Source organism: Barbus barbus (assembly GCF_936440315.1).
Source record: "Barbus barbus genome assembly, chromosome: 2".
Taxonomy (NCBI): Eukaryota; Metazoa; Chordata; class Actinopteri; order Cypriniformes; family Cyprinidae; genus Barbus; species Barbus barbus.
Window position 1 is genome coordinate 23,129,548 of NC_136730.1, and position 127,245 is coordinate 23,256,792.

At 38.2% G+C, this 127,245-nt stretch overlaps 7 protein-coding genes, 1 long non-coding RNA gene and 1 pseudogene across 17 annotated transcripts; 4 read left to right on the forward strand and 5 right to left on the reverse strand.

The window, feature by feature from the left end:
* The first annotated feature begins 4,042 nt into the window (after window positions 1-4,042).
* On the forward strand, window positions 4,043-14,011 carry LOC306878714 (b(0,+)-type amino acid transporter 1-like). Its single transcript, XM_079431213.1, has 13 exons — window positions 4,043-4,170; window positions 5,280-5,428; window positions 6,276-6,423; window positions 9,129-9,371; window positions 9,449-9,574; window positions 9,887-9,986; window positions 10,356-10,400; window positions 10,558-10,681; window positions 12,041-12,144; window positions 12,252-12,348; window positions 12,437-12,586; window positions 12,910-13,084; window positions 13,648-14,011. Exons 2-13 carry the CDS (start codon window positions 5,324-5,326, stop codon window positions 13,707-13,709), a joined length of 1,479 nt encoding a protein of 492 aa, XP_079287339.1. The 5' UTR covers window positions 4,043-4,170; window positions 5,280-5,323; the 3' UTR covers window positions 13,710-14,011.
* A 13,454-nt stretch (window positions 14,012-27,465) lies between these two features.
* LOC306879666 (acyl-coenzyme A diphosphatase NUDT19-like) lies at window positions 27,466-42,389 on the forward strand (the record flags this gene model as incomplete). The annotated part of the gene is made up of 4 exons (XM_079432816.1): window positions 27,466-27,777; window positions 40,718-41,173; window positions 41,548-41,755; window positions 41,827-42,389. The coding sequence occupies 4 exons, from the start codon at window positions 27,466-27,468 to the stop codon at window positions 42,075-42,077; spliced, it is 1,227 nt and encodes a 408-aa protein (XP_079288942.1). The 3' UTR covers window positions 42,078-42,389.
* Window positions 36,325-37,912, reverse strand: LOC306879677. Its single transcript, XR_013785031.1, has 3 exons — window positions 37,823-37,912; window positions 37,322-37,392; window positions 36,325-37,084 (listed from the first exon to the last, which is right to left on the reverse strand). It is a non-coding gene; the product is annotated as an uncharacterized lncRNA (long non-coding RNA).
* Window positions 42,390-42,647: 258 nt separating the features above from the next.
* On the reverse strand, window positions 42,648-76,417 carry LOC306884094 (CUGBP Elav-like family member 1). 9 transcript variants are annotated; one of them, XR_013785413.1, is made up of 16 exons: window positions 76,219-76,370; window positions 74,435-74,477; window positions 66,186-66,308; window positions 58,860-59,047; window positions 58,457-58,539; window positions 58,144-58,192; window positions 57,455-57,589; window positions 56,548-56,627; window positions 54,836-54,997; window positions 53,512-53,569; window positions 53,137-53,307; window positions 51,204-51,320; window positions 49,648-49,897; window positions 48,021-48,164; window positions 47,728-47,899; window positions 42,648-44,438 (listed from the first exon to the last, which is right to left on the reverse strand). XR_013785413.1 is itself a non-coding variant. In XM_079439752.1 (16 exons), the coding sequence occupies exons 3-15, from the start codon at window positions 66,287-66,289 to the stop codon at window positions 47,772-47,774; spliced, it is 1,560 nt and encodes a 519-aa protein (XP_079295878.1). In that variant the 5' UTR covers window positions 66,290-66,308; window positions 74,435-74,477; window positions 76,219-76,370; the 3' UTR covers window positions 42,648-44,438; window positions 47,728-47,771. The 9 variants fall into 9 exon arrangements, 8 of the variants coding, with proteins under 8 accessions (XP_079295878.1, XP_079295876.1, XP_079295877.1 ...); XM_079439752.1 differs by having other exon boundaries at window positions 49,648-49,836; window positions 53,185-53,307; XM_079439750.1 differs by having other exon boundaries at window positions 49,648-49,836.
* A 1,951-nt stretch (window positions 76,418-78,368) lies between these two features.
* On the forward strand, window positions 78,369-81,557 carry LOC306884135 (phosphatidylglycerophosphatase and protein-tyrosine phosphatase 1-like). Its single transcript, XM_079439825.1, has 4 exons — window positions 78,369-78,679; window positions 78,793-78,873; window positions 78,957-79,148; window positions 80,896-81,557. The coding sequence occupies exons 1-4, from the start codon at window positions 78,533-78,535 to the stop codon at window positions 81,025-81,027; spliced, it is 552 nt and encodes a 183-aa protein (XP_079295951.1). The 5' UTR covers window positions 78,369-78,532; the 3' UTR covers window positions 81,028-81,557.
* A 497-nt stretch (window positions 81,558-82,054) lies between these two features.
* LOC306888334 (NADH dehydrogenase [ubiquinone] iron-sulfur protein 3, mitochondrial-like) lies at window positions 82,055-86,019 on the forward strand. Its single transcript, XM_079446551.1, has 7 exons — window positions 82,055-82,149; window positions 82,540-82,596; window positions 82,675-82,772; window positions 82,887-83,036; window positions 83,263-83,388; window positions 83,693-83,812; window positions 84,169-86,019. Exons 1-7 carry the CDS (start codon window positions 82,095-82,097, stop codon window positions 84,328-84,330), a joined length of 768 nt encoding a protein of 255 aa, XP_079302677.1. The 5' UTR covers window positions 82,055-82,094; the 3' UTR covers window positions 84,331-86,019.
* A 1,558-nt stretch (window positions 86,020-87,577) lies between these two features.
* On the reverse strand, window positions 87,578-95,205 carry LOC306883513 (complement C1q tumor necrosis factor-related protein 4-like). The gene is made up of 2 exons (XM_079438816.1): window positions 95,066-95,205; window positions 87,578-90,304 (listed from the first exon to the last, which is right to left on the reverse strand). Exon 2 carries the CDS (start codon window positions 90,297-90,299, stop codon window positions 89,154-89,156), a length of 1,146 nt encoding a protein of 381 aa, XP_079294942.1. The 5' UTR covers window positions 90,300-90,304; window positions 95,066-95,205; the 3' UTR covers window positions 87,578-89,153.
* A 14,132-nt stretch (window positions 95,206-109,337) lies between these two features.
* Window positions 109,338-112,488, reverse strand: LOC306877357 (low choriolytic enzyme-like). Its single transcript, XM_079429078.1, has 9 exons — window positions 112,402-112,488; window positions 112,251-112,281; window positions 112,104-112,166; window positions 111,803-111,955; window positions 111,609-111,726; window positions 111,317-111,495; window positions 110,483-110,564; window positions 110,218-110,339; window positions 109,338-109,926 (listed from the first exon to the last, which is right to left on the reverse strand). The coding sequence occupies exons 1-9, from the start codon at window positions 112,468-112,470 to the stop codon at window positions 109,922-109,924; spliced, it is 822 nt and encodes a 273-aa protein (XP_079285204.1). The 5' UTR covers window positions 112,471-112,488; the 3' UTR covers window positions 109,338-109,921.
* A 4,343-nt stretch (window positions 112,489-116,831) lies between these two features.
* Window positions 116,832-118,674, reverse strand: LOC306881325 (high choriolytic enzyme 1-like; annotated as a pseudogene). Its single transcript has 5 exons — window positions 118,615-118,674; window positions 118,484-118,514; window positions 118,316-118,381; window positions 117,981-118,137; window positions 116,832-117,020 (listed from the first exon to the last, which is right to left on the reverse strand). The product of its transcript is annotated as a high choriolytic enzyme 1-like (transcript).
* Between the last annotated feature and the right edge of the window lie 8,571 nt (window positions 118,675-127,245).

Genomic DNA, 127,245 nt, shown 5'->3' on the forward strand with positions numbered 1-127,245 from the left:
AATCACACTATTGTGTTCTTGTGAATAGAACCCACGCTTTATGCTTGCATTTCTTTTTAGTAGCACTTGTGCTCCTGAAACTCCTAAATCAATCAAAAAATTTAGAAGCACATTGGAGTTTTCTATATATCAAATTATATCCAAAATATGCACGCTGTGTCTCACACACCACAAACTCTAGTTCTTACTCCAATTGTTTCCCTGGGGTGAACTGACAGTGTTGCCCAAATTTTCCAGTTGGCCAAAGTTGTGCTCTTTGTCCATTGCTATGACTACAGCAGAGCTTCCCTGCTATACTGGCCTGCAAGGGCAGCCTCTCCCTACAGGTACTTACAGGTACTGTGCAGGTGGTTACAGGTTCCTGAATGCAGACTATAACAGACTACACTGTGGGTATGTGGTCTGTCCCACCCAGAGTTCTGCACCAGAGATAGGAACCAATCTGACATTTGTTTTGCTTTTGTCATTTGAAAATGTGTTTTTATCTGTTTTGTTATTAACGTAATTATATTTGATGCAAACTTACTTGTAGGTGACTCTTCTATCATTTGTTGTGGTCTCTTCAATCTTAAGATAATCACATACCTCCAGAAGTCTTGACTTGCTATTGTAGAGATGTTTCACCTGCTGATGTGTATAAGTGTGTGTGTGTGTGTGTGTGTATATATATATATATATATGTTAAAGTGATTGACAAATTTTAAGAATTCAAATTGAAAATAAAATATAACTTATCTGGCTCATGCTTAATGCTTATAACTATGCTTAAAATATTTAACTAAAGTAGTGTATGCATTCATAGTTATGGCTTATTGAAACACGTATTGTACTATTTTTCTATTACCGTTGGCTCTTTCTATTGACTGTTCTCTGTTGTGCTGGGTTTTTTAGACATACACATAGTTTTCTAATGCAAAGCATTAATGACTAAAAACTGAGGCAAGCAACAAAAAGGCAAGATTTAATTCTACTACAGTGTAATTCAAAAAGTCTTATGGCACTCTTTAGGAAATCGGCACTTTCTAATAAAACAGAAGGACTGATAGCAGTGTATTTTGTGTTTCAGATATGGGGCAACTTTATAACAAAGACAGTTGAGCAGCGGACTTCCACTTTTAGAGACATACTCCTCTGAGTCTTCATTGGTCTTTGGGCCAGAACATCGCAGTCTGTGTTATCAAGGTTTGTACCTTAATGTTGATCACAAGACAAGCTGTGCCAATTTACTGATAATAATTAAATAAATGAAAAAATACTTTTTATTCCTTGAACGGTTTCTTATCCCTGATTTTGAAAAATATTTTCCAATGAATTGTGTGCAAGACCAGCAATGTACATTAAGAAAATAAATAGGCTGATTTAGATTTCCTGTTTAAATTTATTACTGTGCAGTCATAATAAATATGAATGAGGGATTTTCTTTCATATAGTGTCTTTCCAACCATTTCATTTCATTTTCACTTCTTTTGAGCCACAATTACGGGCTTTAGGATAACACACCACATTTGTCAACCACTGATTTTAGTCAAATCTTTCTGGTAACTTTAACTTGAACCACTCCATTTCTGAAACAAAATAAAACAATAAAACATGGGCATGGGTCACTTCATGAAGACAATAAACATTTGCAGAACATATAAATTTTAAACCAAATGCTTTAATGTAGCCCATATACTCATATTGAATGAATTAGAGTTAATGAAATAGTTTGATATTATTTTCTCTCTAAATGTTCATTGGTCAGATGGAGAAGGAGCTATATAAACATGAAGTCCCTCTGAGATGTTCCTCTGTGTTGCATGTGAAGGAGGGATTTGCACAGCCAGTCATCAGTGACGGAGTCCGGTTAATTGTTAGCTGTTCACACACCAACTAGAATGTGTGTGTATGTGTGTGTGTGTAATCTCTGCTGTTATTGCTTGGAGATTCAAATTTGAGTTTGGGATAAGAAGCGGAGCCCATCTAAAGGTAAGGAATCATGTGAAGAGTAAACTGTTGATATATTCATGTAGTTTTATATTCTAACTTTTATATCTATATTTATATCTGTTTGCCACAGGTTTGCCTGTCCTTGGATGATCCTCAATTAATTAATATTATGAAAACTGAATAGAAGTACTAGAATAATGGTGCTTCCTGGACAAAGTAGATCAATACTGTGGTGTCTTTCATTGACATCCTCATTTTGCTTAATATCTATTATAAACCTCTGTTCAGGCAGATTTATTTTAAGGCTATTTCATAGTTAACAGTCTGAAGATCGGCATTGAGAGCAGTGATGTTGTTTGTCTCAGTCTCAGATAAAGCCAAATGGCAGCTATATAAAGGGAAATGACATTTTTGGATATTTGGGGGAGATTTGAGTGAAAAATCTCTGAACCTCACTCACTCTCTATTTGGTATCATATATAGTTATGGTAGTGTATAGGGAGTAGTGAGTGAAAATCTGAGTGTAATGTATTAATAACTGAAAACTGAAACTACTCATCTTGTCAATAGTAGTTTGTGTTGGTGTTGTGTATCATTTAGTGTTTAGGTAGGAATTGATGAAACTGGGATACATCGTAACAGCAGGTTAGAGCTGTGCTGTAATTAGAGTTCATGCAACTTTACAATACGTTTCTACACTTTAACATTATGTTATGGTAATATGTTATGTATTAGCTATCATAAACAGTGAACAACATTCTTACAGTATTTAGTAATCTACATCAATTTTCATTTCTACTTATACAAATACATTAGTAATTCAAGTTGAAGAATTGAATATTTCCGAATGTAGTATGAACAAACACAAATGAACAATGATCAATAGTACATTTGGAAATTAACATTAAGGTAGATTAATAAATGATGTGAACTGCCAGCAAAAGTTAGATGAGAAAGTACTTTTTTTTTAAATCCTAAATTCTTGGAAGTTCATATCAAGTATTTTTATGTATAACAATTTATAACAATAATTCAGCAGCAAGCTAATACCTGGTTTTCTTTGGAACTCTGTGTAGAGATACACTGTGTTCTGACTTCAAAGTGATTTCAACATGCTCATTGGCCAGCTTTTGAACTCTACAAATAAAATTGAGAGCCAGCAGAGACAAGTACATCTGTCATGAATCTGGTCCATGAACTTCCGTTAATTCACCACCAGAGATCACTCGCTCACCACATGGACTCTTGCACCACACTAACTGTTGCACGCCACCTCAGACTACAATTCCCATCATCCATTGCACTGACGACACACAGCTGATTGCACTGATCACACACCCTACATAAACCATGGACTTCCTCTTTCTCTCTGCCGAGTATTGTATTGCGTTTATCACTCCCCTAGTGTTAGCTGCCTTACCGAGCCATTCTGTGGTTTTCCTGTTTAGTTCCAGTATTGTTCTGCATTTATAACTCTCCTAGTTTTAGCTGCGATACGGAACCCACTTTGTTGTCATAGTCTTGCCTTGTGTGTTTTCTAGTGTTTTGATTCTTGCCCGTGTTTCCTGGATTTACTCTTTGCCTTGCCGTTTGGACTCTGTTTGCACCTCTCTTGGACTACTGCTCGTATACCTGGATTATCTCTCTGCCTTGCCCTGTTGGATATTGTTCGCCGATCATCGACTCTCGCTAGCCCTAGGATTGCTCTGTGTCTTGCCCGTACCATATCTGTTTGCCGTTGTTTGACCCTGCCTGTTTATTGACAGTTTATAAATATAAGCTTGCACTTGGATCCGCACGTCTCGCGTCTCATTCGCCCCGTTACAACATCAGTCAGAGAAGCTATTTACTGTATAGCGTATATGGTGTTTATATTGGAGATCACGGGGCTTGCACTGCTTTAATTATTTACAGGCCTGCATGTATTTGAGCACTGACTTGTATTGAGCTGTATTGGTAGTCCTTTGTTCTGTCCTTGGCTTTATGCTATCACCCCTTCTTTCCAACCAAACCATATCAAGTGTCTCTTTCAAAGGAGTATTGTGTTGGTCAGAGCCTGCTCACCTCTAGCCAATCCTGGCCCCTTTCCTCCTCCTTATCACGTGTTTGCTTCAATCACGTTCAGCCTGGAGAATAACTGAACATGGAAAGTCCCACCCACGTTTGTTGGTTATTAAACACATGAATTTGGAAATGGGTCAAAACGTGGGATATCTGCTGGAAAAACTGATTGCATTGCAGGTTGGTCTTTTGCTTCGTGCCTCAAGTTAAACACGATTGTCATGTGAGGGTGGAATTGGTGGCACTGAAAGTAAGCTTGAGTTAAACAATAGTTTGTCTTGCTAACTGCACTTGAAAAAAATGCATTTAGAAAATATTCAGTACCTCATTTTTGTTACAATATTGAAGCAAAGCTATTGATAATGTGAGTTCTTGTCAGTTGTGAAAAGTATTTTTTTCAAGCATGATAAACCTTTGACAAAAAAGGAAACAGTCATCTTAACTGACGTATTGATTTGTGTTTGTTTATACTGTAAATCTTTAAGGTAAGAGAGGATTTATAGGGCTACATAATGGACCAATCCTATTTAATTTGCTCATGCTATTTATTTTCAGTAGGTTTAGCATCAGTAGCCACTTGTGGACCTCAGCCTCAGGGTCATAGTTGTAGAGGACATACAATATCTTCCTATTTGTGTAGAATGAGAAAACAGGTTCTTTGAGAGAAAGTGTTTGGATTACTAGATTAGCTCATACCTGATGCACAAAGAAATTGATTTTTTAAATAAGATTAATTAACAATGTATGTGATCTCTTCTACTGTGTTTACAGTAGAATTTTAATATGTATTCTATATTATTTATGTGTTATAATACTCATTTTCTCTCAGATTTTTTGCAGTCGATTCTAGTCAGTGCTTCTTGACCCGAACCTTTGGCTATTATACTGTAGTTGCTAGGAGACTAATTGACTTGAGTTGAAGTGCATGTGAAGCAGATGATATTGTGTATAAATAAATAGATCTGTCAGAGAGCCCATAACATCTTGACACACACAGTCACCTGCATTAACAACACTTAAAACACTAATGTCTTTAACCTTCAACTTGGCCTTTAGGTTGCTTGAAGTAATCTGCCGTGATGAGCTCCACAAGCACAAGACATCAAAACAACAGACACTAAGAATAAAAGTGTTTCTCCTTGTTAGATTTCCGTCATGTCTTTTAGATCAGGTTCTGGCTTGGTTGTTTTCTTTTCCCTATTTGTATTAATTAACTATTTTCCAATTGATTGTAATAATAGTAATGTTTATAGTAAAAATGTACTATATTTTTGTCTGCATCTATTCAGTCTGTCTGCACAAAATTAAGACTGGACTGTTGATCCTGTGAACGATGGATGAAGATCTGAAGAAGCCTAACCCTCACAATGGGAGCATCTCAGGAGCTTTGGATGCCAAAAAGCGCGATCAGCCAAAAGCAGCAGCTCTGCAGAAGAATGTGAGTATGAGAGAAAGAGAGTCTTACTCATTAAGAGCACACATAAGAATGGGAAGAATGTTGCATGATCACTGGTTTCTGTCCAGAAACAGTGCATATGGGTGTGTGAAGGGTTTAACTGTGGGTCAACCTGGCGGTGCCTGTCGCCATCACTGCAGTGTAATCCCTCCCCTTCCTGACCTGTCTGGCTGTATATTCTTTTGTGACTCCCACTAATGACAAGTTTGACTATTTATATATAAATTTGCGTGCATAAGGACACGGAAAGTCATATTACTACAAATAGCTTTATCTTATGTTCAGACAAAACAGGCAATATATGAGGTATAGCTTTAAGCTTCATTCCCCCTTTAATAAAAGGGTATTGACATCATGTAGATCACTGAAATTAGGGATGCACAGATATGAATATTCTGGCTGATATATTGAATTATTATATGTTACTGTTGATAACCAATTAAATGGCAATTCTATGTAAAATAAACACTAAAAACTGAAATCAATCAGTTTAAATGCTACAAATGAATTTAGACATAACATTATAACAATGTATTATAACTAGAAAAGGATGTTATGATTGGAAAGATTGAGTGTGTAATATATATACACACACACATACAACAGTTCTTTCTGGTCCTCAAATCTGATTGGCTGAGAGCCTTTTCCAGTGGTGTAATATAAAATGCTAACCTGAATGTACAAAATAGATTAAATTAACATTAAACATGATATATCCTACAAATATCTCAAAATAAAAATCGTATGTGCTATCAACATCCCTAATTTTTAATATCACAATTCAATTACTATACATGATCAATGGAACCAATACCCTTTAACTTCTCAGGTGGGTCTCTTAAGTGGCATCTCTCTGATAGTGGGAACAATGATTGGCTCAGGGATCTTCATTTCTCCCAAAGCGGTTTTGGTGGGGACTGGAGCAGTGGGTCCATGTTTGTGTGTGTGGGCGGCGTGTGGAGTGCTGGCTACGATGGGTCAGTATACGCACAACAGACACCTTATCTATAAGGTCTCACAAAAGCCTTGATGATAAGCCAGATATACCCTCATAACAAAGATAAATGGGTGAGATTACGCTTTGTCACCTAATATAATGTGTCGTATTTGTTTTGGCTGTTTGATAATCTCTCCATATGATGTAACCATAAGATCCACTGTTTCTTAAAGGGGTCATATAATGCCATTTTTGTACAAGTTAATATGATTCTTTAGGGTCTAAATGAAAAGTTTGTAATATACTTTAATTAAAAATTCTCGTTAGTATTGTAAGAAAACACTAATTTTACCTGGTCAAAAACAGCTCTCTGTTCAGCACGCCATTTCAGTGCATGTGCCTTTAAATGTTCATGAGCTCTGCTCACGCCGCCCCCTCTGCTCTGTGGGGCCAGAGCTGTTGAGAAACAACTTTCTCAGCAGCTCTGTGTGGGGCGTGACACAACACACATGGAGTGTTGCCTTGACAACAGTTGAGGGTATCTTTTGGCAGAAGAATGGCAGCGGGAGTTTGCTGGCCACATGTTGCACCCGAGTGTGTCTCACTCGTACTGGAAAGTGAAGCTGCGGGCTCTTTGATCTCCCCCTGGTGACTGACTGCAGTACAGGTCATAAACCCCGCCCTCTCCATGTAAACGAATGGGACTTGAGTCATAACAAAAAAATAATTACACTTCCAATACAATTTTCCAAAATATGATTTTGGTAATTTAAGGTAGTTGTTATCACGCTGATATATGTTCAATTGTTCGTTTTTGTGGTAAGTTTGATTTTAGCTAGTAATTTGATGCTATAAAAACGGGGCGTGTCGTTATTGTTGATTGGGTCCGAGGGAGTTTGGGCGGGAGTTTGGTTCCGCGACTCCGCCTCAAGACTCTACTGCTCAGACTCTGCTCCAAACAAATCTCTACTGCGCAGACTCTGGCTCCAAATGAATCTCTACTGCGCAGACTCGGGCTCCAAACGAATCTCTACTGCGCAGACTTGGGCTCCAAACGAATCTCTACTGCGCAGACTCTCTACTGCGCAGACTTGGGCTCCAAACGAATGTCTACTGCGCAGACTTGGGCTCCAAACGAATGTCTACTGCGCAGACTCTGGCTCCAAACGAATCTCTACTGCGCAGACTCTGGCTCCAAACGAATCTCTACTGCGCAGACTCTGGCTCCAAACGAATCTCTACTGCACAAACTCAGCTCCAAACGAAGCTCTACTGCGCAGACTCTGCTCCAAACGAATCTCTACTGCGCAGACTCGGGCTCCTAACGAATCTCTACTGCGCAGACTCTGCTCCAAACGAACCTCTACTGCGCAGACTCTGCTCCAAACGAATCTCTACTGCTCAGACTTGGGCTCCAAACGAATCTCTACTGCGCAGACTCTGCTCCAAACGAATCTCTACTGCTCAGACTTGGGCTCCAAACGAATCTCTACTGCGCAGACTCTGCTCCAAACTAATCTCTACTGCGCAGACTCTGCTCCAAACGAATCTCTACTGCGCAGACTCTGCTCCAAACTAATCTCTACTGCGCAGACTCTGCTCCAAACGAATCGCTATTGCGCAGACTCTGCTCCAAACGAATTTCTACTGCGCAGACTCTGCTCCAAACTAATCTCTACTGCGCAGACTCTGCTCCAAACGAATCTCTATTGCGCAGACTCTGCTCCAAACGAATTTCTACTGCGCAGACTCTGCTCCAAACGAATCTCTACTGCTCAGACTTGGGCTCCAAACGAATCTCTACTGCGCAGACTCTGGCTCCAAACGAATCTCTACTGCGCAGACTCGGGCTCCAAACGAATCTCTACTGCGCAGACTTGGGCTCCTAACGAATCTCTGCTGCGCAGACTCTGCTCCAAACGAATCTCTACAAAACATATTAGGAGATTAAAAAAAACAACACTGAATGGATTTTTATCATTATAGGATGGTTGTGTACAGGCACTGCCAACACACATCTCAGTACAATCAGCTTGTAAAAGTGGATATAGCATTATATGACCCCTTTAAAGCAAAGTACAATCTTTCTCCAATACAGTATAACATTTATGTCCAAAGTGTACCGTTTTATTCGTTTGTGGTATATTTTATTGCTAACACTTTTATGATAAGGTTCAGTTAATTTATAATAGTTAATGCATTAGATATCATAAACAATGAACAGTATTTTTACAGCATATAATTAGGTTAATTTTCAACTATGCTGCTGTTCAATGTTAATTGATTTTTGTTCATAATACATAAATACATACTAAAATGAATTTGACAAATCAAATTTTAAGTAGTATATTTAAAAATGAACATTGAGATTGTTAGTTCAGTATGCTAGTTGCATTAAATAATAGTAGCGTTCTGAGCTTTTTTTTTTTTTCTCCATCCATTGCAGCTGTTGTTTTACTGCATCATGTGTTACAAATATTTAAAACAAAATCTTTTACTTATCCCGAACTTTCTGCTGAGATTATAGTTGGGCAAAGTCAAGAGGTTAATCAGATATGTTCACTCACTCAGAAACCCTCAGTCGGTCATTTTAAGTCACATAATGTTCGAGAAAATTCACAAGACACAGAAATCCTCTTTAGTTTAATACTGACTCTGCCTACTGAAGACCTTTTGGTAATGGACTCATTGACCTCAGCTCGAACACTGAGAAACTAAGAGGTTTGCATGTGTGTGCGTGTGCAGGGGCCCTCTGCTATGCTGAACTAGGCACAATGATCGTGAAGTCTGGTGGAGAGTATCCGTACCTGATGGAGGGTTTTGGGCCAGTGCTGGCATATCTATATTCCTGGACCACGATCATCATCTTAAAGCCTTCGTCATTTGCCATCATCGCCCTGAGTTGTGCCGAATACGCCTCCGCACCGTTTTACCCAGGGTGCACTCCTCCTCAAGTGGTCACCAAGTGCCTGGCTGCAGCTTGTATATGTATGTACAGGTCTAGGCTCTTTTTCTATTCAAATGACGTTATACTGGACTCACCTGATGTTTGTTCTCTCCATCAGTAATTATTACAGCCGTCAACTGTCTGAGTGTGAAGCTGGCCTACAGAGTGCAGAACTTTTTCACAGCAGCCAAACTCTTGATTATTGTCATCATCGTGGTTTCAGGCATCGTTCTGCTGGCTCAAGGTACCTCTTTTACCCAATCTGATATCTCTTCTGTCTTTGTGACACTTATCTTATGTGATTTAAATTTTTATTGACAGCTGACTTATGTGACACTAAAAAGAACATTAGTATTTTAGTATTCAAATGAATGGACTGAGATCAAATACATTTTGATACAGATAAAAAAATTATTTATTTATTATATTCTGAAAGATGACTCATCGTAGACTATGGCCAGAGATTACTGTAGATGCGTTTAGATAAGTTGACCTCTGTAAATGTTCAATGAACTATCAATAAAGTGTATCTTTTTATTGTTATAACTGTTTTCAGGCAATACACAGAATCTCAAAGACCCATTTGCAGGAGCAACAACATCATTTGGAGCAATTGGTCTTGCATTTTACAACGGACTGTGGGCTTATGATGGATGGTAAATTATTGATGAGCTCATATAATGTTGCACATGTTAAGCAGCAGTGTAGATCTTTTTGAAATGTTTAATGCACATACGGTTTCTTCGGAGTCAACATGCATTCTAGTGTGCTTTCAGCCCTGGGAATCATTCACACAATCTAATGATTTCTCTGTTAAAGCAACATCTGATAAGAGTGGATTTGGAAAAGGAATTGAATGCTTTTCGAAACTTCAATGCAGTAGGATCTTATTTTTAAGTTACCTGGACTTTCACCAGATCATTCTCAGTCCAGGGCTTTATTGTTCTGAGAGCATGCACAAGACTATAAGTCAGCTTCAGTCAACTATGGCAATTCATTTAAAAGTCCTTTTGTCTTTTTCATAGGAATCAGCTTAACTTCATAACAGAAGAGCTGAAAAATCCGTACAGGTCAGAGTGAAATGAAACTTGACATTTTTAATTCTATTTTTCTAAATTGTATGAAAATTGTACATGTGCATGTTAGTTTCTTCCATTAAATTTAGCAAGTGCTTCAGTGTTAGCCATGAAGTCTTATTGTGGTGTTGTCTCTTTTTTTTTTTAACAGAGACCTTCCCCTGGCAATAATTATTGGGATTCCCCTGGTAACTGTGTGCTATATATTTGTCAACATTGCATATTTCAGTGTCATGACCCCTACTGAACTTCTGCAGTCTCCAGCCGTTGCTGTGGTGAGTGTGCATTATAATCATAGTCACAGACTTTGTCTGATTAGGTATTTCTTTTGAATAAGTAATTACTCTGCAACTGCTAAAAAAGTATGTTCTATATAGTATGAACATGTGTAGTGTGAATGATATCTGGATGTACTACATTGGCCATGTTGTTGTCATAATCATATGAGCTACTAGCGTCAGTTACATTGCTTCACTGCCACTCACAAATCCTCTCCCATGGCCATATGGGATAGTAATTTGTCCATTGTATGCACACTTCAGATTGTCGCTAGAAGTAGTAAGTCATCTGGGTACTTTTTCACGAGTACCTTGAATTTGGACATACTACTTTTTTCAAATACAGTTTTTTGCCTGCTGTATAGTAGGAAAGTATGCCATTTCGAATCCAGTCACTGTCATGGTTATTAATGAGAGAAACTCAAAACTTGGAGTCAAAACTTCGAAACTTTGAATCAAATGAACCCATTGCCTCACAAAATTATTCACTATTTATACTCAAAATGCCACACGCTGGGGACACCTGCTGGTCAGAATGTTGTAAATGCACTGGAATGTTAGCTCAAACATGCATACAAATCTTTTACTAACAGAATAACAAGAAAATACAAAATAATACCATTGAATACGATGTGTCTGTATAGTAAGTGCTATATTATTAATTCGTAGAACTTGTTTTGTTTATGGAGAGATTGGTCAATCAGGCCAATAAGAGACCAATAACTACAACTTTTTCCTTTTATTATACAAATGCGTCATAAAAATGTCTACAAATGTATGAAATTGATCTGGGATCAGGTCAAAACCATACAGACACTGTTTCGTGGACCCTTAGCAGGACACCATTGAAATTGAAACATTTTGAAATGGCCTCTGTTACTGAAATCACATGACTGGCATTTTGATACTCGGCCCAAATCACTGATTCAAAACAAATGATTCACAAAGGTTTCAAAGCTTCACAAAGCAGTGTTTCAAAAGCAAACATTACTAGTTCCCACAACCAGTGAAAACCTAAAAATATCAGGGAATTTGAAGTCTGTGATTTTGCAGACCTAGAAAAGGTTATATTCTATTGGAAAAAAAAGAAAAAAAATTAAAAAAAAATTTCCTAGCTATGCTTAGTTCTATACATTGCAAAAAGACAAATAATTGCTTTTTGCAAGCACAGTTTCTAAAAATGTATTTTAAAAACTAATCATAAACAATTGGATATGTCATTGTGAAAATTCATTGTCAGTGGTTTTTGAGACTTAAATTTAAATGTCAGTTTATTTTAAGTTTTCAGTTAATATACTTTTTTATGTAACATGATTCTTTAAATTGTATTTTACTAAATCATTGGTTACTTCACAGACCTTCGGTGACAGAGTGCTGTACCCATTATCATGGATTGTGCCTTTATTTGTGGTCTTTTCCACTTTTGGTGCAGCCAATGGGAGCTGTTTCACTGCAGGCAGGTTAGGAAATTCAGCTGTTTTATAGTCATTTGCACACTGGAAAAGTGCTGAAAGTTGTTTTCTGAGCCTGACTCTCACTGTCTGTTGTGTCTGTTTATATATGTTAGGTTGACGTATGTGGCGGGACGGGAGGGCCACATGGTTAGGATCATGTCGTACATCAGTGTGAAACGTTACACACCTTCTCCAGCGCTAATGCTTAATGTAGGTCTCATGTAATATGTCATTCTCAACAACATTAACAATATTTAAGTTTTATGATTAAGTCTTTGTTCTTGTATGTGATTTGTAGGGCATCCTGTCAATCATCTACATCATGCCTGCAGACATAAACACTCTGATCAATTACTTCAGTTTTGCTAAGTGGGTTTTCTATGGGCTCACATGTCTTGTGCTCATTGTTATGCGATTCACTAGGAAAGAGCTTCAGAGACCCATCAAGGTTAGAGTGACACCTCATTATGCAGATTGATTAAAAAAACTTTCACACCATTCACAATATGTGCATTTATATGTAATCGTTTAACAGATGCTATTATCCAAAGCAACTTGCACATTTGAAAATTCTGAACATTAAAAGCTATTTGTGAGGTCCGATAATATTCCCAGTGGTGCAAAAGGCAACTTTCAAGAGAAAGCTAGAGTGGAAATATTTTTAAGAGTTTTTATTTTTTTAATAATTATAGCAAGTTATGTTATGGTTTATGGTAATCTATTGTAAAATGGCTACCCAACATAAAAATGTTTGCTTTTTGTTTCTCTCAGGTGCCGATAGTCATCCCTGCTCTGGTGGTGATTGTTTCCTGTTATCTGGTTCTTGCTCCCATCATAGACAAGCCTGAGTGGGAATACCTGTACTGCACAGTGTTCATAGTCGGTGGTCTTGTTTTATATGTACCCTTCATTTACTACAAATTCAACTGGTGTCGCCGCATCATGAGTAAGTAGCTGGAAATTACACATTTAGCTATATTCCAGTGAGCAAAATGTATGTTTGTTTTGACTCTTGATAAATTTATAATAATTTTCAATGACAGTTCTTTTCCTGAATAATAAATTGCTTCTAAGGTTCTTATTGCTTTTTTGTTCAGTGGTCAAAATATCTTTGAAATCTCATCTGGCATTATCTATGAATTAAAAAAACAGGAACAATACGTTTCTTTTTATTTTTTTAAATTGTTCTTGGTTCCATTTAATATAATTAATCATTTTTATGATGTTTGTGGGTCAAACTGAACATACCGGTTTCAATACAATTCACCAAAAATCACACTAACATTCTAAATTTATTTAATATTTTCATTTTCACAGAATGTCAATAGGCCTATAGTATAAAGTAATTACAGCTTTTTTAACTCTCTATTATTATAAAAACCTGGTCACCCTGCTTTTAAGGTTGTTTTTAGTGGATGTTCACTAGTACAAGGAATGGCTAATAATTAAATAGCATCTCTTCCCATGTTCAACGCCAAATTCTTAAACTTGATCCGGTAACTCTTCCAGGGCCACTCACCATGCACCTTCAGCTGCTGCTGGAAGTCGTTCCACCTGAAAAGACTGAGTGACCGATATCACACTGGAGGACAGTCACAGCGGTGGACTACAGACTGATCCATGGAAATGTGGATAAAGGATCCTTAAAGGGAACATGGCTGCACATGGACAGATTTTTTCCCCCGAAAGTACACACATTGTACAGTTGCACATTCTCAAAAGTAACAATGTGCAACTTATGTTCAAAGTGAAATTATACTGAAGACATTTGTACAAAATACCACCTGGTATTGATAGACAACACTTCTGAGTTATAGACCACAGCAAAAATATATCTCTGTCTACAACATTATCTTTTTAAATAGTTTTTCTGAAAAATGGTACTTTCGTCCCTGCTCTCTCCTATTAATGTTCTGCGCGGAAGATGACCAGTAGAATGAAGCATTTGATAGCAGTTTTTTAATCAGTGGGATTTAACTAATTTATGTAATAGAGAATACGCTTTATTTATAAAACATAACGATAATATTAGGACTTACAGGCTATCTGCACAGAATGCCCTGAATGCGGCTCTGAATGAACTGCTTTTGTGGACGCGTTCTTCACGCAACAACGCTGTAGAAACACGGCAACCAAACTCTACAAAATTCACAGCGTTTTATTGTAATAGTGTTCTCATTATAATGTTATGTATAGGACAGTCCCAGTTATAGTTATATTATGCACTGTTGTTTGTCCTGCTTGCGCTTCGCGTTGATAATCACTGTGAAGGGCTTTACTTCAGATCGATGCATCTTATGCGAGATAAATAATACACAATATATAATTTGGAAATCACTTACAGTCAGGTCATAAATATTGGGACAATCGACACAATTCTAACATTTTTGGCTCTATACACCACCACAATGGATTTCAAATGAAACGAACTAGATGTGCTTTAACTGCAGACTGTCAGCTTTAATTTGAGTATTTACATCCAAATCAGGTGAACGGTGTAGGAATTACAACAGTTTGCATATGTGCCTCCCACTTGTTAAGGGACCAAAAGTAATGGGACAATTGGCTTCTCAGCTGTTCCATGGCCAGGTGTGTGTTATTCCCTCATTATCCCAATTACAATGAGCAGATAAAAGGTCCAGAGTTCATTTCAAGTGTGCTATTTGCATTTGGAATCTGTTGCTGTCAACTGTCAAGATGAGATCCAAAGAGCTGTCACTATCAGTGAAGCAAGCCATCATTAGGCTGAAAAAACAAAACAAACCCATCAGAGAGATAGCAAAAACATTAAGCGTGGCCAAAACAACTGTTTGGAACATTCTTAAAAAGAAGGAACGCACCGGTGAGCTCAGCAACACCAGAAGACCCGGAAGACCACGGAAAACAACTGTGGTGGATGACCGAAGAATTCTTTCCCTGGTGAAGAAAACACCCTTCACAACAGTTGGCCAGATCAAGAACACTCTCCAGGAGGTAGGTGTATGTGTGTCAAAGTCAACAATCAAGAGAAGACTTCACCAGAGTGAATACAGAGGGTTCACCACAAGATGTAAACCATTGGTGAGCCTCAAAAACAGGAAGGCCAGATTAGAGTTTGCCAAACGACATCTAAAAAAGCCTTCACAGTTCTGGAACAACATCCTATGGACAGATGAGACCAAGATCAACTTGTACCAGAGTGATGGGAAGAGAAGAGTATGGAGAAGGAAAGGAACTGCTCATGATCCTAAGCATACCACCTCATCAGTGAAGCATGGTGGTGGTAATGTCATGGCGTGGGCATGTATGGCTGCCTGTGGAACTGGTTCTCTTGTATTTATTGATGATGTGACTGCTGACAAAAGCAGCAGGATGAATTCTGAAGTGTTTCGGGCAATATTATCTGCTCATATTCAGCCAAATGCTTCAGAACTCACTGGACGGCGCTTCACAGTGCAGATGGACAATGACTCAAAGCATACTGCAAAAGCAACCAAAGAGTTTTTGAAGGGAAAGAAGTGGACTGTTATGCAATGGCCAAGTCAATCACCTGACCTGAATCCGATTGAGCATGCATTTCACTTGCTGAAGACAAAACTGAAGGGAAAATGCCCCAAGAACAAGCAGGAACTGAAGACGGTTGCAGTAGAGGCCTGGCAGAGCATCACCAGGGATGAAACCCAGCGTCTGGCAGACTTCAGGCTGTAATTGACTGCAAAGGATTTGCAACCAAGTATTAAAAAGTGAAAGTTTGATCTATGATTATTATTCTGTCCCATTACTTTTGGCCCCTTAACAAGTGGGAGGCACATATGCAAACTGTTGTAATTCCTACACCGTTCACCTGATTTGGATGTAAATACCCTCAAATTAAAGCTGACAGTCTGCAGTTAAAGCACATCTTGCTCGTTTCATTTGAAATCCATTGTGGTGGTGTATAGAGCCAAAAATGTTAGAATTGTGTCGATGTCCCAATATTTATGGACCTGACTGTACACCCCACCTGCACCTGATCGAAAACATCCAGTCTTTAACTGTGTCAGTTTGAATCCTGTTAAAGTTTTAAACCCCTGCCGCCAAGATACTTCTCTGTCAGTCACGGGTTATGGAAAGTGAAATATAACGTGGTTGGATTTATTCACGCATGTTAAAATATTTATTTAAAGCTTCTTTCTTTTCAGATTCTTATTTACAGCATTATCATAATAGGCTGTATCTTAACTTATTGGGAGAAAACCAGTAGTTCTGTGTGAAATCAGACATTTGGCGTATCCAGGGGAGGGGCCATGGGGGCACTTGCCCCCCCTGAAAACTGATTGGCCCCTCAGTTGGGGGGGCATATTTGTCCACTAAATAATATTTACCTCATCATTCTACATACAAGAATGTTTTAAACCACAAAGATCAATCGATATCTAGAGAAATGCTTCCATCATTCCTCCATGCACAACTGCATGGCTTATGTGGTCCTCCAAGTGAACTGTAATGAGTCATTTTCTTTACTGGTGAAACTGCAGCAGGGACCCCTCATCCCGGCAGAACTGCTTTGCATCAGGCTAGGACCAAAAATGCGTAGAATGCTGTAAAACATGAAAAACAAACATTGACAATCATTACGTGATCTTTTCATTAATATGGAATGATACAAAGATAATTTGTCACAAACACAGAGGAATTCATAGTGAAATGATGGTTGCTCAGCCAAGTTATTGGTATAGTATTGTGTGTGGGGGGAAGTAAGTACATACTGTATGTGTGAGAGAGATGAAGTGTGTGTGTGTGTAGTCGGTGAGATGAGTGTTATAAAAGAAAATTGCACATTCAGTCAGCATTCATTTTATGTTGTAAAAATCAGTGCACTAATAAATATATAGTGCACTGATTCTTATGGCATAAAATTTACTCTGACTGAATGTGCATTTTTTTTTAATAACCCTTTTTTTAAATAATACATTACACTCTCACCTACTCATAAACACACTTTATCCCTCTCACATATTTATCTCTCCCCACACACATGATATTTTTAATGATGTCCACTGATCACAGAACCCTTCCACACTATCTTGGTTGAGGAACCACATCATTTCACTTCTTGCTGGATAACACACACGCGCACACACATATTTATATGTTGCTGCTAGCTAAGTAATAACGTGCCTGTGTGCAGTTCAAAACACATGCTAAGCATGCGGAACTGTTGTTTATACACATGCACACAAACGAGCACACATTCAGTTGTCAACATCTTAAGTCTTCATAAAGACCAAAGTTTTTTTTCTTTTACTTACCAACACAGCAAACTTCTTCATTTTAGCGATTGGCAAACAAATCGACTTATCTTCTTATCGATGTTTCTTCCGGTTTCAAAATAATAAGAATGTGACGTATTTGGACACGGGCGTGGCTTGTGACGTCACGCTTGGATGTGGGCGGGGCTGGATGTCCACCGCAGGCTGCAGCGAGACGAGCAAGCTTACAGCAGGATGGATTCTGATTGGCTGCCGATGTTTGTATCGTTCATCAGCTGGGATTCCATGATTCCAACAATATCGTTTCTCTGTGCGTTTATACTTAGTTGTGTTGTGGACTCTGCTATTCTTTAATATTGAGAACGATTTTTAGATATCTTTATCGTTATCTTTATAGCTATTGTCCTTGGTGTGAACGGGGCTAAAGAATAGCCTAAGCCAGATGCTGTTTTCCAACGAGAAAAAGCACATGGACGTTGATCTATTTTAAATACTTGTTTTTTTCAATTAGCGAGTTGCAGTGCTAGATTTTGCCCTCTTTCAGCATTAGAACAGACAGCACAATTAGGTTTGTGTTTTGTTTTTTGGCTGAAACCCAAAGTGATCTTGAGATGCCGAAGCAAATCGTATGATGTTTATCTCACATTCCACACTTTAAAAGCTGTAAATATCAGAGACGGAGATCTTGAGTTACATGACTGCATTTGTGAATTTAAAGATTTCTAATAAATGAAGAAAATTACTTGACTTTTTTAGTTGAGAACGAATAGCCTACTCTAAATTAAATCAGTCTCGAATCGCATGCCTTGATTATGACTTCATAAGAACTGTAATTAAACTGTAAAAATTATTTAAAAAGTAATTGCTACATTAACTATTTAGCTGGGTACCCCAGTTTGAGAACCACTGAGTTAGGCTAAATAGTACCCCTGGGGGTAGGCTACATGAGGTGATAGAGGGGGTATGCGAATAAAATTCTGAGTTTTGGCATTCATTTCATTCTTCCCCAAATTAAAGTAACATTAAAACCGAGCATGTATTTCTGATAAGCAAAATGTCACTTCTAATATAAAAACAGGAAAATGGGAGTGCCGTAAATGGTCAAAACTGACTGCATCCAGTGCATGTGGATGCCTGCTTAGTATGCTGCTTTAGCAAATCGCACTGCTGTTCATCTTTAAAGTAGATTTGTAGCTCTTCATATAATGAAGAGCAAATATTGACACTGACTGTACATTGAGTATATCAATATTGTTTGTTATATTTTGCAGCGAAATAATAGTTCCAACGAAATCCGGGTGTGCGTCTCCAAGGAACATACAGTGGTGTTTCATTAGTGAACGAATCTGTGGCTTTGAACAATTCGGAGAGTCAATGATTAATAATCCTTTCATAACTATAGCCTTTTTATTCGTTACTGAATGAATAAATGAATGCTGTGAAACCTCACTCATTAAGACTTGACTTACCGCCACCTACTGGCGGTTTTATTTTTAAATCTACAAGTATCACTTCCTTTTGCCAGCATTTATTGTTTTATTTATTATATTAATAATAATACACTTAATGGAATATTAAGAATATGACATAAAACATTACATGCAATTATAAAGATAGAAAACCTTTGCCTCTATAAAGGAAAAAAAAAGGCACCTGTAAATCAATTTAAGGGGGCAAATGTTGTCCTTTATTAAAAAAGGTGTGACTGCAGTCTAAGTGGAAGAGAGGGGGTACGCAGAAGAATCTTAAATGCCCCAGGGGGTAGCTGGTGTAAAAAGTTTGAGAACCACGTATACAAACTGCAAGCCACGGAAGCAGTGGCGCCGGCGCCTCTGATCAAAGTCTACGCTCTGCTCTGCATGATGCTGTGCAAGCACAGAACAATAGGCTACAGGGGTATAGAGAATCTACGAATATTGTTTGTTTGGATACAAACACTTTGAAACGGACAATATTCATAAAAATAAATTTGGTGTAGGCCTATGCACAATTTGCAACCCAAACATGACCGCCGCAACCTCAAACTTCATTTATCACATGTAGACTGCAGTAAAACGGTTTCTTATGGATAATTTGACAAATATCTAGAGATTATGAAGATATTTTTATATGTAGCTTGTGTTTTATAAATGTCTTATAGATCCCCATTAATTAACCTTGTAAATAATAATTAATATCAAGTTTTGTAGTTCGTGACAAATGTCCAATTTTAATTTAACTAACGTTTTTCGTTTGTCTTTGAATTTTTTGTAATTCTTTTTATAATGAACATATTGATTGATAGAATAGAGTAAACCTTATAGTTACCTACACAATGTGTGATATTGTGGGACGTGAATAAAATCTGTCATATGTTTGAAAGGTTGTTTTCTGTTATTATTATCGATAAGCATAAATTTGGCATTATAAAACTGATAGCATTTATTTATGCATCAAGTTTGCATTTATCATCAGTTGTTCAACATTTGTATCTTTATTCGAATTGTTAAATTGTTAGAAATTATGAAATAATTGATATAAAAATTTAAAATTGTATTTGCATATTGTATTATTATAAAAAAGTGTATATTTAAGAAATGTAATCATCTATGGATAAATAATTAATTTTGTTGTAAATGTAACCTCTTGATTGTGGTACCCACCTCTGCTAAATATGTTTCTGATCTGCACAGCTCGATTTGCTTCACCTGAATGTCACACATATTACTGGAGAACCATTTGAGCAGGCAGTTCACTCTCCTCAACTTACTATACCAAAGACCATTTCTGACCCAGGAAAACCCTGTTTAATTGTTAAGGCAGTCAGATAGAAAAATTAAAGGTGTATTTCACCCAAAAATGTCAATTCTGTCATCATTTACTCTCCCCTCATGTTATTCCTAAGCTTTATGATTTTCTTTCATCCATGAAACAAAAAAGAAAATGTTTTTTGTCCGCTGTAATGAAAGGCAATGGAAATCAAATCAAGCTCTATTTTGATCACCATTGATACTCATTATATATGGACAATAACTTTCTTCACAATTTCTTTTGTAACATGGAGAAAAGAGAGTCACGGTTTGGAACAACATGTCTGTCATGGATTCACCAGGCTCTCCTGTCATAACTCTCCTGACACTTTAAATAATTCAGATATCTACAGTTCTGCATATATACACAACATAAAATTGGCCCCTCTCTATTCATTGTGGCCCCTCTTGTGGCCCCCAGTTGAAAAAAAATCCTAGAATCGCCCCTGGAGCACTCCCATAAAGCCATGATCATAACACCCCGCGAATATTCGACTGAGAGACTGGGAGTCGAATCAGGCTCCTCCTATTAAAGCATCAAATTGAGGACTATCCGGGGTCACCCCTAACTTCCAGTTTATCTAACTTGTAACTGTGTGTTGTTGTATGCAAGTTTGTTGTACAGAATAGCAAGGATATTTTTCCAAGTTTACTGAATTGAAATTTATGAATTGTAAAGAAATTATCCAAAGTAAAATAATGGTTCCTTGAATGCTAAGCAGACGTTTTCAAACAATGACTTTAGGGCAACCCAGTGTATGAATACACCGAGACTCAGCAGATTAAGAACTGTTGTAATGTAAATCTATAAGTAGCCTATTAAAGAGTTACTTGTAGCGCAACAGAGGGTTCTTGGATTGAAAATCCCATTCATTTTCTCCATATAGGGGAATTATTAAAGGTGCCATAGAATGCATTGATCCATATTTTTAAATTGTTCTCTGATATCTACACAGAAGGTATGTGGCTTAGGTAAGGGCAAAAAATCTCCAGAAACGATTTTACATGTCCATTTACAACCCTAGGATTTCTCCCTAGAATGAAACGGTCTGTTATTGGCTTATTTGGCAGGGTCATGAATAATAATGAGCTCTGCTCTGATTGGCTGTTTCACAGTGCTGCTCAATGTTGAGCTCTGCTCTGATTGGCTGTTTCACAGTACGGCTCATCAGCAAGAAGGAAGCACAGGGAGGAAAATGTATATTTAAATACTTTCTCTCGCAGTTATATCATCGGGTAATTATACTGTATATAAAACGCGGGCATCAGGGAGCCGTTATTAATATGCGAGGCATTGAAACTGCTTTTGAACGATCCATCGATCGCGTTATAGTTTCACTTTCAAGAGACGCGATCACTCAAACTATGTTTACACAGTGTTGGGGAAGCTACTCTGAAACTGTAGTTTGACAAGCTACAAGCTACTCGTAAGTTAAAGTAGTTAAACTACAGTCAAGCTACCCTTTTGGAAAAGTAGTTAGCTACACTACAAGTTACTATCAAAAAGTAGCTAGCTACATTGAAACTACTTTTTATTTTTTTGAACAACGTATATTATAAATAACTGAATAAGTGTCTGAGGAATGTTTTAAGTAAAATATTTAGTGTTTAAAACAATGCAATACAATTCTGTTTAATTATGGTTTTATTACACACAACACTCAAATATCTCAGACTGTTACAAAAAGTGTAACCTTTACTTGTCGTTTCTTTGAGAGACATGAACTTGGACAAATAAGGCCATGGGTAATTAACGTTAGTTGTTTCTCCATCCTCCAAATCTGCCGGCACGTCTTGCTCCATCATGGATAATATGGGTGTGTCAACCCACTTCTGTACATCAGTGAACCGTTAGCCGCAAGATGCGTGATTAAACAACAGGTGGCGGTAATGGCAAAAAATTAGTTTGTAATCTAACAAGAAGAATATCCTTGCATCGCGCTGATTCGCGCAGGCTCGACAAAACGCAATGTAGCTTTTGCTCGCGCTACACCGCTACTTGCTGCAAAAAGTAGTTAGCTACTGGAAAAGCTACACTGTTTAAAAAGCAACTGAGCTACTGCCAAGCTACTGAAAAATGTAGTTAAGTTAATAGCGTCGCTACTTGTAGTTAACTACTCCCCAACACTGTGTTTACATTATGGAGCAACAGTACTTACCACACATTTCACAAGATCAGATGCTTGTCAGTGGTGCTCAGGATCTGTAAGTCATTCGCCATCATCCTCATCTCTCCTTACTGAGAGTGAAATCGTATGTACTGTAACAGGCTACCGCTAGCAAGGAGCTAACCATGTCCCTTTAGTGGCTCGCGTTATTTGCTTTCTGTGCCTTTCTGAATACAGACACCAACCCATCCCTGCACTTCACACCCCCTGCACGGCCTGGAACATAACATTTATTTTGTTATTTTCGCTGTTGTCCGCGCTTGTTTATTTACAATACCTGCAGAGCTTCTGATGGTTCGGCCGGCTTAGAACAAGGGCGGGTTTATGCAAATGTTGGGGGCGTAGTGATCCTGACTGTTGCGTCACAGTCGGTGTTATGTTCTGATTCGCCTGTTTTTCAGTGGTCTTTTTTAATCACGAGATTTACATATGAAGGAGAAAACTATGGTGTTTGAGGCTCACTGTATGCCATTTCCATGTACAGAACTGTTATTATTTAAATATGCCAGGGTAAAGACAGTTTTTCATTCTATGGCACCTTTAAAACAATCGTGTGGAATTCTGTTGCACTCTATACCTTGGAGATGCTTAGATAAGTCTAAATAATAAATGACATTTTAACTCTTTACTATGCATTTTCATTTCAATCAATGGCTATTAAAGTTGGACATTACTATTAATTATTATTACTATTATATTCATTTTTAACAGCCAGACTTGCTATGTGATACACATATAGACTTATTGGTTTGTGACCATTGCATAAGGAATTTTTTTTTAGGTACTGTTGGACTTGGTTGAAATCATAAATCAATATATTCAAATGAAGAATGTGGCAAAGATATGAAAACCAAGCGTTCATCCCTTGCCGTAGGTGGCGCCAATCACCAAACACAGACTAAGGCATCTTTACACAGCAAAGGCGGCACTGAAACCAAATCTGAAGCGGCATAAAACCACGAAAATGTGCATTTACACAGACCGTTTAATGCTGTTCTGCAGCGGCATAAATGCATTTACACAGGAATTAAAATGGTGGGAAACATATACCTTTTATAATAACTACATTTTTAAAAACAAATGCTATAAAATTAAATAACAAATATAAAAAAGAAATAATATAAAACGAAATAAACACAAAATAAATAAAAACATTTTAAAATGTAACGACATTCAATTTAAATTTCCTGCGCGTGCTACAGTGTATCTTGCGCTGGACGTTTGTCACAATGTTAGCTTCTGTGGTATTGACAGTTATTTTCTTTTTCTTAACAAAATTGTTCCAACTTGAAAAAACACTTAAAATAAATTATGAATTACTGCATCGGGGACATCGCCGCACGATTAAAAGAGGCCGAAATTTGTTTCAAAGAGCCAGAAAGTCACTCAGGCGTAGACACAATAAACGAAAATTATTGATAGCGTTAGCGTTCCAGGGGAGACAGCAGGTGTCTCCAGACCGACGTGTTTGGGTGAAATGTCGTCCGCAAGGAGATGTTTTTTGGAATGTAACGGTACACAATTACAGTGATACTGACTGGGTTAAGCATTTTAGGATGAGTCGAGATACTTTTATGTCCTTGGCGAATGAACTTAAACCAGCTCTACAAAAGCAGGTTACAAACTGGCGAAAGCCAATTGATTACAGACGACGACTTGCCGCTGTGATTTGGTGGTTTGCTACACCCTGTGAGTACAGGACTGTGGCTGAATTGTTCGGCATCGGCGAGGCGACATTGTGTAAACTCATTCGTGAAGTTTGCCGCGGAATTAAACTATTAATGCTCAGAAAATACATTCATCTTCCATATGGCCCTGAACTTGAACACACATTATCTGGTTTTGCCAGTCGAGGAATGCCTTTTTGCGTGGGTGCTATTGACGGTACACACATCCCAATCATATCACCGAGAGAAAACCCCGCAGACTATCATAATCGCAAAGGCTGGCATTCAATAATCCTACAAGGTGTAGTAGATCACAAAATGTGGCAAGTAACTATACAGACAGTTTTCTTTCCTTTGGTTAATTAATTATTTAGGCTAGTAATCACAATTTGCTGCATTTTGTTTATAGTTTCACAGATGTTTACGTTGGGTGGCCTGGAAGGACACATGATGCTAGGGTCCTGGCAAATTCCGATATTTATTGTCTTGCTGAGCATCAACAGGGTGGTTATCTTTACGCAAGAGAGGTGAGAGAAGTGCTTGTAAAATAGTCTGTGACAATTTGTGAACTATAGGCTGGAGCACACATTATCAGTCTTAATTATTTGCTAGAATGATTTATATTTAAAATTCATGTTTCATAGCCCATAAATGTTCTTTCCTGTAATTCATCTATACTGTAATAGTCAAACAACATCTTTGAAAATTGAACCATCCATTAAATACTATAATATTTTTTATTTATTTGTTTGATTTAGCACTCAGGGCACATTAATGGCTTGGAGATTCCTCTATATGTAATCGGTGACCCGGCCTATCCCTTGAAAAAATGGCTGATCAAAGCCTTCCCTAACAGTGTTACACTCAGCCAAGAAAAGCGACACTTCAACCATCGGTTGAGCTCGGCAAGGATAGTTGTGGAGAACGCATTTGGACGCCTTAAAGGAAGGTGGAGGTGCTTACTGAAGAGAAATGACATTAACATTAACACTGTGTCAGATGTAGTGCTAGCCTGCTGCGTTCTGCATAATTTCTGTGAATTCCACCGTGAGCAATACCTGGACAACTGGGACTATCCCCAAGAATGCGTGCAAAGAGCTGTTGTTGACAACAGGGATGACAGTGCATCTGCTGTTTCCATTCGTGATGCCTTGCTGACCATTGTTTGTAGGAACTAGTTGCTGTATTAATGTAAACTTAAAAACTTTAAACGTTTGCACCAAAAAAATTGTAAATATGTAGCATTAATGAATTCAGCGAAAATGTTTTTTAATGTAATTGTTATATTTGTTTTGTTCTGTTACATTTTTTTTTATATAAAACAGATTTATACAGACAACTACAATAGAACAGAAGTCTGAACAATTGAACAAATAGGCTACTACAAATATGTGGTTTTAGTCACAGAACAATAAATAATACAGAAAAATAATTATAACATTCTATAAATACATAAATAATTTTAAAACTATTAAATACATTCATTCAAACGTTCATTTGTTGATGAACAGTATTCATTTTTTCATGCTTTAACATTTCAGGCTTCAGAACAAAGTTATACTGGATAAAAAAATTGAAATGAGAATATGCATAAATCAAGTCAAATGCCTACATTACAAACATGCCTAGTCACCCAAAACTCATTTACTCACCCTCATGTTGTTTCAAACTCTGTATCCAAAGCCATGCATCTTTGTACTACATACATGAGGGTGAGTAAATGATGACAGAATTTTCAGTTTTGGGTGACTTGTCCCATAAAACCATCAAGGTTTTATAAGTAGGTCATCACCCTTTCATAAGGCTCCTCCTCATCACTATAACTGTGTGACACTGTGGATGGTGCAGCATCTCGTGAGGCAACATGAACTGATGATGTTCCAGACCTCCATTGGTGAGTAAAGGGCTGACGAACAGTTGACTGGGCACCATGTGGAGGAAATATACTTGCTAAGATGTTGCCAAACTGGCTAACAGCCTCCTGTTGCATTGCCCGCATTTCCCTGGTCATTTCCAACACTGTTTGTCTGTGCTGAAGTTCTGCTTCCTTCTCCCACTCCCTTTGCATTTGCAGCAGTTGCTCCTCTCTGGCAAAGAACTTTTCCTCTGACTCGTTGAGGTGATTTAGGAATGCAGCACTCATTGCCTGAGCATGGTCTGCCTTAGACATTTTTCTTTTTTTCGCAGGGGGATGGCTTGTCATTTCTGGTGTGCCTATAGATGAGAAGGAAAAAATGTTGTACTCAAGTTAGATAGGATTTGACAAAACGTCACATGCATAATAAATTATCTTTTTGATTTGAAACACGTTCAGAATCAATGCTGTTTATGTAATTAATAATAAGGTTCGTCAAAACAAGCACATGGAAATTTACTCAACATTCATACACTAATGTATTAAGTTAATGTAATTCGGTGGAAACAACTGAGAATTTCAAATTTCCCCCGATATGTTTTTTGTCCAGTTGTAATTAAATACAGTTATATTCATAAATGAGTACACATGGTTTTAGAATAATTTACTTTAGGCCTGCATCGCGCAGACAAGCGAATATGAAATTGTTGGAGTGACAGTGAAAGAAAGTAGTATAATTTTAGTTTAGTTTAGTTATTTTAATACTAGCCATTTATGATACAATTTTCATCTTAATGTAAGAGTAATAAGAAAAACGTACTCCTTGTTGGCGGACAAATGTCTTCATCATCTCCATCTTCGGTGGCGCTGTCAGCTGGAGATTGCGCTCTTTCTTCTGTCTGTGTCAAGCATCCAACAGCATTTACCGGCAAAGCACAGGGACGATGTCCCCAGATATTATCACACAGAACATAATAAGCGAATGATCTGGCAGTCATTCCACTCGTGTTGTTGTGGTCTTTTGTTTTTAGGTAAAAACTTTTCAGACTTTTGAGCTTAGCCGTAACCTGCTTCTTATCTCTCTGCACACCGCAAAGTCGAAGTCTCTCAGCAATAGTACTGTACACATTGCTGTCTCTTACGGTTCCGTCAATTTGCCGGTTAATTTCTTCCTCTGCTCTTATTAAAAGAAGCTCTTTTACTTCTTTGTCGGACCAGTTGTTTCCCCTATTGGTAGACATTATTATTATTATTATTAACGTTAGCTAAAAGATATGGAGCTAGCGTGTTTTTGGCTCGAACTGACAGGCGTCCTTTGGGTTGTCATGACAACGACGCTGCTTTAGAGCGGCACTGTTTCGCGTTTCATTTACACTGAATCAAAACAGCATTGCGTCGCCTTTGATACTAGGGACTGAGGTGGGTCAGACCCGGCGTATTTTAGGTCTGCTTTTATGCGGCATTGCGTCTTTACACTGAATTCTGAGCAGACACAGATCCGCTTTAGAGCAGCCTTAAATCGGCTGTGTAAAGATGCCTTAAGTGCTCAGTTATTTTCTCTGTGAAGTCGAAAGTTGCCGGGACAGAGTTACTGTGAGCATGTAAGCGAGGGCCAGGATGAACACGGCGCTGAAACACTGGAGGGAGGCGGCGACGGTGATCTTGGCGGCCGGCCTGAGACACGCTCAGAGCGCGGACTCTCTTAAAGCAGGTCTGGATAAAGTCTCTGACATAGTGCACAGATCGGCCTTTGATTATCAAGTGCTGCTTTTGAAACGGAGCGGCAGAAGCGGCTTCATGCCTAATGCCTATGTGTTTCCCGGAGGGCTGGCGGACGCGTCTGACTTCTCCAGCGAGTGGCAGGAGGTCTTTCAATCCTTCACGAAAGCGCCCAACTACGGCATCGGAGTCGTGAAGCAGCCGCCGGACACAACCCTGCTGAAAAAACCAGCTTAAACCAGCCTAAGCTGGCCAGGCTGGTTTTAGCTGGTCTCCCAGCCTGGTCATAGCTGGTTTATCAGGCTGGTTTTAGAGGGGTTTTGACCACATTTTTAGCTGGTCAGGCTGGTTTTAGCTGGTTTCAGCTGGTCAGGCTGGTTTTAGCTGGTCAGGCTGGTCTTGGCTGGTTTTAGCTGGCCAGGCTGGCTGGTCTTGGCTGGTTTCAGCTGGTCAGGCTGGTTTTAGCTTATTTCAGCTGGTCAGGCTGGTTTTAGCTGGTCAGGCTGGTCTTGGCTGGTTTTAGCTGGCCAGGCTGGCTGGTCTTAGCTGGTCAGGCTGGTTTTAGCTGGTCAGGCTGGTCTTGGCTGGTTTTAGCTGGTCAGGCTGGTCTTGGCTGGTTTTAGCTGGTCAGGCTGGTCTTGGCTGGTTTTAGCTGGTTTTAGCTGGTCAGGCTGGTCTTGGCTGGTTTTAGCTGGTCTTGGCTGGTCAGGCTGGTCTTTGCTGGTTTTAGCTGGTCAGTCAGGCTGGTCTTGGCTGGTTTTAGATGGTCAGTCAGGCTGGTCTTGGCTGGTTTAAGATGGTCAGTCAGGCTGGTCTTGGCTGGTTTTAGCTGGTCAGGCTGGTCTTGGCTGGTTTTAGCTGGTCAGTCAGGCTGGTCTTGGCTGGTTTAAGCTGGTCAAAGACCGGCTAGATAGCAGACTGACATGGAATCAGCGTAGTTTCTCGTGGCATCAAAACAATGTTGATTTTCTGCTTTTTAAAAATCTCACATACTTAATAATAGATACATTAGTAATAATTTATTAAACACACCACATTTAGTCATAATATCTTTATTAATACAAAATATACAGTTACAAATACATGTTTAGAGCATACAAACCTTCTGTATACAAAGCTTCTTTATTAGACTAATATAGAAATTAAAATGTTGCAATTAAAACTAAGTTCTTTGCATTATCAGATCAGGGATGTAAACTAATCAGGTCAGGATTGAAAAAGGTGATGAACATGTAACCCACAATTTTAATATCAGTAGACAAAGTTAATTTTCAATAACTCTTTGGGTCTACACGAATCACACAAATGATCTATTTTGTATTCAAAATGAATATTTTCACTTAAAGATAATAAGTTTGCAAGTTGTTTATGTCCCTTTGTTATATTTGCATACAGTGCATCTATTGTATCTAGTATTATTGTAACGAAACTGAGCACTTTTATTTCCCTTAAGAAAATGTTTTAGGAGTTGAAATCTTATATTTTGTTTCTTTCTCTCTCACAAACACAACAAAACAGTTACACCTTCTCAAAATCTCCATTGCAGGTGTATAAATCCTATTCTATAAATCACAAATGAAGAACTTCACAGGCTCAGTTATACCTGATTTATGCAGGGATATATTTCATTTTTTTCAGAATATTCTGTAATATTAATTTCGTCATAATATTTAATTCTTTTTTTCCTGTAATGTGTGTTTATTAGAACTGAACATTTTTTATAGACTTTATTAGAATTTAACTCTGGTATTTTTGTTGTTGTTGTGGTATATCTTTGGTATAAAAAAACAAACTATGAAGTTTGTAAAGAAACATCCATAAAAGTGACTTATATACCTTTAATTTAGTCTAGAATATTGAATGTGAAATAGTAGCACTCAAAAAAAATTGCACAAAAAAAAAATTGCACTGTAGAAATATGGTTTTGGCAAGAAATGTACAGTGGCAAAGTAATTTCAGGGTGGTGTTGTGTCGATTGAGTAATAATGACACGATCATGTCAGAATTCTGTGTCAAATAAAATGGGTCAAGGGCCACATGCTGTGTTTATCAGTGGATAGAGCGCAGGTATGCATGTGGGATCTCACATACTGATATGTCATGTGAGATCTCGCATATGAGTTCTCATTCTTACAGTCGCGGTCAGAATTATAGGCACCCTTAATAAATAAGATCAAAGAAGCCTATAAAAAATAAATCTATTGTTTATACTTTGCTCTTTCATTAAAAATAAAATAATCACAAAAATCTAACCTTTCAATAAGTAAAAAAAAATTAAAAAAATAAAACAGGCATGTGATCAGTTAGAGACAAATAAAAAAAAGCAGGAAAATATCACCACGCCCACAAGCCACGCCCCCGGCACTTATTATTAAAAATATATATTTTAGCACATTAAAAGATATATCTTATATTGTAATACATACTATTGTCCTGTAAAAATAAAAAGCAGCATTTAATAATCATGATAATAATATAATATAAAGCATAAATAGAATTGTTATTATTAAAGTACCTTAAAGTATAAACTCTTCTGCTCATCAAGGCTGCATTTATTTGATCAAAATATTGTGAAATATTATTACAAATTTAAAAAAAAGTGGAAATGTAAAAAAAAAAAAGTTTTCTATTTTAATATATTATAAAATGTAATGCTGTTCCTGTGATGCAAAGGATAATTTTCTGCATCATTACTCCAGTTTTTAGTGTCACATGGTTTTTTAGAAACCAATTTTATTTGATGCTCAAGAAATATATCTGATTATTATCAATGTTGAAAAGTTGTGCTGCTTCATATTTTGTGTGGAAATGGTGATACATTTTTTTTCAGGATTCAGTAACACTTTCCAGTAAGGGTACATGAATTATCATGAATTGCATAAATTAAATTGTCAGTGTTATCCACCTGCTCACTGGCACTGTAATTTTGTGAGGAAAACATGGAAATAATTTGTTGTTTTATCTTGCAAAGACATGCTTTCTTCTGTTTCCACACACATTTTTATGAAAATGGATATAATACTGTTTTTCTGGATTATTCATTCCAAGGTGCTGCGATTTCTAAGGCGACTTATATAAAACAATCAAGGTCAAGAGCAAAGCGTGCACATTAGGATTGGTGACGAATGAGAAAAGTGAGTTTATTTAGAGTTTGTATTGTGCAGTTTCCAGCAACCACGCCACTCGTTTCAGTTTCACTTTAAATATTTAGGCTGGGTGTTTATAATACGTGGTATAGTGAATGCTACTGCAGTTTGTGTTAGTTTTTACTTATATTTTCGTTCTTTTTTCTATTCTGAACACTGCTAAATTTCCAGGATATTTTTGTGGAGTGCAGGGAATATACAGTTGGGCAAAAAAGTATTTAGTCAGCCACCAATTGTGCAATTGTTCTCCCACTTAAAAAGATGAGAGAGGCCTGTAATTTCCATCATAGGTACACTTCAACTATGAGAGAGAGAGAATGGGGGGAAAGAATCCAGGAAATCACATTGTAGGATTTTTAATGAATTAATTGGTAAATTCCTCAGTAAAATAAGTATTTGGTTACCTACAAACAAGCAAGATTTCTGGCTCTCACAGACCTGTAACTTCTTCTTTAAGAGGCTCCTCTGTCCTCCACTCATTACCTGTATTAATGACACCTGTTTGAACTCGTTATTAGTATAAAAGACACCTGTCCACAACCTCAAACAGTCACACTCCAAACTCCACTATGGCCAAGACCAAAGAGCTGTCGAAGGACACCAGAAACAAAATTGTAGACCTGCACCAGGCTGGGAAGACTGAATCTGCAATAGGCAAGCAGCTTGGTGTGAAGAAATCAACTGTGGGAGCAATTATTAGAAAATGGAAGACATACAAGACCACTGATAATCTCCCTCGATCTGGGGTTCCACGCAAGATCTCACCCCGTGGGGTCAAAATGATCACAAGAACGGTGAGCAAAAATCCCAGAACCACACGGGGGGACCTAGTGAATGACCTGCAGAGAGCTGGGACCAAAGTAACAAAGGCTACCATCAGTAACACACTACGCCGCCAGGGACTCAAATCCTGCAGTGCCAGACGTGTCCCCCTGCTTAAGCCAGTACATGTCCGGGCCCGTCTGAAGCTTGCTTCAACTTGCATTACTGAAAGCATCCTAAAGGTGTCTGAACGTGAGGGATTGCCCCGGATGAAATCGTCAGGTGAAAGGTTATCATGTGGATAATTGAATTTACTGCTAAACTATTATTCATTAATTTTACTAATAGTTAGATTGGGCAGGCCTTCACAAAAGGGCGTTTAATTACAATTAAAAAAAGTAAAAAAATTGCCTTGACAAAAGGGCACTTTGGGCATCGAGGGGAAAAGGGGCAGGTGCTCAAGCACCAAACCCCCACCTGCACGTGCCCGACAATGAGTTAAAAAAAGAATATATTTTTGATATGCAGCAAAAGATTGAAGAGCATCACAAATTGCAAAGTGGCTATAAGAACATTAGCTAAAGCATTGAAAATTCCCATTTCCACCATCAGGGCCATAATTAAAATTTCCAGTCCACAGAAAATGTCACAAATCTGCTTGGAAGATGATGTGTGTCTATATTGTCTTAATGTTTATTTTCACAGGCCTCTTTTTTCATATTTATCAAAGGTGCCAGTAATTCTGACCACGACTGTATATACAAATGTGCCTAATTTGTTTATGACTTCACATTTTTGATTCGGGTGTATGAATGCGTTTTGCCCCACATTCACTGCAACAACTCTTTCCTAACTGTGAGCATATGAGTTTCTTAATTTGTGATTTGTAGAATAGGATTTGTGCACCTCAGGATTTGAAATTGTATTACTGTCGTGTTGTGTTTGTGAGAGAGAAAGTGTAAATAAAACATTTGCAACTCCTAAAAAAAATTTTTGTGACTTCGAATTTACTGATACGCATGTGTGACTATTTTTTATAACTGCAAATTCCACTGTCACAGGTGCTCAGTTTTGCTAAAATAATACCTTCATAGAACATGGTAGTAGTCAGCCATCCATGCAAACGCAGAGAGGTCAGTGTGGTGTACTGTTACTGATACAGCTGTCCAGGCCAACATCTGATGTACTGATGTCTTCAACTGTAAACCAAGAAAACATGCAATAAATATAGTACAGTTCAAAATCCATCATACATAACCAATATAACATGGCTGCCTAATCCTGCTCCTGGAGATCTGCCTTCCTAAATTCAGATCTGGACACCCCTGCGTTATGAAGTATCACATCTGGTCTCTGGTATTATAAAGTATCAATCCAAGTTTAATTTAAGATTAGCTAAGTAGAAAATATTTGTGGCATAATACTGGCATTTTCTTTTTCATGCAATTTTCATACAAGATTAACCCTCTACAGTACGCAATATAATATCAACGAGAAAAAAAAATATTTGTGATGTTTTTCCTGCTTAAAATTGAACACTATAACAAATTCAATAAACATTTTCATTAATTTTATTTATTTATATTTTAAAAGTGTGTTGCCTCAAGGCAACATTGTACCACAACGGACAAATTAAACATTTGACATTTTTATGCATAAAAAATAAATATATTTATTGTTAACATCATTTTCCATAACCAAACACCTGAACAGTTAGTTTTATCAAGTTTTTAAAGTATTGCATATCTCATATTTAATAAAATGCAATTTCATATCCAGCTCTTGCTCTCAGGCAACATTGTACTATCGTGGATCACAAGTATAATCTAACCATCATATCAGTTATCATATCAAAACATTACAATCAGAGTTCAAGTTAAAAAATTAAGGTAAAAAAATCAGCATAACCTTATCCTAATATGCACTTTATCCTTACAAGCATGCACACACACACACACACACACACGCACATGCATGTAAAATCCTACTTCCTCACTAATGACACCTCACTGCTTCTGAGAAAGCAATTCCTCAACAGAAAAATCATAATGTGCAGATATAGTATCTGAATTACTATTTTTACAAATGCATTACAAAATTTTGCAAAAATGCAAATACATTTAGATAATTCTAACTCTTTTCCTTACTAATATCATATACTTGTATTATAACTTAGCAGGCCTGCATGGCCTCATCCGATTCCATTACGGTACAATGTTGAGGCAACATGAAGTTTTAATTTCCTAAAATAAATATGATGATATAAAGAAAAGTTTTTGAAAATACTTCTTAACTTAATAATGAAGGTGACTCATACTTGTTGTAGGCAATTATATGGATGAAAATTGATGATATATGCACTTTTCATTGGAGAAAATAGGGAGTCATGTGACGTGCACATGTCCTGACATTAGGTGCGTTCGACTTGAAGCACGGCTACAGACGGCGATCAACGAGAGTAGCCGCTTGCAGTCAGGGGCGGAGTTGAAAACGGAGTCGTCAAGTCGGACACTTCGGGGCTCTCGTAATTTGCTGCATCTACCTCAGTCATGGCAGATCACGTGGCGTTTGCTTGCTTTATTGCAGACGAACTGGAAGCTATAGAAATGCCGTTATTGTTGTATGAAATTGAGCACAATGAGCAACGGAAGTGAGTAAAGGTTCAATGTAATAAGTATTGTTTTAATAAACCTTTAAGATGTATGTAATATTTTGAAAGGGTGTCATCACGACAGAAACAAGTTTTAAGTAAATAAACAGAACATATTGAAAATTTGACTTGTGCAGTATGATTCATTATGCGTGTTTTTGCTACTGCAACTTAATAAAAATAATAAAAAAGCACATTTTAGTAAGACAAAACACCATGAACATTCATACGTGAACACCATGAACAGGCCTACGGATAAGCCCAATTTATTTGCCTTTCTATTATGATTTATACCAGCTTATGAAAGTGATCTGAATGTTGTATTAAGTTGACATCCAGTTGTTGGCAGTAATCACATGCAAGTGAAGATGGATGAACCCAGTAACTAGACAATTAGTATCAATCAGAATCCATGATGACCACATTATATTAAAAATCTGTAAGATTGACATTTGATTTATTCCATAAAAAAATGATTATCTAAATAGGTTATGCAGCTTAATACTGTAAAGGGTCTGTATGAAAAAGGTCCAAAATAAACCTATGCTATACGAATGAACAAAAAAGTGATTGCAGTAAAAATAATTGTAATCTTTTAATAAACATGATTTACGAGATGAAGATGACATGAAAAGTTAATTTATTTTTATTTTTTTGAAAGTCCGTATATGAGCATTAGTGGGACTGAAGTTGTCAGAATAAACCCGAAATACACGTTGGTGTTGTCATGTGGTGAATTTGGCCAATCGTGAAACAGCTGTGTCGTCATCAGCGCTCCCGCAGTCGCTCTGGAGAAATTGCGCCGGCTGAGTCAGCCGGCTGCTCTCGAAACGCTATCGCGGTACTTTGATGCCACACGTGACAGTGACGTGTGGTCGGCGCCGGTTCAAGTCGGACTAAATTTCTAACCGGCATGCACTGCTTCAAGTCAGCCGCCGATCGGTCTGCTAAGTGCTGCATGAAGTCGAACGCACCTATTGGAAGCAAAATGGACCACTGTGGGTCATGTGACCACTTTTTTGGGGTTTTCATTGATTAGTGTTTGAGTTCTACTACCCTGAGATAGCATTTATCAATTAAATGGGTGTCTCATTTTATTAAAAAATCCTAAAATAAAGTATGTTGCCAACACAGTACCAAACGATGCTAAATATCAAATTAAATCAGTAAATAAGGAATAAATGTGTACTACAGAGGTGGCACAGAAGAACACAAGTGGCTTGTAGGTGTATTTTCAGATGTTTAATGAGGCTCAGAGGTTGCATAAGTGCAATTAAATTCACTGATTTTATCACTGAATCATTAATTGAATTGATTCGTTCGAACGGCTGATTCATTCAGGAGTGAAGTACATGACTGCCTTTATGAATGGGTAATTGAATCATTGACTCATTAATTTAAAAACGCAGTTCATTCTTAAACGAAACACCGCTGTATTTGAATGAAGATGCACAGCGGCTTGGCTGGACTGAAATGGTCGCACTGTAAAGCCCTGCAAAGGAGCATTAGTTCCTCTTCAAAAGTTATAGTACACACCACCACACACAAATGAGATGTGCAATCAACCTTTTGCATCATCTGGCAGAGTTTTGCCTACAAATAAATGGTGATATCTCGGTACATGTAATTTAGAGAACAGGTAAACACTGTTCATTTACATATATTACCAACACTGTAACAATACAAATCTGGTTGAAAATCTGTTAACTTACCTTTTAGGGCAATGATTACAATATAAGGATAATATTTGGCAGCTTTGTATGTTCATTTATAGTTGTCCTCATCTGAAGTCATCGTGAGATTTGGCGTCTTCTGAAGTCTTCTCAAGTGAGGCTGGATCCAAACTGGAACTTGCATAATCTTTAGTAACCTTGGGATGGGCATCCCGAGACAGAAACAGGAAACCAAAAGGAGAAAGATTAGCAGAGGTGCTGTTCGTATTATTTCACACAAAAGATGATCCATTTCTTCACATATAACTGTAGTGCACGATTATGATATGTGTTTTGTGTGAATATCTGTTAAACTGTAAATTATTTCTGTGACCAAAGCTGTATTTTCAGCAGGCGTGGTTCAGCAAGGTCTGCAGCAGGAGAGAGATTTGGGAGACGAGCATTGAGTAAAGTGCAAAATGATAAACACCTGTGTCTAATTGCAGTAATTAGCGTGGATAAGGTTATGCTGATTTTAAATTTTTTTACCTTGAAACAACTCTGATTGTAATGTTTTGCTATGATAACTGATATGATGGTTTGGTTATACTTGTGATCCATGATGGTACATTTGGCTGGATAAAAAGCCACCGGAGAACGGGAAGGTGGAGAGAGAGTCTGGACTGGGAGCTTGTGCGTGCTTCTCCCAAAAACAGTGGGATGAAACAAGCCCCCTCGCCACAGTTTAAAAGTTATTTTAAAAAAGAAAAGAAAAAAGAAATTCATATTTTTATTCAGCAAGGATGCATTAAATTGATCAAAAGTGAGTGTAAAGAATTTTGCTTAAAATAAATGCTGTTCTTTTGAAATTTCTATTCATCAAAGAATCCTAAAGAAAATTAAAAATAAATATTCAGCAGCTCAACTGTTTTCAGAAATGTTTCTTGAGCAGCAAATCAGTATATTATAATGATTTCTGAAGGATCGTGTGACACTGAAGACTGGAGTAATGATGCTGGAAATTCAGCTTTGATCACAGGAATAAATTACATTTTACTATATATTCACACAAAACAGCTATTTTAAATCGTAATATTTTACAATATTACTGGGGCTTTTTTTTGTGTGTTTTTTTATCTGATTTTTTAAAATAAATTCAGCCTTGGTGAGCATAAGAGATGTATTTTCTAAAAATATAAAATTTTGAAGAATAGTGTATATTTGAGGTTCACTGTGCTTTGGAGATGTTGTCTGACAGGAGGTTCGCTCAGATTCTGGGGTGCAGCAGGCCATCAGCATTGAAGAATCTAGGAACATAACAAGCAATCTGTCACAGAGACAACCATATTTAGTATGCAATGCCAGGTTTATTACAAGGAAAATGTAAATGCCACCTCTAAAGCAGAGGTGAAATGTGGAAAAGTTAAAAATTATTTCTTAACATAACCGAATTTGTTTCTAGGTTTACTTATTTAATATTCTCATACTGCTTACTTATGGATGTCAAACCCGTCTTAAAAAATTAAGAAGCTTTCCCAGTTCACCTGTCCTTCTCCGTCTAGGGCTCCCTTCAGACATTGTGGAATCTTGGAGCTTCCCCTGTTGTTTGTTGCTCCTGCAATCAGTAGTTTTTGTATTTGTTTAGCAGGAGAGATCACAACACGCTTGAACTTGATTCAGTTTAACTGTAGCGCAGTGACGTCGCGGATTAACGGTACAGTGCAACTGTTAGGCTAAATGTTTAGGTTAAATAAATGAGCCTATTTCCAATTACCCATTGAAAAAAACACCAGCAAAACTATTACAGAACTGTCAAAAGCTCTCATCTACACATACATATGTAATTAAAATCCCAAACTTTCATAAAGAGCTCAGTCTATGGAGTTAGCCTAATGTTACGTCCTCTGAAAACTGCTAAAATGCTAACGGACATGTTCGAAGACATTAAACCATTTATAAATTAATTTCAACAGACAATTACAAGCAAGAGAAGTGTCAGGGACAGTTGTATGTAATATCTGTGTGATTTTAGGGACTAAGCTTACCGAAAACAGTCAAAACAGCAGCGAAAGACGGAGCTTCCTGCTAGTCAGTCGTCGTTTCCATGGCAACTCCCTCTACTCCAGTGTTTGAATGAGACTCGAATGTTCAGCACGCGCGCCAATTAAAACACGTCACAGTCACGAAGAATTCACATAAACATTTAAAATTAGAACATTACATAATAAATAAATAAATTAATTATTATTAAATCATCTATTATTTTTCTATTCTTTTTACTTGTTTTATTTTGTGTTCACGGTGTGTGTGTGTGTGTGTGTGTGTGTGTGTGTGTGTGTGTGTGTGTGTGTGTGTGTACTTGGATGGGTCAAATGCAGAGCACAAATTCTGAGTATGGGACACCATACTTGTCCACCTTTTCTTTTCTTTTCTTTTCTTTTCTTTTCTTTTCCTCTAACATTAGTGTTCCCTCTTTCAATCAATCTACTTGTTTAATTTTTATTAATTTTTAATTTATTTTATTTATTTTGTTTTATTTTGTGTTCACTCTGTGTGTGTGTGTGTGTGTGTGTGTGTATGTTTATGTGGTTTATGAGGACACAAATTTGTATAATGACATGGGTATGACAGAGGTATTATAATATGAAGGTGGTTTATGAGGACACTGCCTATGTCCCCGTAATTCAAAAGGCTTAAAAAACATACTAAATGGTGTTTTTTTGAAAATCTGAAAATGCACAAGGTTTCCTGTGAGGGGTAATTTTAGGTGTAGGATTGGTGTAGGGCAATAGCACACACAGTTTGTTCAGTATAAAAACCATTACGCCTATGGAGAGTCCCCATAAATAATAAACCACAAAAACCAACATGCGTGTGTGTGTGTGTGTGGGGGGGAGGGGGCGGTGGGGGCAGTAAGTGCAGGGCACAGGTGGGTATATCGATGTGGGAGAAGTGGATTGGGTGAGAGGTAGTTGATGTGAGGGGTGTGGATGGGTGTAGAGGAGGGTGTATGAGTGTGGGTTGGGTGAGAAAAGTGTGGTGGCAAGAGTTTGTGGGATGTTGGTGTATTGCTATGGGAGGTTTGGGTGAGTGGATGTCGATGAGGAAGAGTGGGTGTGTGTATAGCAGTCTAGGGTGGGGGGATTGTAGATGTAGGTGTGTCACAGTGCAGCTCTTTTCATATAGTGATGCTGTTTCTGTGTGACTGTCAGTCTGTTCTCTCCCCTCACTCACCCCCAAACCCCACTCCAACACATACAACCTACACTTTCAGATCTTTCAGACTGCTACTGTCAGTCATGCTTTTGAGAATTGTATGTAACAGTAAGTGGGAAACCTAGTTTTGAACAATGGAAGTAGTTGACTTGGGATTACTTTAGCCTGGACATTTGCCAGGAGTCGACAACAACACGTCTTGCCTTAACTTTAAAATTGTCGGAACAGAGAAAAGATGTTAATGAAAAACAAATGTGAGTTTACATTCTCTATAACAAGTAGTGTTTAATTATTTTACAAACATCACACAATTGAATTCCATCCTTGGAAATAACTGAAGTATATTTAAAATAGTACAAAGTGTTACAGAAAACTAAGAAAATGATATTCTGTACATATTAAACGTCCTCAATCAGTCCTCAATGACTCACACATTCCAGAAGTTATATATGCGTTATGCATTTCTTGTCAAAGATATTGTAAAAATTAAATTTTAGTATATTTTAATTACTGATGACACTAAAATTGTTATATATTATATAAATACCAAATTATATTTGGTCATACAACTATGGTGAATGTATTTCATCAGACAATAATTTAATCTGATTTAAGTCAGGGCATGCTACAGATTTATACTGTATTTTATGCTATAATTTATTTGTGAAACCAGTTTTATAATTTTGTTTTAGACTCCTCTCAGATATATTATATCATTAGCAACTAGAATAATTTAAGATGTACCATCTAGCATGCTTGACTATGATACTAAACTACCCTTGAATTTAACCTTGTCAGAAAGTGGAACAATCTAATTAATTTGTAATTAGGTAAAATAGACACCAGCTTGGCCAGGTTCGGAGACCAGCTTAGACAGACTGGGAGACCAGCTAAAACCAGCCTGACCAGGCTGGGAGACCAGCTAAAACCAGGCTGGCCAGGATGGGAGACCAGCTAAAACCAGCCTGACCAGGCTGGGAGACCAGCTAAAACCAGCCTGGCCAGGATGGGAGACCAGCTAAAACCAGCCTGACCAGGCTGGGAGACCAGCTAAAACCAGCCTGGCCAGGATGGGAGACCAGCCTGACCAGGCTGGGAGACCAGCTAAAACCAGCCTGGCCAGGATGGGAGACCAGCTAAAACCAGCCTGACCAGGCTGGGAGACCAGCTAAAACCAGCCTGGCCAGGATGGGAGACCAGCCTGACCAGGCTGGGAGACCAGCTAAAACCAGCCTGGCCAGCCTGACCAGGCTGGGAGACCAGCTAAAACCAGCCTGGCCAGCCTAGACAGGCTGGGAGACCAGTTAAAACCAGCCTGACCAGGCTGGAAGGCCAGCTGACCAACCAGCTAAAACCAGCCTGACCAGCCTAGACAGGCTGGGAGACCAGCTAAAACCAGCCTGACCAGGCTGGAAGGCCAGCTGACCAACCAGCTAAAACCAGCCTGACCAGCCTAGACAGGCTGGGAGACCAGCTAAAACCAGCCTGACCAGGCTGGAAGGCCAGCTGACCAACCAGCTAAAACCAGCCTGACCAGCCTAGACAGGCTGGGAGACCAGCTAAAACCAGCCTGACCAGGCTGGAAGGCCAGCTGACCAACCAGCTAAAACCAGCCTGACCAGCCTGGCCAGGCTGGGAGACCAGCTAAAACCAGCTATTTCCAGCTTAAACCAGCTAAAACCAGCCAACCATCTTAGGCTGGTTTAAGCTGGTTTTTTCAGCAGGGAAGGCCGCCCATTTTCGCCACAGACAGAGCGCAGCTGGGATCACCGATCCCCGGAAACGTGGCTTTCAGGATATGTGCGGTGAGGGAGACGTTTGAGGAGTCCGGTGTGCTCCTGGCGGTTCCCAAACACGAGGAAAGCGGAATACGTGTGCGCACGGATGATGCTCGGGACAGTGACCCCCAGCTAAGCCTGACCAGGCTGAGCGGACTGTGGGACAGAGACGTGCTGTCCAAGTGGAGGTCTCTGGTTATTGGTGACTCGGCGAATTTTATTAAGATGTGCAAGGAGCTGCAGTGTCTGCCCAACATCTGGGCTCTACACGAGTGGGGTAACTGGCTGACCCCCATAGGCATATACGACAAACAGAGGCGCTACGACACGGCCTTTTACATCTGCTGTCTGCGCGACACTCCACACACGCTTCACGACGACAAGGAAATAGTTCATTTTAAGGTGCGTTTTGAACAGTAATCACCACGTCGGACAGTCATAAACTACATGTCAGACTCTTACGTTGCATTAAAAGGTATATTTGATCAATTAATGCATTCCCGAGCAATTTGTGTCCAGCTGGCGAAATAACTTTGACTTTGCTCAGTGTTGGCGTGCTGTATAGTTTTCTTTGGAGCTCATTAATATTCATGAGGCTCGCGCTTATTCGCCAGATTGGCAGCGCCCACTTAACGCAAGTGGCTAAACGTCACGTAACATCATTATTATTCATTAATATATATTTTTTTATAGTAGCTTTTAAGTCATTCAGTCTCATCCTAACTAGTAGAAATTATGCTTAACTTTTGGGAAATATACACTGCCTTGTTTCTTAGTGGTCCAGTCCCTCTGAAGTGCTGCGCAGCTATAAATCAAAGGAGATCTGGGTCGCTCCACCTCAGTTTTATGATCTTGGACGAATGTGCCGGGTTCCAGCTCTCAGAGACCTCCATCGCTTTGCCTGGCAGAGGTCTTTGGAGGGATGCGAACAGTGGCTGCCTATTCAACTGGAGGCGCCTGACTGCTTTGCAAGCATTTTACCAGGTAATAAGTTAATAGACATTTCTGCTAATTATCGCCGCTTTATCGGATTGTTTCTCTTCATTAATACATAGGGGATGCTCTGTACCCGGAAAAAGTGGACCCTTCTGGAAAGAGCGGCGGCGTGATGAAAACTGAGAAAAGTCTTGAAGAGCTCCAGCAGGACAGTGCAAACCTGCACCGTATCGTCTGTCAGGATCTATATTCAGTAACTGTGCAAATGAACATCACACCCAAGTATAACCACCTGTCTCCTCTCTGTGGTACTGATGTGGACAACATCAATGTCCACAACAATGTCTCCAAAAACCATAGTAAACTCTGATACTTAGCTGCCAAACAGGTGCAGGAGCGATGGACAGAAACTGCTTTTTTTAATCAGCTTATTTCTACCTACTGATGCGGCACTTGAGCCATTCAGTGTAGTTCAACATATTGCCTCCCTAACTTCTGTCATATAAAAATGATAAACAATGACTACCTTGTTGATGTGGCAACTGCTAGTACCATGATTAAAAAAAAAAAAAAATTTACAGTGCTCTTCTAAAATGCATTAAAAGATTCACAGATGTAAAGTTTATGTAACGTTTGAATTGTCACAGTTCATTAAAGGATGAGGCAGTAAAGGGTAAAAGGCACTTTCAATAGTTTTCATTTGTTGAAAGCTCAACTTTTTCATGCCTTGAGTTTGCTGAATACAGGACTCTACAAGCAAACAATAACCTGAATAATTGTGTACAAAAATTGCATTTGTCTGATTGATTTATGGCTAGCATATAACCAACCAATTACAACAAACCTGACCGTAGCAGCAGCTATTAATTAAAACGGAAGCATGATGTGCATTTCTGGCATCTTTAAATTCAGAAAAAAATCAATTCAGACAATGTGTGAGAATGTTTTCAAACAGTTTAATCATACATAAACTACCAGATGACTGCGTCATGGGTGTCCATTTTACTATATTTCTGTAGAGACAGTAGCGTGAAATCCTTAAGCAACCTTATACAACATGTTTCAGACATTTAATAAATTCTGCACTCTACACTTCCAATGAAAACCACAACTTAAATGACAAAACTAAAAAAAAAAAAATCAATTCAGTTAAAGGCTGTTTTGTGGAGTTGATTTGTGTTTGCATTTTGGTTACTTTGTACAGGTTGATGTTTGGTCATGGTGTTACTGTCTACATGCTTCTACTTACTGGGATTTACATTGTGAAACAACTTATGAAGTAGAAAAGGCAAAATCTGTACAAATCTTAAATGTTAAATACAATCACTCTGTACCAGTAATGACAAACATCCCACAGGAAATTTCCTCAGAGTACATTTAAACTCACAAAACAGCAGCTTAAAATCTAAATGGAAAACAACCACCTCAACCCCCAAATAGATTAGTCTGTCAAAATACATCTTAAAAAAACAAAACAAAAAAAAACCTTCCAAATGTAGCTCTTCATTTGTGGAGACGTGCCTTTAAACTAAAGGCTAAGGGGGCAAAGCTGCAGTTGAGCTTTACCAATCAGTTCAGAAATTCAGTTTATACAGATGTCAGAATGGGGGAAAAAAAAGCTCGCAAGCTCTGTAAAACAGACCAACTATAAAGGTTGTAACATTTTCATTAACTGAACAACATCAAGAAGAACATGTGTTTTTGCTGTTGTAGGCACACTTAATCTCTAAAGGACTCATTTGAAACCCACTTCAATTTTTAGAATACATTGTTAAAACTCACTTTAACCCATAACCTAAACACACACACTATTGTTTTTTTAAATCTTAAACCATCAAAATGAGACCACATGTCATTGCAGCAGGAGCCATAAGCATGATGTGAAACATACTGTAAATGTAACCAACAGCAACATGCAAAACTTTTGGCACCACTTTATTCATCTTGACTTTTTGAAACAGAACTAGATCACATTTTGCTGAGGACTTCAGTGCACTTACAAAAAAACATGCATGCTTAATATTTACCTGTGACAAGAAATACAGCTCTGCTCATTCTATGCATTATTTCAGACTAATCCTGATTTTCACACAATAAGGAAATGAAAAACATGTGCCTGTGTTGGCTCGACACACAAAGAAAAAAAGGCAATTCAAGTGTCTATTGTAATGTCACTCTGTTAATAGAAACTCTCAAAATTACATCATGCCAACTAACCTAACACAAAATTACAAAGTTTATCCTCGATTTCAGCAAAATGTGACGAAAACATCCTCTAAAAGGTTTAGAACTAACAGGTGAGAGAAAGAGGGAAACACACCCACACTTGAACACACAAAAGTGATTCTATAAACTGAATGGCTGCTTTGAGAAGAAAAAAAAATAAAAAAGGAGTACAATTAGAAGCGCTAGGAAGACTGCTGGAAATCAATAAAAATCAATAAAGAACAAAATCTGAAAAATGAAAATTAAAAGCTTCTGCAAAAATCTAGTGGTTATGTTTGTACGTTCTAGAAAAATAGACTCTTTGCTCAGAACAATTTTCAACTTTTTACATGTTTAGCAGTCTTTCTAACGCTCCCTATTGGCAGCACAAATGAACATCACACAAAGAAACAAAATTGTGAAATTTCAAGCGTCAGAGAAGCGAAGAGGACAACGGACTGGACGATGAACTTTTGACGTCACATCGACATGCTAGGCAAACGATGACAAACGGGCACGAAGATATCTAGAACAAAAACAAACAAAAAAAACGAACAAACCTAGGTTAAAGCACAACGGAAAAAGGAGAGGGGATGAAAAAGAAAATCATGAATGATTATGTTTGCATGAGGAGGGGGGCTTTCAAAGGTGCACACAGTCTAAACACAACATTGAATGCAACACAGGAAACAATGAAGAAAAGTGGGAAGAAAGAGGGAGAGATAAGCACCATGCCAATAGTGAACAAAGGGAATAACATTAAACATCAACAACACCACCGAGAGACAACACGACCTGCCTACTATAGCTACGACAACACTGTCCCCGACAGCAACAGTTCAACATTTCAAATGAAAATGTTCCATTTCAATTTTTAGACCAAGGGAAAGAGAGAGAAACCAAAAGAAAAATTGTGCTTTAAAGTTTCAGCTCTTTCAGTGAAAGTCCTTTTATTTTGTGCTTCAATTTTGAATTGTGAGGGACTGTGGAATAATGCATATTTGGAGCTGCTCATATTGGTTCTTATTCACAAAACACCCTTCATGGGAAACAAATGGATACAATTTAGCTACATTGAACTCCGTGAAGGACAATAACATGATGGGACACAGAGTATAATCATTAAACGTATACAGAAATGTAAGACTCGATGTGTTTGGCACATTAGTGGAACTACTCTGCACTTGTGAGCTGTTTCAAGGCGCACAAATCTGCAGACCTTTGCACAAACGTCAGTCAATCTGCTCCGGATAAAAAGGAACAAAACTTTGAAAAAAAAAAAAAAAAAAAAATTCTGCCTAACAAACAAAAATCCCTGCCTAGAACAAGTTCACAAGAATCTTTGGATTGTTCAAAATGGTGATTTGTGTTGCACTCCCATTTTATCTTCCACTTAATGGTTTTGTAATGCATGTAAATCATGTGTTTGTTTGAACAGAGGCACAGATCAGGGAGTGGACATTCCCTGCACTAGCATCTAAGCGCTTCAAGATGGGCTTCACACCTGGGTTCAGTCTAAAGCGTCTCTAACATATGAAACAAACTGATAGGCGTACAGACCGGCATCTCCGTATAAGTTGCTGCCAGACAGCGGCACACTCGTTTCCTCACCCGGACTGAGATGTGTGTCTGCATTCGATGAAAATGGATAGTGAGGTTAACAAGAATTGGCTTATTTGCAATTAATCACTGAAAATAAAATGCACCGTTAATAGATACAAGCGTGTCGAACAGTGACGACAGTAGTGAGGTAAATGTCAAAACAAAAGAAAATAGTCTACAATATACAATTTTCACTAATTGCCACTCCGAGCTCAAGTTATGTTGTGAGGAAATGAAACAAACGACTTCTGATAATAGCACATTTCAGCATTTGTCAATACACATGTAAATTATGTACTTCGTTTAGAGAAATTACACCGAGCATAAACTTTAGACTGAACCGTGGATTTGCTTCAGACTTGAAAATAATAAAAAATGAAAAAAAACTCTTGGTACTATTTTTTTTTTTTTGTGACTAAGGCTACAACTAGTGAAAAGGGCCACACACGTTTTTTAAACAACCGGTGAATGTATCCACAAAACTTCACATTAGGATTCTACAAAACACTGTTGAATCTTTTGAGTTGATTTTTTTTTTTAAACAACCGTTTTAATTCAGAGAAATTATTTAGGCAATATTATAAAACCTCTATAAAAATAGAAAAGGCATAATAGTTAAGTAATATACACTATCTGGATAATGTTTTCTTCTCAGTTTTCATAAAAACAATCTTTCCTCACGACCCTGCAGGACTATTGGCATTAACGTTTGATTACGATTTGAACACTTATTTACTGCCATGATCTACCGAAGCAAGTTGCATGGAGTAACTTAGAAATACAAGAACGAGTTCAATTTCAGAACGAGTCTCCATACACCAGGGTACAAGAGACCACCTGCAAACACAGAAATAAAATACTTCTTGATCACTTGCCACGAAAGTTTGGAAATTTCAGTTCAAATTATTCTGACAATTAAGCGGCCATGAATTCAGCAATTGTAAACTTCCTTCTTTCTTTTCTTGGCAGTATGGTCTCTCACTCTTCCACAGAATGCAAATATTGCTAAAAGCGTCAACGCCAACCTCCTGAATTGAGGCGTAGGATAATGTAATCAAATGACCATCAAAATAAAAAATCGTGTTGAAGATTGTGTCTTTGCTCAAAAAAAAAAAAAAATCTATAGAAATGCCATTTTAAAACCATATGTGCTACCATTTTGATTCTTCAGCAAAAATCTTGGGTCAAAAGGTTTGTTTTAGTTTGAGGCTTTAAGAAAGGATTCATGAACTGAAATGAAGCACTCCACTTATTTCATACATATTTAGAAATTGTCACGTATCAGGCGAGTAGAATAATGGGCGAGAAGTTTTGGTCTGACAGAATGGTGAGAATGTCCTGAGAGTAAGTGTAGCATCTCCTGCAAACTACCAATACTGAATGATTAACCACCATCTATGAACCAACATGGGATATAATACCCTTGCTTAGTGTTTGTCTTTTTAGAATGTAAAAATATGAATGTGAATAAAAACAAACAGAAAGCATCAACATTACGGTTTTTAGCTGAGCCCTCCAACAGAATACATAAAACAGACTTTGAAGCAATGTTACATCACCCTCATTGTGAAGACACACATACATTAAAAATAAATAAATAAATTAGTGAAATAAATACATGAATTAAATCAAAAGGCATCCATGAAACGGAGTCTAGTGGAGTACAGCCTGACCTTCCAGATGCTCAAAGCAATATTCAGGTGACTGACTGATTATCTTTTGCACCGATGCAGCAAGCCTCCTTCATTTTCTAGAAAGGCAGCATTGTAGGAGGCATCAGCATTACACTGTCCGAATGTACTACAAGAGTCTAGTGTAAACACAGGAGAACATCTACAGGGGCCAGACCGTGGTGATCAACAGTCTAAGGGACTGAAAGCAGTCACACAGGCTGGCTTTCATTGTGCAACATCCTTTGACGCAAGATTTATACACAGCAAACTTGTAATATGGCACAAAAAAAAAAAAATAATAAATATAAAGACTCAAGTGAAAATAAAAGATCAACAAAACAATTAGATATATCAATGTGGAAAACAAAAAAGAACTCTTTACTCCTTGGAACAAATTCTTAATAATTTGCACGTTGTCTTTGTTTTGAAGGATAAGAGAGAAGATATGTAGGAAAGGCCAGAGAAGTAAAAGGATTAGGAAAGACGGGTGTTAAGGGTGGGTGGGGTCATTCTAACTTTCCAACGTCACACTCCACTTACCAGAAAAACATTTTCAAACCAAGTCCATTTGAGAGCAAAATCACTCAGTATGGCTTGCTGTCATTTTTGGATCGTTTAAGTTGAACCTTCAGCCGCTTCATTCCAATCTGAAAACCGTTCATTGACTGAATGGCCGCCTGGGACGAAACTGGATTGTCGTAACTAACAAAGCCTGAAACAAAAGAGCCAGACTCTAGTTACCCACTGCACAGACCTAAAGCTTGCTTCTGATTTCAGAATTCTAAAATCAACACAAAACAAGCACAATGTTTCTGGAGCAGGGCTACACTCACCAAAACACTTGCTAAGGTTGGTCTGTTTGTCAATAAAGACCTTGGCAGAGATTACATTGCCAAAAGGCATAAACATCTGCAGCAAATCCTGATCACCAAACTCTTGTGGCAGATGGTAGATGAACAAGTTTGCTCCTTCTGGGCCTTTAGAAAGACAGAGAAAACAGACAAACAAAAGATAACTTTTGACTCTTAAAGCCTAGAGCGACCTTTTTATTTTCAATGAAGCTTCAACACTTATTCTCCTTGCCTTGTTAAAAGAACATTCTGTGTTAAATACCATTTAAGCATGCTGCTGATCAAAACAGAAAATAATAAAGACATCCCCAAGCTGACAAAACTCATGTAGGCAAAACTATCATACTGTACTTTGTTAAAGCATTTGAACTGAATTCATTAAAATGGTGCTGTCAAACAATTCATCTCATCCAAAATAAGTTTTTTTTGTTTACATAATGTGTGTGCTGTGTATATTATTATGTATACTTAAATACACAAACGTATACATTTTGAAAATAGTTACATTCATTAAAATACGTTATATTCATATAATTTATATTACAAATCAGTATATTTAATATATAAACATAATTTTTCATATATACACACACACACACAACAAATATACACTGCACATGCTCATATTACAAACAAAAACTTATTTTGGATGCGATTAATCGTGATTAATCATTTGACAGCACTAAATTAAAAACATGTTTATTGCCTGATTTGCAAAGTTGGACAATTTTATAGGTTAATGAAGGTCTGGTTAAGCTTTATTATAATGCTTAATGGCATAATTACTGTGGGCAAGTTTTGCTACAGACTTGAAATCATGGCTGCGACTGTATATACATATACACAAATGTGGCCTTGCTGAAAAGTAGGTGACATCTGGAAAGAGGGATTTCAGGACGAAGATCAACATCACAATTTTATTTATTTTTTTGACAGTCAAAACAAATAAAATATTTCTGTGTTCTTAATGTACACTACCATTCAAATTTGGTGACGATACTTTTTTTCCCTGAACCCTTATTCAGCAATTAATCAGCAATTCATCAAATTTGACAGTAAAGACATTTATAATGTAATTTTGAATTTTAGAATTTAAACAATTAGATTTAGAGCTTTTTTTATTCAGCAAAGAATAATGAAAAAACATATCCTGGTTTCCATAAAAATAGAAAATCTTTGTTTTCAACACTGACAATCGGAAATGGTAGCAAAGTAGCAGCACAAAAGTATCTTCCAGCAGGCTTGAAGTTGTATTTATCACAGAATGCTCAATGAATTCTTTGGCAGAGAGATGCTGGTATGGATCTGCATTTAATTTTAAACAAACCAAAATGTAGAAAATGGGCATTGTGGACAGTGATAATTATCTCTTACCCGCGCTCTGATTGGGACTTGCTGTTGCAGCGTATTTAAAACAAGAATGAATCCTTAAGATGGTGATCACAAGAGCCACATCTACACACACACACACTGAAAAGCATCTTGGGCAAACACATGCCCTAAGAACTGACCCTGCTAGCATAAACTAGCAGTTTTATCTTACACAGAGGCTGGCAATCTCCCAACCCGAAAAGCTGCTCAAAGCTCATCAAATCTTTCATGTGCTCACCTTCCTTCTGGCTGCCAGCGGCACTAACGTTCTGCTGGGACAGTAAACTCTGACTGTAGAGGCTGGGCAGAGCGGCAGCGGCATATTGCTGGATCCCAGAATAGGCTGCCTGAGTCAGAGCCTCCATAGCACTGCCCGAGCCGTTCGAGAGACCTCCGCTGCCCAGACCACCATTCAGAGCAGCCATGCCTGCGCACACAGAAACACAGCTCAGCATTCAGACACACACGGGGGAGGACACCGAAAACTCCTGATACAGAGAAACCACATTCAGAGACGGAGACAGAGCAGAAACACAAACGAGGCAAAAAAAGTTAAAAACAAAAGGAATGACACATAGATCCCATTTAACATCCATTTGAGGCACTTCAAACACGAGTGGTCAGTGTGAATGGGGTCCAAAACGTACATTTAGAGGTAGTTCAAAATACATATGATCATATCATACTGGTACTGTAATGCAAAGGATTAAAAAAAAAAGATTTAAAGTATTTAAATGCAACGGTGTGCTGACTTCTATATTTTTTGGGGGTAACGTGTCTCAGCTGACCACTTGTGTTCATATCACCTGAGATGGATTTCAATAAGAGGTGTAAACCAGTGATAATTTTGACTGCAAATTTTGATTTAGTTTTAGTCAGTCTTTTGACTAAAATGGCATTTAATTTTAGTCATATTTTAATCATATGAAATTGTTTTAGTTTACTAAATTTACAGTAAATTTAGTCGGCTAAAATCTAATGGGTTTAGTTACAGTGTAATTTATTAAGCATTTCTCAAATTTCCAAACTCATTATATAGGTTTGATATTAAGATTTTATCATGATAGACACCGATTTAACTGCAGTAACACACAACATGCCTTTATATTAAAATTAAATAAGACCACTTCTCATAAAGAACAAGAACATAGTCTTCTTTTCAATGAAATACCAATGGTTATATAGGCTAATTATGCATTCTTTATAACAAATTTTCTTCATTCTTTCAAGCAGACATTTATTTTTATAAATTAATTTAGATTAATCTTTATTAGGGCTACTAAAGTGATTCAGTCAAGAGCAGGGAGTGATTTTCTGCCTTTCTTTTGTTGCTTGATCAATGATTCTGACAATAGCAACTAAATTAGGCTGCTGTCCCTTTAAAACCCAATGCACGGATGCAATGTACTGATACACATCCAATATTCAACCTACTGTTTATGCTCACTTAAGACATATTCGACTGTTTACGTGAGTACTCGTGTGCTGTGAGAGACGCTTTGTGTGTGCTCAGAAAACCGGACCGAATTGACCGTTCTCTTTTGCGTCGTCAAATTGATCCATACGCCTGCTCTTCTCTTACTCCCAGATATTGACATTTTTTAACGTTTTATGAGACGTGTATGTTAGCTTATGTTCTGCCGGATAGATCAGGCTATGATACAGTTAGACTGTACACATCGAACCTCCTAACCACACGGCAGATACCGCCCTAACATTTTCATATCGCTTTTATTCGTTGACAAATTATTTGTCAACGAAATTAACACTGGTGTAAACAAGAGCTTTTCTTACTTGCTAGGGAGCTCATGTTGAGACCTGCTCCAGCGCCCGCAGCAAGAGACTGAAGAGCACCTAAAGATGCCATGGGGTTCACAGAAGAACTAGTATTGGAGGTGGGAGAGGAACCCGCTGTGCAGAGGAGAAAAAACAAGAACCAGCTTTTACACATTACTAAGCCTTCAGACATCTTGCCAATTCAAATTTCACATGCTCTCATTTACACAGAGTCAGAAGAAACGGCATACAGCAAATGTCAGTGATCAAATCCAAAAGACAGCTTTTTGAAGCAACTGATGGGAAGTATCAAGACTAAGGGTATGTAAAATGCATGAGCAGCAAGAGATGTTTAAAAAAAAAAATTACATCATTGTTTAGGTTTGGTGAAATTGGCAACATTTTACAATAAGGTTCAATTTGTTAAAGGATTAGTTCACTTCCGGAATAAAAAAAATTTGAAACCGCAATTTGGACCTTCAACTTTTTGGGTCCCATTGAAGTCCACTATATGGAGAAAAATCATGGAAAGTTTCCCTCAAAAACCTTAATTTCTTTTCGACAGAAGACAGACATGAACATCTTGGATGACATGGTGGGGTGAGTAAATTATCAGGAAATTGTTATTCTGCACGTGAACTAATCCTTTAACATTAACTGTCATGAACTAACATTGAACAATACTTATAGCAATTAATTTTGGTTACAATTTCTATATATGCCAAAACATTTTCAGGGCTCGCAAAATCGCTAGTCCGACGTCCCGGGGCTATTGTGTTTTCCAGTTGGGCTACTAAAATGTAGCACTGTCCTGCCCGACGGGCTACCTTAAAATAGAGGGCTCCCGCAGGTCCTTAAAACTCTCAATTTAGTTGTATAAAACTTAAGGCCATACAAAGGTTTAAATACGTAAAATGGTATAAGAAAAGTCTTAATTACAATTTCAAGAGGTCTTGCAGTTGGGGATGGAAAGACAAGAACCGCGATACAGCTGATTAAACTTCAAAAGGCAATGGTGTCATTGAATAAATGAGCGCTGCACGTTTCAAAGTCAAATCACAGCGCACATGTTTTTGTGTGAATGTGTCTCTGAAGGGAACCGTCCGTCTTCAGAAACGTGTCGTTTGCATTTATTTAATTTCATCTTGCCTATAATGCCTGTTAAAGCGCGGTGCTGCTTTGCTGATAGCGTACCGGAGAAGCTGCTATTTGCTCCTAAAGCACCACCTCGTGGCAGAGAGGGAATTTGCATTTACAGTGTGCCTATCTTATGTTCAGATCAATGCGAATACCGACTCATGTTTTTATGCAGCAAACAGAGTTGTAAATGTGAAAGGTTAATGTGCCTTCTAAAAAATCTAATTACGACAGTAATATTTAGGTTTTAAATGAATAGAATATGTTTGACTTGGTTTAAAAGCTGAAATGCCATTTTATAAGATTTCTTTTTTGTGTGTGAAATTTTTACTAAATTGTAAATCATGTCATTTTATGGCTTAAAATGTTACCAAATGTTCAAATGTTGTCCAACCCCACTCATACAGTATTCATTTTACTTGTGCAGCTCATATATTGGTTCATATATTGCCTTAAATAGATTTTTAAAAATTAAGCAGATACCCTGTAAATAGTGAAATCAAATTCTTTCATTGGTATTTGTTGATATTTGTACATTGAAAGGGTTTTCGATTGACATTTAGACTTGTCTGATTTTCTATATTTAAAAAAATTGTCTTTTATTTGGGATAGTTTAATTTTCGGGCTACCAAAATCTGAAGAGTACCCGTTAGTTCATGATTGTTAGTTCATGATACCTAATGCATTAACTAAAGCCAACGTATTGAACTTGTAACATTTGTTATTGACCAAAAACCTTACAAAAAGCAATTTAATTCACAGACTGATAAGAAGCAAAGTTAAGGACAGGAGGAGATTAAAAAGCGGGACCAACCCTTGTAGGCGTCCCAGGCAGATTGAGCGGGCTGTCCGGAGGGCATACCTGAGCTGGTGAGGACGCTGAGAGGGGAGCTAGAGGTGGTCAGAGCACTGCTACCTGTGGGGGTGGCCTGCGTAGCACCTGCTGCTGCCGCCAATGCAGCCAGATTCTGCATGGCATTCAGACCTGCCGCAGATAGCAGACCACCCACATCAAAACCGTATCATTATTGGCAACATTCACACGCACAGCCTCTTTTCATTGCCCTAAAACTAACAGGTAGTCTCAACTGATTTTATAGGCATGCAATAACAGGTTTACAAGTGGCTAACTAACAGCCGCCATCCTCTCTAACGGGTCTGAGTGGAGCAGAGTGCATCAGACTCTCACCTGACATTGGATGGAGATTGTTGAGCGCATTTCCAGAGGACGCAGACTGTTGTAGAAGCTGCAAATAAAGCTAGACATTACATCAAAACAGAGAACAGAGAGAGTCAGGACTGCATCCAGGACTGTGATGGAGAGGAGAGGAGAGGAGGATAAATCAGGCAACAAGGCAAAATAAAAGACAAGCAGGAGCACATGTGGAGACAGAAACAAAGAGGAGCGAAATGTGGACGTTCAAGGAGTTTGTAAAAATTAGAAGGGGACTGAGAAGAATTAGAAGGGAGAAGGATGAAAATAGAAATAGTTTTCACAGCACACCCATGGAGCAGCACTAACACATTCAAACAGGGCAACACATCTATGCTGGCCCACATGAGAAAAACCAGTAAACAGTACCTGAGTTTTAGGAGTAGCCAATCATAAACAATCAAGAAGGATTTTGAGAAGCCAAATTAAATGCAGCTAAATAACGGCCAAACACAGACCTGTAGCCCATGTGCTCAAACACAGCAGAAAAACACAGCAACATTTTAAAGGCGAATTAGACTATGATTAAAAGGCTCTAATGGAATCTAAATAATACGCAAATAATGCATTAGAGTCTGAATAAAAAAAAAATAAATTAAAAAAAAAAAAAAATAATAAAAAATATATATATATATGTATGTATGTGTGTGTGTGTGTGTGTGTATATTAGATGGAGCTAGGGGTGTCGCAATATTGTGGCACAAAAGACAACAGTGATACTTAAAAAAATTAAATACTGATATCATGTTAATACTACACTTCTTCATAATCTTAAAATAATCCAGTGCCATCATCTGCTTGATACTCTAACAAAGTAGATGGCAGTATTGCATACTGGTTTCAACCGTCATAAAACAGGAAAAAAGACAAAGTCACGTAGCTACTGATGCTGCACAAATCATGATGGAGGAGATTACAGGCAAAAGTATACAGTTACGGTTAAAAACTCTCTTCACCTCCCTACACTAAAGTTTTAAATGCGATTAATTGGCCAAAAGAGAGGAAACGCAAATAACGCTTATGAATTTGACTGAAAGCACTATTTCAAAGTTACTCCAGATATCACAATATAAATTTTACTGTGAATTGTTTTGGCCATGAAAATCATAGTGAAATTCTAATATCGTGACAGTGCTAGATAGAGCAAACACCAGCCCTCATGTACTAAACACAAACGCTTTCATTCTGCAAGTGCTTTATGCAGTTTATGTAATGGAGTTTGCATGTTTTAAACAGTCCTCAATATTGGCATGTATTCTACGTGCATGGACATCAGACACAACAGGATCAGTGTACTCACTGCAAGATACTGTGGCCCTAGTGAGTTCAGTCCTGTAAGATTTCCCCACATGGAGGCAGCATTGAGCTGTTGCATCTGTTGCTGCAGCTGTTGGGCGATACGTTTCTGTTCTTTATCCTTCTGTGTGTCTGCAAACTTTATCACAATGGGAGAAGAACAGCCCTACAGGACACATGTAAACAGAAATTAAAATGCAGCATAGATTAGATAGAGCATAAATTAATTTTAAAAAATAAATGTACGCAGTCAATAAAATATCAATAAACAGCAAGTTTTCACCAATATGTATAATCTAATATCTGTTATAGCAGTGCCTCAGCTTTTCAAAATACACTACCATTCATAAAGTATGATTTTTTTGCTTTAAAATAATAAATACTTTTGATCAATTTAATGCATTCTAATGGAATAAGCAACATTTATAAATAAAGCTTTCGGTTTCATGCATTTTTTTTTTTAAACATTCCATTTGCAGAATCCTGAATCTCTCTCTCTATATCTATCTATCTATCTATCTATCTATCTATCTAAGCTGATTTATTTTTTATTTATTTTATTTGTAATTTAATTTCTTTTTAATTTATTTCTTAATGATACTACTTTTGAATGGTAGTGTAACTTCTATACAATAAAACAGAGGACCAGTACTTGCTGTATCCTATGCATTAAGGCATAGGCATTTATAATTTCTTAAGCACAGTAATATAAAGCTTACAGTGGCATGCGAAAGTTTGGGAACCCCTTGCAGAATCTGTGAAAATGTGGATAATTTTACCAAAATAAGAGAGATCATACATAATGCATGTTATTTTTTATTTAGTGCTGTCCTGAGTAAGATATTTTCCATAAAAGATGTTTACATATAGTCCACAAGACAAAAAAATAGCTGAAATTATTAAAATAACCACATTCAAAAGTTTGGGAACCCTTGGTTCTTAATACTGTGTGTGGTTACCTGGATGATCCACGACTGTTTTTTTGTTTTGTGATGGTTGTTCATGAGTCCCTTGTTTGTTCTGAACAGTTAAACTGAGCACTGTTCTTCAGAAAAATATGATATTTCAACAAAATAAGAAAAATTTGGACATCTTCATCCTGTTCAAAAGTTTTCACCCCCCTCCCCCCCCCCCCCCCCCGCCCGCTCTTAATGCATCGTGTTTCCTTCTGGAACATCAGTGAATGTTTGAACATTTTTTAATTGTTGTGTTTGAGTCCCTCAATCATCCTCCGCGTGAAAAGGTGGATCTCAAAATCATACAGTTACTGCTGGAAAGGGTTAAAATATGCAAAAGATGCTGGAAAACTGAAGATTCTGCAGGACCTGGAGGATTTTTCTGAAGAACAGTGCTCAGTTTAACTGTTCAGAACAAACAAGGGACTCATGAACAACCATCACAAAACAAAAAAACAGTCGTAGATCATCCAGGTAACCACACACAGTATTAAGAACCAAGGGTTCCCAAACTTTTGAATGTGGTTATTTTAATAATTTCAGCTATTTTTTTGTCTTGTGGACTATATGTAAACATCTTTTATGGAAAATATCTTACTCAGGACAGTACTAAATAAAAAATAACATGCATTTTGTATGATCTCTCTTATTTTGGTAAAATTATCCACATTTTCACAGATTCTGCAAGGGGTTCCCAAACTTTCGATCCCCACTGTAAATGCAGAAATGGTATGGGTGTATGTGTGAATGTGTGTTGTACCTCCATGGTCTGTGACTGGTGCATGGATTTGATGGCAGACTGGGCCATCTGTCTCGCTGTGAATGTGACGAAGGCACAGCCTGCGGACACAGAGATAACGAGTATGAAAGTAGATCACAAAAGGACACCGACCTCTGTGATTAAACCATAACAGCATAAACTAGAAGTACTAATGAACTACCACACAGAAACACAACCTCAATCAAAACAGGGTTCAGGCCCGGTCTCTTTGGAAATCGAATGGGTTTGAGGGCTGCGGAGTCGATATGGGTTGTGCCTATCACTTAAGCAGTTCCTATGGTGATGGACAGCAAATTCACTCAAGCCAATTCTAAAATAAATAGCATGGGCCTCAATGTGCCTTATGTTCCCTTGGTTACCATTTGGTTAACTTAAAAATCACAGTGATTCTCTACACCGCAGGTAAACGACAGCTAGAAACTAGGAGAATAACATTCCCAAATAAATTATTAAAGCGACCGTGCATATATTATAAATTTGTTGCATGCAGTCACGGTTATATTACCTCTGATATCAGTTGCCATGTTGAGTCTGGGATAAATGAAGTCATTTTCATTTGGGCCAACGGGAGCCAATTGAGTCATTTTTCTCTGATGGGTTGTGTCTGCAACTATTAGTTACGCAAAACACTGCCTCCTCGAAATAACTTAAATGAGAGTGAGCGGAGAGACTGGTGAAGATGTACTGCATGTTTATTAGTGTGCTACTAGTGCCCCGAGGGGAAAAACTAGAAGCTGTTGAAGCTAAATTCATTCTTGTATGCGCTACAAGTCAAAATTCAAAGTACTGCCTCCATTCCCATATTTGCGTGTATGGTATCCCATAAAGTGCATGTAATTTGCTTTAGATGGCGGTAGTGATGATATACGTGCGTTTGAGTTCTTACCACGGCTCAGTCCGTCAGGGCCTCTCAGTATACGGCACTCCTCAATTTGGCCGTATGGAGAAAACATGAGCCTTATGTCATTCTCATTGCACTTCTTTGAGATCATTCCAACAAACAGCTTTCTGTCTTCTATCGCTGAAATACAAGAAAAGCGTGTTATGGCAGCACAGTCTCTGTGCAGCTGTTTGGCGGTCACTGTGGAAATTTCTTCAAGCGCTACACTATTGTTCAAAGGTTTGGGGTCTATAAGATTTTGTATTGTTTTTGAAGAAAACATGTTCAACAAATGCTGAATTTATTTTATCAAAAATACGGAAAAATAGCAATATTGTGAAATTACAATGTACAATAAATAGTCTATTTTAATACATTTAAAATGTAGTTTAATACTGTGACGATGCTGAATTTTCAGCATCATATCAGTCGATTCTGCAGAAATCATTTAAATATACTAAATTCGGACTCAAGAAATATTTATCATCAATGTTGAAAAGCTTTGCTTTTTGTGGAAACAGTGATTTGAAATGAAAATATTTTGTAACATTAACAGTTAACTGAATCTTTGCTGAAATGTAGGCTGTGTTTCTTTCTTAAATAAACAATAATAATCAAATAAAAACTGACCCTAAATTTTTGAACATTGTGAATCGAGGACTGTCATAATACTCTTGTACATTCAAGTCACTCACCATTATTTTTCTCACTGTCTGCAGGCTTCATCTGTATGGGATGATGCATCTGTAACAAGTAAAAAAACAAGTAAAATATCACGTGTGACTTCAACACTGACATTTCCCAGCTGCCATGAGAAATCAGCTGTTTGAAAAGCTTTAACAGCTCCATTGGGTGTACTGAAAAAGCTTTTATAAAAGCATGTCAATACATGTGTAGATTTGATGCATTTTTAAGAGCAATAAATAGAAGGCCAGCTCATCTGACAACACGCATGAGGAATAATGTAGTATTGATAATATAAAATAAATAAGTAGGTCCTTTTCTCACCCCTGGAAGAATCTTCATGTTGTGAAGGGCATTTTGTGCTTCTAATGCAGATTTACGGGTGTAATATGTGACAAAACAACAACCTGCAAATGCAATAAATGGTCTGTGAACCAAGTCCAAAATGACAACATTTCCATTGAGACCAATTTCTAGAATGGTGTTCCAAATCCTAGTGAGCAGCACTTTAAGGAATCGTTGGCACGTTTCTAATGTAAGGAGCGTTCCAAAAAGTAGGATACTTAATTAGGCTGCCATCTAAGACAACCTGCGTTCATGAAGCTCTGTGTCTCTGTGTGTGTGTGTGTGTGTGCGCGCGCTCACTAGATTTTGGAACAGACTATAAGTTTTGAGAATGACTGACACAGAAAATCTCTCAATCTACAGCGTACTGACTGTCAAGTACCTTTACTCTGTGGGGGGTTCTGACTCCTGTCCCGAAGAACATTGATTTCATAAACTGCACCATAGGGCTCAAAAAGCTCACGCAGCTGATCCTCTGGCCACGTCCGGGGGATCTGACCCACAAACATCTTTATAGCATCAATGTCGGGCTGGTCTGGGTGGTCCAGAGACCCATTCATCTTCTTGGTTCTACAAAAAAATATATACATACATGCCGGTTTAATGAGTCTTAAGGACCCTCAATGTCTCCAGTCTCCCTGACAGATAAAACCTAAACATTGCAAAAGAAAGGATGGCCTAGGGCTGCAAGATTAAATCGAATGCGATTGTCATGCGCGTTTTGTCAGTAAAGCCGGTTCTGCAATTAGGGCTGCAACTAACGATTATTTTGATAATAGATTAGTTGGCCGATTATTCTTTCGATTAATCGGATTAAAAAAATATTGACCAAAAAAAACACTATTCCACATTCTGCCCAATGTCCTTCAAACAAACGTGACAACTGAATGCTATGAAAACATACAGTGCTTAATTTATTAGACCACTTATCATAATAAAGAGAAAACATATTTGAGAAATTTGTCAAAGATTTGTTTAAATTTAAAAACGTTATTGTCATTTATTGGACATAATAATAAAAAAAGTCAGAACATCACAGAACCGTACATACGCACGAATAAAAAATACAAAAAAAAAATAAGTGCTCTGGTTTTCTTTCATAGATAACAGCAATAATGATATTATAGCATTAAAAATAGCCTACTACTGTTACTAAAGAGCTTACACATATTGGAGTACTAACCAGTACAGAAAGCCGAAAAATGATTTTGGTTATCACCAATACTGTTACTTTAGAGCAGCAGTGGCACAAACCTTACATAAACACATTGTTAAAAAACTTACATAAATTTGTTAAACATTGTAAAAATTGAATATAGTTTAAACCTCTATTAAAAATTAAAATAAAGATAATAATAAAGACGAATAAAAACACAAACTCAGTGTTAACCAACAGGTAAGAGTAATGTTCTGCAGGAACTACTTTGATCACAGTCACCTCGTCATTTCTTTATCCTGTAAAAGGCCGTTATGGAGCGTCTCATGTTTATATTCAGACAGACAATTACACGCTGTTATCCCTTTAAAGTTCCTACTCTCATAAAATATTTTAATTTATTTTAAACCTTAAATTAACTTTCAACAACAGATAATTCAGCACAGTGGATATGTTTGCGCTGAAAAGCCTATTAATTGTCTCCCTCTCTACTGTGTTCTGTCCGTCTGACGCGCGTGCGCGCGCCCGCCGCGCCGGCGCTCATTCGGTATTTTAAACTTAACACAGACTGTCAGGACGGACCTTTATGCAAAAATGGAAATGCTCGCGTGAATTTGTGGCATTTATAGATAAGGATATGACCGTAAACTTAACGTTTTTGCGCTGAGGACGCACACGCATCTGTCAAAGCGCCTGACAGGGCAAGCCATTACTCTTATGCATTAACTTAAAGCTTAAAATAAAGAATTATCATGTTTTGGGCAGCTTGGATCACGTGCTTCTCCGGCAGAATCTCATTCTGTTTCCTCCACTATTTTTAGATGCATTTTGTCCATAGAAATGCATTATTCAGTGCCGTAATTTGACTAACCAGCTGAAGTTGGACGTGCACTGTGGGCAGACCCGATTAATCGATAATGAGAATCATTGTCGATGATTTTCATAATCGATAATAATCGATTTTATCGATTAGTTGTTGCAGCCCTATCTGTAATCAAAAGTAAATCTCCATTACCTGCTTTCAGATGGAGCAGCATTTACTACACAGAGCCGTAGTTCACTGACAGGTAATGCAAAAAAATAAACAAAAAACAAAACCGCAGACGGTATTATTGTGCGATTATAAAATCGAAAAAATCGTTGGCGATAATGACAGCTGTTTGCGTAGCTTGTCAGTGTACTAGTAAATGCTGCTCTATCTGAAAGCACCACATTTAATAACATGTTTTTACTCCTAACTCACTTCATAACGTCAGTTGAGTGTTTGAAATGAATCCTTGAGTGAGAATGTGGCTTCTTACACAGAATACAACATATTTCATAGTATTCTAAGCAATGATAAAGGCATTGCATTATAAACATTATACTTAATTATAATGAAAATTCTAATAATAAGAACTCCGATAAACCATATATTGTCATGGTCGAGTGTTTATTAGTCACGTTGAATCAATGAAAGCAGTTAAATCTTCTGTTTATTCAGCTGCAGGGATCAGTATTTCCTGGGTTTCTTCTTCGGGGTGTATTTGGAGTTTCCGTGCGAGAGCGCCCTCTGGCCTTCGGATGAAGATTTACTACTGATCACAGAACCGTACATACGCACGACAATCGCAGCATCTGCCTAATCGCGATTTCGATTTCACTTTGATTTATCCCAAGAATGAAAACACAAATTACAACTAGCTTCATTTACTAGCACCAGTGTTAGACTGCCTGTATATTGCTCAAGCTGATTAATTGGATGTTTGTTTTGCATTTGGTGTTATCAGTTTGAGATGAGAAAATGTCATGCAAAATAATTCTTCATTTAAACAATTGTGCACATCTCATTTGCGGTGAATTTTGCAATGTAGAACTAAGCTATTTACTGTGAATGTGAGAGACCTCTGATTCTCTGACGCCAAAATAGGTCAATAATTAGAAGAATAAAAGTACACTATCTGCACTATACCCCAGTTATAATTAAAACAATACATTAAAATAATACCAGTTTGCAATATTAAGCAGCATAACAAGCCGTTTCACATAGCTTAACATAACTGGAAGCCTGTGACATCGGAAGCTACACACATTCAATTTACAAACAAAATCCCTAGTCAAACATCTATGAATAGTCATGAATGGTTTTCTCAGGTCATACACAAGATTTTCTGAGGTGAAAAATAACTATATTAAAAAAAAAAAAAAAAAAGTTCATGAACTAATAATTTCCTACCAACCGAATTTAACATTGTGATGAAATACAAATAGCAACAGATCTTCTTCTGTATTGTGTCATGCAACTGAGTGCAACAAATTATTTAAAAAAAGAACAAAAATTGTTCACATTATGATCTATGATGCATTTAGAAAATAGATGGGGTGAATTTCATTCTAACTTTGATCAATAAACAACAAAAGCTAGACATTAAAAAGAGAGGAAAATGTCAGATAACTACAAAGAATAACCAAAGTCTGTGATGAGAATGAATTAAAAGAACATCTTCACAGTGCTGTTTGACAAAGTGGAGCATGACGTCACTGACAGGCCTGAAGCACTGCTTCATCACTCTCTTTAGCAGCTGCTGATCAGTGGAGTGACAGACCACTTTAAGATAAACACAGCATTGTGCTGCTGACAAAGAACAGCATTAGCCAGCAGCTAAAAGCCAGATTAATGGCATTTATTGATCGGAGGACAGCAGAGCTAATAAAACCTTCTACTCTGTCGATTTTCCAGCAACCAGAACTTGTTCAAACAAGCAGATAACAGGTTCTCCAGAAGATCATCCAATCTTGGACAGAGGATCATTGGGTGTTCACTTGGGTGAAACCATTTTAGGACTGTAAACTCTTTTTCCTAGTGAACTGACCAGTTACTGACTGCAGGGAAGAAGCCACAGTCACAGCACATCAGAACACTGTATCGATTCAACAAAAACAGAATGAAGAACAGTCTAACATCTAGGAAGAGACAAGAAATAATTAAGATTGTAGGGCTGGGTATTGAGCTTTTTTAGGTACGATACCACTGAATATCAAAAAATGTCTTGTTCAGTACCAATTTTCAATAACTAAGAGGTTAATCTCGTCAATGTCAGCAAAATAAGCATGCTTTGCTTGATGTGCTAAATCAAGTGCTGGTGATTGGCTCCGTTGAGGCATCAAGGAAAAACACTAGTTTTTGCTGGTTACGCCCAGAGACGTGAGGCTGTAGTGTGTAAGCATCCCAACCCCCATAGATGTAAGGCTATGTTTTCATTTTAAAAAAATTAAAACAATCCTCATCCATACTGGCATTTCTGATTACAACCTAATGAAAGTTAGTCTTATAATGTTGTTGAAATGTGTTATTTGTAGCCTTTTATATCAAGCTAATCGCTACACCTGCTTAGCATTTCTCATGTAAACACTGTATTATGAAAATAGGTAGAATCTCATGAAAGTCATAACTGACAGTGTGTTTCTTAGCTTCATGTTTCATCCGTAGAAATGGATGTTCATCGTCGGAGACAGAGCGGGTTATGAACACATAATATGAGTGACATATGAGCAGAGAGTCAGAACAGCGATCGCGGAAAAGGAAACATACAGAGACAGCGCTCGGTGTGTAAACAGCCTAAAATTTTTGGGAAAATATCAAGTGTGGCTGCATTTCACCAATGCTTGTCTCTCTTCTGAAAAAGCAGACATGCTAATTTTCTGGAACGGTTGAGTGATTTGAAGCTCTTAAATAGGCAGCAGTGAGCCTCACATACTGACTTTTGCATAGAAAACTATTTAACTTATTAAAACTATTTGCACTGATATATTGTGTTCGTTACATCTAGTTCCATTGTGCTTTTTTGTTCTTTTGTGCAGTCTTTGAGTCTGTAAAAACTTGAAAAATAAAACCAAAGTTTGAGGTAATGTAACCTTGTTAAAACGGATTTCATAAAATTGGTACTGAAAAAGTATCGCCCAGGAACCGTATCAAATTTTTGAACGATACCCAGTCCTAAATGGGCATTCAAGTCTATTTAGTAGCAACAATGAACTCTTTTCTGCATTCCTTACACAGCAAACGACATAAACAGAACAGAGAAGACAATTTACCATGGCTGACAGTGCGTTCACACCGGACGCGACTTGCGCGAATAAATCGCGCTATTCGCACGTAGTTGGACGCGTGAACATTTTGGGTTTACTTGCTTCATCCGCGCGAGAAATTCACTGCACAACAGACACGAATTCGCGTCATGGGCGGGGCTTCTGCCAGGCGGCACAGGTATGACTGCCACAGACAGCATATGTATAGAATTTGGCAAATAAAATCAGCCCTTTATGTGCTATGGAAACACTGGACGTGTGTATTTCAGCCGAGAATGTGGTTGTTTAAAACTCAAATCTGCGGTTTATTTATAAAAACAGCCCCTATTTGAAAATGTGCTTCGCCGATTTCGGAGCCGTGAGCTCCAGGCGATCACCGGGTACTCGTGCTCATGTATCCCGAAGAGAGGAGCATAACCTCGGCTAGTACTTCTGACATTTGCCGCTGGCCCTGATGTCTCCGTAGTGGATAAACATAAGATATAATTCATTTTGGGTAAATCTAACAGGTGATCTTTGGTCTATGGTACAGCTCCAGGTATCCACATACAGACAATGATTTTGTCCTTTATTGTCATTTCGGATTTCTGCCTCAGCTCGTAATCACGTCACTACTAGAGCAAGCCCCTGATTGGTTAGCGCGGCGCGAAATATCCGCCAAAGTTCAGATTTTTCAACTTGCGCGTTTTACTTTCCTTTTTAAACTGTTGAAATATTTGAGAAATATTTCCAAGACCACACCAAAGAGCACTTTCTATCCTAGGCAGCAGTGCAACAATTAGGAAATATCCAAATCATTTCATTGTCCATTCTGCAGCATTATGTAAGGAGACTACTGTGCTTATGAATAAAATATGAATTCTTGAATAAAATATGAATTCATGCTAAAAGTGAAAGACAACATGTTTACTACAGGATTATGTTGTAAAAATGTACTAGCAGCCCTCACTGCAGGCCTCTAATGGGCATTAACTATCATCTCCTGAATGAAACCTGAATCAAACTTAGTCAGACAAAATACTGCCTGACACTTAAAACGGCTACTCTCAGCTCCAAATAAAAAGAAAACAAACCAGTTAATCACTCATAAGATTTTACAAACCACACAGGTTAATAAAATGAACTACTAAAGATACAGAACATTCCACCCTAAGACAGTGACCATCAAAGGAGAATTTAAGGTATTAGTATGTAACCCAAATCAAGTTACGCCAAGCTAAAGTCAAGTCTGTACTCACACTGAGCTGGAACTCAAACTGCAATGGTCCACCATCATCTCTGGCAGAAAATCCAGCTTAAAGGAAGCCATTTTCTTCAGCACTTCACTAGTCAGTAAGTCTCAAATGAAAGCTGACAAAATCCACAAAAACAGACTCTCACACTTAAACACTAAAACAGCCACAGCGACTATCCGTCAAGTATGTCTCTCAAGGTTCAGTCATAAGTCACATGGGAACAGCTGGGTAAGAAAGGGAAGCGTACACCTCATGGGGGCTGATCAGACCCCACAAAACTCAAATCAACATGGAGCAGAGAGAGACAACGATGAGGCTCAGCACTGTGCTGGATGATAAACACAGGCCGTAGCTCTGGTCACTGGGCTGAGGATTTGGATGGGCCGAACAGGCCACTAAAAGCTGCACCCCTGCTCACACAAAGGAAAGTGCTGATGGAGGGGGACTTTTTTGTGAGTTTTTCTCTTAGCAAAGCAGAACTGAGTGCAGTGTCAGATAAATAAAGTGTCAGATTGATGCTGATTAGCGTGAGTGAGCGGCAGGAATGAATGGGGATGGGCAGATCTCTGGTAATCCCTGAGCTGAAGCGCCCCAGGACACAATCGGGTTCCAGCAGCGGGCCAGGGGCTGTACACTATTCCAGCATGGAGGGGTGGCGGAAGGGAGGGAGGAACAGGCTGCTCAGGGTCATGCGACAAGGGTCGTGTTATAAGCTCGCAGTCAAAGGCGACAAACAAAACAAACCACAGGCAGGCTGAGGTCCACTGTTTGGCTTTGTTTAGCGCAAAAACAGCAATAGACCTATGTAACAATGTAACAAATAATATTCTAAGAACACATTAATTACAAAAAAATCCCAAGTGATAGAGTTTATAATATGCCGATTAATTCAGAAAGAAATGCACATCATATATAGAAATTTATAAAAGAACACCCTTCTGAAAGAGAGAACTAATATCTCTGCAATTAATTAGAATGTAATACTTTTATTTCTTGCTCAATGGCCTGTCAGACATTCAAACAGGCCATGATATCATCGCTAGCCATGCAGTGACATCTGGTGGGCTGCACACTGCAGGCCTGGTTACATTTAGAAAAAGGAGCAATAACAGAGCAAGTTATTTTTTATTCTCATTCCAGCTTCAAAAAGAAGCTGCTTGTAAGACTTGTTTCCCACTGAGGGAAAACCTGCAGGTGGAGGGTTTCTTCATACCCCGGACGAAAAGACATGAAGTGTATGTGTTCTTACCCGCCAAGGGCAGGTACTTCCACAGCAGGAAGGGAAAGCTCGCATTGAGGTTGCCCGTGCTGCGCTGTGGTCAGGTAGAGGGCTTCAGCGTCGATGCTATCCATCCAGTGCCTTTGTCAAACGCTACAGAAACACACCAAACATTACAGGACATACACATCAGACACGCATACACACAGGTAAACACATACTCAAAGGGAAAAAGAAAGTACAAGAGAGACGTTTTCTGACAGAATAGACAGCATGCAAACTGCTTGTCACAAAACTGCATGCACACATAAAACATATGTAGGAGAATAAGACACTTCCTGGATGATCTGAACCTAATCATTTACCCCCGGTTTCACAGACAAGGCTTAAGATTAGTCCTAGACTAAAATGTAATTCTGAGTTGTTTCAACTGAAAGAAACTTGCACTGATTGATCTTAAAATATATCAGTGCCTTTGTTTTGTCTTAAGATGAACACCAGTAATGTTTTTTTTCTAAGGCGTGTTAATAAAAAGTACTTAAATGTCCTAATTGAACTATGGCCTAATCCTGGTTTAGTCTAAGACCTGTCTGTGAAACCGGGCCATAAATGACAGACTATAATCTGAGATGAAGCTGTTCTCACTTTCATCAGAGGAAATCAGTTTGTAGAAACTCAAACACAAAGGCTTTTCATACTGAAAAAAAAAATAAAATAAAAAAAACTGATCTACGTATTCAAACTCCGATCACACCAGCTAGGAGCTTGTTAAACATTGTTAAGTGTATGTTAAGCCCAAAGAATAACTTCCATTAAATTTAACAAAGACAGTTACTGAACAGAGGTTGTATCACAGCTGCAACACTGTGTAAAATACTCATATCCTGTACTCTGCAGACAGCTTTGTAACAAAAAGCTTCACATATCCGATCTGTGGTAAGCAACTATAATTGATACAGCAGTAACATAATATTGGTGTTTAGAGTACTCACATTCTGTACAACTTATCAAAACATAAGCACACGGGACCATTTGGGCCCAAAATAGAATCGGAGTTACAAAAACAACAAAAATCAACCTGATCAAATCAACTATTTGGGGCTACATTTTAGCTACTTAAAATAACTTTGTAAATGTAACCAATGATATAATCTGTTAATTTAACCTGAGCCATGTTTTTATGCCATAAAATAAAAAAAAATCCCTTATTATAATACAAGAAAGAGTTTTAAGTGAAGTGACAGAATGACACTTGAACAGATAAATTTACTTTGAATACACAAACTAGAACAGACCCTAATACAACAAAAACAAAAAAAGGATGAGCAGCGCTCAACTAGATGTAAAACAGCCAACCCAAAATACAGCATAGAGACTTGAATCATTAAATCTTGTGTTCATTCACATCCAAACAAAACAATTTACTAGAATGAACCTGACTTTCCAACAACACGAGTGCATTGCCGTAGCATCAGAAAAACAACAGCAAATGGGGGAAAATTTTCCAATGTTAAAATTTTCCCAGAAAATCTACAGTATTTCTAAACTACAGCAAGCCTCCCGAACTACAAAGTACTACTAGCAGCACCTCAACTTTTGGTTAACTACTACTCAACGCTGTGCACATCGATGATTTATTATCCCTTTGTGAAACTCGTGCCATGCAGCTGTGATGTGTCTTCCGACCTTGGAAGCATAGCGAGAATGCTCCAAGAAGACCATAGGCCATGCCATGTTTTAATGACTGCTGAGTGACTATGTGGCTTATTCATGGACTGTCTATGTAAGGCAGTGTTATAGGCCTTTGGGGTGGAGGGTGAGGGGCAGAGCATATGGTCAGCACAGTTCATCTAACAACAAATTCACTCTCGAACACTGGCATAGACAGACATCACTGTGGACAAATGGAGTTATACTGAAGCATCTGGAACAACCTAGCAGCTGAGAATACAACACACACACACACAGCTGACTAATTAGAAAGGGGGGCATAGGTGGTTTGTAAATGTCCACCTATCAGTCAGTAATTTTGAGGCACCTCAATCACATTTCTCTCTGTATGACAGCAAAAATAACTTGTACTACTACATCCTGATCAGAGCAGCATGTCGTGCCAGCAGTTCAGAATGCCAAGGGTCATAAACTGGCGAACTCCGACAGGCACAGCTCACTTACTGTCCAAAACAGAAGGTTACTTCATGGCAGAAATTAAAACAGCAACAGTTCTATTGGAATTAGAATTTCCAAAGTGTAGCAAAGAGTGTGTGAGAAAAATGCGAATGGAGTTGTTAATCAACTGGTTCACTTCACTGCCTTGAGTGCATATTTGATTTCTGTGATGTGCAGGGCATTAGATGCCACAGAGGCATTTCAAAATACAGCAAGAATCTTTGCCAAGATCCAGAGCAGCTTAGAGGAATCAATGGTATAAAATTCCATTAACCCTCCATTAATTCTGTTGTCCTGAAAAGCACACGAACATACTGGACGTTTTACAAGCTCAATTTTTAACATCATGTAAAGGAGAAAGTGAAGTATCTGAAATAACAACAGTTATTAAAAAAAAATGGCAAGAAGGTGGGAGTTGAGTCTTTTAACTTGAGCACCGCATTTTTATAATGTCGTTTCATGCATGAGACACTGCAAGAGTTGTGAGCTCAACAGTCAAATGTTCACATAGAAAAAAACTATCGAAAAACAGCACAATCTAATACAAAACCTGTAAAGAACCACTACTCTATATCTGATATTTCATGTTTACATCATGGTGACAGGCTGAAAGCTGCTGTTTATTGTTCTTACAGAACATTTATAGTTAAAGGGATAGTTCACCCAAAAATTCTGTCATCATTTACTCACCCTCAAGTAGTTCCAAACCTGTATGAATTTCTTTGTTCTGCTGAACACAAAGGAAGATATTTTGAAGAAAGTTTGTAACCAGGCTGCTTTGAGGCACCATTGACGTCCACAGTAGGAAAGAAAATACTATGGAAGTCAATGGTGCCCCAGAACTGCTCTGTTTCCCACATTCTTCAGAATATCTTCCTTTGTGTTCAGCAGATCAAAGACATGCATACAGGTTTGGAACTACTTGAGGGTGAGTAAATGACAGAATTGTCATTTTTGGGTGAACCATCCACTTTAATAGTCTACTGGTGTTGAATTACCTTGACTTTTGAGAACTTTAAAGCATTTTCCTCATTTCTGAACATACAATACGTATGACAAGTTTGTACAAGATGTAATTGTAGTTCATGCATCTTTTTTGCAAAGAAAGTGATTTGTTTAACATACATGTTAACAATTTCATGTGTAGTGCACCTGGAATAGAATTTTCCGTAGCTAGAGGGTTAATAAAGAAAAAGTTACTTGAATCATGTGGTAGTAACATTTAAGTTAACAAGTTAAAAAAAAAATTAAAAAAATTGCCATATCGCCCAACCCTAGTTCCATTAATGTGTTAACTAACTTTAACGAACAATAGCTTACATTCACTACAGTATTTATTCATCTTTCTTAATGTTAATTAATGAGAATACAGTTGTTCACTATTAAGACCTTTCCACACTGAGTGCGATGAGAAAAAGCGAGGCAAATCGCAGACAAACGGTGCTTTCACACCAAGCGTGAAACGAATGTTCACCTTCTGTTAATTCACGCCTGAACGCAAGGTGGCACAGACCAACAATGCATTTTTCCTCTGACATGCATCTATATGGATTTAACATCTAAATTAAGATAAACAAAATTTGCTTCTACACCAGACACACAAGCTATCTATAATGCTTACAAGATTATGCTGCATCCTAAAATATAATTAGAAGTACAATTAGCATCAAGGTTTTTATAGTTTGAATTTTTAAATTTGTTTTATTTTAATATCGTTTTCAAATTTGCTATGAAATTCAGTTTAGTTTTTATTAGTTTCATTAATATTTTGTTAGTTTTAGTTTAGTTTTTATTTTGTGAACACATTTTTATTTAGTTTTATATAGTTTAGTTTCAGTTTTAAAGTTCAGATCACTTCCAGAGCTAAGGCCAAAGAAAAAAAAAAAAAAGAAAAAGCATAATTTAACCTTAGCGAGGCAAATGTTTAGCGACAAAATTAACCCATGCTGAGATTGATAGATGGTAAAAGTATACAAATATACACCAAAGGAAGCAAGCCTTTTTACTAACATCTACACAAGTTGCGCTTAATTTCATATCTAATGGCGTGTTGAGATATTTAATATGAAAATAAACGTAATGGGCAAATTTGGTTATATGTCTTTTTTCTTATTTAACCATAATCATGATATTGTAAGTGTTGTGTCTTGTGCACTTTTCTGTGAACATCCGCGTATAAATCATAACTGGGACTAATGAAATTCAGGCATATTTAAAGGCTCACATTTGAATGTTATTTTCTTTATTTATGAAGAATTATAAGTGTGCGTGTATAATGTGATTTAGCCTATGCATATTTATTTGTTCGAAAGTTTGGCAGAATGATCACAAGATGCTAGGCCAAGTTTTGTATTGTTTACAGAAAGGTGCGTTCTAATCTTTTTTTTCTGTTAATTATGTTGCATGTCTGTTTTTTTTCAAAGCACCAACTTGCCTAATGTTGGTTTGATTGCTTGCGTTACATGAGAAAATAAATAAGTTTGCCTTCCTGATGTAACCGATTTAATGCGGGTGCGGTTCGGGTCGCGACTCGTGGTCTTTACGGTCGAACGGTTCTGGTCTGGTACAGAATTAAATTAGTGCTGCTGTGGGATAACGGGTCGGGTGTTCTTTTAAGTACTGCTGCTGAATATTTACCAAACAGGACCCGTGCAGGACTCTGCTTTAAACTGCTTTGCGTCTCTCCGTCAGAGATGCGCCATTTACAGGTATTTCCCTAAACCGTCACACAGCTCATATATTTTTCAGCCAAGGGGTGAGAACGTAATGATTACGAAAACGATTATTTTTGTTAATTATTTTATTTCAGTTAGTTTTTCAATAACTGTTGTTAGTTTCGTTTCATTTTAGTTTCTCAAATATTTTGACATTATTTTATTTCAGTTTACGAAATTGTTTTTTCATCAATCGTTTTAGTCTTAGTTTACGAAAAATAACCTAGATTAGCATCAAGCTACACTTGAAAATGTATGTAATTTTTAAATGTATTTGCTTACCCACTTCAAACCATTGAGTGCTTGTAATAACTTCCGATTGTGATTTATAGTTGATTTTGATTCTATAATAAGCAGACACATGCACTCTTTGTAAGTTTAATAACGCTACACTGCTAATATTTGTCATAAACATCCTTTATTGCTATAAAAAAAACATGAGCTGTAAACAAAACACATACAGAAAATATATAGTCATAACCATGTCTATTTGCTTTCATATATCTTGGGAAGAATGTTTCACTCGATTTTTTTTTTTAATACAGAAGACTAGAGATTGAACGAGCTCCGACTCATAACACTCGTGCAAGTGGGAGAAAACGGACGGTGCTCTACAGATCACAAGATTTAGTGGAGAATTATTAGAAATGTTATTCTGTATAAAAGATCATGGGAGAATAAACCTGTTCTCAAATGCCAATGAAAACAAGAACTCAGCATCCACTCTCTTATCCGGGATACTCTTCTTCCGTGTTTGTGTTTTATTGTTTTATTCCAGCTCGTCATCGCGTCCGAAATTCGTTTTGCTTTTTACATGTAAATTTACATTTAAAATTAAATGGAAATGTTGAAATTAACAGTAACTATGACTAATAAATGCTGAAATATTGTTCATTCTTAGATCATGTTAGGCTAACTAGAGTAGTTAACTAATGTTACCTGATGAACCTTATTGTGAAGTGTTACCAAGATTAATAAATTCTATCCAATTGTATTGTATTACTTAAAAAAATCTTTAAATTAGTTGAAATATAAAAAAAAAAAACTCTTAATAAAATAATGAATAATCATTACAAAGCATTTTTGGTTTCAGATTTGATTTTCGGCCAAGTGCATCCAGAATTTTCAGTTTTGGCCCGTGCATCCCTAGTTTTGGTCAATGAACTCACCCTTTGAAAACTATTTCGGCCAAAACCAAAGAGTAATTTTCTGGTTGTTAAAAAAGTCAGTGCATTCGGTGTTGAACATATTAGACGCTCTCTGTGCACTGATCAATATGTGAATAAAGATCTACATTAAACCTCTTCATTATATAAAACAAGTTTTTTCAGAAGACTTGTATTAAACCACGCAATTCATATGGATTACTTTTTCAATATCTTTATGAGCTTTTTGAGGCATCAAAGTTTTGATTGTGTGGACTTTCAAGGCATGGACAAAAGTGATGAGAATATTAGAAGTATCTGTTTTCCAATACTGAACAATAGTCTTATGGGTTGGAAAAACATGACAGTGAGGAAATAATTCAGGTAAACTATCCCTTTTAATGTGTGCATCCTAGGGCCATTTCAAATGTATGCAAGACAGATTTTTGTAATTTTGTCTCTCTAAAATGGTCTCGTTGGATTGGGAAGGGATTTGAGTTACCTTTATTTCAAAAGATCAAGAATAATTAGATTTTCATGATATGGCCTTTAAAGACTCTACCATATGGCAGAAGAAAGTGCTTTGTGGCCATTTCCTGCTTTCTTTCTGAACTGTTTATCAGTTTTGGACTGTTACAATGAGATTCATCCTGCGTCCTGCAGAATCACCCATTTCACTGCCAAACTTGAGAAAACTCTCATCACAGCCAAATCAACCTCTGACCACCAGCAACCCTTCCTCAACCAATGCCTGTGCAAAGTGATCTCAAACAGAAAGTCAAGCTCTGTCTAAGGATACTGAAATGTGTATCATAATAACTGCACAGACAAAATTACCAATGATACCCATTTAAGCTTGTGCAGCACAAACAGTGAAACCAGTAATACTACAAGATATAGTCCCTTACATGTAATACTAAAGAAAAGAATGAAAAAAAAAACCAATAGTGTCATATACTGAGAGATTTAAATGTATAGGAATAATTACTTGAGTATTTAACGGCATTCATTAGCCACATTAGCAGGAGCACAAAACTGGAATGTTCCCGACAGGTGCTGCTGAGCTCCATGTGGTAACTCCCTCCTGCAAGGAGTTGTCACGATTTAACAGCTGCCGTGGCGCAGCAACTGTCAGACATGAACTTACTACAGCCAAATCTGACAGAAGCCAAAGCCCAAAAACTTCTTGTCTTAAAACATTCGTATGGTAAGCACAAACGAAACTGAAGACTTTCAGTAGCTCAGTACAAGTATTTTGGTCTCCTCGTTGAGTCTCCTAAAGGTGAAGCTGCAGATGATTGATGGCTCCTTTAAAGAGCCTGCACTCTGACACACATCCCTTCCCCCTGTAACGGAGACATAAACCCCCTTGACGTTGCACTAAGCACTCGCAAACTCATGCCTACAACTGCACTCCAGACCCTCCAGTCGAACACTCTTCTGAAATCCCTCAGCATTTATGTAAATACACACAAATATGAGTACGGAGTCTGTTGGAATTGCCAGCCCGCAGTTGCAGATAACGGAGGTGTTGCCATGCAGGAAAAAAATCCAACTGCAAAGAACAGCCCACCATAGCAGCATCAACACACAAGAGTGTGTGTGTGTGCACTAACAAGTAACCAAGGAAACCGTTTGTCTTCAATTCTGAGCACTAAACACTAAGGAACAGAGAGTTCATTTCATGCAATTTTGCTTGATGCAGCTCTCTAATAGCACATGAATTGACAGAAATGAAGGTACAAAATCCTAAATGATATAGGACCTCTACATGTGTGACAATACTTTATTTCAAGCGGTCATAAACCGACACTAATTATCCAAACACCAGCAGCACTGTAGTATAAGAGTTTACAAATATGACACTGGTGGCTCTTATTAAAAGTTCAATACTCTAGGAACTACAAGCACCGAACAACCAAACAGTCTGAGGAGCACAGGCCACAATTGCTCATTTCTATGACAGAGACAAGAATAGAAACCTTAGTTCAAGAACCGGTATAGTGGTTTTTCTGATCAGTCATGTTGCCATGCTTCATAAGGACTGAAAATCAACTCATCTGCAACCTCTGAAGCTAATCTGTTGGCGTTGTGTGCGTTGTCTGATGATTCTAGTCAAATCATGTTCTGAGCGCCAGTCATTTGGAATACGAATACCTACCTTTCCCACATTCACGCATGACATTGTGATGTCTTGTTTAACAAACAGTCCATTGTAACACATCTTAACACAAACGTGAGAAGCACTTACCCTCTCAGTGGCCTTGCTTTTCTGAAATGTTGCTCCCGTCGATCTGTAGAAAGAACAGCCGTACAGTTAGACCGGCATTTTATCAATGAACATCTGTGCTGATTCCCAGTATTTGTGGACTTGCTGTCCCTTTACCGTGCTGTGAAAGACACGGGGGCTAATTTGCGGTCTTTGTATATTATTTATACTGGCTCTATTAGAGTTGGGTTTTTCCTTTACAATCAAGCCACGGAGACGGACAGATCTTACAAGAGAGTCGATGTTGCACATCCTGCCAATGTCAGATAAGGCCTGAACAGGTCAGTTACAACTGGCTTTATCTAATGAAACCTAATGTAGTGCAAAAGCACAATACAGGGATATACTGCCCTTCTATATACATTAAGATAATATAAACCTTCAGTGCATTTATTCTCACAATTATGGGTGAATGTCAATGTATATTAGTTGCATAAAACATTATGGCTAGAATATCCCATTAACTTCACCAATAAATGACCAAACAGAGCACAATTACACAAATACCCCAAAGAGTCCAATACAAGCAATCACCAAGCAAAACAGACCTTGCTCTTAACGGCAGTGGTATTATTCAATAGCATGTAATCAGCTTGTCTTTCCCCTGAAAAGCTTTTACCTACAAGGTTCACATTCTAGACATAACTCATTATTTCTATACCAAACTACAACTGAAGGTCGCAATACTTCTAACATGATAAAGCATTCCCAACAGAACAGTCCACATTTGATTACCATTGCATTAAGCACTGACTGATCCTGCTGTAGTCACTATAATGCGACTTTATGGATTCCTCAAGTCGTTTTCAGAGAGCTTTATACATCAACTATACAGAGGTTTTGGCTTGCAAATAAAAGCACCATCGCCCATTGTGAAGCTCTTATCAAATGATAGTGATAGTTCACGTGACAGTCTTGAACAGCAGCAGCTTTCTGTTCAACAGGCCTCTGAGCTCAAAGCAGAAGGCCACAGACTCACATTTCTCACACCTAACCTTACACGTTGTATTGACAGTGGAAGCAAGCTATAAGCTAAGCTATACAAACCCTGCCACTGAATGCGATAACCTCAGAAGCAGTTACGTGTGGTGTATTTATTTATTATTAGCACATTAGCCTGGAAAAAACAAAGCTCCATATGAAAGAGACGTTTCTATTCGCAGCTAGTGCTCGGAGAGTCGCAAGACTAACTTTTGCTGGGATCGATACCTCCTTTTGATCGATATGAGATTAAGCTACAAAGTTGCATTTTACTTGCAGAATGACCTTTTAAAAATGGGCGAACATGACAGGGCCCCTGTGCTAAATACTTAACACTACTAACGTACTAAACTAACACACTTGCTGCGCTCATTTAGCGAGGGAGTGACCATGCGTTTTCCAAAAGGACCTCTAGTTTTTTTTTTTTTTTTTTTTTTCATTTCCAGAGCGATCGCAGTGAAAATACATGCGATGGAAAGACCTTATGTGTAACACTGTCCAAATCCTGCTCATCACCTGCATATTTTTAATCGCTTTGCATCGTTACACTTCTCAACGATGCTAAACTTAGCAGAACAGCTTGAAGAGCGCGCCGAAGTTACACAAGTTCAGGTAACTCTCGACACAACTGTGCATGCACTACTGATCAAACAGTCTCTAACGTTATAAGCGACACGACGGCGCGCGCGGTGGTCGACCTGCTCTTACATAATGACGCATGTTAGCGCGTGCTAGCGACAGTAAACAACCACCAGTTAGCTCGCGCGGCTACAATCAACACTTACCCTCGATGCCCCTTTTGCAAACGGAGGAAACTGAGTAGGTATGGTGTGCTGACACAGGGGAATGATTGTGTTGTGGGATTTGTGAGTTAGTAGTTCTCTCTGATTACGTCTTCCCACGACAACCTACTTTCTGGGTGGAAGAGGGACGGTGCAAAATGGCTGTCTTTCCTGCATGCACCATCACATTTATTAAAAGGGGAGTGGGGTGGAGCCTTTGTCGAAATGAATTGGGTAAATGTGTGATTGTGGTGTCAAAGTGTTGATAGACGCGACTATGATAATAATTTCTGTTTGTGTTTTTATGTAAATTGGCATAGGAATACTTAAAACAACAGTTAAAAGCAATTGGGTAGAATACGTTCCCCCTTCTCAAAGACACAGATGTGATTTTCTCTCACGTGGTCGCTCAAGTCAATAAAAGCCCAAGAGGTCTGCGTGTGTGATATGGAGATAAACATCAAACGTGTGTAACTGGTAGACTGGTTAATGTGAAGTGTGCTTTTAATGTCTGTGCAGCTGAGCTGATATTATTATGGGTTTATTAGTAGTGCATGCACAATGCCAAACGATCATAGGGGAACTCAAAAACACAGCAATAAGGACATTAACCCGTTTAATCCCAAATTTTTCCTAGACATGAAAATATCCAATTGATGTGTCACAAGTAACCCTTTGAAATAATATTTTTTTTTTTTTTTTTGAAAAGTGTGTGAAAAATTGTTTTATGTTCGGTCACAATTGTGACCGGTGGGATAATGTGTGTACTAAAATAACATATTTCTGCAGTCATAAAACTGTTATATATCTTAGCCCAGCTATTTTAAACTGTTTGATCACATTCTAGGGTTACTATTAGGCATAGAAAACCTTATGCAACATTGATAGGAACACTGAGATAAAAAACAAAAATTCAACCATCATCACCGCATTTCAAAATTGTTAATTTTTGTAAAATATAACATCAAATATTTATATTAATGCTACGAGTATTACAACATCATTATTGTACTTTTTTTTTTGTAACATTTGAATTTTTTATTTAGTGCAATATTTTGTCATTGCAAAATTTTATTGTCATTTTCACTAGCAACTGCAATTGGGTTTATATTATATAAGTTACCTAAATTCACTGTTATCCCACCGGTCACTATTGTGACCATCAACATGTTTACTCACTCTATGACCACACTCAACAAAACTGAATATATGTGAATTCATATATTAATACTAGACACCTTAAAGATAATGTGTACCAAAAATCTTTGTCATATCTTTATGTTAGCATACTTTACTAGCCTTTTGTTTTGGAGCTTTGATGCCGCCATCATCTGCTCAAGGTGCAAACAGTAAATAAACTGCTCTGGTCATGTGACAATTTGCACTAATCATGTGAAACTGCACATATTTAATTGAGACCCTTTATTTGTTCCATATTTGCAGGAAGTGCACTAAAACATCAGTCAGTAAGGTTTTTAGAGCTTTATAAATGAAAACCTTGTTTACGGTCACTATTGTGACCGGTGGGATTAAATGGGTTAACCACGTTTACATGCACACAATTGTGCAACTGTCCATATGCTGGCTTTATCCTTAAAAAGAGGTTTGCATTCGGTAACACTTTATTTTAAGGTGTCCTTGTTTCGCATGTTATATGTAATTACTATTATAATTACAAATAATTATGCATTATTACATGCAAGTAATTCTAACCCATATAGTAAGTACATGTAAAATAAAAAATTACTCAGTACTTAAATGTATGTATACTGTAACTAGGACACCTTAAAATAAAGTGTAACCTTGCATTGCATTCTATTGGGATGTAACTAGAGTATTACAAATAAACCAAGATTTAACACACATTGTTTTCTTTTTGAACATGCTGCCAGAGTTCATCATTATTGCCTCTTTTGCGCTGTTTTGTAGTATTTTGAATAAGCTAGTATACATTACAACGAAATTGATTAATTGATTGTTCATTCATAAACATTAACACACGATAAACTGCTAAATGATACGAGACTCCTTCAAATGTAGGCCATGACTTCAATTTCAAGTCTAAATCACAAAAAAAAGGGCATCTGATGGAATGGATAACTAAAGGCGTTCTTGGTTCAGTGAATTTATTCATTTTCTCAATCTGTGTTCAGGAAATCAACCTCCAAAACAGAAGATGGCAATGTTGAGGATCTGCAACAGGCGTCGAAGAAAACCTAGCCTCTTTCATGTCTATAGTAGTTATGCCGGAGTAGTGAGAATGAAACCCTTGTGACACGCTTGAAGTTGTACGTGTCGTTGGTTTACATAAGAAGCGATGTCGAGTGTTGTAGCAAGGACTTTATTTTATCCCACTCTCGCTTACAATGTTGTCATGGAAAAGATCACTTCCAGACAATGGTATAATCGCGTGGACCCTACTGTCATCCTTGGTGCTCTTCCATTCAGGTCAATGACAGAGGAGGTAAGATTTGCCATTTACAGTATTTACGATGATTACCTATCTAATTATAAAAATCATATCTATATTTACAAATTGCAGTCCTGTTTCATGCCTCTTGTCTCATTTGGCTTAAGTTGGTCCAAAAAGAGAAAGTCAGAGGAGTTATTACTATGAATGAAGAATATGAGACAAAATATTTCTGCAATTCAGCTGAGGTAAGTATCTCATTACCAACCATAATCACATATGTCAATGTACATCTAAAGATGCTTTTTTCCCCCTGTTGGTTACATAACAGGAGTGGCGAGATGTTGGCGTTGAGCAGATCAGACTCAGCACAGTGGATCTGACAGGTGTTCCCAGCCTAGAGCACATTCACAAGGGTGTGGACTTTGCCTTGAAACATCGAGAGCAGGGCACCAGTGTCTATATCCACTGTAAGGCTGGCCGCTCACGCAGTGCAACTATTGCAGCCGCATACCTCATCAGGGTGGGTATGAGTCTGCATACATACACCATGAATAATAACACAACCAGCAGCAATATACCAAAGCTCTATGTCACAGGTCACCACTGTGAACACTATTTGTCATTGTGTGGCTGGATGTTTGTTTGGTACTTTTTTAATGGAGCATTTATAATCTTTAGTTTCTTCATTTTATTGGTGGGAAATTTTGGAGAGGAAAAAATGATATATAGGTAAATTCAAGTGATGCTGATCACTTCTCTAAATAAAACCTACATACGCAGAGTTCAAAGGGACTTTTATACCTTGGCTTCACTTCCCTGTTTTAAGAATAAACCATATACGGTTCCATACAATATATACTTTATATGAATTTGTTCCTTTTTGACAGCGTAGGCAGAGTATTATTTAAAGGAATTTAATGATTAAGTCAAGTAGTTTGAATCAATGGATAATTTTACATTTCTATTGTAAAACGGTAATATTAAATGTTTAGCTACTTACATCTAACCTCACACTCTTTCACCATTAAAACTTTAATGATTGCTGTTAGATTACTGAGGCAGACCACACTAAAAATGTAACTTTAAAACTTTTTGTCATCCTAACAACAAAAAGATGTGCGTAAAAGAAGTGCAGCAAAGCAGCAGAAGAATATCAAATATGGAGGGGGAGGGGGCAATTTGTCTTACAAAAAGCGACTTACAATTGGGGAATACACAAAGTGATTAATCTTAAAGAGGCAAACAGACAGCGGAAGTACTTGTAATACCAAGTCTCAGGCATTGTTCTGTAGGGGAATTTACAGGTAAAGCCCAAAGGACCAGGTGTTGTTGAATGAAGACAAGGAGTCAGAGATGCGATGAATTAAAGAAATTTACTAAAGAAATAGTTTGCAGTTTCAGGCAGAAGTCAGCTTCAACACTCGATGGAGTTCGTAGGCCGCTCTGCTTTACAATTCAGAATTGCCAACAATTATACCCTAACAGAGGTTGCTAATTGTGTCAATGCATAAGTCATCAAAATTCTGATTGGTTCCAAAACCTAGATAAACTTAGACAACTTCCACATATGGACGTAAGCTTGAAGCATATCTTCTGACGACTATTTTGGTGACAAGTGATCAGAGGTCAGACGCAATACGTCTCTCCAAAGACGTATATCTGATATGCTGGACATCGACAGTTGAACGTTTGTCCTGGGACTGTCTGAGCTTCTGCCTGTACAGACAGATACTAACACGCATACGCAGAGAAACACTTATCTTACTTCAAGGTTGCCTCAGCCCTACACCTTATCGGGCATGGTCACAAATACAATGAGAGCAGCTTCTTAGAGAGTACAAAGGCAGATTAAATCCATATTCAACTTATTCTCGAACATGCATAAATGTGACTTTGATTAATAATTATTCAAGAAATATTATAATTAATATTATTACGAAGGCCATTGTAGATCTGTGATCCACTCCTTCAGTTCAAGTAAGTACAAGCTAGCAAGGGAAGGAATAAAAAAGAGAGTTTAGGATGAAGTCAAGTAGTGTCGAGAGAGATGAGTTTTCAGTTGTTGCTTGAAGATTGACAGGGATCCAACTTTCCGGATAGGGTTGGGAAGATCGTTCCACCAACCAGGAATGGTGAATGAGAATGTTCTGGAGAGTGATTTTGAGCCTCTCTGTGATGGTACTACAAAGCGTCACTCATTAGCAGGTTTTCAGTGTCTATGGTGGTCACAGCCCTGAGTTAAACATCTATTTTCATCTGTTTCACAGCTGCACTGTTGGAGTCCAGAGGAGGCATATAAGATGCTGGCCTCAGTCCGGCCTCATGTGCTGATCCGCTCAGCCCAGTTAGAGATACTGCAGGAGTACTACAAGCAAGTGTGCGGTTCTGAATCCAGCTAAAAGATATAGTGTACAAAATCTGACAATAATGCTAAATCTGATACACTTTCCAGCCGTAATACATTGTTTTTCCTTGTTGCAGTGCATATTTTTCTATATTCTTTTAAGAATTTGTGTACTATACATAAAATCAGACTTAAAGCTATAATAACATTCATCTAGATCAACAATTACGTTGTGAATAAAACAATATTGTTGTCATTTCTATTACCTCACATGTTTTAGACAGTGAATTTACAAATATTATTTATTTTTGATTGAGTTAGTGATGTAATGTATTTTTAAAGATTTTTTTTTATATATATATGGACTTCTTTGTATTAGGAGTTGTTAAAAACCGTATCTGGTAACTGGTCTTTTGTTTCTTTGTGCATGTTATCTATAAGGTCATGATATTTTACAATTGTAAACAGTAGGTTTGAAGGAAATCCTACAGAGCCAAAGCATTTAATTCATTTTTTATGATTATTATAATGAAACAGAGAGACCATTTTCAACAGATTTTAATAAATATGATGACAAATGTCAGTATCTGATGGTCTTTTTTTAGTGAAATACAGGGTCAGTGTTTTTAACCCTAGAAGGTGTACTGTACCATAATTGATATATTAATTTCTAGTGCCTCTAAATTATCAACATGATTGAAATGTTGCTCAAATACCTGCTACATCCTAATCTGTTACGTTCTCTCTGCCCTCTGACAGATTGATATTTAATACATTTTTAGTAAGTAGTCAAAATCTCATTGATTTACACTACAAGCAGGATTTTGTCTTAACAACTGCACCAAATGGCCTGTTTTTGGGCTTCTGAAAAAAAGTGTATTTTTGTGAGCTGTAAATTCTTATTATATGAACCATAAAAGCCGGCGCCAAATATGAAACAAAGCATAAAACACTTATGCAAGCTTAAATATTGTTTCATATTTTGTCTTAAGGTCAATGTACCTATTTCTTTTTAAAAATCTGACTATTATTTCACAAGTCGGGCTGTTAAAGCGCTCGGTTGTGCCGCCTGAAGATGGCAGCAGCGCACTTGTGGAGGAAGGACGCGGTGAGGGAGGAAAGATGGCGGCCTCCTTGGTTAGATTTGTCCGCGGCGGCTTTGGAAGATGTCTAAACGGTAAGAAATAAGCAAGGGCAGCACTGGCCTCGTTGTGATGAACTATTGACGTGATCACTAGTATTGCCACTGTGCAGGACTCACAGCCCGCTCTTCTATGTTTAGGCTTTTCTTCGCTGTTGACCTTTCCTCTTGCTCCAGCAGGCAGTACAGATACACTGAACGATAATGACAGTGTCGACTCATTTACAGTTTTAATCTTGATTATGCCAGTACAGCTTCTCTTATTCATCTTACGCTTTCAGTGAGAAAAAGCGTTGTTTTCGCAAAAATTGCTGGAATGTCTTTAATTTTGAAAATAGTTGGACTAAGACAAGCTAACGTCACTATTTGCAATGACTTGATATTATGAACATGCAATGCATTAATTTCTCTCAATCTTTCTCATAGTTGCTAGACAGAGCGCTGCTATTGTCCAGACAAGAACAACGACAACTGAAACCAGACGTGAGTAGATTTGGGTTGTTTTTGTTGTTAACGGGCCGTGTTGTTGATGTTTCGTATTTAAATGTCTTTTTGCATTAGCTACTGTGAGGCCCAAGGATCCAGTCACACACACTCAGCTCTCAGAGTTTGGAGAATACATTGCAGAGATTCTCCCCAAATATGTGCAACAAGTTCAGGTCAGCTATTCTCATATTCATCATTTTTAGATTCGACTAGTGACATATATTTTGAAGATGCACTCTTCAGTTCCTCAAAAATGGCTCATTTGCATCCTTTTGTTTGAATTCTAGGTGACCTGCTTTAATGAGCTGGAGGTAATGATCCACCCAGAAGGGATTATACCTGTTCTCACCTTCTTGAAGGATCACACAAACTCTCAGTTCAACAACATGATTGACCTGACAGCCGTGGATGTCCCTACAAGGCAGCACCGCTTCGAGGTGTGAGCGCTTACGTCCAAAAAATTAAATTGTTTGCATCTTAATTTTGTCTGATTTTTTCTCCCAATAATATATTCATGTAAAAATAACATGCAAAAAGTGCATGCTTTGGTAGTCTGGATGGGAGAAGTTATTATTAGCATGGGAAATACTCATGCATTTAGCAGAATCAAACATTTCTCAAACTATTCTGCAAAGGATTGATGATCCAATATTTCTTTTTCAGATTGTGTATAATCTGCTGTCCCTGCGCTATAATTCTCGTATCCGCGTGAAGACCTACACTGATGAGCTGAGTCCTCTTGACTCCTCTGTGACTGTGCACCAGGCAGCTAACTGGTATGAGAGAGAGGTATGTGTCTTACTGTGATCAGCTGAGGTTTCATGAACAAATTTTGAGCTTTGTGTATTACAGACTACAAAAATAGATGTCTGTTTAGTCTGCAATATACTCAGACACAAGCTGCAGTGCTCATACAGTGGAGCCCCCGAGCTACTTCCCTCCTGCTATGACACTCTGCAGACTGCAAATGAATGTCTAGTCAGTGGTCCATGAGGTCATGCGGCATAGCTGTAGTTGCATGCAGATGTTATGTCTGTTTTTATCAGATTTTAGAGGTAGCGTTGCTTCATTATGAAATGATATTTCATTACAGATCTGGGACATGTTTGGAGTTTTCTTCGCAAACCATCCAGATCTGAGACGCATCTTGACAGATTATGGATTTGAAGGTCATCCATTCAGAAAAGACTTTCCTCTGTCTGGATATGTTGAGGTAAATACACTGAATATTGTTTACTGAATGCCGTTTCTCTGAAATGTTTTTGTTGTTGCACTATAAATGCTGTTGTTTTGAATGCTCTTTTCATTTAAATAATTCTGAAAAAATGTATCATGGCTTCCACAAAAAATATTGAACAGTACAACTATTTTCAATATTGATAAGAATAAGAAATGTCTTAAGCACCAAATTATTGTAAAAAAATTGAACCTCAGTTTTTTTTTTTTTTTTTTTATAGTAGTGTGTGTTCAAAGGTACAGAGCAATTAATTACACGGTTATATTTGGATAAAATTCGAAACATTACTAGGTGTGGATTCATTAATGATTATATTTCTTCAACTTCGTCAGGTACGTTATGATGATGAAGTGAAGCGGGTTGTGGCTGAACCTGTTGAGCTCGCCCAGGAGTTCCGTAAGTTTGACTTGACCAGTCCATGGGAAGCGTTCCCCGCATACCGTGAGCCTAAAGAAGCACCCAAGCTGGAGTCTGGGGATAAACCAGCAAAGTAACCTCCCCCCCCCCCCCCCCCCCCCCCCCCCCCCCCCGTGCAGTGAGCCTTAAGTGTTGTACTCATACCCTCAAATAAATCCTCAGAGCATATTTATGTAAATAAGACCCTGTGCTAAATCTAAATAAAACAATGAAAAGTCCTCTTGCTTCTGCATTTCATTTCTAATTTATACATATTTTGCAAACATGATACTTGTTCAAAACTGTTGATAGTTGTACCTGTGTACACAACAAGGCAGAGACACCCAAGAACTTTGAATCAAGTTTTCAATTTTATCAATTTTCAGAATCAATTTTAAGACATTTGTGTTAAATTGTAGCAAATGATATTCAAAACAAATCTCTTTTGTGGTAACACTTTTAATTGAAATTGAGAAGTGTCAGGAAAATATACAACTGATTTGTATAGAAAGTTTGGTAACACTTTACAATGAGGTTCATTAGTTAACATGAACTAAGAATGAACAATACTTCTACAGCATTCAATAATCTTAGGTCATGTTAATTTCAGCATTTACTAATGCATTATTAATGTGTTTATTAACATTAATGCACTGTGAACTAACAATGAACGACTATTTTCATTAACTAACATTAACAAAGATGAACAAATAGAGTAATAAATGTATTTATCATTGTTTGTTCATGTTAGTTAATACATTAATGTTAACAAATGACACCTCATTGAAAAGTCAACACTTGTAAAACAATGTGTGCTTGAATAACGCGTAAAGTCAAGTTCCTGTTAAATACACTTCTGTTTGTTACCTGTGTTATTAGTTTTTTGTGATTTGGCAGGTAACTGTGCATATTGCCAAATTCCTTAAAGCTTTTACATATTTCCAGTTACTGCTACAAAAGATAATAAATCATATCGACAGGTTATTTCCAAAAAGATCTTTATCTACAAAATTATGGGTTTTACCCAAAAATTATTTAATTGCTATTCGCGAATGTCATTGCACACAGCAAAATTATGGGTATAAGAATCTCTCCTCCATAATTAACTGTGGATTTTCCATTTACCAATCTCATTACAGTTTATGGCAAGTCAGCTACGCAGTATGAGCACATAAATCAGCTCTTCATAGACGCGAATCATCCAGCATATCAGCTGCCTGCTGCTGAGTTCTCTCTGCAGTCGTTGGTTCTGGCATATATGTTTTCTAATTTTTGTGTAATTGCTTTAATATTTTATGTTTTCTTTTTACTATTTATCATTTACTACTGATGACTTATAAAACATTAGTCTTCATTAAATATAGCGTAGTGTACTGAAGTATTCACTGCCATTTGTTCAATGTTCCAAGAAGACCATTTCATCACATTTACAAATAAATATTTCTAATTCAAGAACATTCAGTTCTCTAGGATGAAGTTCTCACTTATTTCCCATCTCCTTAACTTTGTTTGCTAGCAGCATTTACATTTGTGTGCTCCTGAGTGTATCTTTTGGAGCTTTGTACACTTGAATTCTTTATTTTAATTTTTTATGTATTTAACATTTGGTCAAATTTGAATTGAACATTTTTTTTTAAACTAAAAGAGAAAACATAAATTTTTTTCTTAATTGACATTGAAGTCTGGTCCCTGACATAATCATTTTAGAATACAAACCTTGTGTTCCCCAATGTTCTGCCACCTCCACCATGATTAACAATAAAAAAGGTGTTATCTGGGTGTTGCTGTATATGGTTTTCACCAAAAACAGTGCTTTACTTTCAGGCTTTTTCCAACTTGAATCAAACAAATTCATTTTAAAATACCCCAGGCCTCATTTAGTTCAGCACCTGATAAAGGCAGTGACATTCAAGATGCAATCAAGCTTAACTAAATTCAAAAACAATGCAAAGTTGTGCCATGTTAACATTATTGCTTAAAGTAATTAAACACCTCAACTGATTTAGATAGTTAAAATGTCAAATTTAGGTAGTTGCCAGCAACTATGTCACCCTGTAGCCCGAGGCTGGTTGCCCACTAAAGCTAAGTAGGGTTGAGCCTGGTCAGTACCTGGATGGGAGAAAACTAGGTTGCTGCTGGAAGAGGTGTTAGTGAGGCCAGCAGGGGGTACTCACCCTGTGGTCTGTGTGGGTCCTAAGACCTCAGTAGAGTGACGGGGACACTATACTGTAAAAAGCACCGTCCTTCGGATGAGGCGTTAAACCGAGGTCCTGACTCTCTGGTCAATAAAAATCCCAGGATGTCCTTCGAAAAAGAGTAGAGGTGTGACCCTGGCATCCTGGCCAAATTTGCCCATTGCCCGTCATGCCCATTCAAAGTGGGCACGTGCCCCCTCAGATTTTTTGAGCCAAGTGGATTTTGAATGCAGCTAATTCTCTCGTTAGAAACAACAAAGTGCAGATGTGTGTATGAATCTGTAAGTAATTAATTTCACAGTTTAAACGGCTTCAGTGAGTGCGTTTACATGCACCCTTTTAATGCGATTATAATGAGATTTTGGCAATATTGTGATTAAACTTTATCTCATGTAAACGCAATACTTCGATTTAAATAATGCAATTAAGCTAATAATCGGAGCAAGCATAAACATATTAACAAAGGTGGCGTACGCCGATTTTAATCAAAATATACAGGCATAAACACCTTAATGCAGTATTGCCGCTCTGACCAAAGTGCTTATGTGCTCTTGATATGAAAATGTTCTTTAATAATGTAATGTTCTTTGCTCTCTTTCTGTACAATGAAAGTGTTATAAGTAGCCTAACTTACAATGTTTTTATTCACATTAAATATAAAGTCAGTCGTATTAAAAATATGTTATGGCATGACACCCATCTGTTAGGCTAAAGTAAACAGACAGGTTTTTATGCATAGGCCTAGACTACATTATTAGGCTACTTTGACCATCGCTCACTATAGATCAACTAACATAATCTATAAAAGGTGAGAATAGAGATATTTCATAATATATTTAATGCATTTGGGAATGTTTCGAATAAAAAGGAAAAAAATTAATAAATAGCTAAAACACAAGTGCTACTGTGGCTGCTGTGTGTCATATGACGACTCACGAACACACACACACACACACACACACTCGTGCCCAAAATAATGAGTCCAATACGAATTATTCTTATTATAAAATGTGTTTTCAGCAGGGATTTTTAAATACTTGATTCAGATATTTGAATTTTAACCTTCCACAGGTTATAATTTGTGACCGAGTGACAGAACTGTGGATGTATTTACACTAATGAGAAATACAAGACAAAAAGCAAAGAGTTTACATTCAGAGTTTTTATTTGGCTTGCTTCTGAGGACTGGCTTTTTCCACAATAAGAATCCAGCGTACACTGAAACCACTTTTACGGTACTTAACAAAGTAGCTCATACTGCACAAACATTGAAAAGCTTATCCAACACTCGTTCACAAAGTTTATTTATCAGATTAAACCCATACAGAAAAGTACATAAGACCAGGCACAGAATTAGAAATGCAAATGTTTACTTATATAGAAATGGATAAAAAACACATAAGTATTTACATTTTGGAATTGTGCACTTCATATTACATAATGCTTCATCAACTAAATAAATCTTGATGGCCATATACACACAACAGCATAAACCAGATGAATTATATAAACCGATCGATATCTTTGAAGGATTTTCTTTCCAAAATATAAACATTAATATTTGTTGAACTATTTTCCCAAAATAATTAGCATCAGTTGGTGTACAGTAGATGTATTTGGCAGCGAATGAAATCATTGTTTTTTAGAAGCTGTCAGCCTGCGCTACATTTGGCAAGTTTCTGTCCAAACATAGTAAATTTACAGAAGCAGTCGTCAGTTTAAACGTGTAGTGCTGTTCCAAAACCAAACTGATTATTGACTGACTACATGAATTTGACAACATGAATTACTGGAATCCTCACTGTTTTTTTGCCATAAACAGATTTAACACTGGAAATAATAGATGGAAAAGCAGAAGACAGTACTCTCGTGCAAATCTTTCGTGCAAAAGACAACAACATTTCTTATTTGAAACATGCATGCATTTAATAATTGTATTGACACACGGTTTTGAGTTGGAGCTGTCTAATGAACTGCCTCTGCGGAGATAGGTGCTTTAGTGCTAAGAATTTCAAATCGTTCAGTCAAGCTGTATATTTTATGTTTTATAGACTTCTATTTATATTTAAAAGTGACCTGTTTGTATTTTATCATTATATTATTGTGAGAACTCAGCATCCAAGGGCTTAAAGTCACCATGAAATCAAAACGGACAATTCTTATTTTTATGGAATGCTGAAGTATTTATTATAAATGAATTATACAAGCACATAATGCTTAAAAATGGTATGTGCTGTCATAATTGTTAATAAAAAATATTAATATCCCCTCCCAATAACATGCCTCCATATGCTCGGGCTGGGCAATAATCCAGCAATCTGTCACTCACATGAGATCGCTCAATTAGCAAACAACAACGTTGCAATTAATTCCCCATGGACAAAATCAACTGCTGCCCTACATTTTTTTTTTATTATTCAAGAAGTTGTCCCGATAGGGAAGAAAAGATAATCGCAATCTATGTTTCATGCAAACTTTAGGGATGCTGAGTTTAACTGAATCGTTACAGGTGCTGCTTGCTTGACTTAGTCATTTCTTCCTAAAACTAGATAAAACAGGGTAAAAACAAGAGTTGAAGAGATTTCTAATATGGAATCTGAAGAAGCAAACCACAAAAGTGATGAGTGACACAGAGTCTCTAGAGTGTAGAAGATTGCGTGAAGGGAACTCACTTTTTTTTTCCACACAAGCACTGCTCCAATCTAGTACCTTCCTCCTTGGCTGACCTACAGTGTCTTATCTGGTTTCTGCTGCTGAGAAAGGCTTCGGTGGAGCTCGGGATACACCAGGAAGCCAGTGAATGTGATATACTTGGCGTGATTACTGTAAGCACCAAATCCATCCCTTTGGTGGCTGTAGAGCCAGACAGTATCTCCAGCCTGCAGTGACAACATCAGACTCTGGCTCTGCAGGGCCTTCTCAGCATCGCTGTCATCGTAGATCATGGTCTGCACCTCCGAATGGTTCTTCATCAGCTTCACTGAAAGGGTCTTATGGGGCAGCTTGCCAGCATTGAAGGAGAAGTAATAGGCTCCAGCTGCTCTGCATTTGAATATACCAGAGCTCAAGTTGAAGTCGTTGCCGATGCTGACAAATTCTGTGTCAAAGATGATGGGCTGGTGCTCAGGGTATCCTTGATCCACCCCTACAATACTCTGAGTGCGGCCCACTGAGAATGCTGACTGCTGATCGTCGTCTTCCTCCTCTCCATCTCTCCCGTCCTCCTCTTTTATCTCTTCATCCCGTCTCTCTTCTTTCAAACTCACACTAGTGTCTTTGGTAATTGTATTTTCATGCTCAGTTAGTGAGTGGTCGTTGGTTTTTGGGGGTTGATGGTCACTTTCATGATCTTTGTATGTGGGCTCTTGGTAGCCGTACACATCGGGGTAGATCAGGTAACCGTTGAAGGTGGTGTAATGACCCGTGTTGCTGTAGATAGCGTAGCGAGGGTCTCCGTGAAGACGAAGCCAGACGGTGTCTCCGAAATCAAGCTGCAGCATGGCACTCTGGCTCTGCACCTTCCGCTCTTCTCCGGCGTTCTCGTCGTAGACAATCGCCTGAACCTCATTGCGGTTCTTCATTAGCATGACCGACAAGTCTCGCCGCGGGAACTTCCCCACCGTGAAGGAGAAATAGTACGCGCCCGGAATCCTGCAGCGGAATAAGCCAACCTTCGGGTCGAAATCGCCACCGATGTTGACATACACCTTGTCAAAGGTGACGACCATCTTGGGCCCTCCTTCCATGCTGCTGGTGCGTGCCACAGAGAACGCAGACCGCAGCTCAACGGCGTCAGACATGCGGGTGAATGCCCATGCGGCGGTCACATGACACAGCACACACAGCAGCAGGGGCCTGGTACCAGGCAGCATTTTAACTGCAGAGGGAATAAAGAACAATAAAACAGCTCTGTTAATTATCGTCAACGAAGCCGTTAACATAAACAAAAACTGTTTAACACTCTCATTTAAATCAGTTAAGCTTGTAAATGATAGCTGCTGCTCGTTACCAAAACATCAGGTCGAAAAAAAGAGAAATCATTATGCATACAAGTGCCAGCGGGAGGTGGGATCAAAACAGAACAGATCAGTGCCTTTAGCAGATACAGCAGGATGAGAGCTGTATTATCAGACCCTCTTTCTTTTCCCCTGAGATGAGCGGTAATAGGACACACACTGGATCAGCACATCACAGCAGAACACTAGAGGTGACAGAACACTGAGACCGAAATTTCAGATCAGTTTTACACAGCTTTTGGAGGGGTCCCATCCCCAAACTGCACTGCAAATTTTCACCCCATTTTGTAGTGTATCATGGTGAACAATACAAAAAGATTACAAAAACATGGGTATTAAAATGCGTATTCATTTAAATCAAGAAAGCTGCTGTGAAGTGACCCCATTTTCTGTGATTCAGCAAATGATTCATATTAAAAGGGGTGGATAGTCATTGTTATAGATTTGCACATAGACTGCAAATGAGCTTAGGCTGCTTTCAGCAACTCTTATTGTGACGCAGATATCACCAGTCCTCCATCCGCTGATCTACGCCCCATTGGAGCATATGCTGTGGGGAGAGCAGTGTATATGGGATATACAACTGGTAACTATCGTGTTCATACAATGCTGTTAAATATTCTTTATAATATTTCTCTAAAACCAGTTTAACAAATTCAGAGATCCATAATGGAGCAACACTGCCTCTTTCCCTGTTTTACTATACCGTCGCCCACACCACTGGAAAAAAAACATCCCACGCAATCTACAATGCTACTGTATGTTTCCACATTTCCTACTTCTTAATAGACTTTAACATCCACAAGATACAGATTATACTGTTGACGGTGCCTCCTGCATGAATTGAGACATTAAACCTTAAATCAGCAGCTTCCATTTGATTTAATGATGGATGGAGCTCATCATCCCTCTGCCACATTAAAATATGAATAAAAATGAAAAGAGAATAAAATGCAAAGAGGTTTTTGCTCTTAATGAGATCTCTTGAGATGCCAGAGAAGTTGGACTTCTGTTTCACGGATGAACCACTGAGCTAAGCCACGCTAAAAATAGAGTGCCCGCTTTCTGTTCGGTATTTGAACAGTTTAAGAATATTCAAGTGAAACGCCTAAGTAAATCAGCATGTGTAGGTGGTTATGTTAGAATTTTCCAAAAATATTATTATCTTTACTGACCTAAAAACAGTTATCTAGTCCATAAGAAGTGTGTTTTATTTAAGAAATATTTGATTTTATATGATTGTGATCCGCACCTTTCACCTGTTTCAAACTAAATGGCTTAGTACCATGTAAATTATTATGAAATATCCTGGGAGCATTTACTACTGATTGCATACTTGTTTAACATTTAATGTGTTTACAGGATATTAAAATGTGCTGGCGGATTAAGTAACAACAACAAAAAAACGTTTTCCTCCTGTCATTTGATCTCTATTTTTAGCTGAGCAATGCTTTCATGCCCTAACAATCTGAACAGGAGACATCAATATTTGTCAATGCTTTTCTTGTGTTTTCAGTTACACCTTTTTCCTCACCGAATGCTGAACTGCAGTGTCCTCTGAGAATACACAGAGTAAACCCTTCAGCTCAGTGAAGCAAAAACAAAAAATGTCTATATGCAACAGCTGAGTTTAAAAGTGTCTAATATAAATTTTATTGCATCAGTAGATTTCCCATGTTTGCTTCAGTACTGTCAGGATCACGGATTGTTTTGGTTGTTTTTTGCTCCCCATGGGTTCCCTGTGACCCAGTTTCTCCCAGGTGTGTCTCCTTTCATCCCTCGTTATCCTGTCTTTATAAGCCCCAGTCCTTCAAGTTAGTGTTTGTTGGTTCTAAACGTCTGTTCCATGTGTCTCATGAATGTCTGGATTATTAAAGCCTGTGTTTTAAGTACTCCTTGCTAAAATGTGACAAGGACGTTACTATTTGTATAATTTAATTTGGCTTCTTTGAAACATGGTCACTTCTTATAGCTGGCTATAATTTCATTTAAACTGAACGTTTGTGTTGGTGTAAACAGGCCTTGTCAATTATGACATCAAACGTTTGTGAGGAGTGAACTTTACATGAACTGAACAACAAAATTCAGTTGTCTGAACTGCACATGCATCTCAGTACTTGGTCTTTTCATGATCAGACAGCTATTTTTAGCTGTTTTAAAATGACCATGTTTATAAACAATTTAGCTGTGCACATTATTTTTTTAATTCATATGGCCTTGTTATCTTTAAAAATATAAATTTTCCCTCACCCTTGCAAAGACATCTTTTCTATTCTCTGATGACATGTGGACCGGCGTAAAAACTGGGTAATAATCCCTCCCCTCCAGCAACCTATCACTCACATGAAATCGCAGCAATTAGCAAATGACAAGCTACAATCCAATCAATTCCAAATCAGACAAAATCATGTCCCACCTTATATTATTTCTCATTCAAGGAGGTGTTTCACTCAGATATATAATTTTTACTTCATGTAAACTTTAAGCTATATAAAACACGTGAAGTGACTAAGTGCGCATCACAGAGGCTGCGCTATAGCACTAATTTGTAAATATACACAAAGTCACCAATGGACTGATACTAGGTGGCCTGTCGCATACACAATGTCGCTTTCGCTGAGAGAGGCGATACATTATTGAAACTCCAGCTTGTGGCTACAATCGCTTTTATCACAGGAAACGATAACATCCATCATCAGGAACACTAAAGTGATTTAAAGCAAAATGTGAATGCAGGTAAAGAGGAGTGGACACACTTGGCCTCAGTTTGCTTGTGAAACTCCACTCAGCGTGTGAGGGGCAGTGTGTGTGACACGGCTGTGTTGTTTAATGAGGGTCTGTGGAGTATCAGCATACACTGAAGAGTGCAGTGCCTGTAAGCGTGTGCTCCAGGGCCCAGTTATCTCCTCTCTCTTTCTCTCTCTCATTCTCTAACAGCCTTTGGTACCACACTCTGGTACTGCCACTTTCACTGAACCATTCAGCCAAAGCACACACCCTCTATTCTGGCAGCATAGTCTAAATCTCAAACACACACAGACAAAATACAGCAGTTGTTACTGAAGGGTAGGATATAGGTGCTGGAGATAAGAAAGAGAAAGAAAGGGATACGTTTTATGAGTCAATGACAGAAGTAGAACAGGAAGAAGATGAAGAACAAGTAAGGAGCCATTTAAATATTGGGACGATGACAGTCACAACTCTGTGAGTGTAATGAGGGCTTGAACCCGACAGCTGACGTCTCCTGAAACTCCCAGCGACAGAATCAGTCATTCTCCGCAGTTACAGCATTCCATTAGTCTACTAAGTGGTTGTAAATTGAACTAGTATCAATTTGAATATTTTTCATGCTTCAATATTTCACTGTGTAATCTGCAGCAGTCAAATTGAATAAAGCTGGGTAACAGCAAGACTCGCCTGCTGCCCTATATGTGTGTGTAATCTGTCATCTGTGACATGGGTAATGACCCAGCATACAAACAACCTGCTGCCAATAAAACACAACAACACCTCTTCTAGACTACAGCAAGATATGTCATGCACCGCCTATCATGAAAATAAAAATAAATAATTATACCTCTAACTATCATATGAATATTCATCTCAATGCCACAAGCAAAAAACAAACAAATCTTTAATTGTCCTTAATAACTTGTCTTTAAACAAATAAGATACATTTAAAATACTAGTCTGAAACTAACCTATAAATATGTATGCTGTTTTTTAGTATGCATCAGGAATTGTATAATAAAATCAGTGTTGTGTGTCCTTACAATAGACTGTATGCATTCACTCTCCACATATCCAATTAAACATGCTGTGGATATGAATCAAAGCTAATTAGTGTTAATTTACAGTGATCCTTGCACAATAATATGTCTTTGACTTATGATGTGAATAGAAGCGCATGTGCTTTAGTGTTTGAATTTTGCCATGGAAACGTGCAAAACCCTTCCTCTATCTTAACCTACATGCTAAGATCTATAAATAGGGAAACCAACGTTTATTGGGAAGCCAGATAATCATTTCATACAAATTTAATGAGTTTATCTGTGTAAATATTCACTTTGACCAGACAGCAGGCAGTTTCTGATTCCACACACACACATATGCGCAAGCCGAATGGGTTTTTACTGTCTTCGGGGAAATCTCCCTGGCAGTGCAGATCTGTATCGGATCACTATCAGCAACAAAGAGCCCATCTCTGTCTCTCTCCCTCGCTCACGCTGTCCCGAGGTGATGTAGATATGAGCGTGGAGAGCGGATGACCTGGCTTTGTCAGTATCAACCCCACGTGTGCTGTTTTCAAAGCGTTCAGCCAAAGGTTTACCTCTGTTGCAGCTCTGCTCTCTGCTATGTTCAACAATAGCAACGTCAGCATCAGAGAGAACCGGAGAGCATCATCACAAAAGTACATAAATTCCCCTCATCATGGTCATAACATGACAGTGTCAACTGCAGCACAGAGAGGTACAAGACCGATCATACAAGTTTGCACCTCTGACGGAGTGTTTACGCTGACCAGATAAAAGACGAATACAAAGCAGGGGAGTGAGATCGCCACTGCATCACAAGATAGAAAAGGATAAAGAGAAACCACATCCTCATGCTGATGTCCTTACCTGTGCGGTCAGAGCTGCAGGAGGTTGTCTTGAAGTTCTCTCTGAGGACTGAATGAAGGAGTCTCTTTCTCTTTTTCTTTCTCCCCCCTTATTCTTTTCTTCTCTCTCTTGCTTCCTCTCTGTGTGTCGGCTCTCAACCTGCTGCTGATGTCTGGTGCAGCACACACCCACACATTCATGCGCGCACACTCTCACTCAAACACACACTCAAACACACACAGACACATGTTGGTTTTTGTGGTTTATGGGGACTCTCCATAGGCGTAATGGTTTTTATACTGAAAAAACTGTGTGTGCTATTGCCCTACACCAACCCTACTCCTAAACTTAGCCCTCACAGGAGACTTTGTGCATTTTTAGATTTTCAAAAAAACACCATTTAGTATGTTTTTAAGCCTTTTGAATTACGGGGACATAGGCAGTGTCCTCATAAACCACCTTCATATTGTAATACCTCTGTCATACCCATGTCATTATACAAATTTGTGTCCTCATAAACCACGTAAACACGCACACACACACACACACACACACACACACACACACACACACACGCACACACACACACACACACACACACTCCAATACAGTCATTGGAGGATTTAAGAGCAATCGGGGTGCTGCAAGCTGATTGGGGGGCTCTGAAGCAGACGAATGAACAGCGCGTTCGGACTATCAATAGGGAGACTCCAGGGGGTGTTGCCTGTGTGTACATGAGCAAACATCTGGTTAAGAGCAAGCCAAACTGGACATGATGATCTCTTATGATCTTATTTTGTTAATATGCATGTGTTTGCATGCACTTATTCAATATGAAAATGGCAGGATGCGTGAATCTTACATATACGAGTGTATTTTCTCACAAGACCCAGTGCGACGGCAGACTGTAATACGCACAGGTTTTAGTTTTGCCACAATTGCGGTAATTTCACACCTCTGCACATAATCATAGTCATTACTTAGAATCCCTGAGGAGAGACATTTTACACAGAGTAAGAGACTGATTTTGTTTGCTATTCCACTTTGCATTGTTTGCAGTGTAAATATTTGTTTTTAAACACAAATGACCATTCTGTTTTGCTCTGTGTCTGTATAACGCTCTCTATATTGCTCTCTCTCTGCAAGCACCATATGGACTGGGTCTATCTTCCTGTTCCCAGCAGTTTCCCCTACCCCATCCTGATCATTCTGGCACTGAGCGGTTTAATCTGTTTCCATAACATTCATTCTGGCCCTCTCACATTGTTTGCCACGATGAGTGCTTGTATCTAGTCTCTGGAAGATAAGCATTTGGGACAGTAATAGCTATATTTAGTTATTATACAGTTGGGTCTTCTTGCGTAATTGATTTGAAGGTTTTCATTCAGATGTGAAATTGAATCGCCTCTTTTAAAGTGCAAAAGGATGCTCTAGGACTTTCACACGGGTCATGTGGAGAGACAAGCTTTCTCTCTCTTTCTCTCTCTCCTCCTGTGACTCAGTGCTGCTTGAAATGAGCATCTGAAGAAAACAGGTTGCTCAAACCCCCCCCCCCCTCAAGCGGACTCAGCCGTGAAGACTAAACTCATGGTGACTGAAATGCTATTATGATGAAAGACTCCTTTCTAAACTTCAGTCGCAGCCACTTTAAAGCTCCTCAGACATCGAGGCTGCCTGGTCTGAGCTCTTAATTGAGCCATTCCACTGGAGCAGGTGTTTATACAGTGATATCATTCTAGCTGTTGAGCTCAGAGTAGGGCTGTCACGATTATGAAATTTGGCTGATGATTAATTGTCTATAAATAATCACGGTTATTGCGATTAATTGTCTGTTTTAGGGCTTTGGCAATTATGCCGATTATCATGATTGTCTGTTTTTTATGGCTTTCATTATATAATTGTGATTAATTTAAGGGTTCAGTAAATAATTATGATGTTGTCTTAATCTTTCTTTAGTTATTATTTTGCAGTGTAAGATTACAGAGTATTCCAAATTCTATGAATCGGCCAATACAGATCCAACACCAGCAGATCTTTTTTTTCTACACCACAGAATATCAATACTGTGTTTGTGGAACTAATAGTCACTCTTTTTTAAACCCTTTGTTAAACACAATCCACTAAATACTCACTTCCTCACTACAGAGAAAAACTACATTTGAATAAAAATATATAAGCTATTTAATTAAACTAGCTGACTGTATAACTTAGCAGCAAAAACTATATCTTGAAAAAAAATCTTTGGTGCACATTATACAATTTAAAACAAGTTCATTCTGTTAACTATTTGTATTATAAAATACAATCATGAAAATAAGATAGAAATCATGAGAAAAAGAAAGGCCTCTAATAGTCTTTCTGTGTGCAAAACTTTGATCTTGTGAAACGCTTCAAACAAAGCGGCACAAAGTTATTATGCACATGCAGAGTGCAGAATGATGTGCTATGTGCTTGAAGCAACATAAGTCACAGCGCGCTGCATTCCACACGGTACAAACAGTGATTCAAACCTAACAATTTTGTTGCTAAATTTAGCAATTTATCAGACTACCCTGGCTACTTTTTTTCCCAAGAGCACCTAGCAACAAATTTAGCTATTGTAAAATTTATTTGGCAACATTTAGCAACTTTTGAAAGGTGACTCTTACTATAAAAAGTCACATTTTCCATCTAAATTACACAAAAAGAGGAAGCCAAAGATGCCTAGTACACACATCACATAAATGAAGTTGCTGCTATTCGCAATTGTTCAGTTTAATAATAATAATAATTTAATAGCTGAATAATTGTTCATTTATGAAACACCATGTACCTGTAATTGTTGTTCAGTTAGTACACTGTAAGAAAAATATCTAGAAAAATTGAAAAGTTTCCAGTCATTCAGTTCAAGTTTATTTGTATAGCACTTTTCACGATACAAATCGTTGCAAAGCAGATGTTTTCAAGATTTTTTCATTTTCCAAGACATTATCTGTTATCCATTTTCCATTATCTGTTGTAAGACTGTAACCCCAAAACACAATGTGTCGTTTAAAATGCATGTAAAAAAAAACCTATGAAAAATAACATAATAGATTCATATTAACATAATAGATTGTGCCCTACATTTACAGACTTTTATTAGAGTGTAACTTACTAACTAACTACTAGGCTACACTGCTTAAAACTACAATTGTTCAGAATTTGCAGTTTTACTAGCTAATAAAAAACACTTATTGTAATCAAAAATGTGTAAGTGTTATTAACTAAATTAAATTCAATGCTGTGTTTAAAATTAGTTGTTTATGTTTTAATATTGCATTATACATTTATATTATTTTATGAACAAATCTAAATTAACATACTTTTTGCTGAGATTTGATGCAGTGAAACAATTTTGCATTGTGATTACGTGATGTCATCGTGCAATGACTTTTAACAACAAATCAACCTTCCTTTAGCAACTTCCCCTGAAAATGAGTTGGCAACACTGGGTACAAACAAAGAGAAGAGAAATAAGAGCACAATGTACTCCAGCAAGATATAGTCATTTTATGCAAACCACCAGACCTTTGTCTACACATCAAGTATTATAATGGGAATATATCATCTTGGAGAGAGAGTTTTACCGTGCTGACTGTCAGAACTGAACGTGAGGTACTGTTTGAATGCTGTGCGGAGAATGAATGACAGCTGCAGCAGAATGAGTTTCTGTTAACTTAAATTTAACAATGTAAATATAATTCTGTCCCTCACATGAAAACCACATGATGTTTCTTTTGGTGTAGCCTATGACTCCCCCTTGTGCCGTATAAAAAGCACAATAATCGCAGTTGTCTGATACAACCATGGTTAGATCAAATAATCGCGATTAGACGGTTATTTAATTATCGCGACAGGCCTAGCTCAGAGTTTATTCACCCTGATCCAATTTGGATCTGTGAGCTACGCTGACAATAATGCCATGATTGTCATAATGACTCATCATATTATCATATTATATCAGTAAATATCTGTTGGTCAAATCCATCAAAAAAACAATTCCTCTCTTTTTTTTTAGTAAGCTTCTTAAGAGCCTGACATCTTTGATGCCCTGCTTTGAGGGTGTGAAAAAGCAGAATGGTGGTCATTTTAAGACTGAACATTCCTTCTACACACAAACTCTCATGCCCACATTTTGGAATTAGAAGCATAAACATTTGGCTTGCAATGAAGATGGATTTGGGTGGTACAAGGGTGTGGAGAAATTCTCACGGTGTGAGGTAAGCAGCCACTGTACTGTATATGTACCTGTAAACTACCATTTACAGCTACATTGAAGACCTTATTAAGTATAAGTATTATTATTATTATGCACTATTATTTCATTTTTTAATAGTACATAGTTCAATTCTGATATAATGGTGCTAAGGCTGATAAAGTACTTGTAACAAAAAATCAACAGCATGACTTCCTACTTCTCAGTGGAAAAAATACTCTGCCAAACAAAAAATTTCATGAGGAGCTATGAAACACCTTTTGATTCATGAGGTGACTAGTAGGGCAAATTGTAAACTGTTTAGTCAGAAGGCAAACACAAACTGTTGTTTAGCTTATTAGCATTGCTAGCAGCGCTACATGAGCATGGCTGCCAGGGGAAGTTAACTGAGCAACATGAAATCAGTAATACATCCCTTCAATTTCACGCTCAGACCATGACAAGCTGCTCTGGAACGAGAGGTGCCAAACCTCAGGCCTCATGGCAGCAATCCGTGACAAGAAATGTGTCTGTGTGTTTGTGTATCAAGAAGGGAGTGAGTGACAGACAGGGAATTTTCCTTGACAGATCTCTCCAGTTACGGGGATTAGATGGAACAAATTTCCTGAGCTCCAGTTTCCCACCATCCTCTCCCTGACACTGCTCATTTTCTCTCCATCTCCTCAAAATAACTCCATCAAAGAGAGAGGGAACGTCAGAGATAGCGAGCAATAAAGCAATAGAATAAATAGATGCATGTTCTCAGGCTTAATCTACAGACCACCAAATCTCCATCCGTTTGTCACTTCAAGAAGGGTGACTCTATGTCTTATTGAGTGTTTGTGTCTCGTCAGATGGTTTCTGTGAAATTTCCCTGGTCTGTCAGGACTCAGGAGGAATGTTCTTTTTGTGATTGATTTATTTTTGGTCATTTATGGCTGTTTATACATCTTTAACTAAAGGAATTGCGAACAAACTATGCATGTTGAAGGTTGCACAATAAAAAAAAATGTTACTTTCAATATAGAGAATATATCAATTTTAACCATTTAATAAAGCAAAGTTTTATTTTTTTGATGTGCCAGAGTACAATAATTACACATTAATATTTACACGTTATTCATTATTCAGTAAACAAGGTCAAATATTTATTGTTTAAGTGATAATTCACCCCAAAAAAATAACCATTTTGTCATCTTTAATAACCATCAGGTTGTTCCAAACCTGGATGAGTTTCTTTCTTCTGCTAAAGATATTTTGAAGAAACAGTTTCTGGTCCCCATTGACTTCCATAGTATTTTTTTTTTCTACAAACATCATTAAAAATATCTTCTTTTATGCTCAACATAAGAAAGAAACTCATACAGGTCTGAAACAACATGACAGTTAGTAATTTATGACAGAACTTACATTTTTTGGCTGAATGACCACTTTAATTACTGTTAAACATATTTATATCTTAAGTTCAGAACTTTGTTAAATAATTTTTTCCCTCAAAATAGTGAATAGTGAAGTGACATTCAGCCAAGTATGGTAACCCATACTCGGAATTCGTGCTCTGCATTTAACCCATCCAACGTGCACACATACAGCAGTGAACACACACACACCGTGAACATACAACCGGAGCAGTGGGCAGCCATTTTATGCTGCAGCGCCTGGGGAGCAGTTGGGGGTTCGGTGCCTTGCTCAAGGGCACCTCAGTCGTGGTATTGAGGGTGGAGAGAGCGCTGGACATTCACTCCCCCCACCTACAATCCCTGCCGGCCGGAGACTCGAACCCGCAACCTTCGGATTACAAGTCCGACTCTCTAACCATTAGGCCACGACTTCCCCAAATTTCCACAGGCACACAAAAAGCACCCCTGTGGGCGTGAAACTTGAGTTACACAGCTAAACAAGTCATGAAAAGACCTTGGTTTCTCTTAGTTTTCATACTGTCTGGTACTGTTTGTATTTCTAAAATGACATGGATTATTTGTATTATGTGTAATGTGATTTGAATTGTTCACACAAATTTGTATCTTCACATCTCACAATAAGAACTACTGATGTTAAAGATCAGAGCAAAAACACACCTCCCACTAGGCCAGGAAATCACATTGATGTGTTCATGGGGAGTGCTAAAAAAAGTGCCCTCCAAAAAATCTAGTCAACAGCTTCCTAGCCAAATGGAAATGAATAGAGAAGGAGACTTGGGGGACTCACGATTGTTATGAGCATTTGTTTGAGTCTTGATCTGGTGCTCTGACTGATAAACAGCCATCTGCCAAAGTGAGAGACAGGGAGAGCGAGCGAGCGAGCGCAAAAGATCAGAGAGAGAGGTAGGTAGCTTATCCAGTCCTCAGGGGGACTTCTCAAACCCATTCTCACCTCCTGAGGAGCAGATGGGGGAGGAAGAGGGACAGTATTGGATGAACTGGAACACACTGATGTCTAGGAGGAGCTACAGAGGATAATTGAGACCCACAAATGATATGCTGTGATATTTGCTCTATTTAAGGAGAAGCTAATGAAAAAGAGAGAATGTGCTCTCTGTATGTAAAAATGTGTGGTGTGTGTGTATGTGTGAGAGAGAGAGTGTTCTTTAATTGTCTGGAGGTGAGAGTAAATAGGTCATGCAATTTTGTGTGCGCACATTTCATCGTCTGACCTATTTTTGTGGGTAATTTGTTCATTACTCATTTGCAAATCAAAGCATTAAATCAAAACTACATTATACTGTTTCTCAATTTCTTTCCACGCTGATTAATAGGAAGAATAATTATTCTATCATTATAAAATGAAATGTGTACAATAACAATTCAGCCTAGTGGATGATTTCATAGACTAAAGAGTTCCTCTCACTGGCACACACTAAAAAATATTCTCATTGTTTACTCATCATGTCATGCCAAACCTGTATGACTTTTTTTCTTCTGTGGAACATAACTGATGATATTTTGAGAAATGTCTTCATACAGTGAAAGTCAATGGTAACCAAAACAGTTTTTCTTCAAAATATCTTATTTTATGATCCACAGACGAAAGAAAGTAATACAGGTTTGGAATGACATGAAGGCAAGCTAATGATGACAGGATTTTCATTTTTGTGTGAATCCTTTTTAGAGTTTAGACAAGGAAATCCCTCTTTACTATCAGACTTATATCTCTTTTTAAAGATGATATCATCACATCGGTATATGTAAGCTATATCACTTTGAAGAGAGAATTCATCTCTCATCTCTCCTGTACGTGTGCTGTTGCTAAGAGACCAGCAGTCTGCCACATACCACCTCATGCATCCCCCGCGTGCGTTTGTTTCACACCCTCTGCCAGGAGAGAGGGAACTGTACCTTCTTTTCGCACCACACACAGAATCTCATCTTACAGTCAAATCATGCCGCTCATTTCTCACATATAAACATTCTCTCACATGCATGCATTCTAAAACGGAGATGTCATTTTCCGAATTTCAAAACAATAAAAAGCATTACTGCACTCAAACAATAAGAACCCCCCCGCCCTGAATTTTTAAAGCAAAATGAAAAATATGTTTATAATATAATATATGAATTATATTATATATATTTGTTATCTTCTTTCCATGTTTACTCATAGAGTGGTTCTGCTCAACCACTGTGATACACCTTATTCAGCTGTCCACGGTGACCCTTAAGTGACCTCGATATAATTTAGAAATGTAATTTTCTTCCATTTGCTCATAACTAAGCCAATTTACACACAATGTAAAACACAGGTCTCTGCTGTTTTGTGTTCTTTTAATGAAACGCCATCCAAACACAACTTAAACACAGAACCCCATGTCAGATGTGTGAATTTTAACCAAACATGTCTCAAAATACTATGGTGGGTTTAAGTGTAGTTTTCTTTCTCTTTTTCTTTTTTGCAAAAAATGTTTTTCACAAGCTTTGTAAGTGGTGACAAGATCACTCATTATTTTGAATATGAGAACTGTGTATTGGAGCATATTTTTGTTGACTACATGAAAATGCTGTCAGATGAAACTAAGAAGATCTCGCTAGGAAAATGGCAAACCAATCCACAGGGTGTCATCAAAAGGACAGGCATCAGTGTCAGTAAGGTTGTTTTTTTTAATAAACACAAGAAAATGAATGTAATAATGGTGAATAAATGTCAAATGCTCTCTGATGGAAAGAGCAAATCCAGATAGCTCACCCACTTTCAAATTTCACATCACACCACAATTGTTCAATTTACTGTCTGGTTTGAATATATAGAAATATTTAATTTGGTGATTTACAAAATAAAATAATGCTTTAGAAATGCTTGTGTCATGTGTTGGTTTCTGTTTAGTTCCTGTTTGCCCTTATTTGGTTTTCCTGCCATTAGTTAATCATCATATATTATATCCACCCGTTTTGCATTAATCATCTTGTTTGCTCCTTTGTTCCCATTCCCATGCAAATACAATAATAAAAAAGTACTTGACATTTTCCCAAAATTGTGACCACAGCAATTTTTCTTTGGCCACATGTTCAGAGGTGGGGAATGCTCAGATCAGTTCATGCTGGTATGAATAGAAACATTATCTCTGAAACATTTGAGAAAAACATGATAAACATGCAAGTGTTTTTTTCTTTTTTAGTCAGTGAGTTCAGTCTTGTGTAACCTTCAGTCTTAAATCAAGAACAGGTGTGAATTTCCCTGTCACAGTATGGTGCCTTCACATGCAGATGAATCAAAACAGTAAGAGTTTTTACTTCATTAAGTATCCTGTCATCCTTACTTGTGTTAAATCTCCTATTCATTTTCTTTCTTGAATTTAATAATCCATTAGTTTAGGTGTTGTAGCTCAGATCAGATATCTAGAAATCAGAGATAAAAAATTTAAATATAATTAATATTTTTGTGGAAATTATATATTTTTTTTAATAAATGTTACAGATCTCCAAAAAAGTGTTTAAATGAACAATTAAATTAAATATTTAAATTAAATATTTAAAGTTTACAGTTTACTTAACTGTAATTTCTTGTTTAGTTAAATAAAATAATTATGTAGCAATATTTGCTGAGAAAAAGCCCCCCCCCCCTTTTTTTTTTAAACATTCATGTTGTATGTTTTAATTCTATGACTCTCCTCATTAATTCAACACATTTTCTGTCTGGAATGTGTTTCTAACCTCTGCATCACATTGTTATTAAAAGTAGCTCACACAAAAATTAAGATTCTCATCGTCCCAGCTGTTTATGACTTTCTTTCTTCAGACGAACACAAGCAAATATTTTTAGTCCATATAATGCAAGGGGACAGGACCACTTCAGAAACCACAAAAAGTGAACACAATGGTCAAGTTTAAAATATTAGTATTTGTCATTTTCTTACAAATTGTTTCACTTAAGAAGACACTGATTCATTAACAGTAGTTGTATGAGTAAAAAAACCTGTGTGTGTGTATGTATGTGTGTGTGTATATATATTGTGACGAGTCGGCAGGCCTCCCCCCTAATATCATCACCACCCAGTCCCTTATTCGCCGCCCTTCACCAGGCTCCCGACGGGAGTGGGTATGTGAGAGAGGAGGAGGGGCGCTGAAACAGCCAGGGCTGGCGGCGTGTGATAAGGCGCACCTGAGGTGAATAGAGCCTCATCACCGCCGCCGTTTAAATGCCGAGCGCGCCTCTCCTCGAGAGACCGGTCTCTTCCCCGTGCATTCACGCTGGTGTCCTCGTGGGTCCAGGAAGGGAGCATTAAGGGAAGTACCCGCCGCCGCCAGAGACGCGACCCGCCGGACCCGCAGTCCGGTTGATACCGCACCCGTGGTACAGCCGTCGGGCCAGGATCCCGGGCCGTGGAATCCCGTCGAGCTGACCGGGCCCACTGTGTCTGTCGTTTGCTTCTCACGCCACTATATATATATATATATATATATACAGTGCACTCCATAAGTATTGGAACAGTAAAGACAAAATTGCTCTGTTGGCTGTGGAGTCAAGACATTTGCAAATATGATTAAACGATGAATATGAGACAAAACTACAGAATGTCACATTTTATTATTAGTCGTTTCAACACGTTTTACTAAATAAAAAGAACAGCACTTTTAGAGTTCATCCCACTCATTGATGTGAGCATAAGTATTGGGACAGTTGAACACAAGGCAGATATAAAAGATTAAAAGCTATCATTTATTTGCAGATTCCTTGATCACAATCACAGAGTCTGTGACCCATAGACATCACCAGGCATTTTACAGTTCCTCTTCAGGAGCTCAAGCTGCGTCAGGAGACACTTTGGGGAACGCCTACAGCATAACCGGCTCTGAATACCAATGAAATCTGTCCAATAGATGGGAGGGACATCACGGGCGAGGTGACGTAATGACCAGCTGGTATATTACGTCACGCTCTTTCATTGGCGTTCCCCGTGGCACTGGCCCCGCTTCCTCTGAGGCGGAGCGGAGACGACGCTCGTGGGGTTCGTAACGGGATCTGGCAGAGGGATTGGAGACGAGCGAGTCTCTATCTCCATCCTCACCTGCCGGATCCCGCGACCGCTCCCCGAGTCCGGAAGCACGCCTAACGGTTACTTCCCCTCGGGCAGCGGCCGCGGCGCTTCTCTTGTCTTCCTCTGACGAGGTTGACGTGGGAGGCGCCGAACATGTCGCACCCCCTCTTTCACCCCAGTATGAGGAGCTTGTGGAGGTGATCACTCGTGCTGTAGCCAAGTTGAGCCTTGACTGGCCGGCCGAGTGTTTGGTTGAACCGCGGAGAGGCAAATGGATGAGCGTTTCCTGCGGTTCCAGACCTCACCTCCACATCTGAGCCTGCCTTTTTCCCCCGAGGGTAGCCCCCGCTGGGGTAGAGCGGCAGCACACAGCGATCGTTGCCCCCCAGCACCCTCAGGAGATCGTTCTGCCAACCCTGCCACCTATGGTGCTTCAGGGCGCAGCGGTCTCCAGCGAGCGCACATCTCAGTCTCTTCCGCCCGGTACCGTAGCTGAGATGCTAGCCACCCCTTCGGGAGTCTCTAGAGCAGTTAGTTCGGTCGTTCCCTGCCGGTGCGCTGCTTCAGGGCACCGAACTAGCCGCTCTGACTACACCAGAGGCCAGTCTCGAGAGACTGGTTCCCTTAGTAGACTATTTGGCAGCGTGGAAACTACTGCCAAATGTGTCTCGATGGGTCCTGCGCACTGTAGAAAGAGGCTACAGAATCCAGTTCGGTTCTCGTCCGCCTCAGTTCAACGGGGTGATTTCCACGTTAGTGGGCCCCGAGCAAGCTCTGGAACAGGAGGTACATACTCTCTTAAGAAAGGAGGCCATCGAGGTGGTTCCTCCTTGCGAGAGAGAGTCCGGGTTCTACAGCCGGTACTTCATAGTTCCAAAGAAGGATGGAGGGTTGCGTCCCATTTTAGATCTGCGACATCTGAACCGCTCAGTCAGCAGACTGAAGTTCAAGATGCTCACGCTCAGACAGGTTGTGTCTCAAATCAGGTCTGAGGACTGGTTTGTCGCGATCGATCTAAAAGACGCATACTTCCACATCTCCATCCTTCCCTATCACAGGAAGTTCCTGAGGTTTGCTTTCGGGGGCGAAGCTTACTAGAATCGGGTACTTCCCTTCGGCCTAGCACTCTCACCCCGCACTTTTACGAAGTGTGTGGACGCCGCGTTAGCTCCGCTGCGGCTACGGGGCGTCCGCATACTCAATTACATCGACGATTGGTTGATTCTCGCTCAGTCAGAGTGGAGGGCGGCTCAACATCGAGATGTTGTTCTCGCCTACATGAAAGTGTTGGGGTTAAGACTAAACGCCAAGAAGAGTGTTCTTTCTCCATTACAGAGAACCACTTATCTTGGTGTAGTGTGGGATTCGACCACGATGCAGGCACGTATGTCTCCTGCTCGGATCGAGTCGATCCTCACGGAAGTCAGAAGAGTGAGAGAAGGCCAGTCACTCACTGTCAAGCAGCTTCAGAGGCTGCTGGGTCTGATGGCGGCTGCGTCCTACGTGTTCCCTATTGGCCTGCTGTACATGAAACCCTTACAGTGGTGGCTCAAGACCAAGGGGTTCTCCCCGAGGGGAAACCCGCTTCGCATGATCAAGGTCACGCGGCGGTGCCTACGTGCCTTGGACATGTGAAGACAACCTTGGTTCTTGTCCCAGGGCCTGGTGTTGGGAGCTCCTTACCGGAACGCTAGCGACGGACGCATCCCTCACCGGTTGGGGAGCGGTCATGAGTGGCCACCCTGCCCACGGTCGGTGGAGAGGTCATCATCTCGCCTGGCACATCAACAGGCTCGAGATGCTGGCCGTGTTTCAGACTCTGAAATACTTTCTCCCAGACCTGAGAGGTCACCATGTGTTAGTTCGCACCGACAACACATCGGTGGTCTCTTACATCAACCACCAAGGAGGTGTGCGGTCGCGCCCCCTGTACAGGTTGGCACACCAGATCCTTGTGTGGGCCCAAGGCAAACTCCTCTAAATAAGAGCTGGATGCCATGGTACAGACGTGGCCGAGGCTTCGTCTGTACGCCTTTCCCTCGATCGCTCTGCTCCCCGGAGTTCTGGAAAGAATGCGCCGGGACGGAATTTTTCTGTTCAATGTTTGGCAGGTTTGATTGTACGTCCAGGGGTTTCCAATGATCCTAATTGAAACCTGACTGTCTGCACTGCTGCTCCGTTTCATTTTTTGTTAGTTTCAACAGTTTTGTCTGGAACTCACCTGGGGCCATTTTATTATTTTGTGTGTCTTATTTGTTTGAAGCACTAGCACAGGATTGCGTGAGTTAGCTGGGAGGCCAAGTTCTTGTAATCTGGCTCTTCTTGGTCATTTTATTTCCCTCCTCCGTGCCAGTGGCTTTTTTTTTGTGTGTGTAAACTGTTATTGAATTGACTTTGTCTTTTGTATCGTTTTGTGTGGATTTGGGTCTTTTAAAGTTGGAGGCGATGGCCATGGTACCCTGTACTGGTCTGTCCACATGGAGTGCTGTGCTTAACATTTTTTATACCTTGTTTTTCACAAGAGTGTGTGTGTCATGTGTGGGGTAGAAATTTGAGGGTTTCTGTTGGCCACCTCCCTCTATTATTATTATTATTTATTTTTATTTTTTTTATGCTCACCCTGCCTTTGGCAACGAACCTGTGTGCCCTTGTATGGGACTGTTCTGTCCTGGTGTATTCCAGGTGGCGTAGTCAATTACAGGAGTTTTCTTATTACTAGTAACTTCCCCTACCTGACCACATATTGCCCCATATATATGTAGCTTACGGGCACACAGGGTCTGCTACGCCACTGTAGACTATATGTGTGTGTCTCATGAGGGATTTTTCATTCAAAGGTTGGATTCTTTTGTCCAAATGAAGGACTAACTTGTTTAGTCTATTCCGTGAAAGTATTAGATGCGTACCAAAATCTTTTCTTAAAATATTGATTTATGTAAATACAAGTATTTTATGCAATTCATAATCAACAAGGTTCGACTGTGCTTGATTTTGTTATTACTTCAAGTTGAACTGGATTAAATATTTTATTTAACCCAAAAATAATGTATGGTGTATATAATTCCAAATCTGCAAAAAATGGGTGGCATAGTATTCCTTTTGAAATGTGACTTTGAGATTAGCAAACTTCCCATTCAGTTACCCAATTTTCATAGACAGGCTCTTTTGTTTTCTTATACAAACATAATTATTCCCCCACAAACAGCTAATATGGAATAATAAAAATGTTAAATGCAAGAATAAATACATTTTTCTATGACAATAGGGTTTAAAATGATATTCTAGTTTTGTCACAAATTTATAAATGGTTAAATCTATTTATACTGAATTCACAAGAATATAGCATTGTTTTAGCAATGCAATACCAGCAGATATTTTGAGACTTTTGCAAGACACCAGTGAATCTTATGAGCTAACATTTAAAAATGAATGAATAATTAATATCAACACCATTTAATAAGATTAAAGACAGCAAATGCGATTAAATTACTGGATGTTTGATTTACCCTGTAACATTTTATAATAAATACCCTTTTCAGAATATTTATTGGAAGTTGATTTGGACTCATGTAATAACACATTTTACATATTTTACTTATAAATTTTTTAATGCATATGTGTTAAATTCTTCTGGATTGATGTTGAATGTTATTATTTTTATGACAAAAAGATAGACAAGAGTCACATTTTTATGTAAAAACTTAACATTACTGTAATATTACTTGACAAGTTTTACATACACAAATGCAAGTGGTCTGAAAGACCATTTCAAGGTTGACTTCAAGATTTCTTTTGAAACCTTACAAAGACTTTCAAGCCGTAAAAGTATCAGAACTATGGACATTTATGGAGAACTAAAATCCTCCTTTTTATGTTGCCCTTCATTTTGTTGTTGCTGTTTTTCCTTTTTTTATCTTTATGAATGTTATCCTTAATGTTCATCATGCATAATACTTGATGTTAAAAATATATGCACCTTTTGTTGGTTTCTCACAAACCTCTGATACTGAATGTGTACTAAGAGGTGTCAGATTGTAAAATAATTTTAAAAGATGTTAATTTTAAAAAGATAGAATACGAAAAATCATTTGAAACTATGATGTGCAAAAAAGGATAATAGAGAATGATGAATGCTAAGATGAAAAGATGATTACAGTTATAAAACACATCCTTCATGCAGCCTGGCAGCACTTCAACCTGAAGAAAAAAAACAATAAACAATGAACATGAAAAGAAAGATTTTGTTGTCATAAGAGTTACAATAATTACAAACACCACTGTAAAGACCACCAGCCTACTTGACTAGTTTAGCCTGCAAGATTACCTTGGTCAAGCAAGAAGATAAAAAAAATAAAATTTTAGTAGACCAGGTAAGTGTATGTAAAGACCCTGGAACTGAATGTAAATTCATGGTTGTCTAGCATGGTGTTTTCAGCAAATAATCGCAAAATGCTGTTTTAATTCAAATAACCGTATGACTTAACGTACTGCAGTAGAGTCTCTTAATCCGCAGGATGTCATTGGGGCTCATTCTTTTAGCTTCACCAATTACCACATTCCCATCAGGAATGGGAATCATGGTTGGCTCATTGTTCTTAGAGAAAGCTGTCCTAAAACACACATAAATAAAAAACTGTAAACTCTGAATATTACGTTTTTAGCATGAAGCCCCCCCCCCCCCCCCCCCCAAATACAAATAAATAAAATAAATACAAATAAAATCTCATTTGCACTGAGCTACAAGAACACTTACCTTGAATATTGCATCACAGAGTTGTAGTCATAGGGGGTTGCCAGATTATTGGTTTCTCTTATCATGAAATTGTGCTGCTGTGCTGTTAAAGTAAACGGAAAAGTATTAAACAGTATAAATGTAAGGTAAATACATAGTGAAATTTAATCTAGACTGCAATTATTGTGACTAAATGTAACATGCCATGTATTATGCATTTTATTTGTTCTGTTGGTAACACTTTATTTTGATGATCGCTTTTGAACATTCTGTTGACAATAAGTAACATTGCACCTACATGTCAACTAACTCTCATTGGAGTATTAGTAGACTGTCTGACTAAAGTCTGCTAACTCCTTTTTGAGATGGTGGCCCAACAGATATTCTATGAACTATCAGTAACTTTGCAAGTACATGTCAACTTATTCTAACCCTAACCCTACCAGTCTGCTAATACTCTACCAACACTCTATTGAGAGCTAGTAGATATGTAGGTGCAACGTTACTTATAAATGTCTGTGTCGTTGTCTGTTGAGGAAGTACAGATGTTCCTCTTGTTGATAGCCGAGGAGCGGATCCAGCGAGAGCTTGATGGAGCGAAGCGGAATTAAAAAGTTTTTCAGGAGTCACTGCAGTAGAGGCCGCGCAACTATTATAACAACACGTGAATAATCCCACCCTCTCTAAAGCGGTACTAAACTGCAGTGGAAACACAAACTGAGCCGAACTGAACCATGTCGTGCCGAGTCGTACCACGCAGTGGAAAAGCGCCAATAGCCAACATAATGTGTAAAAGGGACCATCAAAATAAAGTTTAACCATTTTATTTTATTTGTTTTTTCTAAAGAAAAATACCAGGTATGACGTTCTCAAAAAGGATTTTGATGTGTTTGTCGCGGTCACTGCGGTTCTGTTCATGATGAAACCCGAGAGCGTGAAGGAGCTCGTGTTGAACAATATAGTGATAGACACACCCAGGACGCTGAAGAGAAACAACCTGTCCTTCACCTTGGCGCCCCAAATATGAATAGCAACTGTGGACCACACATAACACATCAGCAATCAGGTTGTATATATATGTTTTGGGAAAGCACATTTACTATACACTACTATACTTGGATAGAAAGGAGTCGTAAATCAGATTTACCCAGATTCAGACTTTATTTGGAGAAAATGCCTCTGCCCTTCATGTGGTATGAATCGAATGCAGGAAACATCCGCAAAGGACCGTAAGCCTTCTTTAATCACTTGTATTTCATTTGGAGCTGTGGCAGAAGTAAACTATTAAAAAGTTCATGTGACATTGATGAGATAATATCAAAAGTAGTGATCGTCACTTACAGTACTGTTTGGAGATCACGTAGGGCACATAGACCAATCCATCTCTGCTTCTCTCCCATTTGCATCCACGATCTGTACACGGATCTGCATTCTTGAACCCTGCTGATACGGCAATGTCTCCAAACGTGATCAAGGGCCCATCCACTAGCTGTCCTGTGTGGTACAGTATAATGCACAAAATCATTCAGTCTATTGACACTGATAATATAATTGAATGAATAGGATGAAGAGGAATTTGCCATCAACTGCTACACAAAAGGTGTGCCTATACTATCAAATCATATAGCTTTCATACTCTCACCTGCATGTTTTTTGGACTGGATTATAGTTGACACTGGCATGTCATCTTTCTCAGTGATGTTACCTGAGAGATGAATCAATAAATTAACAATAAAACACTAAAAATAACAAGTCAGTATCTTTTTTTTTTTTTTTTTGAGCATCTTACCAGTCTTCCCAGAGATCTTTTGAATTAAATCCTATTGATGGATTTTAAACACATGCATGTCAAAACTCTTGGTAATAATGAAAACTGCTCCCAATAGGAAACTGCTGCTAATGATGATATAATTTTCCATTTCAATTTTGTCTGTTCTCACCTCAACAGGACGGCTCTGAGCGGGAACAGAGTTCAGCAGAAGAGAGACAACCACCACCAACAGATACATGATGAGAGCTTTCTGGGAAACTGTTCTGGATCAAACAGAGCTGGGAGTTATATACTCTTCTGAGAGTCTTAACTTCCTTTTTCTGTGCCGTAACCCAGCTTTCATGAATCCACTGCCAAATTACCACATGGTATAGAAGCAGAGTAATTCAGAGTAGTTTTAAATCAGTTTTGAACGGTTTATGTTTATTTCTGTTGTAAAATATTTAATCGTTATTTTAGTTTGGGACTATAGGTGGATGATGTCTGGTACATGGTTTTTCTACATGGTTCTATACGACAATGTATGAGACTATTGTTTTTTTCTTTTTGCATGTATTCAGTTATTTACTTATATATAGAATTGATTACTCTTACACCCTTTTTTAAATTTGATATTGTAATATTGGATATTATATCTAATATATCTAAACTATATACCCTATATCTATGCATGTCATATCAAGTAATAAACATTGTGACCAAATTTCATATTTTAAATTGTATATTTACCGTGTCAACCACACCTGAGAAATGAACAGTATATACAATTAGGCTTAGCATTTGCAATTCAATATTTATGAGTTTCAAAAAAAACAAACTTTTAGCATTATTGTGCTTTTAGCAACATTACCAAACCTATACGCTTAGAATACAGTATATAAATTGTTACGTTCTTTGAGAGTAAAACACACACAAAAAAAGGGCAAAGATCATTGTTATTTCATACTGTATTGTGAAAGTGACATGACATGTAGCCAATTATGGTAACCCATACTTGGAATTTGTGCCCTGCATTTAACCTATCCAAGTGTGCACACACACACACAGCAGTGAGTAGTGAACACACACACACCACCAGAGCAGTGGGCAGCCATTTTTACTGAGCTGCCTGCATGAGAGCAATTGGGGTTTCAGTGCCTTGCTCAGCCTCCGGGTTACAGGTCCAACTCGCTAACCATTAGGCAACAACTGCCATTGTGGCCTAGTGTACATGTATTAAGCACTCTTGTTTGCAACATTCTTCTTCCTTAGGTTAGACCTCAGCTTCTGGTCTGCCTCAACCACCTGCAGAGTGTTCTGATAATGCTGTTCTGGGGCCAGTTGCATAAAAGGTTTAGACTAGTCTTAAAAGTAAGTCATCTAATTTTTTTTCTTTATGACTGGTCAAATTTTTTAAAATTCGGTTACATAAAAACTTAGATTAGTCTAAATTGAATACAAAATACCGGACTGATTACCCCTTGGTTAAGCGCTAGATGGTCTTAACACAAAAGCTAGGTTTATACAACTAGCCCCTGATCTGGCTGCGTCAAGTAAACAGCACTCAGCTTGACAACACTCTGCACAGTCATTCATGACAAAATGGCAGTGGGCAGTTGTGGCCTAATGGTCTACAAGTTGGACTTGTAACATGAAGGTTGTGGGTTTTATTCTCAGTACTGTCAGGAAATGTAGGTGGTTGGAGTGAATGAGCACTTGGATGTGTGTGTGGGGTGGGGGGGCACTTGAATGGAGAGGATGCAGAAGACAAATTCTAAGTAAAGAAAATTAATAAATAAATAATGATCCAACAGTGCCAAAAACTGGTTATTAGTTTTTCTGTTAAAACTTATATACTTGTTTTTCGATATTTTGCATTACATGTGGTCCCAGTAGACATTATTAGACATTTTTGAGCTCTGGTGAGAAGTGAACGCAGAAGCAGAGAGGAGAGAGCAAAACAAAACCCCGATCACAAATTAGAAGTGCAAAACGAGGATTTGTAAAGAAAAATGTTGGAGGATTTCAATATAAGCCGAGAGGAGACTGGTTTTTCCTTTTGCTGAACAAAGGAAACTTTGCTTCCTTTGCTCCTGTAAACAAAACTTGGTTCTCATGAGACTATTCTCACTGGAGCTTATGCTACGCATACGTCCTACATTATTTGCTAGAACGCCACGTTTTAAAAATGTAAATTATTCTTACAGAAACGCATTGATTTACTTCAGAAGGCATTTACTAACCCCCCAGAGTCATGTGGAGCACTTTTTTATGTATAAATGCAGTTTATTGGACTTCTATTCTATTGGACTACTGATCAGCAAATGGTTGGAAGATCCGGGGAATTTTTTAATTAACTCCAATTGTATTCATTCATTGAAAGAAGAGAGATATTTACATCTACGATGGCTTGAGGGTGAGTAAACCATGGGATAATTTTTATTTTTGGGTGAACTATCTCTTTAAACATAACTGAACCAGCTAAGGTCTTACTAGGCATGCTAGAAAATTCCAGGCAGGTGTGCTGAGGCAAATTGCCAAACTGCAGGACACTGGCCCTCCAGGGCTGAGTTTGGATACCCCTATTGTAATCTGTGTGGAGATTACAGTAGAACTGCATTTTCAAACTGCAATTTATCCTCACAGCAGACCACAAAACTGGTTGCAAAGAGGAAGCGCTTATGTCTATGGTTTACTGTTAACCAGATTTTGAGTCATGTGATTAACCTTTTCTTCCTAAAGAAGATGTTGAAATATTTCAAAAGACACCTTGCACAAACTATGGACATTCTATAGATGTTCCAAGCTCTCAGAGTATGTTAATACATTTTGAACTACTGTGAACTAATAATCAACAACTGTATATTTAGTGTAGTTATTTGATAGCTGATGAATAAACTAATGTTAAATGTCTACTATACTCGGGCACAATTGGCAACCCTTCAAAAACAGTAACCCTTTAATATCCCAACATAATAGAACATTTAACACTAACAATTTTCCCCCATATTAATCATGTGCAAAACCACACAAAATTTCTTGTGCAAAAATTTCAACATTTTAGTTTGAAACTTGCTGGGAAAATGAAATCTGCTGCAACTCATTCAGTTCGAGTTATGCTTAACCCTTAAATGCTTGGATGTTTCACCAGTTATTACATGCTTGAATCTTAAGCGACCTGGACCTATTTCCAACACGGATGGATCTCTAACTGCTGCAATAGCATAAAACTCTCCTGATATTTACCGTCAGAACGCACTTACCCACATTCAGAATCTGGCTCATATTCGCGATCTTAACCATATTCTCAAAACTATCGTTTTCAATTACTTCAAAATCACTTTTTTTATCACTGGTAGCTTATTCACCACATCCACCATCAAATAATAGTGACACTTTTATTTCATTGCATAATTGCTCTGCGGTAAAGCTATTCAAGCCAGTTAAATGTTTGCTTTTTTTTTCTGGCTGTGGTAATTATGAGAAAAACATCATGTCATCATTGTCTTTCAAACAGTGCCCTGAGGAATAAAGGTGAATTGGACTTATTGAGTCATCAGATATTTAATTATTGTTGCGCAGGAAAATATACTTACACTAGTAGGCTACATACCTCGGTTTGCTAGTTACCCTATTTTTACAAAAAATAATCAGAAAACCGACATTGCTTTATATATTTTTTCTTGTTGTTTATTATAAATAGATTGAGGAATACTAAGAAAGTTTATGTCTAACTTTAAAACATGAAGGAGGGAGAGGGTAGTGAATGAGGTCGCTAAAAAAAAAAAACCCGGAGATTTGCATTTAAGGATTAATATAATCAGTTATTGAGTTCATACGACATTCTTCTATTAACAACAATTATATGAAATAAGTAAACTTAGAAATTTTAGGAAATCTAAGAAACTTAGTCAATTTAGTAGTAGTCATTTAGTAAACCTGTCTGAATTTCTAAAGATTTCTCTTAAACATTTGCTCCACCAAATTTCACCATTTAACAGACCCTCATTTCAAAAGAAGAGGATCTTACACAACCTTTCAGTGTAGAAGAAACTAGCCTACTATGGCTCTTTTTGGGGTTAGCAACCCACTGATCACTGGCACACAAACCATAAGACAGAGGAAGAGAAATGTTATGTATTTCTTTAATCCAGCTGTGTTTTAGAAAATGTTTAGTCATCTACATGCCAAACTAACCAAAAAGTTGCAATCCTCACCTGATAGATAAAAACAGACTCAACTCTATAATTAGGCTTTGATAATCAAAAACAGCTAAACTGAATCAAGTATTTAGTCCTCTTTAACTAAGAATAGTGAAACTTCAATGTCAGTTTTCTAAGTTTGATAACACACAGGCTCTTATCTGTGCAATTCTGAAAAAAAAGAAACATACAGACTGCATTTGCCTATCATGGTAACCTATGAACCTATGACAAAGATTTCAAAATTATTTTAAATTAATTAATAGGAGAACGAATATCATTTGAACTCATTTTCTCAGCTTGTCCAATAGACATGTTACTGTCAGGAATAGGGATGATGGTTTATTTAACAGCAAAGCTTCTCCACCCTCATTCAGAAGATCTAGAACTACTACACAACCTGCTTAAGAAATGTGTACTAATCAGATGTACCAGGAATGATGTTTTTTAAAAGGATTTGGACATGATTGTTGCGGTCACTGCGGTTCTGTTCGTGGTGAAAGCCCAGTGCGTGAAGCAGTTCATGCTGCACTATACTCAGATGCATCCAGCACGGTCCAGAGACACAGTCTGACCTCCTATGCGACGACCCACAAAAGAGTAGCACCTATGGATCACACATAATTGAAGGCTTCAAACATACAGCATAGAATTCAGTTCTGCAGGTTCAGTTCTCCTGGAGGAATATGTATTTATATGTCTTGCTGATGCCTCCTTGTACATATGAAACAGTAAAAACTTCTGATTACAAGCTTTGAGCTTTAAAGGGTTACTCCACCCCAAAATGAAAATTTTGTCATTAATCACTTACCCCCATGTCGTTCCAAACCTGTAAAAGCTTTGTTCGTCTTCAGAACACAATTTAAGATATTTTGGATAAAAACCGGGAGGCTTGTCACTGTCCCATTCAATAACACTTTCAAGGCCCAGAAAAGTATGAAAGACATTGTCAGAATTGTCCATCTGCCATCAGTGGCTCAATCTGAATGTTTTGAAGTGACGAGAATACATTTTCTGAGCAAAGAAAATAAAAATAACGACTTTATTCTACAATTCATATCGTCTGCGTCAGCGTAGCGCCATTTTGCAGAATATCCGCTGGACGCAAACTGCGTATGCTGGTCTGTGTGAGCCGCACTGCTGGTTTTCATCCAAAATATCTTAAATTGTGTTCTGAAGACGAACGATCTTTGGTTACCAACATTCTTCAAAATATCTTCTTTGGGGTTCAACAAAAAAAGTAATTCATACAGGTTTGGAACCACCATCATTTTAAAAAACATAATTAAAACGTTTATAGCGACTTTTTAAGCATATGCAACAGCCTAACCCTAACCCTAGTGTTATAAATGAAAAATGAAAATCTGATTTTTACTCTGAATTAGACTATGTTAATATAGTCCCTTTGTTTAGTGCGAGGCGTGAAGCGAATGCAGGTCGATTTCTCAAAAGATCTCAAGCCTTGTAAAATGATATCCTTCTCCTCGGACGTTGTTGGAAAGTTCAGATATTATAAATGGCTTAAAGAATTATGATGCAGTACAGGGTTTTAGGTAAGAGCTTTCACTCACAGTATTTATCAGAAATGACGTAGGGCACAAGGACTTTTCAATTTTTGCTTCTCTGCCATTTGCACCCAAGAGCTGTGCATGGATCTGTGATTTCCAAGCCTGTTGCTACAGCGATGTCTCCAAGTACAATCGAGGGCTCCTTCAGTCTCTGTCCTGTATGGTATAAAGCACAGTAATTCACTCAAAACACTAATTCTAGGAACATCATTAGGAGGGATTGCCCGCTATAAAAAGTAAGATAATACATTCTTCATCAAGTCTATTTAATATTATTCATATTTATCTCTTTTACTGAGTTGCTAAAATAAATATATTCCACAAATAGTCTTACCTGCATGCTTGTTGGCCCTTTCAATTATAGTTGACACTGATATATCATCTTGCTCCGTGCTGTTTTCTGAGAACCAGTGTTGGTTTATTTTTAGTGTTAATAAAACTGTAAAAGATTCTTATTAACTCAACATTGCTATTAGTCATATTACAGAAGATAATTTCTTACCAATCTCCTCACAGCTCTTTTCCAAGATATCCTGTTAATGCAAAAACATTTGAACATAGTTCGCAAAAGTTCACAGTGGGAGGCTGCTACTGATATTGTTTAACATTTCATATATTACTGACTGTTCTTACCTCAATAGAACGAGTTTGAAAAGAGCTCAGCAGAAAAAAGACCGCTACCAACGAGAACATCATAAGAACTTGCTGAGAAGCTGTTCTGGATTGAACACATGGGAATCTCTCATTTTCAAACTGTGCACAATATATTTTGATCAAGATACATCCAGAAAATGAATACATGTATGTACACACACACATTTAACGTTTGTTTAAGTTTATTTTGTTATCAGGTCACTGGTAAATTAAGCTGACAAGCTGAAATTTCCTTAATAATCTCAATAGTTTTCCAGCTCGAGCAAACAACATCATGGAATGGTCCCTTTTTTGTGAGAAACAAGACCATTTTGCCTTACACTGCATAATGTAAGAAACTACTATTGAGCTTCTCCATGCTATTGTAACATGCACCTATAAACGGTATGTGCTTTATGATTATTCAAAATTTCTGTCATTTAGATAAATCACTTTTGCACTGTGAAATGGAAATCAAAATATTCTCAGATTCATGTCTGTTACAAACATGTCTGTAGATGTCATCTCTGAATGAAAATCAAAAGAAAAGACACACCTCACACTGGTGTAAATGTTCAGAATGAATCCAGCTCCTTGCTTAGTCTCTTAAGTGCTCTCCATTAAAATTTCATTCCACCACCTGTCAAATTATAATTTACAGACAATCTCAGACGATTTATGAAACCACTTAATGATTCAGAGATATACAGAATACACAGTTGATGAAACAGCTTAAGGACCTGGTTTATAACTCATAAGAATTAACTCATTCAGTCTCATACTGCACCAAAGTTATACACAATATTCAACTTTATAAAGACTCCACAAAAACCCCCCTTGTCCATAAAACTGTAAATAACACTTGGGAAAAAAACTATTTTTTATAACTTAAAAGTCAAGTCAAGTCAAGTCACCTTTACTTATATAGCGCTTTTTACAATGCAAATTGTGTCAAAGCACTGCACAATATCAAAAAAAAGGAAAATAAAGTGTCAATAAGTTTGAATAGTGTCTTTGCAATAAGGTCGGCGATATCGCTGGAAATGAAGCGTCCCCAACTAAGCAAGCCAGAGGCGACAGCGGCAAGGAACCAAAACTCCATCGGTGACAGAACGGAGAAAAAACCTTGGGAGAAACCAGGCTCAGTCGGGGGGCCAATTCTCCTCTGGCCAAACAAACCAGCAGTTCAGTTCCAAACTGCAGCAAGTCAGATTGAATGGGCTCAGCTGGCTCCAGTGGTCTTTTCCGATGGCTGTCTAAGTGGCGGGGTCCTCAATGGGGATCTGTCTCTGGCGTTCATCCAGGTGTTTGGCCTCTGCCTACGATCAGGGACACATACGTCATCTCCCGGCGCTGATCCTCCATCTCAGGTGTTCGGTCATCTCAGATCATGTAATGGTTAGATCCAGACTGAAGTTCTGTAATTCCTGGCTACCACGGGATGTTAATCCCGTGGCAGGAACGTAGAGACAAGCAGAGACATGATTAGCGTAGCTGCTGTTCCATCTAAGCAAAAATAAATTGTTCAACCCAAGCTAAAGAATAATAATAATGTACATTTGATCAGATATAACTGCAGTACAAGATTATAAAATGCATTATGTGTATGCTTGGCTAAAGAGATGTGTCTTTAATCTAGATTTAAACAGAGAGAGTGTGTCTGAACCCCGAATGTTATCAGGAAGGCTATTCCAGAGTTTGGGAGCCAAATGTGAAAAAGCTCTACCTCCTTTAGTGGACTTTGCTATCCCAGGTACTACCAAAAGTCCAGAGTTTTGCGACCTTAGAGAGCGGGTTGGATTATAGCGTGGTAGAAGACAAATAAAAGAATTTCATGTTTTAAATATAAAATTATGAATGAAATTATGAACTTGAAATAATGAAAATATAAGATGTAAATAATAAATTATAAAAAATACATACCCTGCAATGACTAAAATAGCATTAGATCCTCCTGGGCTGAGGTGGGTCATATTTTGCGGAGTCAAGTCAAGTCAAGTCACCTTTATTTATATAGTACTTTTAACAATACGGATTGTGTCAAAGCACTTAACAGTATCAAATTGGAGGATAGAGTGTCAGTATAATATTAAGATTAAACACTCAATTTTCAGTTAAAGGCATTTCATTATTGAATTCAGTGATGTCATTGTCTAGCTCAGTTTAGCTTAAATAGTATCTGTGAAATCAAATTGACGATAATAGAAATTAAGTGTCCCCAACTGAGCAAGCCAGAGGCAACAGCGGCAAGGAACCAAAACTCCCTCTGTGACAGAATGGAGAAAAAAAAAACTTGGGAGAAACCAGGCTCAGTCGGGGGGGCCAGTTCTCCTCTGGCCAGGATATTATTGTTTATTTATTGTTTACTTATTGTTTTAATAAAAATTTTAAATGTATAAATGCATTATATTTCTATTTTTATATTGTTGCAATTTCTAACAATAATAGTATTATGTAGTTCGGTATTTTATTATATTTTTAGTTATTTGTTTTATTTTAAGTTTTATTGTATTTTAAGTTGAGCTCTTCACTGGGATATGTCCCTGGGGCTCATCCAGGTGTCCGGCCTCCGCCGATGATCAGGGCCACATACATCATCTCCTGCCGCTGATCCACCATCTGATCCGGACACGGACTGAGAAACAGAATAGAAACAGACAAATATTAGCGTAGATGCCATTCTTCTTATGATGTAATGAGTACATCATGTGTTATGGAGAGTGTCCCCGGTTCCGGTTGATCTAATTAATGCAGCCTAACAATCCTTTAACGGATTTGAATAATAGAAGTGTATTAGTGTGTTATGTGTAAACCAGGTTAAAGAAATGTGTTTTTAATCTAGATTTAAACTGACAGAGTGTGTCTGCCTCCAAAACAGTATTAGGTAGATTGTTCCAGAGTTTGGGTGCTAAATAGGAAAAGGATCTACCGCCCGCAGTCGATTTTGATATTCTAGGTATTATCAAATGGCCAGAGTTTTGAGAACGCAGCAGACGTGGAGGACTATAATGTGATAAGAGCTTGCTCAAGTACTGAGGAGCTAAGCCATTCAGGGCTTTATAAGTAATTAACACGATTTTAAAATCTATACGATGTTTGATAGGGAGCCAATGCAGTGTTGACAGAACCGGGCTAATATGGTCGTACTTCCTGGTTCTAGTAAGGACTCTAGCTGCTGCATTTTGGACCAACTGTAATTTATTGATCAAGCGTGCAGAACAACCACCCAATAAAGCATTACAATAGTCTAACCTTGAGGTCTTAAACGCATGAATTAGTATTTCTGCATTTGACGTTGAGAGCATAGGTCGCAATTTAGATATGTTTTTGAGATGGAAAAACACAGTTTTACAGATGCTAGAAACATGGCTTTCAAATGAAAAATTGCTATCAAACAACACATCTAGGTTCCTAACTGATGAAGAAGAATTGACAGAGCAGCCGTCAAGTGTTAGATAGTGTTGTATGTTATTACATGTGGGGGTTTTAGGTCTGATAATTAACACCTCTGTTTTTTAAGAATTTAGCAGTAAGAAGTTACTCGTCATCCAGTTTTTTATATCGACTATGCATTCCGTTTGTTTCTCAATTTGGTGTGTTTCACTGGGCCGCGAAGAAATATAGAGCTGAGTATCATCAGCATAAGAGTGAAAGCTAACACCATGTCTCCTGATAATATCTCCCAAGGGTAACATGTAAAGCGTGAAAAGTAAAGGCCCTAGTACTGAGGCTTGAGGTACTCCATACTGCACTTGTGATCGATATGATACCTCTTCATTCACTGCTACGAACTGATGGCGTTCAAATAAGTACGATTTGAACCATGCTAATGCACTTCCACTAATGCCAACAAAGTCTTCTAGTCTATTTAAAGGAATGTTGTGGTCGATAGTGACGAACGCAGCGCTATGATCCAGTAAAATTCAGTTAAAAGAGATACAACCACGATCAGATGATAGAAGCAGGTAATTTGTAACTCTAATGAGAGCAGTCTCAGTACTATGATACGGTCTAAATCCTGACTGGAATTCCTCACAAATACTATTTTTCTCTAAGAAGGAATATAATTGCGAGGATACTACCTTTTCTAGTATCTTTGACAGAAAAGGGAGATTTGAGATTTGTCTGTAATTAACTAGATCTTTGGAGTCAAGTTGTGGTTTTTTAATGAGAGGCTTAATAACAGCCAATTTGAAGGTTTTGGGGACATATCCTAATGACAGTGATGAGGATCTATGACCTTCTGGAAGCAGCTCTTTTAGTAGTTTAGATGGGGTCTAACATACATGTTGTTGGTTTAGATGATTTAACAAATTTATACAATTCTTCCTCTCCTATAGTAGAGAATGAATGGAATTGTATACAGTATACAGTAGCCAGTACAAACATCACAGGAGATTTATCACTAACACGTGTTTCTCTAGATAATGTTATACGCAGCACCATAACTTCAAATGAGTTATACTTAAAGCCTGCCCTCTGAGAAATACTGCGAATATTGCTATAAATTGTAGCAACACCTCCCCCTTTACCTTTTGGACGTGGCTCATTTTTATAGCAGTAATCTTTGGGGGTGGACTCATTTAAAGTAATGTATTTATCTGGTTTTAACCATGTCTCTGTCAAACAGAGCAAATCTAGATTATTATCATTGATCAAATCATTTACAAAAAGTGCTTTTGTAGAAAGGGACCTGATATTCAGTAAGCCAAGCTTTATCAATTGTTTCTCTGTATTGTAAACATTTTTTATTTGTTGAACATCAATTAAATTGCTACTCTTAATTTGGTTTGGACGTTTTCTGTATTTTCTAGTTCGGGGAACAGACACAGTCTCTATAATGTGATATCTAGGTGAAAGAGTCTCTATGTGCTGAGAATTAGCTAGATTCTGTGATGTGAGGCGGCCAGCAGACAATCGGTTTAGTCAGTCTGTCTGCTTCCTGACCTGGGCCCCAGTTAGTCAAGTACGAACTCTAAGACTATGTGTCATATTTCTAGAGAGAAGAGCGGCACCACGCCAGGAGGGATGAACACCATCTTTTTTCAACAGGTCAGGTCTGCCCCAAAAACTTGTCCAATTGTCTATGATCAGAATCAGAATGAGCTTTATTGGCCAAGTATGTTTACACATACAAGGAATTTGTTGTAGTGACAGAAGCTCCACAGTGCGATAGAAAGACAGCAACAGGACAGGACACAGATAATAAAAGAATAATATACAAATATCCAAATAGGCAATGTACAAAGCAGCAAAAACACAATATATAATATAGACAACTATGTATGTACAGGTCAAGTATGTGCAAATTAGAAATTAGAAAATAAAAATAAAATAAGTGAGTATGGTGAATGGATAATGTATTATAGTTGTGTGTTCCACATTTATTGTTGAGTGTTCATGAGATGGATTGCCTGAGGGAAGAATTTGTTCCTGTGTCTGGTTGTTCTGGTGCTCAGAGCTCTGTAACGTCGACCAGACGGTAACAGTTCAAAGAGGGAGTGTGCTGGATGTGAGGGGTCCAGAGTGATTTTACCAACCCTTTTGCTCACTCTGGATAAGTACAGCTCTTGGAGAGTGGAGAGGGTTGTACCAATGATTCGCTCAGCAGTCCGGACTACTCTCCGTAGTCTTCTGAGGTCAGATTTGGTAGCTGAGCTGAACCAGACAGTTATTGAAGTGCAGAGGATGGATTCAATGATGGCGGAGTAGAACTGTTTCAGCAACTCCTGTGGCAGGCTGAACTTCCTCAGCTGGCGAAGCAAGTACAACCTCTGCTGGGCCTTTCTGACAATTGAGTCTATGTGAATATCCCACTTCAGGTCCTGGGAGATGGTGGTGCCCAGGAATCTGAATGACTCCACTGTAGTCACAGTGCTGTTCATGATGGTGAGTGGGAGGAGAGCAGGGGGGTTTCTCCGGAAGTCCACAATCATATCCACAGTTTTGAGCGTGTTAAGCTCCAGGTTGTTAAGACTGCACCAGACAACCAGCTCCTTAACCTCCTGTCTGTAAGCAGACTCGTCACCGTCCTGGATGAGGCCGATCAGTGTGGTGTTGTCTGCAAACTTCAGGAGCTTGACAGAGGGGTCTTTAGATGTGCAGTCGTTGGTATAGAGGGAGAAGAGCAGTGGAGAGAGCCCACTGCACTACGCAGCCCTGAGGAGCTCCAGTGCTGATGGTATGAGTGCTGGATGTGAATTTACCAAGCTTTACTAACTGCTGTCTGTCTGTCAGGAAGCTGTTGATCCACTGACAGACAAGAGGTGGGGACGGAGAGCTGGGTTAGTTTATTCTGAAGGGTTTCCGTGATGATGGTGTTAAAAGCGGAGCTGAAGTCCACAAACAGGATCCTCACATAAGTCCCTGGTCTGTCCAGATGCTTCAGGATGAAGTGCAGTCCCATGTTGACTGCATCATCCACAGACCTGTTTGCTCTGTAGGCAAACGGCAGGGGGTCCAGTAAGGGACCAGTGATGTCCTTCAGATAAGCCAAAACCAGTTTTTCAAATGATTTCATGGCTACAGACGTTAGGGCCACAGGTCTGTAGTCATTAAGTCCAGTAATTTTGGGTTTCTTTGGGACGGGGATGATGGTGGACCGTTTGAAGCATGAGGGGATTTCACACAGTTCCAGTGATCTGTTGAAGATCTGTGTGAAGATGGGGCCAGCTGGTCAGCACAGATTTTCAGACAGGCTGGTGACACACCGTCTGGGCCTGGTGCTTTCCTTCTTTTGTTCTTCCTGAAGACCTGGAACACATCTTCTTCGCTGATTTGAATTGTAGGTGTGGGGGAGAGGAGGGTTGCTGGAGGTGTTAATGGTTGTGTGGAGAGGTGTTCAGGGCAGGTGTGGGGTGATTTTTCAAAACGACAATAAAACTCGTTCAAGTCGTCTGCCAGGTGTTGATTCTCCAGAGTGCTGGGGGATGGTGACTTGTAACTGGTGATATCCTTTATTTCTTTCCACACTGAAGCAGGATCACTGGAAGATAACTTTTTCCTTAGCTTGTCAGAATAATTCCTCTTTGCCACTCTGATCTCCTTTTCCAGTGTGTATTTGGCCTGTTTGTACAAGACTTTATCCCCCTTTCTGTAAGCATCTTCTTTGGCCTGACGGAGCTGTCTGAGTTTTGCAGTGAACCGTGGTTTGTCATTGTTGTAGATTAGATGAGTGCTGTTAGGAATGCACATATCCTCACAGAAACTGATATAAGATGTTACAGTCTCTGTGAGCTCGTCCAGATCGATGGCAGCGGCTTCAAAAACAGACCAATCAGTGAGAGAGAAACAGGCTTGTAGATGCCGCTCTGTTTCATTAGTCCATCTTTTAACAGATCTTAATACAGGCTTTGCAGATTTAAGTTTCTGCCTGTAGGTCGGAATAAGATGAACCAAACAGGGATCAGAGAGTCCTAAAGCTGCTCGTGGAACCGAGTGATATGCGTCCTTTATTGTTGAGTAACAATGATCCAATATATTACTGTCTCTGGTGGGACATGTGATGTGCTGTCTGTATTTTGGCAGTTCACGGGAGAGATTTGCTTTATTAAAGTCCCCAAGAATGATTAAAACAGAGTCCGGGTGTTGTTGTTCTGTGTCTATGATCAGATCAGCGAGTTTCTGTAAAGCTGTGCTCACGTGCGCTTGTGGTGGAATGTAAACACTCACGAGAATGAACGAGCAGAACTCCCGCGGCGAATAGAACGGCATGCAGTTAATGAATAGCGTTTCTAGATCTGAACAGCACATCTTCTTTAACAGTTACATCTGTACACCACCTCTCATTGATGTAAAAGCACGTCCCGCTGCCACGCGATTTCCCCATTGATTCCGCATCCCGATCTGCTCTGATCAGCTGGTAATTATGCAGATGTAGTACGCTGTCCAGTATGTCGCCATTTAGCAGAATAACAAGTCTATGTTATTCTGCGGGCACCACTTAGACATCTAGCCATTGAGTGACAGCAGTCTGCTATGAATCTCATCACCCCAGTAAGCAGGGAGCGGACCAGAGCATATTACAGTGTCTGACATCGTACTTGCAAGTTCACACACCTCTTTAACATTATTTTTAGTGATCTCTGACTGGCGAAGTCGAACATCATTAGCGCCGACGTGGATAACAATTGTAAGAAAAAGTGAAGAGGACTTTGAAGATCTTGATGAAGTAGTTTATTGCAGCATAGCAGTGACAAAGTACATGTAGTACCTTGGGTTCAACAGAGTCGGAATGAACCCAGAACATCATTAGTTCAAACCTTTTATACATTTCCAGTTTATTACCCTTCGTGTAAATGAAGTTGCTCATGTTGCAACAGCTGTAGTCTGTTTGTTAATTAAGTTCTGACACCCCTTTGTCTGAGGTGGTTCTCAGTGTCCCACACCCGCTCCCATTCTACAATTGGTGGCCATTTCCTCAGGATGTGATCATCCCAAATGCAACACAACTGCGGCCCTCCCTATTCTCTATAATAATTAAGCCATTTGGGGAAACGAGCATGATCAAACATATTGCGGAGTGGAAGCTGGGTCGAGGCAGACCATATATTCTTACAGTCCCCTCTTTGATGCTCTTGGCCCAAAAGAAGCATCACATCCACTCCCTTACACAGATTACACCTCCCTTCC

Coding starts and splice junctions, on each gene's coding strand:
- LOC306878714 (XM_079431213.1), top strand. CDS start 5,324: ATGGATGAAGATCTGAAGAAGCCTAACCCTCACAATGGGAGCATCTCA. Junction 6,424..9,128: donor TGGAGTGCTGGCTACGATGG/GTCAGTATACGC, acceptor GTGCGTGTGCAG/GGGCCCTCTGCTATGCTGAA. Junction 13,085..13,647: donor CTGGTGTCGCCGCATCATGA/GTAAGTAGCTGG, acceptor TAACTCTTCCAG/GGCCACTCACCATGCACCTT.
- LOC306883513 (XM_079438816.1), bottom strand. CDS start 90,299: ATGCTGCCTGGTACCAGGCCCCTGCTGCTGTGTGTGCTGTGTCATGTG.
- LOC306884094 (XM_079439749.1), bottom strand. CDS start 66,289: ATGGATAGCATCGACGCTGAAGCCCTCTACCTGACCACAGCGCAGCAC. Junction 54,998..56,547: donor ACCAGTCACAGACCATGGAG/GTACAACACACA, acceptor TGTGTCCTGTAG/GGCTGTTCTTCTCCCATTGT. Junction 48,165..49,647: donor CGCTGGCAGCCAGAAGGAAG/GTGAGCACATGA, acceptor GTCTTTCTAAAG/GCCCAGAAGGAGCAAACTTG.
- LOC306877357 (XM_079429078.1), bottom strand. CDS start 112,470: ATGTATCTGTTGGTGGTGGTTGTCTCTCTTCTGCTGAACTCTGTTCCC. Junction 112,282..112,401: donor CTCAGAGCCGTCCTGTTGAG/GTGAGAACAGAC, acceptor ATCCATCAATAG/GATTTAATTCAAAAGATCTC. Junction 110,565..111,316: donor TTTTGAGAACGTCATACCTG/GTATTTTTCTTT, acceptor TTACTTTAACAG/CACAGCAGCACAATTTCATG.
- LOC306884135 (XM_079439825.1), top strand. CDS start 78,533: ATGTCGAGTGTTGTAGCAAGGACTTTATTTTATCCCACTCTCGCTTAC. Junction 78,874..78,956: donor ATTTCTGCAATTCAGCTGAG/GTAAGTATCTCA, acceptor GTTACATAACAG/GAGTGGCGAGATGTTGGCGT. Junction 79,149..80,895: donor CAGCCGCATACCTCATCAGG/GTGGGTATGAGT, acceptor TCTGTTTCACAG/CTGCACTGTTGGAGTCCAGA.
- LOC306888334 (XM_079446551.1), top strand. CDS start 82,095: ATGGCGGCCTCCTTGGTTAGATTTGTCCGCGGCGGCTTTGGAAGATGT. Junction 83,037..83,262: donor CAAGGCAGCACCGCTTCGAG/GTGTGAGCGCTT, acceptor TTTCTTTTTCAG/ATTGTGTATAATCTGCTGTC. Junction 83,389..83,692: donor CTAACTGGTATGAGAGAGAG/GTATGTGTCTTA, acceptor ATTTCATTACAG/ATCTGGGACATGTTTGGAGT.